The 144,179-nt window shown below is 37.2% G+C and overlaps 1 protein-coding gene across 1 annotated transcript; it reads right to left on the minus strand.

Moving 5' to 3' along the window:
• Positions 1–28,296: 28,296 nt before the first annotated feature.
• On the minus strand, positions 28,297–84,563 carry GABRA1 (gamma-aminobutyric acid type A receptor subunit alpha1; the record flags this gene model as incomplete). Its single annotated transcript, XM_081230795.1, has 9 exons — positions 28,297–28,608; positions 33,418–33,620; positions 38,602–38,754; positions 48,919–49,062; positions 57,025–57,107; positions 60,429–60,649; positions 67,940–68,007; positions 81,028–81,140; positions 84,490–84,563. 9 exons carry the CDS (start codon positions 84,561–84,563, stop codon positions 28,297–28,299), a joined length of 1,371 nt encoding a protein of 456 aa, XP_081086921.1.
• Positions 84,564–144,179: the final 59,616 nt, after the last annotated feature.

The following is a 144,179-nucleotide window of genomic DNA, read 5'->3' on the forward strand; positions in this document are numbered from 1 at the left end:
GGAAATTATTTCTATTTTCTAAGAAACGGGTAAAGAGCACTGATGTGTTTGTTATAGTTGGGGAAGAGAGAGAAGCTGAAATCTAAGCTTTGTAAAACTGCCATCGGTACCAAACCTAAATTTTTAGGACATTTATCACAATTACTCTTACATATCCACTTACCAAGGTTTTATACCTTCTTAAGTTTTAAGCAACACCTGCAAGTTTGGAAAACTTTTTTTTTTTCCTACATGTTCCCTTTTCTTCTCAGATGGAGATTCTCTTTGAAATGAAATAATTTCATTCTCCCTATGAACCACTGTGTACAACTTACAATTAGGCAGCAAAACTATAAAATTGTGGAATTAAGAGCCATACAATAAATGATGTGAAAAAGGAAGAACAAGTTGAAAAAATTCAGATATCGTGATGCACAGAATATATACAAATGTCTAAACGTACTAAGCACCTTCTAAGCCAGATTTCTGCATGTAAGTCTTGTCAATAGATATTTACTGAGCTCCTGCTTTGTTCATGGAAATATACTGGCTGCTATGATACATATAGTAACCCCTTGCCCTTTTCATTCTACAGGACTCATATCTCTTAAACCAATTTTCATTTCTCTGTCCCTTCTATGACCTCCTTTGTACAAATTTCCTGTATGTCTGCAGGCCTCCAGGAAGGTCCACCCCTTAGCCATCCTTCCTTGTACTTTTCCTTAAATACAGACCTTCTCAGAGCATTCTTCCATTCAGTGCCAATCCATTGCCCTCAGTTTAGCATCCAAATGTTTCATCACGACATAGGAGGCATTTCTTGAGTCTGTTGTACTTTACTGCTTACAGCTCCTTAGGCCAACATAGCACCCTCCCATGCATATTTGTTTTGGGGTACACTGCCCCTCCCATTTCATGTTCTATTAGAACCACCACCAACTGTGTCTCTCCAAGGAGTGAATACCTGACCCAAACTAGACCAATCAAAATCTTCTAAGAATTGAGTCCAGAGTAGAGTGCCAAAAAGGACCTAAGGTGGTTGTAGTTGAACCAATGCAATGACTGCGCCTTAAAGAAAATGCCATAAATTCCTGCTACTGAGTTCCCTGAGAATATTATAGTTCTTATATTTCTTGTGTACTTGCTATATAGCTTTTCCATCAGTTTTATAATTTAACCATTTGAATAGTTCTTTCATTTTCTAAAAAGTTATCCATAGTTGATTTTGATTGCTTTCAAGGACATTTATTAGTAGACCCCTTCATAGACCTACATCCTTATCTCTTAAAATTCCCCACCTTGCATCTGGGACTTACTGAATTCAGTGTTCTTCATTAATTTACCAGCCTTTTTGTCTTATTCTCACAGTATACCACAGTTGTTTCTCATCTGGTTCTAGATATTTGCTCTTCATGCCCCCTTTCCATGGAAACCCCCTTTCTCATATCTGTACTTCTCTAATTTCTACATACCCTCTAGAACTCAACATTATTTTCTGTATGAAAACTTCCTTCATGTCTCAGATGCTGCTACTGCTACTATGTGTGCCTATATCTTGTTTAACATGCTTTTCAGTTGTTGCTTATCTGCTGTGAAATAGGAAGTTTCATAAGTGTAGAGTCTATGTCTGTCTTATTTATATTTTATTCATAGTACCTAGCTCAGTGCCTAGTATGTAAAAACAAATTTTCAAATATTTGTTGAATAATGAGTAAATGAATGAACCTAAGAAAAACTTATTTAATTTTAAAAAACATTGTATAATCATGATCCAAATTAAATATAATCCAAGTTGAGGCAGTAAGGCTTTTGGCAAGATAGAAGGCAAGAAAGGAAGGAAGGAAAGGATGGAAGGAGGAAGGAAGGAAGGAAGAAAGAAAGAAAGGAAGAAAGAAGGGAGATTGGTTCAAGATGGTGGAATAGAAGGACATGTGCTCACTCCCTCTTGCAAGAGCACAGGAATCACAACTAACTGCTGAACAATCATCTACAGGAAGACAGTGGAACTCACCAAAAAAGATATCCCACATCCAAAGACAAAGGAGAAGCTGCAGTGAGATGGTAGGAGGGGCGCAATCACAATAAAATCAAATCCCATAACCACTGGGTGGGTAACTCACAAAATGGAGAACAATTATACCACAGAAGTCCACCCACTGAAGTGAAGGTTCTGAGCCCCACGTCAGGCTTCCCAACCTGGGGGTCTGGCAATGGGAGGAAGAATTCACAGAGTATGACTTAGAAGACTAGCAGGATTTGACTGTAAGACTTTGACAGGACTCAGGGAAACAGAGACTCCACTCTTGGAGGGCACACACAAAGTAGTGTGTGTATCAGAACCCAGGGGGAGGAACAGTGACCCCACAGGAGACTGATCCAGACCTACCTGCTAGTGTTGGAGGGTCTCCTGCCGAGGTAGGGGGTGGCTGTGGCTCATTGTGGGGACAAGGACACTAGCAGCAGAAGTTCTGGGAAGTACTCCTTGTCATGCGCCCTCCCAGAGTCCACCATTAGCCCCACCAAAGAGCCTGTAGCCTCCAGTGCTGGGTCACCTCAGACCAAACAACCAACAGGGAGGGAACCCAGCCCCACCCATCAGCAGACAATCGGATTAAAGTTTTACTGAGCTCTGCCCACCAGAGCAACACCCAGCTCTACCCACCACCAGTCCATCCCATCAGAAAGCTTGCACAAGCCTCTTAGACAGCCTCATCCACCAGAGGGCAGACAGCAGAAGCAAGAACTACAATTCTGCAGACTGTGGAACGAAAACCACACTCACAGAAAGATAGACAAAATGAGAAGGCAGAGGAGTATGTACCAGGTGAAGGAACAACATAAAACCCCAGAAAAACAACTAAGTGAAGTGGAGATAGGCAATCTTCCAGAAAAAGAATTCAGAATAATGATAGTGAAGATGATCCAGGACCTCGAAAAAGATTGGAGGCAAAGATTGAGAAGATGCAAGAAGTGTTTAACAAAGATCTAGAAGAATCAAAGAACAAACAAACAGAGATGAACAATATAATAACTGAAATGAAAATACACTAGAAGGAATCAATAGCAGAATACCTGAGGCAGAAGAATGGATAACTGACCTGGAAGACAGAATGGTGGAATTCACTGCTGCAGAACAGAATAAAGAAAAAAGAATGAAAAGAACTGAAGACAGCCTAAGAGACCTCTGGGACAACATTAAATGCACCAACATTTGCATTATAGGGGTCCCAGAATGAGAAGAGAGAGAGAAAGGACCGTAGAAAATATTTCAAGAGATTATAGTCGTAAACTTCCCTAACATGGGAAAGGAAATAGCCACTCAAGTCCAGGAAGTGCAGAGAGTCCAAGGCAGGAAAAAACCCAAGGAAAAACATGCCAAGACACATAGTAATCAAGTGGACAAAAGTTAAAGACAAAGTAAAATTATTAAAAGCAACAAGGGAAAAATGACAAATAACACACAAAGGAACTCCCATAAGGTGAAGAGCTGATTTCTCAGCAGAAACCTACAAGCCAGAAGGGAGTGGCACGCTATATTTAAAGTAATGAAAGGGAAGAAACTACAACCAAGATTACTCTACCCTGCAAGGATCTCATTCAGATTTGAAAGAGAAATCAGAAGCTTTACAGACAAGCAAAAGCTAAGAGAATTCAGCACCACCAAACCAGCTCTACAACAAATGCTAAATGAACTTCTCTAAGTGGGAAACACAAGAGAAGAAAAGGACCTACAAAAACAAATGCAAAACAATTAAGAAATTGGTAATAGGAATACACATATCAATAATTACCTTAAATGTGAATGGATTAAATGCTCCAGCCAAAAGACCCGGGCTTGTTGAATGGATACAAAAGCAAGACCCATATATATGCTGTCTACAAGAGACCTAGGAACACAAACAGACTGAAACTGAGGGGATAGAAAAAGGTATTCCATGCAAATGGAAATCAAAAGAAAGCTGGAGTAACAATACTCATAGCAGATAAAATAGACTTTAAAATAAAGAATGTTATAAGAGACAAGGAAGGACACTACATAATGATCAAGGGATCAATCCAAGAAGAAGATATAACAATTACATATGCACCTAACATAGGAGCCCCTCAATACATAAGGCAACTGCTAACAACTATAAAAGAGGAAATCGACAGTAACACAGTAATAGTGGGGGACTTTAACACCTCACTTACACCAATGGACAGATCATCCAGACAGAAAATTAACAAGGACACAAGCTTTAAATGACAGAATAAGCCAGATAGATTTAATTGATATTTATAGGACATTACATCCAAAAACATCAGATTACACTTTCTTCTCAAGTGCACACAGAACTTTGTCCAGGATAGATCACATCTTGGGTCACAAATGAAGCCCTGGTAAATTTAAGAAAACTGAAATTATATCAAGCATCTTTTCCAACCACAATGGTATGTGATTGGAAATAAATTACAGAGGAAAAAAACGTAAAAACCACAAACACATGGAAGCTAAACAATATGTTACTAAATAACCAAGAGATCACTGAAGAAATCAAAGAGTAAATCAAAAAATAACTAGAGACAAATGACAATGAAAACATGATGATCCAAATCCTATGAGATGCAGCAAAAGCAGTGCTAAGAAGGACATTTATAGCAATACAATCCTACCTCAAGAAACAAGTAAAATCTCAAATAAGCAACCTAACGGTACACCTAAAGGAACTAGAGAAAGAAGAACAAACAAAATGCAAAGTTAGCAGAAGGAAAGAAACCATAAAGATCAGGTCAGAAATAAATGAAAAACAAATGAAGGAAACAATAGCAAAGATCAATAAAACTAAAAGCTGGTTCTTGAGAAGATAAACAAAAATTGATAAACCATTAACCAGACTCATAAAGAAAAAAAGGTAGAAAACTCAACTCAATAGAGTTAGAAATGAAAAAGGAGACGTTACAACGGCACTGCAGAAATACAAAGGATTATGAGAGATTACTACAAGCAATGCTATGCCAATAAAATGGACAAGCTGGAAGGAGTGGAAAAATTCTTAGAAAGGTATAATCTTCCAAGACTGAACAAGGAAGAAATAGAAAATATGAACAGACCAATCACAAGTAATGAAATTGAAACTGTGATTAAAAATCTTGCAGCAAACAAAAGTCCAGGACCAGATGGCTTCACAGGTGGATTCTATCAAACATTTAGAAAAGAACTAACATCCATCCTTCTCAAACTCTTCCAAAAAATTGCAGAGGAAGGAACACCCCAAACTCATTCTACAAGGCCACCATCACTCTGATACCAAAACCAAAGATACTACAAAAATAGAAAATTAGAGACCAATATCACTTATGAATACAGATGCAAAAGTCCTCAAGAAAATACTAGCAAACAGAATCCAACAACACATTAAACACATCCAATAACAGACTTGATCATACACCATGATCAAGTGGGATTTACCCCAGGATGCAAGTTCTTCAATATATGCAAATCAATCAATGTGATGCACCATATTCACAAACTGAAGGATAAAAACCATATGATCATCTCAATAGATGCACAAAAAGCTTTTGACAGCATTCAACACCCATTTATGATAAAAACCCTCCAGAAAGTGGGCATACAGGGAACCTACCTCAACATAATAAAGGCCATATACAACAAACCAACAGGAAACATCATTCTCGATGGTGTTTTTTTTAGAAAAACCTGAAAGCATTTCCTCTAAGATCAGGAACAAGAAAAGGATGTCCACTCTTGCCACTGTTATTCACCATATTTTTGGAAGTCAGAGCCACTGCAATCAGAGAAGAAAAAGAAACAGAAGGAATACAAATTGGAAAAGAAGAAGTAAAACTGTCACTGTTTGCAGATGACATGATACTATAGATAGAGAATCCTAAAGATGCCACCAGAAAACTACTAGAGCTAATCAATGAATTTGGTAAAGTAGCAGGATACAAAATTAATGCACAGAAATCTCTTGCATTCCTATACACTAATAATGAAAAATCTGAAAGAGAAATTAAGAAAACACTCCCATTTACCATTGCAACAAAAAGAATAAAATATCTAGGAATAAACCTACCTAAGGAGACAAAAGACCTGTATGCAGAAAATTATAAGGCACTGATGAAAGAAATTAAAGATGATAGCAACAGATGGAGAGATATACCATGTTCTTGGATTAGAAGAATCAACATTGTGAAAATGACTATACCACCCAAAGCAATCTACAGATTCAATGCAATCCCTATCAAACTACCACTCCATTTTTCAGAACTAGAACAAAAAATTTCACAATTTGTATGGAAACACAAAAGACCCTGAATATCCAAAGCAATTTTGAGAAAGAAAAACGGAGCTGGAGGAATCAGGCTCCCTGATTTCAGACTATACTACAAAGCTACAGTAAAGAAAATATGGTACTGGCACAAAAACAGAAATATAGATCAATGGATCAGGATAGAAAGCCCAGAGATAAACCCACGCACATATTGTCAACTAACCTATGACAAAGGAGGCAAGGATATACAATGGAGAAAAGACCGTCTCTCCAATAAGTGGTGCTGGGAAAACTGGACAGCTACATGTAAAAGAATGAAATTAGAACACTCCCTAACACCATACACAAAAATAAATTCAAAATGGATTAAAGACCTAAATGTGACTGGACTGTAAAACCCTTTGAGGAAAACATAGGCAGAACACTCTACTGATATAAATCACAGCAAGGTCTTTTTGGACCCACCTCCTAGAGTAATGGAAATAAAAACAAATATAAGCAAATGGGACCTAATGAAACTTAAAAACTTTTGCACAGCAAAGGAAACTATAAACAAGACAAAAAGACAACCCTCAGAATGGGAGAAAATATTTGCAAATGAAACAACGGATAAAGGATTAATCTCCAATATATATAAACAGCTCATGTAGCTCAATATCAAAAAAACAAACAACCCAATCAAAAAATGGGAAGATGACCTAAATAGACATTTCTCCAAAGAAGACATACAGATGGCCAAGAAGCACATGGAAAGCGCTCAACATCACTATTTATTAAAGAAATGCAAATCAAAATTACAATGAGGTATCACCTCACACCCGTTAGAATTGGCATCATTAGAAGGTCTATAAACAATAAATGCTGGAGAGGGTGTGGAGAAAAGAGTACCCTCTTGCACTGTTGGGAATGTAAATTGGTACAGCCACTATGGAGAACAGTATGGGAGTTCCTTAAAAAACTAAAAATAGAGTTACCATATGACCCAGCAATCCCACTACTGGGCATATACCCAGAGAAAACCATAATTCAGAAAGACACATGCACCCCAATGTTTATTGCAGCACTATTTACAATAGCCAGGTCATGGAAGCAACCTAAGCCCATTGACAGATGAATGGATAAAGAAGATGTGGTAGATATATACAATGGAATATTACTCAGCCATAGAAAAGAATGAAATTGGGTCATTTGTAGAGATGTGGCTGGACCTAGAGAGTGTCATGCAGAGTGAAGTAAGTCAAAAAGAGAAAAACAAATATTGTATATTAATGTATATATGAGGAATCTAGAAAAATGGTACAAATGAACAGGTTTGCAAGGCAGAATTAGAGACACAGATGTAGAGAACCAACTTATGGACACCAAGTGGGTAAAGCAAGGGGGGCAGGTGGTGGGATGAATTGGGAGATTGGGATTGACATATATACACTAATATGTATAAAATAGATAACTAATAAGAACCTGCTGTATAAAATAAATAATAAATTAAAATTCAAAAAAAGAAAGTGAAAGAAAAAAAGAAAAGAAAGGAAGAAAGAAAGAGAAAGAGTAAGAAAGAAAGAAAGAGAAAGAAAAAAGAAAAAGAAAGAAAGAAAAAGAAAAGGTAACAGATGGAAGGAAGGAAGGAGAGGAAGGAATGAATTAGCGCTGGTGAGATTACTAAGGAAGGATGCAGGAACGACAATGGGCTTGATATGGTCCATGAAGACAGATAGCATCCAAGGAGCTGAAAAAAATGAGAACATTTTTGCCCCAGCATTGCAGACTTGGTACTTCAAAATGGTGTTTGTGAAACCTGCAGCACTTTTCTAGGGTAGCCTTTCATCACTGTGCAGATGTGTTGACAGATAAGTTTTATTTCACATGTCAATTCAGATTTTTAGTGGGATAATGTGGCCAGTCCTGGCATGAATGAGTATGGTGATTGAATAGCAATGGCTCTCTTGGAAGAGGAATGAGGGAGTTTGAACAGGAGTGACAGGTGTTTTCCATTCATGTGCTGGTATAATCCATTATCCTCTAGTTACCTTTTTGAATTAAAAGTTCCCATAAATTTCCCATGGAGATGTAGAAAATGCTCATTTGAGAAATACATTGAGGGCTCATGTAAAATCATAGAAACATAAAACTGTTAAGATGTCTCAAACCTATCTATTCATTTTACAAATTTGGAAGTCAAGATTTGGAGAGGATAAGAGGGCTTGCCCAAGAATGCCCTTCCATTGATCAGCAAGAAATTATTTTTTCAATTTCTTGGTTTGGAGTTTTCAGGTTACATAATCAAATTTAAGTTTTCTTTTAAATTCAAAGACTCTGAATTAACAAAGTTCACTTATTAGTTGTGATGACCTGCCCAATTTACTTTCGCTCCTCCATATTGTTTTTTTGTTTTGTTTTTTTTTTTGCGGTACACGGGCCTCTCACTGTTGTGGCCTCTCCCATTGTGGAGCACAGCCTCCGGATGTGCAGGCTCAGCAGCCATGGCTCACGGGCCCAGCCGCTCCGTGGTATGTGGGTTCTTCCTGGACCAGGGCACGAACCTGCGTCCCCTGCATTGGCAGGTGGACTCTCAACCACTGCGCTGCCAGGGAAGCCCCTATTCTACATGTTTTTAATTGAAGTATGGTTGATTTACAATGTTGTATTAGTTTCAGGTACACAGCAAACTAATTCAGTTATTTATTTATTTATATTTTCAGATTCTTTTCCTATAGGTTATTATAAAATATTGAGTATACTTGTCTGTGCTATACAGTAGGTCCTTGTTGGTTATCTATTTCATACATAGTAGTGTGTATATGTTAATCCCAAACTCCTAATTTATCCCTCCCCCTACCCTTTCCCTTTTGGTAACCATAAGTTTGTTTTCTATGTCCGTGGGTCTATTTATGTTTTGTATGTAAGTTCATTTGTATCAGTTTTTTAGATTCCACATGTAAGCAATAGCATATATTTGTCTTTCTCTATCTGACTTACTTCATTTAGTATGTTAATCTCTAAGTCCTCCCATGTCTCTGCAAATGGCATTATTTCATTTTTTATGGCTGAGTAATATTCCATTATGTATATTATATATAATAGATATATAAATATATATTATATATAAATATATATATTTTATATATATATAGTATGGTGGTGTGTAGATAGGTAGATAGATAGATAGATAGATACCACATCTTCTTTTTTCATTTATCTTTTGATGGACATTTAGTTTGCTTCCATGTCTTGGCTATTGCAAATAGTGCTGCAGTGAACACTGGGGTGCATGTATCTTTCCGAATTATGGTTTTCTTCAGCTATATGTTCAGGAGTGGGATTGCAGGATCATATGGTAATTCTATTTTTAGGTTTTTAAGGAACCTCAATACTATTCTCCAGAGTGGCTGCGCCAATTTACATTCCCACCAACAGTGCAGGAGAGTTCCTTTTTCTCCACACCCTCTCCAGCATTTATTATTAGTAGACTTTTTGATGATGGCCATTCTGACTGGTGTGAGGTGATACCTCATTGTAGTTTTGATTTGCATTTTTCTAATAATTAGTGATGTTGAGCATCTTTTCATGTGCCTTTTGGCCATTTGTATGTCTTCTTTGGAGAAATGTCTATTTAGATCTTCTGTCTATTTTTTGATTGGGTTGTTTGTTTTTTTTGATATGGAGCTGCATGAACTGTTTGTATATTTTGGAGATTAATCCCTTGTCGGTCACATCATTTGCAAACATTTTTTTTCCATTCTGTAGGTTGTCTTTTCATTCTATCCCTAGTGCCCAACACAACAAAGAGAACCTAAAATATTCTCAAAAAAAGTATTGCATGATTGAAAAATTAATAATAGTCATATAATTCCTGAATAATTCTATGTGCTAGGCAATGTACTTAGTTCTTCCATGTATTACCTCATTCAGTTTTTTCAGTCAATCTGGAAGCTAAATAATATTTCCACCCTAAATCAGAAAAAGTAAGCCTAGATAGGATATGGGGTTTACCTTTGTTCACACAGACACTGACAGAGGAAATTTGCATTTTGTTTTCTCTAAAGTAGCATCCATACTCATAAGCACTGTACTTTATTAGATCCCTTCATGAATGGAAATAATGCAAGCATCAAGACACATGACTTTAGAACATGGTCTTACAATGTAGGCTTCCACTCTTGCTTTCCCATTTTTCTCATCGTTCTCACAGTATGCCCAGGCTGTTTCTAACTTGGCACCTTTGTCCTTGTGCAGTCCTCTTCGTGATGCTCACAACTTCTGATCTGCTTATTCACACCCAATCTAGCCACTTGGGAAGAAGGAGCATTCTTCCCTGATGTTTTGAGCTCGCATGGGTGTCCTCACCTCTGAACTCATAGTGCATTTTGTCTCTTCTATTTACTCTTTTTCTTGTGGTTTTAGTGAAATTCTGTTGAGGTTAGAGGAGAGTCTTTGCAGTCAATCGAAGCTGAGTTTGTAGGTGACTCGAAGCAGACTAGCTTCGCCGTTGGGTTAATACTGATTTTACATGTCGGATCCCTCCATGGTCGGTCTCTGGGCCAGCAAGAGTCTCAGGATCCAGGGACAAGTGGAGGAGTGAGCGGCTAGTGAGGCTGTGGATGCCTGGCAAGGCAAATGAAGGTTGTGTTGCTGGTGAAGAAAATAAGGAGAATAACAAAAGGCAGACCTGCAATTAAATGGGAGGAAATAAGAATTAGAAATTGATCTAAAACAAAATCACTGCCATAGAGGTTACAGAAGACTTTGGGGTGGTGGAGGTGTAACCCATAATGCACATATTTACAGGGAAGTTAGGTTTAGCCCAGGGACTTAACCAAGCCCATGCAGGAGGCAATCCTCTCCAGGGGAGGTAGAGGTGAAAACCACACATTCTATCTGTAATATCTGTAGAAATCTTTGGCCTTGTGGCTCTCTGCCCTTGTCTGCTTCTGACAAACAGGATCTTTTTGTTTTTTTAAAAAAATTTTCCCCTTAGGTTTGTATTTATTTTTTATTCTTACAAAAAAAAATGATATTGGACCTGTCCTTAAAAGCAGGTCCCTCTTGCTCCCAAGGACATTTGTACTGAATGAAGAGAAGCCAAATGGAACAGGTGGAAAGGGAATATTCACTTATTTTTCCCACGTCATACTAGGATGCCCCAATCTCCATGCCACCTGCCTTGTTTAGCAGTCCTCATTACAGAGCACAGGGCCTGGCAGTCTGTGAAGACTGCTCCTTGGCACTGCCTAGACTCCTGTGGGCTGGTAGCAGCCTTATGGTCTCCAGACAATCTGTCATTTCTGCTTTGTCCCAATAACCTTTGGCAAAACAAAAGCAAACAGGTACCTGAAAACCAAGGATGCCAGTACAGAGAATTTGCCCTTTCTTTATTTTAAAAAGTGCAGGTGTCATTGACCCCACAAGAAGACATTAGCTTTTGAGAAATTTCATTTATTTTTTTTATTTTTTATTTATTTATTTATTTTTTTGCGGTACGCGGGCCTCTCACTGTTGTGGCCTCTCCCGTTGCGGAGCGCAGGCTCCGGATGCGCAGGCTCAGCAGTCATGGCTCACGGGCCCAGCCGCTCCGTGGCATGTGGGATCTTCCCAGACCAGGGCACGAACCCGTATCCCCTGCATCGGCAGGCGGACTCTCAACCACTGCGCCACCAGGGAAGCCCGAGAAATTTCATTTAGAATCTAGATCACGTATGTGCTTGTTATATTTCTAGACCAAAAAAAAAAAAATCCCCACATGTGGTTACTATCTTTGTTATACTTTTTACCCTCTCTTCACCAAATTCTGCAAATAGGAGGAAATATGTGGGGAGATAATAACTACATATGTATGTGTGTGTATGTATCTGTGTGTGCCTATGTTTTTATCTGTCTACTTCTGTATTTTTCTCTCTACATATGGAAAGAGAGAGAGAAAGAGAGGGAATGATATAAATAGACACATACTGCATGACACATATATGTACACATACATAGTTATTATTTTCCCAAATATAAGAAAGAGAGAGAAAGTTAAAAACTAAAATATATGGAGAAGGCACTGCATCAAAAAGTCTAACAGCTCTGTTTCCACTGAGATGTGCAGTGTTGTAGACTAGGTCAGGGCCTCCAAATGCCTACAAAACTGAAAAAGATAATGTTAATGAATGAAGCTGAGTCTCGATTTCCTACAACCCTCTGATAAGCCCCACTGGTTTTCAAACCAGCCACTCCTCACCCCTTTGGCAGGATTCTTTAGCCTGTGATATCCCGCCTCCTCTTTTGGGTCACCCACCAGGGGTGTGGGTCTAGACTAGACTGTGTCTCCTTCCCTCCTACCAGACTCTCTGTGGTTGTTTCTTTGTAACCTTGGTTGTAGAAGAGCTGTCATAGTTCTCAGAGAAAGTGGCTCCATATATGGTGGTAGTTTTGATGTGTTCATGGGCGAGGTGAGAGAAGCATCTTTCTAGTCCAACATCTTGATCTCACCTCCACAACTGGCCCTTCCTAATTTACTGGAGGCAGTCTTTCTTTACTAAAAAAGACAAAGCTTATAACAAATTCCAATCTGGACTTACAATTTTCCATATTTCCATTCCCCTCCCCACCACTTATACCACCCCCTGGCATTAGACAATCAATAGGAAATGAATAAAATTCACATGTTAAAACATACCTAAGCAGAAGACATACTGGTTAAATTATTGTTCCAGGAAAATTAGATTTCGTTGGCAGACCGAATAATCTCGTTGGGTTTTTTTCCACTTGGAAAAATAGGTTTTTTCTCATGTGTTTTTTTATTGGCATTCACAAAATGTGCACTATAATCTTGAATCTACCTTTAACAGGGAGTTTATCCATTATGGCTTTCATTATTTTTTATTTATAAAGTAAAGGAATTAATTTAGAGAAAATTTAAGCCCATTTAAACTCATAAAAAGTGACCTAGTTCCAATCCTGTTTCGAATTGTGGTTTGGCATTTTATAGCTACACAGCAGTGGGTTAGTTCATTTATCTTTTTAAATCTCAGTTTTCTCATCTGTAAAATGGGATTGTCATCACATCACAGGGATATGAGAATTAAATAAAATAATATATGAAAATGATACAGTGTAATCCCTGTCACAAAGAAAGCAATACATTATTGGGAGCTATAAATTAGTGATGGTTATCTCTGTTATATCATACAGTGGTTTATTTTCCTGTGGAAAGTTTTGTTTAGGATCCATAGAATACACAGACACTTTTCAAGGGTGCCCTGCCCAAAATTTGTTGGGGAGAAAAAGTTCCTTTTCTTTGGGCCACATATCACTTTAATCTTACCTTTGAATAATCCTTTGCTCAAGAAAAAGTTTTTGAATCACAAATGTTCCTGAGAATACTACCTAAGGCTTGAATTTAAAAACAGTTTTGATATTTCTGTTTCTTTCTATTTTTTGCAGTGGCCATGAAGGAAAAAAGCTGAATTTATGTGGACAACTGACCTACCTATGTGTGTATTCAGTTTCCACATGTTACTTCACCAACTCCCGGTGGTGATCTGTGCAGAAATAGGGCTGCTGAGGAACAGAGACTCACCAATATTAATAAAAACAATTTTAAATGTTTACCTTTTAATAGTTGAATAACTTTGTTAAAGAAAAGTACTCAACAATATTTTGAAGAGACCCTATTGCACCCTTTGCCTTGAGATAATTGTGATGCCAGAAATCCAAATTATATTCAGCAATGTCGTTTTATAACCATCAGTGTTATAAACACCTAGGCAGTGTTTCATTATTTCATGCCAAGCTCTAAAACTAGATCATTCTGAGCATAAACTATACTTCATCTTTCAAGATTATAAAAATTTGTAGTAATATCCACAGACTTCTCCCTGCTCTTATATTAGTTGAAGATTAGAGCTAGTGGGCAAAATAAAGATAGCTACAAACAGCAGGAACAAATGTTTCTGCTTGACCTACAAATAACTGTGCTATAATGTAGAGAGGAGAGTATAGTCTTATATATGATGTCCGAAATAGAATTTCCTCTTTAAAGGACAAAGCAATTTAATTTTCAAAAAATATGTGTGTTTTATTATGAAAGAAAAAACCCTCTGATTTAACAGTTCCATCAAATTTTATTTTTTCATTGAATTTATACTCACTCTTCCATTTATGGAGGGAATTTATTATAGTGACTGGTTTTATACTGAATGAGGCAAAATCTCCAAGATTTATTTTAATGAAACTTTGAATTCCTTGTCATTGGCATCAAACTGTATAGATTTTCCTTAGTGATGCCACACTTTATTGCTTAAATCCTCAGTCATCCCTCCTTCCTCACCCCCCAAGTATTGTTACTTTAGTTTCTGAAATAAAACCAATGAATCCGTAAACATAGGCTTTGGGTAATGTTGATACAATATGCAAATAATAAAATAAAATCTCAAATACGCTTCTGAGCTCCTCTAGTAACTTAATCACTTAAATTATTCTTATTTCCAAGTCCAGATTCTCCCTTTAGATTTACTTTTATAATGATTTCTTCTCTTTATTGAGATTCTGTATTTAATGTATCATTGCTATAATACTTTTCTTTATTATTTGAACATAACTTTTTTCATCCTTTGAACATGCATATTATACTGATTTGAAATCAGCCCACTACAGATGACTTTTTTTCCCTTATCATCCTGTTAACTTTCCATTTCTGCCTCTTTTGCCAGTCTTTTGTTTGCTTTAATAAGGATTGTAACTTCTGGTTACCTTAAGTATTGGCCTTCCTATTCATTTGCCTACGATATTACTACTATTTCCATGGGTATAGAATTTTTGCATACTTTGCTCCAATTTAAGTAAGAGCCCCCATCCCCCCAGTGGTGAAGATGCATATTTACACAGCTTGTGCTTCACTGGTAGCATTATTGCAAAAATGGAGATGAAGAGGCCATGTGTGCAGTTGCAAATTAAAATGTTACATATGAACATTCTTACAAAAGTTTCAGTAGTGCTTTTTTTTTTTTTAAATAAATACCCCTTACATTGTTGTTGATTTCTAGAATCTGGAAATTATTGCTTTTAGAAAACCTGTCAAGTTTTATTATTGCTCTTGGGGAGAGGAATTGTTCAGGTCCTCACTGCGCCACTCTAGAAATGTCTACATTAACCACTATTATTCCTGTTTTCTGCATAAATGAGGCTCAGAAGGAACTGTGCAATGGGTCAAGTCAATATTTAAAGTGGGATCTCTGACTCCAGTGGCCATGCTCTTTCTGCTTCAATGGATACCAGAGTGTTTGTGTTGGCCATCCTCATCATCTCTAGTTTGTTTAGGATGACTTTTCCTTTTGACCTGAAATACCAATTTTTTTCATGTTGTTTCTCATACTTTATATGATGATTAAGTTTTCAAATAAAACATAGACCAAGGAGATCCAGTGTAAGATTTTTAAAGATGAGTTTTGAAAGTATCTTTATAATTAAGTACAAATTATTTTTTTAATCTGGCAAAATCACTTACACAGTGTTTTAAATGAATCAATAGACCTATATGAATTTCTTCTTTTATAACTACTCTATGGTAAGATCAGAGAAGGTAATATGCATAAATTATACTTTGATGGACTATTAACTAGGACATCATCTTTTCTATAATAACATGTGCTACATGTTACAGAGAAAGATAGGTAAATTATCAACCAAAACCAAAAAGAATCTTAATATTTTACAATCCTATGGAAACTTTGATCTCTTTTTAGACTATAAATGTTTTCTTGAAAAACAATGTAGCTTTTGAAAATGTAGTAAATCAGCATTCTTTCAAATAGAGTTTTTTATTTTTTATTTTTATTTTTTTTTCTTTTTGCGGTATGTGGGCCTCTCACTGTTGTGGCCTCTCCCGTTGCGGAGCACAGGCTCCGGATGCGCAGGCCCAGCGGCCATGGCTCACGGGCCCAGCCGCTCCGCGGCATATGGGATCCTCCCAGACCGGGGCACGAACCCGTATCCCCTGCATCAGCAGGCGGACTCTCAACCACTGCGCCACCAGGGAGGCCCACAAATAGAGTTTTGATGTTTGCTAACTAATACAGAGGACAACCTTCCCTTTCTCTGTGAAATGATCTTAACACCAAACATAGTATAGCTGTTCAATTAATGATTACCAAATGAATGTGTGGATTTGTATAGATATTCTGAAAAACAGAGATCACTAATCAGCTGAATTAGCCAAATTCAACTGGCTGATACATTACATGTGACAAACAATAGTTTCAAAATTGGAGTTAAAAAGAAATTGAGAATCAAGTGTTTGTTTTTTTTATTGTAACACTGTAATACATAGCAATATGAGGCCCCTTTCCCCACATGGCACCAAATAGCTGGAGCTGAGGCTAAAGAGACTGGGGACATGTACTGTTTTTCACAGTCCCCAAAGCTTCCCTTGGTGTGATATTGTCTGCTTTACATATACATGTTAGTTCCCTGGCAGTAGACTTTGTGACTGAGTTAAGTTTTAACGTGTTATTATCTTTGAATAAAAAATATGTCCCTTATCATCAGCAGCCTTCCCAACACTAAAGTGCCTGATAAATGTTGAATCATCTTTCAAAACGTAGCTCAGCTAACACTTTCATCTGAAGACCTCCCTCATACCACTTCCCAAGTATAAATGCCCTGTACTTTGTCCCTTTACATCTTTTTTACTATTATAACTTTAGGTTCACTTGGATTGTCTATGAAATTATGAGCTTTCCAAGAGCTTACTGTTATCTTCACCTCTGTAATCTCAGTAACTACTATAATACCGGAAGGGTTCTAAGATGTCCAAACTGTTTAGTCAGTGGTTAAATGGCTAACACCTCATAGGTTGGCCTTAAATCCCAAGGCCACTGTCCCGTGGTGCAGGAATACTTCATTTCCTCTTATATTTCAAGTTTCATCTTAGACATTATTAGTTCCTACAGATTCAATAACCTAACCTTATGAAGAGTGGCAAGGAACCCCTGTTATGTGTTTCATAGCATCCTCTACTTTTCTTACAATATTTTTATCATTATTTTTGCCTAATTCTTTGTTTTCCTACCCAATGATAGCATTGATTTCCAAATGGAAAAAGGCCATGAAATATTTATCTCTACATCCCTATTGACTAGCACAGTACTTAACACAGGGTAGAGACTCAGCAAATGTTAGTAGAATTTAGTTTAATTAAATTAACATTTGGAGTTTATTTGACTAAATCATGGCTATAACATCATCAAGTCAGATGACTGCTCTTGTTGGTCACAAGAGCTGGATGGATGTTAGAAAACTCCAACAGAAGAGATCAACAAACAGGTATAATTAAATTCAAACAGATGGTCGGTCATAATGCCAAGTCCATTCTTATTCTGATTCCTTTGATAATTGTTATGGTTAGCCTTGACATGGATATAGTTTGATAGCCAAAATAATCATCATTCACTATGTTCATTTTTATGAAAGCCAAGAAATCAATGAATGTTATGGTTCACCTAGTTTACATGGGTAGTTTTATTTGGCTTGAATAAGTCATTTCACTGGAGGATTTTAAAAGTATTAATTTTCCTAAGTCCTGAGTGATTTTTTTAAGAAGATGCATGTTTTATTGTAGAAATATAATTTACTTTGTTTTCACCTGGCAACCATCTGACATAGAAAGATTTGGCCTCACATGCTCTTGTCTGTAGGAAGCAGGTACAGTTTTGTGCCTATTGTTGAAATTTCTCTGTTGTCTTTCAAGCAATTACAAGTATTCTGTACTTTCATTTTTTATAAAGGTAATTTTTATTTTTTTAACATCTTTATTGGAGTATAATTGCTTTACAGTGGTGTGTTAGTTTCTGCTGTATAACAAAGTGAATCAGCTATACAGATACATATATCCCCATATTTCCTCCCTCTTGCATCTCCCTCCCACCCTCACTATCCCACCTCTCTAGGTGAACACAAAGCGCCAAGCTGATCTCTATGTGCTATGTGGCTGCTTCCCACTAGCTAGCTATTTTACATTTGGTAGTGTATATATGTCCATGCCACTCGCTCACTTCATCTCAGCTTCCCCTTCCCCTTCCCTGTGTGCTGAAGACCATTAGAGAATGTGTCTGTGTCTTTATTCCTTTCCTGTCCCTAGGTTCTTCAGAATCATTCTTTTTATTTGTTTTTTACATTCCATATATATGTGTTAGCATACGGTATTTGTTTTTCTCTTTCTGACTTACTTCACTCTGTATGACAGTGCCTAGGTCCATCCACCTCACTACAAATAACTCAAACTTGTTTCTTTTTATGACTGAGTAATATTCCATTGTATATATGTGCCACATCTTCTTTATCCATTCATCCATCGATGGACACTTAGGTTGCTTCCATGTCCTGGCTGTTATAAATAGAGCTGCAATGAACATTGTGGTACATGAATCTTTTTGAGTTATGGTTTTCTCAGGGTATATGCCCAGTAGTGGGATGGATGGGTTGTATGATAGTACTATTTTTAGTTTTTTAAGGAACCTCCATATTGTTCTCCATGTGGCTATATCAATTTACCTTCCCACCAACAGTGCAGGAGGGTTCCCATTTCTCCACACCCTCTCCAGCATTTATTGTTTGTAGATTTTTTGATGATGACCATTGTGACTTGTGTGACGTGATACCTCATTGTAGTTTTGATTTTCATTTCTCTAATGATTAGTGATGTTAAGCATCCTTTCATGTGCTTGTTGGCAATCTGTATGTCTTCTTTGGAGAAATGTTTATTTAGGTCTTCTGCCCGTTTATGGATTGGGATGTTTGTTTCTTTGATATTGAGCTGCATGAGCTACTTGTATATTTTGGAGATTAATCCTTTGTCTGTTGCTTCATTAGCAAATATGTTCTCCCATTCTGAGGGCTTTCTTTTCATCTTGTTTATGGTTTCCTTTGCTGTGCAAACGCTTTTAAGTCTCATTAGGTCCCATTTGTTTATTTTTGTTTTTATTTCCATTTCTCTAGGAGGTGGGTCAAAAAAGATCTTGCGGTGATTTATGTCATAGAGTGTTCTGCCTATATTTTCCTGTAAGTATTATAATGTCTGGCCTTACATTTAGGTTTATAATCCATTTTGAGTGTATTTTTGTGTATGGTGTTAGAAAGTGTTCTAATTTCATTATTTTACATGTAGCTGTCCAGTTTTCCCAGCACCGCATATTGAAGTGCCTCTCTTCTCTCCATTGTATATTCTTGCATCCTTTATCAAAGCTAAGGTGAACATATGTGTGTGGGTTTATCTCTGGGCTTTCTATCCTGCTCCACTGATCTATATTTCTGTTTTTGTGCCAGTACCATACTGTCTTGATTGCTATAGCATTGTAGTATAATCTGAAGCCAGGCCTGATACCTCCAGCTTCTTTCTCAAGACTGCTTTGGCTATTCGGAGTCTTTTGTGTTTCCATACAAATTGTGAAATTTTTGGTTCTAATTCTGTGAAAAATGCCATTGGTAGTTTGATAGGGATTGTATTGAATCTGTAGATTGCCTTGGGTAGTAGAGTCATTTTCACAATGTTGATTCTTCCAATCCAGGAACATGGTTTATCTCTCCATCTGTTTGTATCATTTTTAATTTTTTTCATCAGTGTCTTTTCGTTTTCTGCATACAGGTCTTTTGTTTCCTTAGGTAGGTCTATTCCTAGGTATTTTATTCTTTTGTTGCAATGGTAAATGGGAGTGTTTCCTTAATTTCTCTTTCAGATTTTTCATCATTAATGTTTAGGAATGCAAGAGATTTCTGTGCAATAATTTTGTATCCTGTTACTTTACCAAATTCATTGATTTGCTCTAGTAGTTTTCTGGTAGCATCTTTAGGATTCTCTATGTATAGTATCATGTCATCTGCAAACAGTGACAGTTTTACTTTTTCTTTTCTGATTTAGATTCCTGTTATTTCTTTTTCTTCTCTGATTGTTGTGGCTAAAAGTCCCATAACTATGTTGGATAATAGTGGTGGGAATGGGCAACATTGTCTTGTTACTGATCTTAGTGGAAATGGTTTCAGTTTTTCACCATTGAGAATGATGCTGGCTGTGGGTTTGTCATATATGGCCTTTATTATGTTGAGGTGAGTTCCCTCTATGCCTACATTCTGGAGAGTTTTTATCATAAATGGGAGTTGAATTTTGTTGAAAGATTTTTCTGCATCTATTGAGATGATTTTTCTCCTTCAAATTTTAATATGGTTTTTCACACTGATTGATTTGGGTACACTGAAGAATCCTTGCATTCCTGGGATAAACCCAACTTGATCATGGTGTACGATCTTTTCAATGTGCTATTGTATTCTGATTGCTAGTATTTTGTTGAAGATTTTACATATATGTTCATCAGTGATATTGGTCTGTAGTTTTCTTTTTTTGTGACATCTTTGTCTGATTTTGGTATCAGTGTGATGGTGGCTGTGTAGAATGAGTTTGGGAGTGTTCCTCCTTCTGCTATATTTTGGAAGAGTTTGAGAAGGATAGGTGTTAGCTCTTCTTTAAATGTGTGATTGAATTCGCCTGTGAAGCCATCTAGTCCTGGGCTTTTGTTTGATGGAAGATTTTTAATCACAGTCTCAATTTCAGTGCTTGTGATCGGTCTGTTTATATTTTTTATTTCTTCCTGGTTCAGTGTTGGAAGTTTGTGCTTTTCTAAGAATTTGTCCATTTCTTCCAGGTTGTCCATTTTATTGGCATAGAGTTGCTTGTAGTAATCTCTCATGATCCTTTGTATTTCTGCAGTGTCAGTTGTTACTTCTCCTTTTTCATTTCTAATTCTATTGAATTGAGTCTTCCCCCTTTTTTTCTTCATGAGTCAGGTTAATTGTTTATCATTTTTGTTTGTCTTCTCAAAGAACCAGCTTTTAGTTTTATTGATCTTTGCTCTTTATGTCTTTGTTTTTATTTCTGATCTGATCTTTATGATTTCTTTCCTTCTGCTAACTTTTGGGTTTTTTTGTTCTTCTTTCTCTAATTGCTTTAGGTGTAAGGTTAGGTTGTTTATTTGAGATGTTTCTTGTTTCATGAGGTAGGATTGTAGGATTGTATTGCTATAAACTTCCCTTTTAGAACTGCTTTTGCTGCATCCCATAGGTTTTGGGTCATCGTGTTTTCATTGTCATTTGTTTCTAGGTATTTTTGATTTTCTCTTTGATTTCTTCAGTGATCTCTTGGTTTTTTAGTAGTGTATTGTTTAGCCTCCACGTGTTTGTATTTCTTACAGATTTTTTTCCTGTAACTGATATCTAGCCTGATATTGTTGTGGTCGTAAAAGATACTTCAATTTTCTTAAATTTACCAAGGCTTGATTTGAGACCCAAGATGTGATCTATCCTGGACAGTGTTCCATGAACATTTGAGAAAAAGTGTATTCTGTTGTTTTTTGATGGTATGTCTTAGAAAAATCATTAAGTCCATCTTGTTTAATGTATCATTTAATGCTTGTGTTTCCTTATTTATTTTCATTTTGTATGATCTGTCCATTGGTGAAAGTGGGGTGTTCAAGTCCCCTACAATGATTGTGTTACTGTCGATTTCCTCTTTTATAGCTGTTAACAGTTGCCTTATGTATTGAGGTGCTCCTATGTTGAGAACATAAATGTTTACAATTGCTTTATCTTCTTCTTGGCTTGATCCCTTGATCATTATGTGGTGTCCTTCTTTGTCTCTTGTCATAGTCTTTATTTTAAAGTCTGTTTTATCTGATATGAGAATTGCTGCTCCAGCTTTCTTTTGATTTCCATTTGCATGGAATATCTTTCTCCGTCCCCTCACTTTCAGTGTGCATGTGTCCCTAGATCTGAAGTGGGTCTCTTGCAGACAGCAAATACATGGGTCTTGTTTTTGTATCCATTCAGCCAGTCTATGTCTTTTGGTTAGAGCATTTAATCCATTTACATTTAAGGTAATTATCAATATGTATGTTCCTATTACCATTTTCTTAATTGTTTTGGGTTTGTTATTGTATGTGTTTTCCTTCTCTTGTATTTCTTGTCTAGAGAAGTTCCTTTAGCATTTGTTGTAAAGCTGGTTTGGTGATGCTGAATTCTCTTAGCTTTTGCTTATCTGTAAATATTTTAACTTCTCTGTCAAATGTGAATGAGATCCTTGCTGGTAGAGTATTCTTGGTTGTAAGGTTTTTCTGCTTCTGCACTTTAAGTATGTCCTGCCACACCCTTCTGGCTTGCAGTTTCTGCTGAAAGATCAGATGTTAACCTTAATGGGTTTTCTGTTGTATGTTATTTGTTGTTTTTCCCTTCCTGCTTTTAATATTTTTTCTTTGTATTTAATTTTTGATAGTTTGATTAATATGTGTCTTAGTGTGTTTCTCCTTGGATTTATTCTGTATTGGACTCTCTGTGCTTCCTGGACTTGATTATTTCCTTTCCCATATTAGGGAAGTTTTCAACTATAATCTCTTCGAATATTTTCTCAGTCCCTTTCTTTTTCTCTTCTTCTTCTAGGACCCCTATAATTCAAATGTTGGTGTGTTTAATGTTGTCCTAGAGGTCCCTGAGGCTGTCCTCAATTCTTTTCATCCTTTTTTCTTTATTCTGCTTGCAGTAGTTATTTCCACTATTTTATCTTCCAGGTCACTTATCCGTTTTTTGCCTCAGTTTTCTTCTATGGATTCCTTCTAGAGGATTTTTAATTTTATTTATTGTGTTGCTCATCTTTGTTTGTTTGCTCTTTAATTCTTCTAGGTCCTTGTTAAACTTTTCTTGTATTTTCTCCATTGTATTTCCAAGATTTTGTATCACCTTTACTATCATTACTCTGAATTCTTTTTCAGGTAGACTGCCTATTTCCTTTTCATTTGTTTGGCCTTGTGAGTTTTCCCTTGCTCCTTCATCTGCTGTGTATTTCTCTGTCTTCTCATTTTCCTTAACTTACTGTGTTTAGGGTCTCGTTTTCACAGGCTCAAGGTTCATAATTCCTGTTGTTTTTGCTGTCTGCCCCCAGTGGCTAAGTTTGGTTTAGTGAGTTGTGTTGCCTTCATGGTGGAGGGGACTGGAGCCTGTGTTCTGGTGAATAAGGCTGAATCTTGTCTTTTTGTTGGCAGGATCATGTCTGGTAGTGTGTTTTGGGGTGACTGTGAACTTATTTTGATTTTAGGCAGCCTCTCTGCTAGCGGATGAGGTTGTATTCTTTCCTTGCTAGCTTTTTTGGCATAGGGTGTCCAGCACTGTAGTTTGCTGGTTGTTGAGTGGAGCTGGGTTTTAGTGTTGATATGGAGACCTCTGGGAGAGCTTTCGCCATTTGTTATTACATGTTGCTGGGAGTTCTCTGGTGGACCAATGTCCTGAACTTGGCTCTCCCACCTCAGAGGCTCAGGCCTGACACCTGGCCAGAGCACCAAGATCCTGTCAGCCTCATGGCTCAGAACAAAAGGGAGAAAAAAAAGAAAGAAAATAAATAAAAAAATAAAATAAAGTTATTAAAATAAAAAAATTGTTAAAAATATAAAAGTAATAAAAAGAAAAGAAGCAAAAATGAAGGAAGAGAGCAACCAAACCCAAAACCAAATCCACTAATGATAGCAAGTGCTAAAAAGTATTTAAAAAAAAATGAAAAACAAAAATGGACAGGCATAACCCTAGGACAAATGGTAAAAGCAAAGCTATACAGACAAAATCAAACAAGGAAGCCTACATGTGCATACTCACAGAAAGAGAAAAAGGAAAAAAAATATATATATATAATAATTTAAAAAAGGAAGAGAGCAACCAAATCAATAAACAAATCTACCAATGATAATAAGCTCTAAATTCTAAACTCAGATAAACATAAAACCAGAAACAAATTAGATGCAGAAAGCAAACCCCAACTCTACAGTTGCTCCCAAAGTCCACCGCCTCAGATTTGGAATGATTCATAGTCTATTCAGGTATTCCACAGATGCAGGGTACATCACGTTGATTGTGGAGATTTAATCCACTGCTCCTGACTGCTGGGAGAGATTTCCCTTCTTTCTCTTCTTTGTTCGCACAGCTCCTGGGGTTCAGCTTTGGATTTGGCCCCGCCTCCGCATTTAGGTTGCCTGAGGGCGTCTGTTCTTCACTTAGACACGATGGGGTTAAATGAGCAGCTGATTAGGGGTCTCTGGCTCACTCAAGCCTGGGGGAGGGAGGGGTACGGAATGTGGGGCGAGCCTGCGGTGGCAGAGCCCAGCGTGATGTTGCACCAGCCTGAGGCTTGCCGTGTGTTCTCCCAGGGAAGTTGTCCCTGGATCTCAGGACCCTGGCAGTGGCAGGCTGCATAGGCTCCTGGGAGGGGAGGTGTGGAGAGTGACCTGTGCTTGCACAGAGGCTTCTTGGTGGCTGCAGCTGCAGCCTTAGTGTTTCATGCCTGTCTCTGGCATCCACGCTGATAGCCGCAGCTCGTGCCTGTCTCTGGAGCTCGTTTAGGTGGTGCTCTGATTCCCCTCTCCTGTACACCCCAAAACAATGTTCTCTTGCTTCTTATGTAGTTCCAGACTTTTTCCCGGACTCCCTTCCAGCTAGCTGTTGTGTTGTGTTCACACAGCCAACCCCAGTCCTCTCCCTGGGATCTGACCTCCCGATTCTGATCCTGAGCCTCAGCTCCCAGCCCCCACCCGCCCCGGCGGGTGAGCAGAGAAGCCTCTTGGGCTGGTGAGTGCTGGTCGGCACCGATCTTTTGTGTGGGAATCTCTCCGCTTTGCCCTCTGTACCCCTGTTGCTGCGCTCTCCTCCGTGGCTCCGAAGCTTCCCCCCTCCGCCACCCACTGTCTCCACCAGTGAAGGGGCTTCCTAGTGTGTGGAAACCTTTCCTTTCACAGCTCCCTCCCAGAGGTGCAGGTTCCATCCGTATTCTTTTTTCTCTGTTTTTCCTTCTTTCTTTTGCCCTATCCAGGTATGTGGGAGTTTCTTGCCTTTTAGGAAGGCTGAGGTCTTCTGCCAGCGTTCAGTAGGAGTTCTGTAGGAGTTGTTCCACATGTAGATGTATTTTTGATGTATTTGTGGGGAGGAAGGTGATCTCCATGTCTTACTCCTCCACCATCTTGAAGGTCCCTCTCAGTGTTTTGTACTTTAACTTTGTGCTTATAGAAACATTAAGGAATGTAATAGCTCTGCGGGAGCTTTAAAAACTATAATGCTCAGACTCTTCCTGTAAAACAATTAAACCAGTCTCCTGGGAGTAGATCAGAAAACAAAGCTACTGTATTAACAATAGATATGAACAAACTACTATTGTTTCAGTATGTTGACTCTTTTCTATTTATGCTTTATAAATTTTGAGTTGAGGTGCTACTGGCAGCACCAGATACCAGGTGTTTAACAATTCCTCTTTTTGAAAGTGTCATAGTTTAGGATCATACTATTGATACATCTTCAAAAATCTTCTGAGTAGCCTAGATTCTTATTAGCACTTGGCACGTTTAGGTGCTCCTACTTGAAAATATTTTAAAACAAGGCAATGGTAGGTCATATTGATAACAAGAAAAGAAAGTCAAACATTCTATTTTTTACTGAATAATGTTAGCTTTATTATTATAATAGAATACAGTATGACATAAAGTTAAGAGCTTTTGCTAAACTCTGTAAAGCAATACATGCATCTGCCATAAACAACCTCGATTCATGTTAGGTTTTATTGCCACTTCACTGCACTAAGGTGCAATAAACATTCAGTGTCATCTTTAAAAAATTTTTCCTGGGAGTTTACAGGAACTGTCCTCTATAAGAGTGTATCTTTATTTTCAAGGAAGACTTAACTACTATTACATGGTTTAGCAAAGCACTGTAGAAAAGCTACATAGAATCATTTGTCTTTGATAAGTTGTGCAATCAATTTATACAATAGAATACTGTCCACATATACTAACAAACTAAGAAATGATAGAAATGCAGTCATTGCATAGCAGAAAGCAGACTAATAAGAAATATTCACATCTAATGAGCAAAATACAGACCAAATGTTAGCTATGAGGAGTCTGGAAGATAAAATGCTCTTAATAAACATATTAGATTAACGCCCCAAAATAACAAGATTAACAGCAACACAGAAGTTAGAGCCATATTTTACTTTATTTCTATACATGATATCTACACATGATACTGAAGGATGAAATATCCCGGTTCAGCCTTTATTGGGCTAGCTCATTGAATTTAGGCAGGACCATATCAAACAATAAAGCACATTTAAAAACAAAACCAGAGTTTGTTTAGGAAAACACAAACTGTATTTTCCTGCATCATTGGATAGCAGCTTTTTGAGACAAACATTGCTCAAAACTTGGGTTTGGATCCCAACTGTCTTATTTGGTAATTATGATGACAGGTTTATGTCATAGTATTCTAAATGTGGTTAGACCATAACCTGTGGATTCTGGACACTAATTTTAAATATCTCTGAAATTCTGTCAGACAAAAGGAGGCTTCAAAAATACCTTCTGCATAAATATTTATTTCTAAAACATCTGGGAAGTAATGAAACAGACTAGAATTTTCATAGGGAGTATTAATGGACCTCTTGTCATTAAAGCCCTTACGTAGTATGCCTACAAATATATTGCTACAGTATAAATGAAATGTAATATTACTCAATAAAAGCTATTTCCTGTACATTCTTTCATGTATTTTTATATTTAATGCTACATATGGTACAACACTTATTGAAATAGTTGATATCAGCAAAGATAGCAATAATATACAGTTGATTTTTCTAGCTCCCACTAATGCTTTTCCATCTTCTTTCTATATTACAAGAGCCTAAAATAGGGAAATGTGGGATGGCTTGAGCAGATAGCAACTGATTTCCTGCTGTACACTGGACAACAGTTTGAATTACAAGCTTTCTCTCCATAAGTAGATTTTATACCCATATATTGGAACTTCCATCTGATTCCTTCAGGCTGTTCTGGTCTTAAATGCAGGCTCTAATAGTATTTCCATAGCATTTAACAACATTCTAACAGCTAAGAGCGGTGAGTCCTACACAGTATTTTAAGAACACAACCTTTAAAAAAGTAAAAAAATGTACAATCTCATGCCGTATATTTACATATATAATTTATATAGTCTATATTTGTTTACTAGTCATAAATTTCAATCTAAAGCTTTTAATGTACTGTTATATAAAATAATACATTCAACAATTCTAGAGCTTGCAAAATATTTTTTGCCCCTCTAAAAACATCTTCAGAATGAAAATCCAGTGATTATTGGATGCATGTGCTATCTGGATATAGACAGGATGGAAAATAAATCTTTTAAAATTGTTCTATTTAAATTTATTATTTCTCTTTTTAGTTTTATTGAGTGTGTATCTGTTAAAATAACTCCTCATTGAGTCTAGTGGTAAAAGCTCAGATGATAGTAAAGCAGCCTATTTAAAGCATTTGTCTCCATTGGATTAAATGTGCTCTACAGTGAGGAACTGCACATTTGCCAATGCAATTTCCATAAATTTTAAAATAGCATTTAACAACAAAATAATGCATTAGGCATTTCTTAAAAGGAGAAAGAGTGGGGATCTTTAGCTTTGGAAACAGAATGTTAAAGCTATACATCGGTTTAAAAAACAAAACAGAAATGTAAGAAGCACATTGTAGTTTGTGCAATAAAGACATAGATTTTTTAAAATGCTTCTTCATTAAACATTTATAATTTATTCTTTTAAACACCTTCACATAAAAATATTTTTGACATATACAGTATCTTTTTTTCTAGAATATTTGGAAATATATATCTACAAATGACCCAGAGTTATAGAGTTAAGTTTGATTTTTCTTCTACTTTTCCTCATGTCTTTGGACCTACTTCCCCCACCTTTCCTCTCTTTTCCCTTCTGTCTCCTTCTGTCATGATTTTTCTCTCTTGCTCCCTCTTTCAGAATCCTGTCTCTCAGCTGTATGCTCTGCTCTGGACTGCCAGACAGGGGACTGTTGTTCTTATGTGAATTATGGAAATAAGGAAATCTTCAAATTCTTTAAGATAGAGGCAATAAAGCAGATGGGAATTACTGCATTGAGAACAGAAAGCAATTCCCAGTGCAGAGGACTGAACAACAGAATGTGAATGACAGGACCTATTGATGTGGGGTAGGGGCTTTTAGCTGAGGCTCTCTGTTTAAATATGTAGCCCAATAGACCAAGTTAAAGATTCCGAATAACAGCGGGAAGGCTATTCTTGACAGTCGGTCAATTTTGCTGACACTGTTAAAGGTTTTTTTCGGTTCTGGTGGTTTTGTTTCCGTCTTGACTTCTTTTGGTTCTATGGTTGCACTTTTAGCAATGGTGGCTAAACCAGGGTCGCCCCTGGCCAAATTAGGTGTGTAGCTGGTTGCTGTTGGAGCATAAGTGTTGTTTTTCTTAATGAGAGGATCCTTCATTTTCTTTGGCTGTAGAAGGAAAGAGTAAAAGTATTTTGTTTAGTAAACTGTGGGAAGCACGTGTATAAGTCGCTGAGCAAAGTGACCTTTACTTTAGAACTCAAACATGTGCTTTATTTAAAATCTGAGGAATGTAATTTCCAACTGCACTTTGGGGAAAAATGAAAAACGCAGATACAAACGTCTAGTTATAAGATTGACAAGTGACCTTGCAGGACATTTGTTCCTGTCCAAAATGTCCATAAGACAGTTGGTCCATAAGATGTTTGGCTGACGCCAAGTCCTTGAAATGTGGTCCTATCCAAAATGTCCATGAGCATATCGGGGCCATGCCAAATGGTTTTGGACAGGATCAAATAACAAAGTCCTTTGGTGTGGACCAAACGTCTTATGGATGTTTTGGGCAGGACCAAGTATGACCACGTATCAAGGACTTTTTGGCATGAGCCCAGGTCAGACTAATAGAAATACCATCAGGTTTTTCCCAGCCCAAAATGCTTGGTGGTTGTTTTAGGTCACTAAGTTTTGGGGTAGTTTGTTTTGCAGTGAAAAATTGCTGAGCTAATTATTATTTGTTCCTTCTCCCCATGTTTCCAATGGGCAAATGACAAAGCAGGAGTAGTCAGGGTATCCTGAATTCAATTCTTGCTCAGTGTTAGCTGCTTATCAATGTTATCTGTGCAGTAATTGACAAGTGCAGTATTTCTTAGAGTTTCTGTCATACAGACATTTCTCAAAAATAAAGTGTATCATTGTTTAGAGCTATGTGCTCTGATACAGTTGCCATTAGTAACTTGTTGACTATTGAGCACTTGTAATGTGGCTAGTCTAATTTGAGATGTTCTGGAAGTATAAAGTACACATAGGAGTCTGAAGGCTTAGTATGAAAAATTAAAAAATGTACAATATTTCTCCTAAATAATGTTTAGAATTATTTACATGTAAAGAGGATATTTTTGACATATTGGCTAAAGTATATTATTAAACTTAATTTCACTGGTTTGCACTTTTTAAATAAGGCTACCAGAAATATGTTAATTATATATATGGCTCACATTTGCGGCTCACTTATATTCCTGCTGGATAGCACTAGTCTAGAAGAGTGAGCCTTGTTTTCTTGTGCACAGTAAATCACCAGTTAAAAATTTTTTAAGTGTAAATGTCTTGGGCACAATCTTGCATTTTGAATCAGAACTCCCAGGGAGTGAAGTCTGATTATTGACATTGTGAATAAACTACACAGAGAATGTTCATGAGCAGCTAAACTTGACCAACCAGACTCGATATACTCTGGACAATCTGTATTTTTAATATCAAATCAGAATAAAATATTACTTCTAGAAGAGCTGATATTTCTCACTCACAAGGTGCAATTTTAACAGGTTAATTTCTTTATTATCCAACTCCATGACCTATCTGCTACCTTTTCTCCTCTCCAAATCCTTAAGCATACATTCACTGGGACTTAAAACCAAAAAAAAAAAGCCCAGATTTTTTTTTCTCCTAGTATTACACCATTAAAAGTTAGGCCACTTAGTCCAAGTATACACCCATTTCATAGTGAAGGCAGATTTGCTTAAGCTTTAAGGAAGAGTGACAGAAATTTCTATAATTATTTGTACAAAAATAAAATGAGTAAAATGGATTCTCTCTGAATGTGGTCCAAATGACTACAAGTCAAAAATTGATATGAATTATTTCAACACAAACAGCCAGACTGAACTTGTATTGAGTCTACTGCTTAGAAAATAGCAGATCTAATATTAAAGGATACATTGAAAAGCATGTATGTCCTTTAGATAAAATGTATATGCACTCTGATGTTGAAGAGAGGCAATGGGTTCTAATCTAAACAAAATTTGTTGAGTGACAGACACCTTATTAGATAAACTGAAATGAATAATCTGCCACAGGAAAAATTCTTGGAGAAGAGTTTGTATTGTTGGTAGATTTCATCTCTCCCACTGCCAATTTATCATAATACCCTAATACTAAATTTTCTCAACTTAAGTGTTTAATTTCTTTCTTTCTTTTTGCAGCATCATGTTGAAAAGGATATTTAGAAATATCTGGTTGGTTTCTCAGGAAATAATACCGTTTTTTTCATTTCTGAAAATATTGAGCTCCCCCATATTCATTAAGAAGTTGGGGGCTTCCCTGCTGGCGCAGTGGTTGAGAGTCCGCCTGCTGATGCAGGGGACACGGGTTCATGCCCTGGTCCGGGAGGATCCTGCATGCCGTGGAGCGGCTGGGCCCGTGGGCCATGGCCGCTGAGCCTGCATGTCTGGAGCCTGTGCTCCGCAACGGGAGAGGTCACAACAGTGAGAGGCCCGCGTACCACAAAAAAAAAGAAAAAAAAAAAGTTCATATTTCTTTCAGCAATTAAACATATGAGGATGGATCTTAAGAAGGCTACTATATGCTTGCTTGAAAACCTGATGCCCTATGTGGATTTTCTTATTTTTTGAAGTTATACCATGTCAGAGATTGATTTTACCTCTCCTGAAAACACTCACCTGGTCACAGGAAAAATATGTTATTTATTCTCTCTGAATGTCAAAATGAGACCTGGATCACACTGTGATCATGCTCCTTATTATAAGCTAATCAAACTGGCAAAGCCCTGGGGAAGATTTTTACAGAGACATAGTAAATTATAAAAAATATTCTCTTTCTCATTAGGATGACAGATATAGGCATTATGTATATGTATCTATATATATATATATACATTAAAAAACTATATATAGAGAGAGAGATATAGATATGACCATACCTATATCTATATGTGTACACTGAATAACACGGACTGTAGATTGATAGAGATTGAAATATTTTATTTGAGACACAGCACTTGAAAGACTAACACACGGTCAGAAAGAGAGAAATATAAACTCAACTATGAGCTCACCAATGCCTCAACCCAAATTCTGTGCTTTCCAGATCAAGTTCAATTCATCTAACAAGTCATTAACAACTGATACTGGTGGGCCACAGTCAGAAAGACATTGGCCTCTTGCAGCATGCAAAGAAAGGATTAAGACAGAAAAGCAACTTTTCGCAGTGCTTGCATTTCATTTTTCAGTTGCATGTCATCGAGGTTTGCTTATAATTAATTTTGAAGAACTTTAATAGAATATGCCAGTGATTCTAAGATGTGCATTTTAAAATGTCCACGTCTATGACTTTGGGCTATGTCTTACAATTGGTCGTGTCTTATGATCACTCATCTTCAGTTTAAGTGCTCTGTCCTTGGGGACTGCCCTTCTGTTCTAGGACAAATGGAGGCCATCAATAGCTAAGGTAAGTATTGGACAATAACTCGGTCTCCACTCTCTCACCCCTTTCTCCAACTGGTAAATGCAGTCCCTTTTGTCTTGTCTCCTCTTTACTGAACCTGAGCCAAGGTTCTTGATTTGAAAATTCAGAGATTCTTTTATACTGGGCAAGGATGTTTCAAGGCAAGGTGAATTTTGAGGACTGGTTCTGGCCCATTTGGGTTGTGATAGTGCATCTGATGCAGAACCTTCTATGCTGTTGCTTGTGTACAGGATCATTGAGGTGTGCAACGGATTCACCTGTTGCTGAAAGGTAAAACTCAAAGAACTTTTGCTTGACAGCATATTTTCTTTCTTATATATACATATAGTAGGGGTACACCGTATAATCAGTAACACTTTAGATTCTATTAAATGTGGTAGATGTTTCCAACACAAAGGATCCTCTTTTCTAGTATATTTGTGGAGCTATGGGAAAAACATCATTAAATGGATTTCTTTACTATACACCCTCTCAGACTGTTTACTATACTGTGACTCGGCGACAGTAGGCAGGATTATTCAAGTGTATTTGACCACAGAACTGTATTTTTAGGGACTGACTCAAGACACTAGAATTCTATATTTGCTGTAGAGTGATGCCTCCTAGATGACTTCTAGGTGTCTTAGAATCTCTGTGTCTCTGACTTTGCCCTTTTTTCCACCCTCCCAAGGCTCCCTTGCATTTTGACATATTTTTCCTTCAAACCCCAGAAGTAGAAATATCCTCCCCAATGGTGCTTTATTTATTTACTTATTTATTTTGGCTGCACCCTGCAGCATGCAGGACCTTAGTTCCCTGACCAGGGATGGGACCCTCACCACCTGAATTGGAAGGAAGAGTCTTAACCACTGGACCATGGGGGAAGTCCCTCCCAACTATGCTTTAAAATCCACTCTAAAGTAGGTTCTAATTGAGAAGGACAGTGATATTCTTGACTTGATAATTTTCTACAGTAAAGAATTTTTCTGTGGATTCTGTGTGTTATGATTCTTAAAGCAAACCTCTATTTTGGAAAAAGAAAATGTGTTTCCTACCCTTTAGTGAAAATTAGAGATAATGCATTTTGTAAGCTCAATTCAATTGAGCCATTAAAGTAATAACATTTATGACCAAAGTTATTAGGCCTGGAAAACAACCAGAAGACTATAATTTTCAAGTTACAAAAATTATAATGGCGTGATTGCTCCTAATGTCAGGTTTGTTAAGACTGTTCTCACATCAATGGGGACCATAGGAAAGCATATTTGAGGAGAGATGTTTACCTTTGTGTTTCTCCTTTATCTCATTCCTTCTACTCTGAACATCTATCCACTGAAACAACCTTTGCTTAGCAATAACAAAATTCTCATAGCACTTAATCATTTGTGACATAAGAAACAAAGAATCCTCTTTACCCTCTCTGCGTTCTTCATCCATTCCCCCAAGTCCAGACATCCCATCCTATATGTTTAAAAAGACATAATAGTGCTATATCACAGGAAATATTAAAGCATTTACCTTTTCTGGAACCACACTTTTGCCATCCCATGCATAACCTCTTTTGGTGAAATAGTTTACTGTGGCAAACTCAATTAGAGCTGAGAATACAAAGGCATAGCACACTGCAATAAACCAATCCATAGCAGTTGCATAAGCCACCTTAGGGAGGGAATTTCTGGCACTGATACTCAAAGTTGTCATGGTGAGCACAGTTGTTACCCCTGTAAAGAAAGAAAGTGAATTTGTAGGTTCATACTACAAACTTTCATCACTGAGGTCAGCTACTTATGTAAAGGGAAACACAGACAAAGTGTGTTTTCAAGTTCATCCCATTTTGGTTTGGGATGGATGAGTTTTAATTTAACCCCAGTGTAGTTTGCAGTTCATGGTATGGCAGTATTGATGGAGAGCTCTTGGAGGGATAAACTCCTCTTCTATTGAGAAGTTGTTAATAAGACAGTGAACTCCTGTAAATAGGTGTCTTGAACATGGTGTCCTGCGTAGGAAAGGAAATAATATTCCTTCACTGTCCCCAACTCTAGGAAAAAGAAAGCAGGTATCTTCACTGTCCTTGATCCATAAGTAGTCTCTGGATCCTCAGCTCTGTTTAATATTCTACCTGTGTACTTTGAATATACAATCCAAGAAACCAATAACTTTTTGATAATTCATCATTGATAGATAATTAAATTATTTTAGGATAATATCTTGTTACATTATTAACTCTTTGGCCTTTATACTATATTTTCCTGATTCTTCAAATAACTACTCTTTTGAAGATGTTCCTGAAATAAGTTGCATGTAACTTGCTTGAGGTCACATAGCTCAGAAGTAGCAAAACCAAATTTGAACACATTCATCAGATTCAAATGTCCACAGTCTTACTCTCTCTGCTAATGCTGCCCTATCTTCCCTATTCTGTGAATCTATCCCTACTGATTAAAATCACCTATATTCAAAGCAATTTTCAAGTCAGTTGCTTTTAGTTTACTTAGATTATTATAAGGGTTGGTATGTGAATGATGACATCCATTAATGTTCATTTAACAAATTAATATTATCAACCTACTATATGTAATGCACTAAACTAGTTACAATACTGTAAGTTCCCTTTTAAGCCATTTGAAAATGTATGAAAAAAAATCACAGGAACCCAGTGCGGGTGGCTTAGGTTGCATGGTGTTGAAAAAATCTTAACCTCTTCCAGTAACTAGTTCCTCACTACTTCTTTGCTCTATAGCCTTGAGTAAGTGAGTTAACTTCTAGGGCCCTCAGTCTCCATAACTCTAAAAGTGATGATTTAAACTTCATTCTCTTGATTGTCTACATCATTGTTGAAATTCTAAGAGAGGAAAAGTTCTGCACATTTACAAGATTATTTGAGGATTAAATATAATAATATGTGAAAGCATTTTAAAGATAAGTAAATTATTGCCACAGAAGATATTGTCATCCCATGTGTCTAAAACTCATACCTATGATTCCCCCTCTTGATTAATTTTAGAGAATCAGCAAGTTACACAGCTGGTAGGTGGCTAATTTTTCTAAGCTGCTTTAAACCATCCAATATTCCCTAGTTTCCATGATTTTCAAGATAGATGATCTTTAACTATTAGAAAGTGATAGGACTAAGAAGAAACACTGAGATTTTTATTAACTCATATTTTTGATACATGGTCACAGTTGTAGGAAATAGACTTACTATGAACATTGGAGGTGTTGCAGAAAGTTCTGGGGCATTAACCATATTATGTAACCAACAAATGGTTTAAGGAATATTGGTGGGAAAATAGCCCCCAAATTTACATATCAATATTAACTTGAGCAAAGAGCAAGGTAATTAAATGTCAGTATTTGGAAAACAGAGCAACCCAGTTTCAAATCCCAGCTCTGTAACTGCTGAGTGACGCTGGGAAAATTGCCTCACAGTTCTGAGCTTCTGGATTTTTTGTAATTATTTCCTTATAACTTAATTTTAATAAGTCTAACTCAGAGGGCTATTGTGAGTATTAAATAAAATAATGTAATAAAGTGTTTAGCACTTAGCCTGATACTTACTAAGGACAAAGTTAATAACATTTTTTAATTTTTTGGCTGTGTTGGGTCTTCATTGCTGCGTGCAGGCTTTCTCTAGTTGCAGTGAGCAGGGGCTACTCTTCGTTATGGTGCATGGGCTTCTCATTGCGGTGGCTTCTCTTGTTGCAGATTATGGGCTCTAGAGCGTGGGATCAGTAGCTGTGGCTCACGGGCTCTAGAGTACAGGCTCAGTAGTTGTGGCGCACGGGCTTAGTTGCTCCGTGGCATGTGGGATCTTCCCGGACCAGGGCTCGAACGCATGTCCCCTGCATTGGCAGGTGGATTCTTAACCACTATGCCACCAGGGAAGCCCCAAAGTTAATAACTTATTATTAACAACTTCAGTCCTTTTGGATAAATCCCCACTAAAGTGAATTCCATTTTTTATTTGAATTTTGGCTTATGTGGGCAACCAACTGTTAAAAGTAATTGGGGAATGGGTGTTCTTAAAAAAAAATGTATCCATAAATTAAAAACAGTTAAGAATAACATAAAGAGAGGTGTGTGTGTGTGTGTGTGTGTGTGTGTGTTGTCTTACAATTCCTGCTATAGGGAAAGGGAAAAAACCAAAAATATGTTGAGTATCTATTAAGTTTCAAGTATTGAGCCCAACAATTTACAAATTTTATTTTATTTTTCTCACTTAATCTTTTAAATGGCACTGTTTTATTTTAATTGTACTCTCATTTTATAGGCAACTGACACTTAGAAGACTGAAGATTGAACCTAAAACTTGGGTCTATCTGGCAGCAAATTTACATGACCACAGCCTCCAAATGAGAAAGAGCATGGAAGGTTAAGAAGATGATGTTTTAAGACATGAAATGGCTCCAGCTTTGTTGCATTTTGGATGCCATTTAATAAACTGTTATAAGGTACAACTTTTGCGTTATTTTTTCCCTTTGGTATTTTTTCTTTAAATACCCATGACCCTCTCAGGCATTCCCCACAGCTCAGAGGAATGTGCTGAGTGCAGACTAGAAAGAATAGAGATGTGTACTAAATAAATGTTAGAAGGCTGAAGGTCTCAGAAAATTGTAGTTGTGATTTTATTGAACTTAAAACATTAGAAATATATAACTTGATACACAGAAACACTTGCCATGGTTGAGTTTACAGATATGCAGTTATGTTTACCAAAAGGGCATGAGTCGGCTGAGATAGCAGACTGTTGAAAATGTTAAGAACAAGGTTTTTGACTTATAAAACATTCCAAAGTGCTTTAGAGGATTTCCAAAAAGGAAGGGTAGGATTTGTTGGGGACCAAGGCGGGGGAAGGGAGCATTTAAAAAAATCATTTTCACTATAGTGCTGGGCTCATTCTACAAAAATAAACATAAAACATAAAGTACATGTCTTTTGTTCTCATTTAAAAAAAATTCAAGTGAATAAAGGGCTCAAACTACATACACATATAGAAGTGAGCATCTGACAAGAGTTCTATCTTCAGTTCTAATAAGTGGTGTAAACACTAGTTAATATTTACAAATTGTGTTAAGGAAAAAAAGAGTTTTAAATGAACTACTCTTTTGCTCTGTAGGTGGAATCATTCTGGGTCTTGATTTAGCTGTGTTCTTGGGCTAATGTCATAGTAAAGATTTCGTGGTTTCCAGCCCAGAAGCACCTTGCTAAGTTCAGAAGAAAAGATGTTTTTCTGGGCCCTTGTAACAGAGTCTTGCTTTTTTTCCTGAGATGACTGATGCCACAGGGGTCTCTGCACAAGAATAATCCTCAGTTTAGAATGTAAGCACCTGAAGGCTTCTGTTTTGTAGTAAAGGGTTTTAAACATAGCATGTGCCTAGTTGATATTTTTGGAATGAACCTTGATAATTGTACCTTTCACCAATTGAATATGTGGTTATAATTTCCAGATAAATTATGTTGCCCACGACAACCCCGTTCCATGCCTTGTCATTGCAGCAGGAAGTACATGGGTACCTCATCATCATTAAGCGCACAGACGCTAGAGCAAAGAGGCTGTGTCTTACTCCGGTCTTCTTCACCTCATAGCTTCTGAACTTGGGCAAGTTACTTAATATCTTGCTCCTTAGCTTTCTTGTCTATACCACAGGGATAATATTACAGAGGATTCTTTTAGTGTTAAATAAGATAATATAGGGTTGTTTCATAGAACAAAGCCTGATATAAAAGCATTCAATAAGTATTCTGCATGATTTTATTGTTATTCAAATTTTAAGCTCCAGAATTTAACATTCATGAAAAAAATGGTTTATGTTAGGGTAACAGCTACATTCCATGCATAGAACATAGTAGGACCTCGTAGTAGATTTCAAAGAAAAAGTCAGTGATTGAATGAGTGAATGAATGAATGAATCAGTAAGTTTTTGGTGATGAAATCTCATTTTCATCAGTCTGAAAAGTACACTTAAGACAGTGTACTATGATACAGGCAGGAAATACCTCTTTATATGAAATACAAACTTCTAAAATTATAAATTAGGGAGTGAGTTTTCCTATTAGTAAAAAGTTACTACCCTTTAAACATTTTTCCCTTAGACTGACTTAAAGCATCTAAGGCATTTAAGATATTTTCATAGAAAAAAATATTTGTAACTCTTCAGAAGTGCACAATTTGGGTAAAATGAGATATTCCTGTACTGGTGTCATGGTCATCAATGAGTTCTTTCTACATAAGGACCCCTTGCTTTCATATATGTAAGGAAGTAGTTCTGCTGATACTACATTTTCTCAGATTCTCAAAAAATACACTGACACGATTCTAAATGTATGATTTAAGTATTAATGTTTTAGAATCATTAGATTCTAAATGATTCTAAATGTATGATTTAAGTATTAATGTTTCTATGTGTGTATTTTAACCTATCACATGCATTTCATACCTGCTTCATTCCATTTTTCTCCTAAAATAGCAAATCAAGTGTTCATTAATCCCATCGATTAACATGCACTAAAACAGCTTGCTATTTTAAAAAAAGAATTTTTTTACAATCATGTCATAATGAGAATGGTAATTCCTTGAACATTCCTATTGTACTAACTTCAGATTTTAATGTATTATTCTTTTTTTCATTCTATCTGCAATGTCATAGATATGATACAACTTGCCCTCCAGACCCTTGCATGCGTGTCTTGATTGGCACTTACCAAAGACAGTCCTTGCTGGTACAGACTCTCTGTTGAGCCAGAACGAGACTTGGGAGAGAATAACCGTCATTATGCATGGCAGGTATGTTTGAATAACAAAATAGCCAATCTTTCTCTTCAGGTGGAAATGAGTGGTCATAACAACATATTCTCCTGGAGGGTAAAACAGACAGTAAGGTGAGCAATTTGACCTTGAAAATAAATTATCTCTGAGTTTTTCCATCAGCAGCAAGAACCTGGAGGTTAGACATAGCCTTTATCCACGTGACATCTGGTTCCTGGAGAAAAAAGCTTTTATCCAGGAAAGAAAAGAGACATTTAAAAAACACACCATAACACATTACTGTATATAAAATAGATAGCTAATAAGAACCTGCTGTACAGCACAGGGAACTCTACTCAATACACTGTAATGGCCTGTATGGGAAAAGAATCTAAAAAATATATGTATATGTATAACTGATTCACTTTGCTGTACACCTGAAACTAACACAACATTTTAAATCAACTATACTCCAATAAAAATAACAAACAAACAAACAAACACCAAAATGGCACTGAGGTTGAGATTGATGTGCCAGAGATCTCATCGATTTTCTTATGTCCTAATCCCGGTACCTGATACATTTAAGAGACAAATCTGAGCATATATTTACAGATTGGCTTTAATAACCCTGAAGGCAATGTGCTAGATCCTGATGATGTACACCGGTGGATTAGAAGACACCAGATCCCCAGTTTTTCCTCTGCAGAAAAGAGTCAGGCTGTCTAATGGAGGAGCTTTGGTGCCCAAGTCAGGGGAGCTGAATTCCAGCTCTTGCACTTTCTTTCAGTAGCTCTCTGACCTTGGATTTCACTTACCCTGATTATCAAAATGAGAAGAGTATGATAGAACTCTCAAAATTTGTTTTGAGGAACACCTTCATCACAGTCACCTGGGAAGGTTTCGAAACATGCAACTCTTCAGGTCCCACCTATTCACACAAACCATTCTTTAAGGTGAGGGCAGAAAAATCCTATTTGTCACTAGCTTTTGAACTTGTCTCAATTCCTAGACCAGTCTGGGAAATAATGGAGTAGCTAGGCACTCTCCATGGTCTTTATATATGTCAAAGTCTGATTTGATTAGAGGCCCAAAGAAATAAACACACAACCCAAATTGTAGGAGGTGTTTTCTGGTTTTAGTTGATGTTATTTCTTAATTGCAAGTCTTAGAAGTTTTTAGCTTTACTCACTCTGAATATATACTTAGTTATCTGTGTGTGGGTAGGAGAAAAATAGGCGTATTCTTACTAAGAAAATATTGCTTTCTTCAGTATTCACATTTCTCTATCTTCCTCCTTCCCTTCAACTCCAAACTTTTCCCTCTTCAGCCTGTGATTTATGTCTCAGGTCATTGCCATCCAGCTTCAGCCCCTATAATGTGGTTAAAACTGCTCATGATCTCTTAATATCCATAACTGAACATCTCAGTCTTAAAGGAGATCTCAGTCTTCAAGCCCACTGACCATCTTCTTTGTAGCATTAAAAATTAAGCAATGCTGACTGCCCCTACCATCTTGATAGCACTCTCTAGACTCACATTCTCCTTTTAGCTCTCATTTTCAGTTTCTTTTGCTAACTCACTGGATATTTCAGTCAGAGAGTTATGAGTTCTTCCTGTCTCTCGGGCACTAATCTTCATCTTTCTGCAAAGCAAATTTAGAGGTTCCTGGTATAGTTCTGTCTTTAGCTGTCATCTCAATTTTTTTTTCTTGACTCTAATAAGGAATTTTCCTTCTCACCCCTGCTCTTAATGTCATTTTTATCCAGATCGCTACAGGAATCTACATCTCTAAGTGACATTGCTCTCAAAAACCACTGTATTTCCAAATATCTACTAGACATCTCATAGATACTGATTTTTCATTGCTATCACCAACTAAATATGTTCAAAAGTGATATTACTTAAACTTTTCCATAAAAAATAATGACTAGCAAATAGCAGGGCTTCTTTTCCACTTAGCGTCCATTTCTAAATTCATGGCGCTCTCATCTGTCTGTTCACTCAGGCTATTGATAAAAACTTGGAATTAATCCTTGGTTGTTAAGTAGGACTTCCAAAAGAGAGAGAAAGGAATCAGTTGATCATCACAATTTTAATTTCACCTGTACAGTATCTTTCAGTCTATCTCTTATCTCATGGTCACTGCTATTATCTCCTTTGCAGATTTACAATGTAAATCTGCCATAATCTATGAACTGTCTTGTTTGTCTCCAGTCATGTCCTAAACTACAATTTTCCCTAAATTTGAGGTCAGAGTGATTGTTTCAAAGCATACGTACATACCTTAAAACACCTTAATGGATTCCCATTATCCACATCAGGGTTTGTCAACCTCAGTACTACTGACATTTCAGAACAGATAATTGTTTATTGTGGGAGCTGTCTTGTGTAATTTAGGATATTTAGCCACATACCTTGCCTCTTGCCCACTAGACGCCACTAGTAGCCACTCTCCCTTCCCACAATGTGATAATCAACAATGTCTCCAGTGTTACATACTAACAAGCAAACTCCCTAACCAGTACTCAACACTCTCCACATCCTAGCTCTGATACGCATTTCAGTATCACATCTCATGTCTCACCACACATTTTCATATCTCAGTAATCTGATCAACAAAATTCCCTACTTGACCTCTTCTATAGCCGAATATTTTATTCATATATGGGTTGAGCTCAGTCCATAGTAGAAGAGGAAGAAATGTACTGTATGGGGACACTTTATTAGCTTTAGAAGCAAATGAATTTGGGTTCAAAACCCAGATATGCTATTTTCTTGCTGTGTAGCCTTAAACTCTCTGATCCTCAGTTTCCTCATTATAAAATAGTGATAAGTATATTGTGGGGAGAATACAGAATAAGGGCTCTAGTGAAGATCATTCTATATAAGAGTTTAAAAATAAATTTTAGTTCCTTTCTCCATTTCTTCTCTCATTTCTCCAGTCAGAATTGGTAGAATTATTGGTAGAAGAAATGCTCCCTGTACTCTCTATAGTAGGAAATCATCAATACATTCAGTTATGTTTTCATGATTGTTATTAATGATAACACCTGCCATTTACTGATCAATATTAAGTAACTTCAAATTTATTTACAGCTTCTGTTTACACTAATCAATATATTGTATACTTTTAATTTTAGTTATTTATGTACTTATACCCATCCACCAAACTGAAAGCTAATTAAGAAGAGAGAGTTCTTTGAGTATAGCATGGCTTTACATATCCTCAATATTCAGCACCTACCTATGGTGAAAAGGGATGAATGAGGCTTAAGAATACTCATTGCAATTAACATCCACTAGCATCTCTTTTTTGAAAGGTAAATAAAATGTTATCTAATTTTGTTCTATTTTCTGTAGATAACTTGGATAATGTCTCCAAGGTCATCTGAAATAAACAAGTGATTCAAATATGAGAAAAATGCAAAAAAAACACATTTTTTTCCTGGGACTCTGCTAAAATGTAGCCTTGGGTAGACATAGTCAGGTTACATCTCACCTCCCAGGAGTACGCGTTATTATTCCTAACCATTCATTCAATTGTAGCCTGCAAAATGTCATCAGCTCAAAGAAAAAATTCCATCTGTCATATAATGCCAGAAAGGTGAATGTCTATATATATATTCCATTATCATCTTTTCTTGTTCACAATGTGACATTTTGGGAAGATTCTGCAAAGATTATTATTATTATTTTTTTTGCAATACGCGGGCCTCTCACTGTTGTGGCCTCACCTGTAGCAGAGCACAGGCTCCAGATGCAGAGGCTCAGCAGCCATGGCTCACGGGCCCAGCCGCTCCGCAGCATGTGGGATCTTCCCAGACCGGGGCACGAACCCGTGTCCCCTGCATCGGCAGGCGGACTCTCAACCACTGCGCCACCAGGGAAGCCCTGCAAAGATTATTTTTTTGGAGGAGCTATCATGTGACATTATATTTGTTTTATAAACCACTTCCTCACTAACAAATTAGAAAAAGTAGAGGAAAACTTCAAATCTTTTGACATCACCTTCCTCAATTAAACAAAATCTAAGAAGTTTTGGTATAAAATGTTGATGGAAGAAATTTTCACATGTTGAGGTATGGGGAAGTCATTCTGGCTTATACATGATTTGGTTGATACTTATTGCTAACCAGAACAGCCTGTCTTGCGGCCTATCAAGCATGTATTGTACATCTACTTTAACCATTAAAGAAAATAATTCATTTAAAAATCTAAATGGAATAACTGAGGTTCAGGCATCCAAAATGGATCTGGGTGGTCACTGTGGATATGGTTTCAGATATATTCCTGTATCTGAGAATTTCAATTTTCTGAACTCTGCCAGACTCAAGGACACCACTAGCCATTCTCAAAATAATATCTGCTAGCAGCTGCCAGCTGCAACCTTATGGTCTCAAGTTCTCCCCATGTAACTGTGCATCCAGTTCGGACCCCAACCAACCCTTTGCTTAATAAACATCCTTACTTTTTGCCAGCTCCATCTATAATTTCTGACAAACAACTTATGTAATTTTGCAGTTTTTGCCTTTATAAGCCTCCCCCATTTTTGTAGTCTGGTAGAGCACAATTTGAGCACTTCTTGAATCTGTGTCTTCCAGGCTATAGTCCACAGTTTGGCTCAAATAAAACTTTTATCTGTTCTTATTATATATTATTTATTGATTATTTCCATCAATAACATTTAAATAAGGAGAGAAAAAGGTGGCAAAATCAAAATCACATTGTAATCATTTAAAAATGAAAGAAAAACACAACAAAAAAGTCATGTAAATTGGATTGAAAGAGTATCTCTAGACATCAAGTGCTTATGTACTAAGCATGTCAAATTATTTCCCTCTGATTTAACAGTCTAGAAGAATTGTAATTCAAATATCCTTGCACATCATGTAACCCTGAGGGAAGCTTGTAAATTAGATGTGACAATATTTCTTATACATCCCAATACAAAATTAAAGAGAGAGAAGAAAAGAAGCAGGAATATAATTTTGTAAAGCAGCATTGAGGGTTTCTTTAGATCTGGCTTCCATCCTTTACTTTCTTAAATGTTGGTTACTTAGAGTAAATTCCTTGCTTAACTTTATTTGACTTCAGTTTTCTCATTCAGTAAAAATGATAGTGTGCTACTTAACTGTTTCCTGGGATGCTGTGAGGGTAATGTGAAATAACATGTGAAAGTTCTTCTACAAAAGTCTGAGTCACATGCAGATTTACAGTGTAAAGGTAGAAAGGATAGAAAAGGATTCTCTAGCTCCATTCATTTATTTAACAAAATTGTAGTGGATACTGATTCCATGTAAAGCTATCACTTTCCTTTCAAGTATTCTAAATTTTGTGTTTTCTAAGATGCTACCTTTTTCAAAGGAGTGAGGAATAAAAAATGTCATTGAGGGAGGGGCTGGTATTTTAATATCTGCTTCAGAGAATACAGAAATAGAAATAAGGAAACAATGGTTATAGTTCTAGGCCACTTAACCCCTCTGGACCTATCTCCTCATCTGAAATATGATTAGGTTGACCAGATGACTATGTAAGTGTCCCTCTCCACCTTCCCTCCTACAAACCTGTTTTCATGTCTTACAGTTATATTATTTCTCTGGAGATCATGTATTAGGCTGCAAAAATAGAAGTCCTGAGGCTCCTTTGGTGAAAGTCTATCACCACTATTGCTCCCTGGTCAGTGAAAACAGTTGCTTCCCTCATTCATTTCAACCCTGCAGAGTCATCCTTAACTCATCCAGAGAAGACTGTTTCTAGGAAAGAGGATCCTACAATTTTCCCTGGTCATCCGTTCTAAGAATAAACAATAGTCATTCACAAAGAAGAGACATTCTTATTAGACAAAACTCACCTACGTTTCCTTTGATCACACCTGTCTATTGACTTAGGCAAATATGACGACTTTCCAGTCATCATTGTTGTGTTTTAAAAAAGCATTTTATATTACATTCTTCTTATTTTATAGACATGATATTATTCTTATATGTAATGCCAAATTTAACAACTTTGCATCTCTGTATAAGTCATATTGTCATATCCCTTAATTACAATTATAATTTTTGTGTGGGCTTTCCTTAAAGAATTCCTTAGGAAGCATAATGTGGTATATTAGAATGAGTCAGGGGGCCATGGCTGGGGTCTAGTTTCAAACTGCCTTCCCTTATACTTCAAGAAGAAATGACATCTTCTTAGGTGTCATCATGTAGCTTTCTTGTACTAACTTCATCATTATTATTAATAGTAATATCTAATATTTATTATATAATTTTTACATGTCAGATAACTCTGGTAAGCAGTTTACATGCATTTTTCTCATTTCAATTTCACAGTAACTCATGAAGTAGATCCTCTGATCATCTCCAAGTAGTACAAGAGAAAAGATGAACAGGGAAAGGTCACACAGTTAATAAGTGGTAAAACCAGCATTCAAAACCTCACAGTATAACTCCAGAATCCACCCCTTAAGCTTCATGCTATACCACATTGTTGCATTTTCACATGTCTATCTTGCCTATTACTAGTGTGTCATATGGTTGAGAGCACACACTCTATAGCTAGACTTCCCAAGTTCAAATCCCAGATCTGCCACTGCCTAGCTGTGTGACCTTGGAATAATTATTAAACCTCTCTAGGCCTCAATTATGTCCCATCTGTAAAATGGAGATAATGATAATACCTACAATCTCGGACTGTTGTAAGGATTAGAACAACACAATGCATATTAGCTACTTACATCACTCAACCATGAGCTTCTTGAGTGCAGGAACTATGGGTCCTTCACCTCTCTTTTCCAGGCCCGATCAGTGTCAAACAGAGTAAATGAGCAAATGGTTGAAGGAATAAGTGAATAAATGAATGGATAACAGAGAATTGCATCGGATGTGAAAACTGACTAGACTCATCCTTCTGTGTCCTTGTAACAAGTTTGCTCTGCCAGGTGAATAAGTGCACTTCAAACTAAGTCTCCAACTCATTTTTTCCCCCAAACTGATGGCAGATTCCAATGAAGGGACTGTCCCTCTAATATGTTTGCACTGAGAAAAATCCAAGTATTGGATTGAGCCTCATATCTTCCCTACTATGGCACTGAAGTGATCTAGAGGTATTTGACCTGAAAGAGGTCACTGGTAGTGTGTGTGAGTGAGTATTCACACATGTGCTGGTTGCATGCAAGTGGGGAAACACCTTCTAACCTTCTAGAAGGTGACCTGAATTGCTTCTCTCCCCACAGAGAATTTTAAGGTAAGAGAAGATGCTTTTTATCTATTCATTCTCAATGTGTGTATACTTTTCTGCCACCATTCCTAGTCTTCTGGCAGAAACAGGGAGTTAATAGCACTCAATGTCATTTATCTTAATGTTTTCAAGGCTCTGTAGGAGTTGTGAAATATGGGATTGAAGACCTTACAAAAGATCTTTGTTTCTTCTCATAGAAATGTAACAACGTGGATTTTTTTTTTTTTTTTTTTTTTTTGCGGTACGCGGGGCCTCTCACTGTTGTGGCCTCTCCCATTGCGGAGCACAGGCTCCGGATGCGCAGGCTCAGTGGCCATGGCTCACGGGCCCAGCCGCTCCGCAGCATGTGGGATCCTCCCGGACCGGGGCACGAACCTGTGTCCCCTGCATTGGCAAGTGGACTCTCAACCACTGCGCCACCAGGGAAGCCCAACAAGGTGGATTTTTGATGAGCTAAAGGAAACCCAGAGGAAGGGTAGTTCAGGGTTTTAGTGTGGAGGGGAAAACATACATCAAACTGAGCTCCCACATTTGAGAATTTGCTCTCTATTCTCCTCCCCCCTCCCCCCATATCCATTATTGGAATGACAAGGAAAAGCTCTTATTTTGTACAGATAAACTTGCAGCTCTAACACGAAATGATGACTTTTAATGAACCTAACTTATGAGGTCTAGCCAGCTTGGTGGTGGTGGGTTGGACCACTCTTTCTCACCTATTGCCCTTTTAGGACTGTATATCTTTTCTGAGTAACAAGAATGTAGGTAGGCTGATTTAGGAAACCAAAAGTGAAAAAGGTCTCCAAGTTCATCAGACTAAGCCACTCATTTTGCAGACATGGGAACTAGAATATAAAGAGGGATACAGTGACACACCAAGGTCCCTAACATTAGAATGGAAGCACTCCTTCCTCCCAGCAACCGTAGTATATATTTGTCCTATTGCATGCATGCTATTGCACTTGAAATACTATTTCCCTGACATCCTCTAACCTCCATTCTAATGATAGTAGGGAGAGAATTTCTTGAGGGAAAGTTCTTTGTCTATTATTCTGAATGTCCTGGGCCTAGAATAGTGATTACTTGGATCCCATCAAATACAGATGGACAAAATGAAAGTCAACCCCTGCAGCAATCCTTCCTTGATTACCCAGGCTGGATTCATTTATTTTTTATTAATTAATTCAAAATATTTATTCAGTGCCTCCTGTTTCATCTACTGTAGTAAATCATAGGGATACAGAAGACAGGTGCGTACTTGCCCTCACAAAAATGTTAATCACAACACTTTCCACCCATTTTGATAACTACAGTTTGTGTTTGTCTTCCTTTAGACTTCAGATTTCATGACAGCAAGATATGTGTCTTGTCTATCATTGACTGTAGCACCTGCCACAATATCCAGTTTATAATAACATTCAAGTTTTAAAAAGTAAGCACTGCTCATTTTAGTGTCTTTTCCAACATAACTTGGTGAGGAAGAAAAATGTTCTGTATTTTCCACGTTCTGGGATATTTTCAGGACAATAACAACAGCTATTGCACACCATTTTGAGCATCTACTGTATAACAGTCTGTTTAGTGTTTTATACTATCTCATCTTTAATGCAAAATTACAGGCTCGCCATTATTAGAAGAGAACAGAGTTTCTAATTGGATAAATGACCCTCCCAAAGTCACCAGGCTTCTAAGAGGCAGGACTAGGACTTGAGCCCACATCTTTCTCACTGCAAAGCCTAAGACATTCCCACTATGCCATGTGCATTTCTAAGGTAGGCAAAGTTGAGGGAAAATCTTCTCCATTTTTCAAAGCAAGAAACATAAATATTTCAACTTCTATAGTAGCCACGGTTGTTATAAAGTTAGCAAAAGACAGATCCTGTTAAGCAGCAATTATGCAATAGTCAGAGTAAGATATATTGACCTATTACTTGAATTTAGAATGGTCAGATTATAATGATCATGGTCCTAATATAAAGTCTGAAATGTAAGGAAGAAATTTTCCTGAGAAAAAGAGCAATTCTGCCTTTACATATCACTTAATTGTCTTTTTTTTTAGGAATTACAAATCAAAGTGAATGAACTAATTTCAAATTTTAGATACAGTCATAAAATTGTTGTTGATCCTTGCTAAGCTTTCAGTAATTGAACATAATTAAAAATATTGGTATTAAGGGAGCATATTTTCCTAATTGTTAGAATCCAAATTTTATTTATAATTATCTGACCCTATGATCACATATCCCTTAGTCACAAAAGGGATACCTGCATAACTATACTCATCTTATTTCTTGAAGCAACTTCAAAAGTTTAAAATTTTAGATACAGCTGCTTCATAGTATCTGATCTAATTTTGAGTATTTCATTGGTAAAACAGTTACAGTACCAAGAAGGATGGTGGTCCATCTACTTTTAATTCCAGAATGGAGTGATCAGTGTAGATTTTAGCTGTAGAAGATCCCTGGCTAGAGTCACAAATGGATTTGTGGGGAAAAAAAGGCTTTTTGGTATCCTATGTGTAATGATTGCCGCTAGAAATTTACCAAGATTTATTGAATAATGACAATAAATGGGGCCTAGATGACATTAATAGCTAACATTTATTAAGAGTTTTTTATGTGCCAGGAAGTGTGATGATTACTCTTCATGGATTTAATTCATTCCTTCCAACAACCCTGTGACCTGACCACAATTAACTGGCAAGCTGGAGGAATAAGGATTTAACCCATATATTCTTCTCCAAAAGTTCACATGCCTAAATACAATGCTACCCTGATCACATGGAACTACTTCTTCATTTTGTAAACAAACAAACAACAACAACAAAACCCCCCAGAGACCAAAAGGCATTAAATGTCAAATTCAAGGTCACAGGTCTATAGAATTTACACTAGCTCCCAGTCCAACTGTTCCCCAGTTTAGTGCAATTTTTCACTCTCTCTACTTGTGTCATTGAAGGACTTAACTGAATTTGCACATTCTTACAAAAACTTTTTCTGGTCCTTCTCCCCTATCTAAAGTAACTAAATGGCACTCACCTGTGCTAGACTGAACAATTCCAGAGTCTACTGTTTGTCCAAGAAGATCGTACTGGTTTAGGCGTGACCCATCTTCTGCTACAACCACTGAGCGTGCCGGCTCTCTGGTCCACTCATAAACAACTTCCGCTCTCGTGTAAGCATCTAAAAGGAAAGAATGGAAGACGGTCCATGTGTTTTGCTGCTGTGCTTCTCCTAGTTAGTTGGTGTGTTCTATCAGTTTCATATTTTCTAACACATGGTTCCAGAGGTCAGCCTAGGAAAGGAGAGCCCATATCCCTTAGTTTAGGAAAACTGAGACACATTTTCCTAATTCATTCAGTTATCAGTTCACTCATAACAAATGGTATTTAAGCATCTACAAAGGACTAAGTACCTTGCTGAGGATACAGCAGTGAACATAACAAACACCTGATCTTGGGGAACATGCATTGCAGTAGTGGGGACAAAAGCAGAGAAGCTAATGAATACATAATTCAAGTAGTGTTAAATGCAATAAAGCCATATACAACAGATATGAGGATAGAGAATGGAGGGGATGGGGCCTATTCTAAGTAAGGGACTCAAAGAGGTTCACTGAGGAAATGACATTTATACAAATACATGACAGAAATGTGAGAGGGAGCCATGCCTTGGGGAAGGGTACTCTGGATAGATGAGCTAGCAAGTTTCTTCCTCCAGGGCAGGTAAAAGCTTGACATATTTAACAAAGAACAAGAAGACCAATGTGGCCAGAATGAAGAGTTGAAATGAGGTTAGAGGCAGTAGCCTGGGTCCAGATTATATCAGGCCAGGGGAAGGTCATGATAAATGTGATAAAACTGGATATTTTACTAAGCATCCTTTTTTTTTTTGACATCTTTATTGGAATATAATTGCTTTACAATGGTGTGTTAGTTTCTGCTTTATAACAAAGTAAATCAGCTATACATATACATATATCCCCATATCCCCTCCCTCTTGCGTCTCCCTCCCACCCTCCGTATCCCACCCTTCTAGGTGGTCACAAAGCACTGAGCTGATCTCCCCGTGCTATGTGGCTGCTTCCCACTAGCTATCTATTTTACATTTGGTAGTGTGTATACGTCCATGCCACTCTCTCACTTCATCCCAGCTTACCCTTCCCCCACCCCATGTCCTCAAGTCCATTCTCTACATCTGTGTCTTTATTCCTGTCCTGCCCCTAAGTTCTTCAGAACCATTTTTTTTGATTCCATATATATGTGTTAGCATACGGTATTTGTTGGTTTCTCTTTCTGACTTACTTCACTCTGTATGACAGACTCTAGGTCCATCCACCTCACTACAAATAACTCAATTTTGTTTCTTTTTATGGCAGAGTAATATTCCTTTGTATATATGTGCCACATCTTCTTTATCCATTCATCTGTTGATGGACACTTAGGTTGCTTCCATGTCCTGGCTACTGCAAATAGTGTTGCAAAGAACACTGTGGTACATGACTCTTTTTGAATTATGGTTTTCTCAGGGTATATGCCCAGTAGTGGGATTGCTGGGTCATATGGTAGTTCTATTTTTACCTTTTTAAGGAACCTCCATACTGTTCCCCCTAGTGGCTGTATCAATTTACATTCCCACCAACAGTACAAGAGTGTTCCCTTTTCTCCACACCCTCTCCAGCATTTATTGCTTCTAGATTTTTTTTTTTTTTTTTTTTTTTTTTTTTGCGGTACGCGGGCCTCTCACTGTTGTGGCCTCTCCCATTGCGGAGCACAGGCTCCGGATGCTCAGGCTCAGCGGCCATGGCTCACGGGCCCAGCCGCTCCACGGCATCGGGGATCCTCCCGGACCGGGGCACGAACCCGTATCCCCTGCATCGGCAGGCGGATTCCCAACCACTGCGCCACCAGGGGGGCCCGCTTCTAGATTTTTTGATGATGGCCATGCTGACTGGTATGAGGTGATACCTCCATTTTTAAAGAGTGTGATTTTACTTTCTTTTTAATTAATTATCCTTCTCATAGATATTTACCATGATGATGATGAGGAAGAGGAGGAGGAGGAGTACCATACAGCTCTTTCCACTTCTCAGTCATTCTTATTTGTCATGTAACACTTTAACCTAGTCATCCTCCTATAGGAGAGGTTAGGTCATAATCCTTATCTTTAATTCAGGAAGGTTAGAAGAGGAGATGTACAGAGTGAGAGAGACAGAGAAGGAGAAAGAGAAGGAATTCCATAGCTTTTCTGATTTCTAGTCACAGAACACCCACGTCATTTAGGTTGTAATGGTGGTACCTATTCTCCTCTGTTTAGTTGTAGAGAGATAAACACTGAAGGGCTATCGCATTAGCAAAAACAGTTTCCAGGGCTTCTGAGTGTGAGATATGATAGCAAAAGTTAGCCTTATGGTGAAAGCTTTACCCTTTGGCCAACTTCTCCATTAGGGACAGTAGGCTCTGTACCTAGGGCCTACAATGCTTTTAGGAGGCACAGACATGTTTCACTTTCTTTTAAAATCAGAAGAAAAAATGAATATAATCCAACTTTTTATTAACATCATCATAAAATATAAAAATTTAAAAGAGAAAATAAAAATTAAAATACATTTTTAATATATATGTTTGGAGGAATGGCCCTCAAAGGTAAACATTCCTGTGGCTCAGAAGTCATAATGAGTCCCTGCTCAACACAACCCTCACCCCATGGTAACCTGGCTTGGGTACTTTGTCCAAATCTGTATTTGTCCAAACTACAATACTATGAGATGTAAAATAATGGTGGCCTTTTCACACAAACATGAGGCTGCCTAAAACCAGATGTGAGCCCATGCCCCTCATTCTCTGAACCACATTCTCTTTATAGTGACCACTTGTTTCTGGGTGATTGATGCAGAAAAATGTAGCTAGTATTCCCCAGATTTTATGTGGGTATCCTGTCTGCTCCAGCATCATTCCTGAACCAACTTACAATCAGATCGATTTTTTTTTTTTTTTTTTTTTTTTTTTTTTTGCGGTACGCGGGCCTCTCACTGTTGTGACCTCTCCCGTTGCGGAGCACAGGCTCCAGACGCGCAGGCTCAGCGGCCGTGGCTCATGGGCCCAGCCGCTCTGCGGAATGTGGGATCTTCCCGGACCGGGGCACGAACCCGTGTCCCCTGCATCAGCAGGCGGACTCTCAAGCACTGCACCACCAGGGAAGCCCCAGATAGCTTTTTATTTTTTATTTATTTATTTATTTATTTTTTTTTTTCTTTTTGCGGTATGCGGGCCTCTCACTGTTGTGGCCTCTCCCGTTGCGGAGCACAGGCTCCGGACGCGCAGGCCCAGAGGCCATGGCTCACGGGCCCAGCCGCTCCGCGGCATATGGGATCCTCCCAGACCGGGGCACGAACCCGTATCCCCTGCATCGGCAGGCGGACTCTCAACCACTGCGCCACCAGGGAGGCCCCAGATAGCTTTTTAAACAAATTTTTTCAGAAGTTTGAGAGAATATACTAGGAATTAATTTAGTGGTTATGGCTTCTTTCAGAAACATGTAAGAGTGACAGTAGATAATTTTAGAGTTTATCGTCATTGCCTTTTTTATTTTATTAATTGTGGTGTTCCTCACTGAAATTTTTTTAACTGCAGTAGTCTTTAATTTATTAATTTATTTTCAGCTTTATTGAGGTATAATTAATAAAACTGTAAGATATTTAAAGTGTACAACGTGAGGATTTATTATACATATACTTTGTGAAAGGATTTCTCCCATTGACTTAACACATCTCATTGACTTAAAAAAAAATTAAGCATTTCAGAATTGTAAAGAGTGGCATGATTGCATTTGTTAGGAGGGTCTAAAACTTTATTTATTAAAAAAAAAAATCCCTTTGGAGAGGCCAGAGCACACATTTGAAAAGAACCATATCACTTAAAATTTGTAGGTACCTATATTCAGTAAAATGTTTTTCTGGTCATGATAAACTCTTGTTTGTCAAGTGGAAGGGTCTTTCCAAAGAGGACATACTGGGTTTATGGTGACCTGGAATTACTGAATGTTAATGGGGAAGAACTTTTAGAGTCACATAGTTTATTTCATTTTACAAATGGCAAGCTGGGGCACAGGTACATTAAATGACTTGTTTAAGGGTGCATAGTTACTTAGTGGGAAAACCAAGATAAGAACATAGAATGGCATTCATTCTACTCCACTGCTGTTAGTAAGAATTTTCTAGGCAAAGACTCTCTAATATATGCTCAAAAGCCAAGCAAAGATAACTGGTGGTCATGTAACTATTGATGAAACCAATTCTAGACCTTGTATCATTTCATAACAAATTAGAGTTCTTGCTACTTTATCACACTGTCATTAGCAACAGTGGCTGGACTCTATCTTTTTATACCTTGTCATGTGTTGCCAATGGGCTGCTAATTTACTTGTAGAGGGAAAAGAAAAGTGTGTTACCATCGACTTCTCATTTCATATAATTCAGTGTCTCATTTCTTGCAATTTTTAGAAACTCCACTGTGTATGAAATCTACTATAAATATGCTATTGTTGTGAAGGTAGAGATTACTCATTGTTTACATCTCTCAATAGAAATCTTCCAAAATGAAGAGTAAATTCATATGATGAAATTTGCTGTTTTAAATATAGAAGACAGATACACCTAAAGGCTCACCTAAAGCTCCACAATAGGTGATATATCTTATTATTTCTTCGTTTCAATATCTGGAAAGTAGGTCCTATGAAAACTTTTTTGATTTGACACTATTTAGCATAAAGAAAAGAAGGTTAGAAAGAGTCTTCAGCTATGTAGTCAAAAACGTTAAGCTCAGATTTCAAATAAATCAGTAGATTACTTAAGAAAAAAATTTTTTTAAAGATGGCATAGACAGTATCAGAAGAGCATCTGCTTATTGACACTGCCACTTCGGTTTTATGGGCCTTTGTTTTTCCATTTGTATGAGGCAGGTACACTAAATAATTTCTAAAATTATTTATTGTTCAGAAATTCTTTTGAATTTCTGTTTATCCCTTTCTCCTTGTTTATAAGACACTGCTTGATAATCAGTCAGGAAATGATCATTTATTATATCCTGACTACGTCTAGCACTTGCCTAGATCTTACTGTCAGAATATAATCTGAATCTCTTCTTCTAGAATCAAAGCCTTATTTTGTAAATTCCTCAGAAAGCAGTTAAAAGATGTCAGCTGCCTTATGTATATATACAGTGTTTGAGTTATCTGGCCTTATACAGAGGGTGTTATCCCTAACAAGCAGAAAGTATAATGTAGCACTGACAATCAGAATCTAATGGCGAGTGGTAAGGAAAACATCTGCTTTTCCAGGTTTGGTTCTTATCAACATATGGATGAAGTTGCTTCCGTACCTCATAAACATTTATTACATAGTGCTTTACTAAATTATTGCAAAATCATCTTGCTTATGTTTTCCTTATTCTCTCTGATACTTTGGCAAGGTGTTTGCTTTAAAAGTTGGGTCAAAACAGTTTTATCTCACTTTTGCCTCAGTTTCTTTATCTCTGAAATATGCTAGTTAGACCACGTTTGAGAAATGACTATACCATAAATGGACCACTGCTGCATCTTCCAATTCTACTGGCAGGCAACAGTAATTCGCCATGGTGTTCCCTTCCACTGAGCATGTGCCTTCTGAGTCTATTCTTCAATATTAAGTCTTTGATGTTGAGGTTTCATTCCCCACAGTCCTTAAACCCTCTTTTCTGAGGCCATCATTTCTGAGGCTTAAACACTGAAGGGGCATTTAAAACCTGATTATTATCACCTTTATCCATTCAATAAATATTTATTGAGTGCCTACATTGTATTAGGCTCTGTGCTAGGAAATGTAGAACAAAATAGATTCTGCTGTCATGGAGTTTGCAGTCTCCAGACAATAACAATGTTAACAAAACTAATAATTATTTCTGTGATAAATAGTATAAAATAAATGTGTATTGTGATCAAGAAGACTGGTGGGAGCATCTACAAGTTTTGATAAGGGCTTCAAGGAAGGCCCTAGGAACCGATATTTATGCTGAGATGTAGGGGATAAATAAAACCAGCCACGGGGAACTCCCTGGCGGTCCAGTGGCTAGGACTCGGCACTTTCAGTGCCGAGGGCCAGGGTTCGATACCTGGTTGGGGAACTAAGGTCCCACAAGCTGTGAGGCATGACCAAAAAATAAATAAATAAAAATCCTATATTTAAAAAATAAAACCAGCTATGCTAAGAACCAAGGGGAGAGTAACCCAGGCAGAGAAAAGAGCATGTGCAAAGGCTCTGAGGTGGAAAACAGCTTACTTGTTTTTCTTTAAACTTCAGTTTTCTTATGTGAGACATTATTTGTTTTCTCCTCACTGTCCATTTTCTTCAGGATGACAATATGCCTAGTTAAAAATATTTTTCCCCAGCCTCCTTTGCAGTTAGCATTGGTCATGTGACACAGCTTTAATTAATAAGATGTGAGAAGATACCTGTTAGGACTTTAGGGAAAGATTTTACTTTTTTGACACAGGCACTACTCTTTTCTTCTTTTCCCACTATTCCTCTTCATCTTGAAAGCAGAGGCAATGGCTGGAGTTGCAACAACCATTCTGTCATCAGGAAGAATTTCTAAGGACGTCTTAAGACAGCATCCTTGTTAAGATGCTGAACTAACCAGTAATTAACCAACAGTCACTTACCTTCATATATCTTGTATAAAAATATAAACTCCTCTTTTTTAAGCTATACTCACTGATTAAAAGTGAGTGAACTAAGTAATATACTAAACATAAAATTAATTGTCTAAAACAAGATATTTTTGAAGCCAAAAGGAGGTACTATTAGTTATACCAGGATTTAGGTGTGAATCAGTACTGTTTCAGGCAAACTATGATGTATGATATCCCTAACTATAAGATTATTTTGTGGATTAGATGAGCTGATGCATATACAAATATTTAGTACACTGCCTGGCATACAAGTAACACATAATACATAATATTATTGTTAAAAATGGAACTGGTAATGAGAAAAAAAATAATAGTTCATGGTATAGAACATACATTAAATTGGGGAAAAAATGGAGAGGAGGGAGTTATCATCAAAGGCCTGTTTAGCTGACAGTTTTTGAAGTCGTTTACCCTTGGGTTTCAGTATAGAATGAGATTTATAAATAGAGAAAGTTGTCTTTCCATGACTAGTGCTGCTAGGAACCCAAAGGCCCTTTGCTATTTTCTTTGCTTGCTGTCTTCCTACACTACCACTATTTTTCTTCTGTGAATCATACCTTCACCAGAATAGTTGCTCAGATTGCCTGTCTAGTGAGAATAGAAAGCTGGTTAGGTTAGTCAAGAGGTTGACTCAGTCCTTATATGTAACTCCCCTGCAGGAAACCAGGAATACATTATTCCTCCTCACTTTATGCATGCACACTAATCAAAAGCAGAAAAGTAGAGGAAGACAAGATAACCTAACTCTGCTGACCACTGTTCTCTGGGCTCCTCTAACATGTGTGCCTGCATATTTTCAAGTAGCAGAAACCCTAAAAGTTATCATAAAGGTGATTTATCTAAGATAGCTTCAAAAGCATTAATATATGCATGAACTTCATGAGATATCCAAACATATCAAGAACTGTTTTAAGACTATAATTAGAGTAAGTTCTTTTCTAGCATCATCTTTGGGTGTAGCCTTCATTATTAAGAGAACCTAATTATTTTACTTTGCCACCTACCAATATTTCCATTTGATAAACAAGTCAAATTATTCTTAAGAACAAACAAATATCAGTAATGATATAAAATAAACACAGTGATCTCCATTTATTGGAAAGAAGGTATTATCTATGAGGTATAAGCATCCATACTCCATTTGGTTTTTTATGAATACTACTTGAACAAAAATAGAATATTTCCACTAAATAGTTAAATCCATTCTTTCTAGTTCAACAGATAGGGAATAACCCCTTCCTGGAAAAATATTAAAAAGTGAAGTGAAAGATGATTACTTACAGAAAGCACTTGCAGTAAATCACTGTTTAAATATTCTTGATGTTCTTTATCTGTCTCTTGAACATTCATAACTAGCTGGAGGTTTCTTGCTTAAAGACATGCCTCTCATAAAAATAAAAATAAAATAAATTTACTCACAGCTCCCAAATTTTAGTGGGCAGGCATGGGCATCCATAGGGAAATCCTCCAAATGCATTGGACATTCAGCTCTCACCGTCAGCCTTATCAATTAAGGGAAATATGGGATACAAACAAAAGTCCTATAGATTAGATACTTTCTGATAAATACAAGTGGGATGTTATTAACTATAGCAAATATATTAAGAAAGCAGGAGAGACAAACACAAATGGCAATGCTATACTGAGCTGTTAATAATCAACTGATCTAAAAAGAATTATTGGACTTCCCTGGTGGCACAGTGGTTAAGAATCCACCTGCCAATGCAGGGGACATGGGTTCAAACACTGGTCCGGGAAGATCCCACATGCTGCGGAGCAACTAAGCCTGTGCACCACAACCACTGAGCCTGCACTCTAGAGCCCACGAGCCACAACTACGGAGCCCATGAGCCACAACTACTGAAGCCCACACGCCTAGAGCCCATGCTCCACAGCAAAGACAAGCCAACACAACGAGAAGCCTGAACACCACAACGAAGAGTAGCCCCCGCTCACCGTGACTAGAGAAAGCCTGTGCAGGAAGACCCAATGCAGCCAAAAATAAATAAATAAATTTAAAAAAATAAAAAAAAGATAAAAAGAATTATTTACAACAATGACTGGATTCTATCCATTTTTTGTCTGTTTTGAGAAAATAGGTGACACCTGATTTTATATGATGGGCAAGCATTGCCAAAGTTTTCCAAAATAGGCACCTACCAGAGCAAATCCTTTGAGAATAAAATGGGATGTAAGCAAATAAATACTTGCAATAATGCTAGTTCATCCTTGGTTGAGAAGACATGGATAACAAGGAAGAGAGGCAAATTTCTCCATTCCTAAGTGCATCTCTCCCCACCTCCTTCCCTAATATAGCACCAAATGCATAAGACAACAAAGGAATAGGTGAGGGAGGAACTGTCCTCAGGTTCTGTGAAGCTGACATTCACTTAAAGTCTCCTTTATAAGTGATTTCACTATATTCCAACCATTTAGTTTTACCTACAAATCTACTGCCTAATTGAAGCCAGTACTCTGCTGAGCTTCTTTTTAGTCCCTATGTTATGGGAATGGGAATGTGAATTCTACTTATTGTTTTTTTTTTTTTAGAAGATGTTGGGGGTAGGAGTTTATTAATTAATTTATTTATTTTTGCTGTGTTGGGTCTTCGTTTCTGTGCGAGGGCTTTCTCTAGTTGTGGCAAGCGGGGGCCACTCTTCATCGCAGTGTGTGGGCCTCTCACTATCGCCGCCTCTCTTGTTGAGGAGCACAGGCTCCAGATGCGCAGGCTCAGTAGTTGTGGCTCACGGGCCCAGTTGCTCCGCGGCATGTGGGATCCTCCGAGACCAGGGCCCGAACCTGTGTCCCCTGCATTAGCAGGCAGACTCTCAACCACTGCACCACCAGGGAAGCCCCCTATTTATGTTTTAAAAAGGGTAGTCAAGAAAGGAATTCATCAAAATATATTTGATCTCATTTGGTGGAACTATGGAAAATTTACACCCAAATTCCTCACATAATTTTCAGAAAATATACTTACCCATATTATTAAGTAACTCTAATGTGGCAAGATGGCTTTATAATGAGTAAAATCATGAAGTGATTACAATATTAATTAAAGTAAATATGAAATGTGTAAATTAATGATTAAACTCATATACTTAAGTCAAACTATTCAGGGAAGTGGTAACACATTAGCAAAGGTGATGAGACATTTAGGAGAAGGGGGATATAGGTTAGTTACTGATGAAGAATATTACATATATCAGGAACTATTAACTGATAAACTTTTCAGTATACACAAATCCTCCTTAGATAATTACCAGCTGACAGGAAAGGATACTAGATTTAGGCTCAAAAACAAGTGTAGGATATTTCACAAGGGGAGAATATTTCAAATTTCAAATATAAGTAGATCCTGCTTAGATGATCTGGAAAGTTCTCAACACATCTGTCCACTGATCCTCTACTTTCTCTCTTTTCTGGATTTTTCATTCTTTCAGTCCTATTACAGTTTTACTAGTTGAGTCCAACATCTATCTAAAGTGGCTCTTAAAGCAGTTTTTCTTTCATTTGGGTATAAAAAGCTAGGAATTCTGGCAGCTTTCTCCAAAGTCAAAATATCACTCTACTCCCACTCGAAACACAATCCACCAAGTCTAGGGGTTGCCTTCATTATCTTTTCATACCAAAGGAATAATTGGATGGTCTAAATTACCAAGTGCTGGGCAGATCTACAAAAACAACATTCCAACAAGTCATCTGGATATGAAAAAACTGCTTCTCTTCAGAATGAGTCCTAGATAATTTTTTTAAATATTTTATTTATTTATTTATTTTATATTTTGGCTGTGTCAGGTCTTAGTTGTGGTACACAGCATCTTCGTTGCGGCATGTGGGATCTTTCGCTGCGGTTTGTGGGCTTCTCTCTAGTTGCAGCATGTGGACTTTGTAGCTTGCAACACACAGGCTCTCTAGCTGAGGTGCACGAGCTCAGTAGTTGTGGTGCACTGGTTTAGTGGCCTTGCAGCATGTGGGATGTTAGTTCTCCAACCGGGGATTGAACCCATGTCCCCTGCATTGGAAGGTGGATTCTCTACCACTGGACCACCAGGGAAGTCGCAAGTCCTGGATAATTCTTAATTTCTCATAAAATAGGAATGTTTTTAAACAACTTTTTTTCTAAAAATATTCAAACCTTTATTCAATTCATGTTTCTTTCATTCATCCATAAATGAGTGATTGGTATCCAGATTCAGGGCTTACAGTAATCTCAAAATGGGGGAAATGTTTATGGAGCAAAAATATATATGTAGTCTTCAATTTAAGCAAAATTAAGATTATTTATATTCTCAGTCTAATTAACATCATTGTGAATTAATATACTTCTTCAAAATGTATACTTCCACATGAATTTCTGTTTAAAAATTTTGAACTTTTTCTATTTTCTGGTTTTTTTCTCCTTTTTAAATAGAAACATTTTCAGATATATACCATGAGGTAGCTTCTAGAAATTTAATCTAGACCTTACTGGAATGCAGGAATCCATGAGGTTAATAGTAGGGAGAAGTTCCTCTGTTGAATTAGAACATATTGGATATATATATATATATATATATATATATATATATATATATATATATATTGCATTACTTATACATTGTAAACATTTTTTTCATTTTTTCTAATCATTTTACTTAACACTTTAATACTTGCATAATATTTCAGCCAGTTTAGTTTTTATAGTAGAATAATTATTAAAGTTGAAAAACAGGGAAAACAGGAAACCAGATGCTCTACAATGGCCCATCAGCTTGTTGACTGCCTACACATGGAAGAGAAGGTCTAGAAAAATTCACGAACGGAAGCACAGTCATCCTTACCTCATGGTGTACAACAAGGTCCCATCCTCCGTGATCCGTAGGAGCTTGTTGGGCATGGTCATGTTGTGTGCCACTGATTTCTTTCCATTGTGGAAAAAGGTATCCGGAGTCCAGATTTTACTTGCCATTAGGTTATTTAACCGGAGTACCGTCATGGGTCCTTTAAATTTTAACCTTTCATCCTTCCAGCTTTGACGGAAGAATACATCTATTGTATATTCCTAGGTAATTTTGGAAAATGGCAAAGAGTTCACTGTGCTGTATTTTGCAGTGCAAATGGCTTACACAGATGATGCATAATTTTTGCAACTTTAGAAGCAAAATATGACCTAGATGATTTTCCTAGAAGTAAACTTGTGGTGGCCTGTACATATTGGTATCAGGTGAATCGTTGGTTGACATAATCACTTGAAAAATATCTAAATGCCTGAATTACTTTTTGGTAAGAAAACTTCTGTTGAGTATCTCCTCAGACATGTGAAAGGAAACTAGCACCCTATCCCCATCACCACCTACACCACATCAGTACTTGAAGAGATAGAATATATTGCAAGTGAAAACAAAACTCATGTTACAGATTATGACATACAGGAAAATGTTTAAGTTAGGCAATTCTAGTTATAAAAATAAAGCATTTGGGGGGCCCTCTCATGGTTTCTGAAAACCCCACACCCAGTCCCAAGACATCCATGGTGCTAATGTGAATGTGATACTCCCATCTTCTTTTTGGCTAAGTGAGCATTTTTTTCCACAAATAATGTATATAGATTTTCAATTCTACACAGTGAAGAAGATTATGAAAATAAGAAATTGTTTCACTGGTAATTTGCATACTTTCCAAGAAAAAAAGAAAAGAATGCAGAATATGCAGGTGTATGTGAGTGTGTGTTTGTGAGTATATATATGTGTGTGTGTGAGACACAGGAGAAATGTGTGAAGCTCATCATCATTCACAGCCAGGGAATCTATTTGTTTGAATAAGCACAGCATTCCTCATGGCAATACCCAGAGACAAACATCTGCTAATCTGAAAACAAGCAATGTGATTTACCAGCTCCTAAAATTGAAAGGGGTAATAATATCCATCTTTCTTGCAGGACTTGCTACACTGACACTAAAATTGGAAGTCAATGGTTTGAAATAAAGATTACCACATTCTCCATTAATCTTAGAATGCTCCAAACTGGAAGGAAGACTAACTTGAAAACATCATGCTCTGTTTTCTTAATCCCCTAAACCCTGATGCATCAGAAAGCTGTTTTTTAAAATCTTTTATACATATCGTCTTTAGCACATGCACAATAGTGTCTGTGTTCAGGCTTTCTGTGCATGAATTTTACTACCTGTCTCTTTCCCAGGGTTAATGCAAGTTCGGGTAAAGACTGAATGAAGATTTTCAAAGCACACATTTGACGTTGCTGAGCCCTTACTGATCAGGTTACTAAGAATTATTATTGGTTAGCCTATAATGTACCAGGCATAGTGGTAAGTGCGATTGAGATAGAAAAAAAAAAAAAAAAGTGTAACAGGACACCAGTCTATCTTTGCAGGCAGAAGTTACTTTTGTTTGTTTTTTCTGTCTGGAAGTCTCAGATGAGAGGCACTGGGATACCTGGCATAGGAATTTACTTAGAAACATTTATTAAGCATCTGTTAAATTCGACAGAGTGAGAAACTGTTTGGACTTGGAAGCTATAGGAAAAACTTGTGGAGGAGTAAACTGGGTTTAGAATAGTATTTTTCTTGAGGAGAGAAATGAGGGGAGTGCCTGTGGATTATATCAGGAAAAGATCCAGAGTAGCAGTGCTTGCTAGGGAAGCAGAGCAGATGGGTTTACTCTGGGCTGTGCATGTTCTCTTCTCTGGACAATAGACAAGCTTCTGAGATAGGGCTATGCTAATGATGCTATTTCTATGCCTCAGGAATCAGCGCTCTATAGTTTATGCAACTGAACAACTTTAGCCTGGTCAGCAGTGGAGGCAACAGTCTCTCGTAAACCAAGGTTCCAAGGATGTCTAAACTGACCATATTCCCATGAATCTGAAACATTTGTTCACTTGTTGCTTACTCCAAGGAGATTTTTGAATATAAAATAAATGTTACATATAAAATAAACTTAAACTATATTTATCATCAAGTGTTTGACAAGATATATCCCAAAGACAAAGATTCCAAAAAATTATGTCAAAACTTGCCAAGGTCCTAAGGTTTACAAGTTTATCATATTTACAGCTAGCTTTATTTACCTGTGATAATGGTGGACAATGAAATCCCCAAATTCATTTAAGATACTCTCTTTTCGAATATCTAGTTACACAAGCATGCATGTGCATACACACACACACACACACACACAAGTACAAGGGGCAAAATTAACTTGATTAGCTTTCATTTCCATGATTTCCTCTGTTAGGAGTGGAAATGAAAACTGATATAAAGCAGTTGATCATGATCACCTCTTGCCTAAAAAAGAGTGTATTTGGTCTCCCATATTCTGAGAATGGCCCCTGCAAGATTGCCATGGTAGCAGCATGCAGCTCCCAGCAGCTACTTGTATAGTGTGACCTCTCCCCATGGTCGAAATTCATTAGACCAAGATGGGCCAGAGCCCCTTCTTTAGGAAGTTGGAACAAGAAGGAGAGGGTAAAGCCAGAGCATAATGGTTACAAATGTAAATTCTAAGTCTGCTAACTAGAACTGAATCGTCCCTCTGCCACATGAATGGCCTTAGGTCATTTTCTTATTTTCTCCAATGCCCTAGTGCATTATACAGTGGGGATCATTGAAATACTTATTTCACTTTGCTGTTGTGAGAAGTGTCAACACAAGTGAACAGCTTACAAGAATGTCTAGAGCAGCGGTCTCCAACCTTTTTGGCACCAGGGGCCGGTTTCGTGGAAGACAATTTTTCCACGGACCATGGTGGGTGAGGGGCAGGAGGCTAGTTTAGGTGGTAATGTGAGTGATGGTTCAGGCGGGAATGGGAGCGATGGGGAGCGGCAGATGAAGCTTCGCTCGCTTGCCCGCTGCGCACCTCCTGCTGTGCGGCTTGGTTCCTAACAGGCCACGGACTGGTAGTGGTCCGTGGCCCGGGGGTTGGGGACCCCTAGTCTAGAACACAGAAGTTCTCAGTAAACATTAAAAGTTATTGTCTTTCTCTTTTTTTTTTAATCAACACAAATTTATATTAGATTTCTAGGTAGCTGGGAATGGAAAAAGTGCTATTTCTTTGGAAGGGTGGTAGGACAGAAAACCTGAAGAAAGTGAGAAAGTGGTCATAACTAAGCAAAACAAAAAAAAAATAAGGCAAAACAGAAGACTCCACAGAAAAGTGCCTGAACAAATAAGAAGCTCTGGTGAACACTTTGTTCAGGGTTCAGTGTTCTAGCCCACACCACTTGAGTGAAAATTCTCTCCAAGTTACCCTGTTCAATAGAGTAGGACCCTAGAGAATATGAGCCTTTTTCTGAAGACTGGGACAAAACATCCATTATATTCCTAAATAAATATTGTACTGTAGCATTCCTGCTTGCACCGTTTATTACCGTCTGTGTGTGCTTTGATTTAATACATTTTAAGCGCTCTGGAAAACAGGGCTGTATGATTGTGCTGCCTGGATATTTCTGTCAGAACCTGGTGCCCTGGGAATGTGAGGTTTGATTGCCAATTAATGGTTTTTAAGATAAAGTTAAGGAGTTGTCCTAATTTTGTTTTCTATTCCAGATGAAGTCAAATGCCTTGGGAGCTGTGGAGTCTCTAAGGACGGACAGGCTGAGTTCAAGTTGCTACCTAGCTGGGTCACTTTTCTCCTCTGGAAAATGTGGGTAATAATAACACTTAGCTAAAATGTTGGCAGGAGGATTAGAAGAAATATGATCTATAAGACCCTTAGCACGGTGCCTAACATATTGTAGCATTCAATAGTGTTGAATGTTGTTATGGTTATTATTATTAATTAGATATTTTATTAGTGCTCAGTTTAAAAACTACATTTCATGTCTTGAAAAATAGCTTTGTCATTCTGCCTTTTAATTTTGATAGCCTCTAAATCATACTGCTCTTTCTTACGGATAATTCCCCAGTAATGTAGTTTAAATGATTAATCTCAAAGTGGTAAGGTACAGTTTCTGCTTGTCACTTAGGAAACCAGTTGCAGACCTATGGCTAATTTGATCCCTTGATAGAAAAATTCAGATATTGTCTTGTTCAAGAGTTTTAGGCAAAACAGTATCACTGGTTTAGACTCCGTTCCCTTCTTCCTACCTGATATTTGATCAAAGGCCATAAATAAAAAGTGATTCATGATAATCTTAGGGTTAATGGTGTATCCAAAATCCTAGAGTGCATCTTTTGTCTAAGACAAAAGACATCATTGGTTCCTAAGGTCATACTTAATCTGAACCAATAACTCAAAGGTATGCCAAATATTTTTAAGAGAAAACTTTTTGATTGCCTATGGCTTTATTTGGGCACTGTCCCTGACAACTTCTATTGAGCATCTACTCTTTCTGAGACATCATGCTAGGTGCCAGAGATGAGAGAGAAAAGTTATTTATTATTATTATTATTAGGAGTAATATCATTATCAGTATGTGCTCTTTGTAATGCTTCATCCCCTCTCTTAGTGTTTCCATCTATGAGAAGAGAGCTTCACCAGTGTAAAACTTCTGAAAGTTCTCCTTTGTCTCACACTCTTCTATTTGGGGAGGGGAGAGAGGAGGAATAATTTAATTCGACAGGAGAATTTGGAAGGAGAAATCAATCTTGCCTATCTCAGCCTCTTCCTCTTGTCTTCTGCATTTTGAATGCTAGCTGTCCATTAGACTCACAAATGCAGCTGTGTTCCTCTATGCTAGAAGTTTTACGTGGACAGTCTACACCCTCGCAGAGGGAAGCCAACTCTGCCTGCTGTTGGGGTGGGTTAATCTGACTGGTGTGTACTCTCTGGAAACTCACTTGTCTGCAGATATAAGCCACCTTTTGCAATACCATCATTATTAGCAATAAAGATGATGTTCTCATTTTCCATATCCCTTACACTGCGGCCTTATTTCTCAAAAGGTTCAGGATTCAGGTAAGAAAGAGGGTGTTATTTACTGAGTTTCAGAAGACCTTAATTTTTAAAAGATAATATAGACTCCTAAGCCTTTCACCAAATAAGTAGAAATTCAACACTTACTGTAAAACAGCAATGCACTGTTACTGTGAGGGATGCAAAACAAGAGTGCCTTTATGTTTTTCGGCATCACTTTAGGAAAATAAGATATTTATGTAAGATAAATAACTTTACGAAGCAGTGTGCAAAAGCTAAATTGTACTTTACAGTCAATAAATGTGATTATAATGCAGAAAGGAAAAGTTAACTTGTTATTGGATTAATTAAAAAAAAAAGTTTTCATCAAGCATTTGGGTCCTGATTAGGGCTTTTGTGGAAATACAGAATTTAGATGGGTGGAGAATAGAGGAAATTTCCACAAAGAGTGCATGGCATGATAAAGGGTTCAGAGGCAAAATAATAATAGCTACTATTTATTGAGCACCATCAATAGACCATTATTTACATATCTCATTTAAAATTCCTAACAGTCTTACAAGGATAGGTAATTATAACAATATACCCACTTTAGAGACTTTGAGCCTTACAACCTTAACTGATTTGCCCAAGGTCATGCTGCTGTTAGTGATGAATTTGAATTCAGCCAGCCTGAATCCTAGAGCCAGTCCTGCTAACCCCCAGTGTTATACCTCACAGAAAGTAGTACTAACCTGATGACTAAATGGTAAATATTGGGAACAAGTGAGGTCTAATGGTAAATCGTGTATGGATTGTATGGGATACAGGCAGAGGAGTTTCAATTTGACCTTAAACTTGACTAGGATCTATTAAATGTTCTTGATTAGAAAAGTAGCATGAGAGAATAGGGTGGTGGGAAGACTGAGTTCCAATATGGGGGAATCACAATAGGTCCTCAGACCGCAATCAATTTAGCAAAAATAATTGTATCACACAGTATTTCAATAAACTGGTCTACAGACTGACCACAATGCCAAAATGAATTGCCAGAGGAATAAATCCACAATTATGGCTAACTTTTATATTTCTATTTCTTACGTAGTAACAATGACTGACATTTGTTGAGTGCTCATGATACGCCAATGATTTTTAAGTGCTTTTCATGTATTAATTTGTTAATACTGTGATAACCCCATGAAGTATTATTATTATTACTCCCATTTTACACATGAAGAAACTGAGGCAGAGACATATTAAGCAACTTCCCCAAGGATATACTCTTATAAATGGAGGAGCTGGGATTATAAACCCAGGCGTTCTGGTTCAGAGATCTGTATTCTTACCTAGCACTCTGCTGTCTCTCATATGCTCCACTGACTCTAATTTGTACAGTTGGTGCATTTCATAACCTCTCTTAGGTATATAAAGTATCTAATTATCCTAAGCCAGCATTTCCCAATGTATGACTCACAGAATGTCAACAAGTATCACTTGAAGAAAAGGGTTTTGGACAAATATGATTGGAACACACTAGATTAAGTGCAGTTAAACAGTTTACCTTACCTCAGGACTGGTCAGAGCTTTAATCCTGCCAAACTGGGTGCCCTGTGAATTTCCACACTTTGGGAAATGCTGGTCTAAATTGATATTTTCTGTAACTTTTATTCTGAATCATCTGAGCTACTATGAAATCAGAAGACTTTAATGTTAAGGTGGTATCAACAAAAAGGCATTTCAAAAATAGTATTTAATTAATATATCTTCAAAATATCCATAACGATGAATCTTCATGTGCTCTTTATGATTTTTTGCTTATACAGGAGCTTGGCTGTTATGAGTTAAGAAATATTATACAATATCTGCAGAGCTCTACGGATTTACCAACTCCCATCAGATAGAAGAGAAATTCATGTTAGTTCATTTGGGTTGGGAAAAGAGAGAACAGGTATGTATTCATTTTATTCTCACTTTTGGTAATAATTTAACGATTGCCTTTTGCAATGAAGCTGAACCTTTCCCACAGGTGTTATTTCATTCTCTAATTCTGATCAAGTATTCACTCAGCTTTTAAACACATTTCTCCTTTTTAACCAAAAATAATTCAGCAATTGCAGTGTTTATGGCTGTTTTATAATAGCGCTGGCTATCCAGAAACCTAGCATTCTTCAATCAGTATGTCCTCCTAACTAAAATATAAGGTAATTCACAGTACTTGTCTCGCAGAACATAAACCAAGGCAAAGGAATAATTTCAGGGATGGAACAAAAGAAGACTGCAGTGGTTGATAACCATAAATAGGCCTGGTCTGGAAAGTAAATGGGTATTTTCTACTACATAAATATTATATGTATTACATATTACATATTATACACACAGAGAGACACGAAGATATAGCCAAGGCATTGCGAGCTGCTTCCTAAATACCTAATCTATATTTTTTCTTTCAAAGGTTAAATTTAGAAAATACCCCAGGAAAACCAAAAATGCAGTCACTTACCATATCATGGTCTGAAACGGGTCCGAAACTGGTAACGAAGATGTCAGTCTTCACTTCAGTTACACGCTCTGATGAAGCAGGAAATTGGGACAGTGAATGTCTATCAACAGCCCTTATTAGATCTCACCACCACAAACTCACACCCAAATGGGAAATTTATAGGCTTTGATTAGCTATTTCTAAAATTGGTCCACTGTGTAGTCCTGATAATTTACTGCTTACACATGAAATTTCACAGTGAATATCTTTCAGTGGAAAAACAGAACCTAAATATGCCACTTTGGGAGACAGATTTTATGGAGAGGTCAGATGATGCTTAATGAATTCTTTAAGAATGGACACACTTTCCTGAATGATACCAAGCCATTTCATATTATAATAAAAATATGTTAGCATATGGATATGGTTTGAGCTTAAACAGACTTATACAGCTCGTCAGATGCTCCAGGTACTTAGGCTACTCTTGGGAAGTATATAGTGTACTGTAGTGAGCTTTATTAACTGTTTAAAGACTCAAGGGTATGTTTTATAAATGATTGCTTTCTGGCACTAAATCATAAGTTAATTATCCAAATTACTCCCTGGGGAAAAAATCTGACAACCTATATAAATTTCTTCTTCAGTTTTGAGGATGAGAAGAACATATTACGGTACAGCAAAAGTTCATTTAATAGATTCCATTTCAAGCTCAATGTGATTTTATGTTATTGGTCTCTGAGGCATATATTTCAACCAATAAAGCGTATGTATTATAGTTTGGTGACAACTCAACACAAATATTTTCAAGGAAATACAGTCACTCACCAAAAAAAAAAAAAAAAAGGAAAAGAAAAAATGTTGCCTGTATAAAAGGAAACACTTTGTTAAGAGGTGAAAATGAAAAAAGATGACTCCATAATTTTCAACTTTAGCTCTGAGAAATACTTTTCCAGTATTTTAAGCAATTCAGTCCAGTATTTTAAGCAATTCATTTCATTTATCAGGACATTTGTATCTTTGATGTAGGACATTAAAAAGGTGATCCAATACATGCAATAAGAATTCTTTTGAAAATCAAAACTTTTATCCCTTAGCAATTCACTTGTAAACAGGTAATACTTTCAGTATAAATTTGGCTCAACAAATGATATAATAATTTTGAGGTGGAGATAGTCGCCTCAATAATCAATCTAATATTTTTAGGCCATTCCCCCCTCCAACAATTTGACGGGCTCCAAAATGCTTAAATGAGCCCCCTGACATAATAGTTATGTGGGGTTCACTGTTTAACGTTTCAAAATAGAGGAGGTAGTTTGAGACAAAGAGAATAGAGATGTGTTTTTAAAACTCATTTCCAACCTCAGCTTTAACATCCAACATCCTGCAGCAACTGCATCGCTTAAGAAGAGCAGCTGTCAGCAGTAAGTCTCAGCTGTATTAACCACTTGCCTCTCATACCAGTTCCCCTTCTCACCCCTTCCAGCAGTCACTTCCGCAATGTATATCTCTCTCTATTGCACACTCTCTTTCCATATATATATATTTTTTTACTAGACTGATTATTTTCTTAGTTTAAATATCTGCTATTTCTTATGACTCCATCAAGAGCTCACACTTTATTAGAATGTCAGGAATGACTTTCAATTAAAAACCATAATGAAAAGAAAATATATGCTATCTAGTCACAAAAGCTAGAATCTATCTTATTAATTGAACTCACTTTCATCTTTCTCTTTCAAGATTTCCCCTTCTAGATCAAGCAGAAAACCTCATTTTGTTCCCAAGTTTGAGTTTTGGTTCTCTCCAGATTATAAACTCTAAGATTTATGGTGAATATCTTACAGATTTGAGTGACAGTTATGGAATTAAAATTATGTCCTTTCTTTCATTTTTATTTTTATGGCAGAGATCTGTCATTAAATGCATAATCATTTGGGAAATATATACGAATCTCAGTTTGCACACCTGCAAGTGCTTGGTGGTGTGGGATGGTTCTCTTTGACTCCTTTATCACTATTATCCATTTCGGGGATGTGAGGAGGGTATAATTTCTACACTTTAAGGTAACTCCCCAAGGTAGCTAGCTTTACAAAACTTGACTTGCCAGATGTTTTAGGGGCATCCAATCTTTTCTTTTCTTTTTTTTTTAAATGCTGGAGAGGGTGTAAAGAAAAGGGAACCCTCCTACACTGTTGGTGGGAATGTGAATTGGTACAGCCACTATGGAGAACAGTACGGAGGTTCCTTAAAAAACTAAAAATAGAGCTACCATATGATCCAGCAGAGAAATCCATAATTCAAAAATATACATGCACCCCAATGTTCATAGCAGCACTATTTACAATAGCCAGGACATGGAAGCAACATAAATGTCCATCAATAGAGGAATGGATAAAGAAGATGTGGTACATATATACAATGGAATATTACTCAGCTATGAAAAGAATGAAATAATGCCATTTGTAGTAACATGGATGGACCTACAGATTGTCATACTGAGTGAAGTAAGTCAGACAGAAAAAGACAAATACCATATATCACTTATATGTGGAATCTAAAAAGTAGGGTTCAAACAAACTTATTTACAAAACAGAAATAGAGTTACAGATGTAGAAGACAAACATGGTTACCAGGGAGTAAGGTGGGGGAGGGATAAATTGGGAGATTGTGATTGACACATACACACCACAAATCTGTTTTATCTAGCATGATAAAATGCTCTGAAGAAGTGAGCTATCCACTTGCCCAATATATGGACTATTTCCCTCTGCTGATTTTAGATTGTTAGCAGATGATTCCATCTTCAACTTGGGGGGGTAAGATAATCAGAAGAGAACACTCACTTTCTATATTTTCCCTTCTAATATATTTCCCTTGTCACACATCCAAACAGTTTTCTTTGATTTGTCATCAGCTGTTAGTAAGTATGCAGTGGAGCAAGAAGTTTCCATTGCTGTAAAACTCTGCTTATTATGTATGCCTCCAAAAGATTTGTCTTGCACATTAGCATGCTAATGTTTCTAAGAAACCATGTTTTAAATAAACATGGTCAACTTCATCTACCCCTGTGTTTCCCAAACTTACTTGGGAATGCTACTCTAAAACATTACAAAAGCTTTAGGGTAAGCATGAGGCCCATATAACATATTATGTTGTTTATAAAAATTTTTTAAAGTTCATAGTATAAGTTTAGAAACTTCAGAAAAATATTTTTAAAAATTTAAATTCCCTGGAATACCACCTTCCACATAAATCCACTGTAAATATCTTTTTTTTTTGCGGTATGCGGGCCTCTCACTGTTGTGGACTCTCCCGTTGCGGAGCACATGCTCCGGATGCGCAGGCTCAGCGGCCATGGCTCACGGGGCCAGCCGCTCCACGGCATGTGGGATCTTCCCAGACCGGGGCACGAACCCATGTCCCCTGCATCGGCAGGCGGACTCTCTACCACTGCACCACCAGGGAAGCCCCACTGTTAATATCTTGATGTATTCCCTTACATATTTTCTTCTATTCAAATATACACTTAATGATTATCCTCAAACCACATTCTCACTCAGTTGAGTACAATCTCAGAGACAAGGAATAGGATCCTTTGACCAAAGTGTGTCTTTCACTCCAGGTCACCAGGGAGTCCATGAGTGGCATGTGAAGTCATTCTGCTTTAAGATAGAAAGTTTATAATCTGTAGTGCAAAGGTTCAATATAGAGGGTTGTTGTGAATCAACTTCAGCCAAACTGTAAATAGAGGCATGGTTAACTTGCTTTTTTGACAAAGAAATGGTGGTTTGTAATCAAGTGTTCTTCAGGTATACCAGGCTTAAATGGAAGATGAGCTCATACCTGTGTGCTTTGGCTGAGAGCTAGGGCAATTGCTGAGGAACCTTATTTTTTCCCAATTCTAGAAAAACTTTGTCATCCTCCCCTCAACATGAAATCCCTGTTGTAGGGGTATGTATATATATATATATATATATATATATAATATACATATATAGTTTATTATTTAAGGAACATTGAAACAATTTAAATCACGTTCTCTAATATTAGACTTTATTGACTTAGCATTAGACTCTAAAGTGTTATTAGAAATACCTATAAAGTACTCAAGGCCTTTCTATGGGTCACGTGAGGAAAAGTCAAAATATTTTTATGCTTCGATATATTCTATTTAAGAGCATACAGCATGAGTCAGAAACTTCTGATGAAGTTCATCTAGGAAGATTATATACCTAGCCAAAGTTAAACATGAATGAACCTCTTATGTAATGAGGAAATTGTATGCAAGTGGAAATCAATTAAAATAACTCAGTTGGAAGAAATGTTCAGAGAGTAGATTATTCAGCAAATAATTTTTTTCAATCATATATTTTCATCACAATAATCCTTCTCTGTCCAATGTAAAAAAATCAACAGATTCTTTCAAATTAGTATAACTGAATACACATGTTCAAGTTTTCAAAGGATAAAGATAGAATGGAATTATATAAAATGAGATTATGATGATGATGGTTGTTATTGCAGTGACTAAGAATATCTTAAGATAGTACATCAATGTAAATGAAGTTTATGATGATAAATTAATTAAAATCAGTCTTTAAACAAGCACACTCTTCAAAGATATGTTTTACATACAACATATATATATATAATTTATAAACATATATGAGCACACACACATATATGTACACAAACACACACATATATGTATACACATATATATACACACTATATTATATCCCTCTATAACAGCCAGACAGCAGTAAATCTGTTTTTACTGGGGATTTCCTACAGTGTTGATATCCTGCTGATAAGTTTTGAAGTAACAGATGTTTTGAAGTGATAATTCAAAAAGATGATTAGTGCTTGAGGCAGAAATGAGAAAAGCAGTGCAGTATAGTGAGTAATAAGCACATTGGATTAAGAGTCAAAACACTTGGATTTTAACTCTGATTTTCCTAGAGAACAAGCTGTGTGTCTTTAGGTACAATCCTTTAATGTCCCTGAGACTCTTTTATCACTTCTTTAATGAAGAAATAATACCTGCACAGTCAACTCCATTGCATTAGAGTGAGGGTCAAATAAGATTTTAATGCCAAAAACACTTTGAGATGTATTTACTGGGTACATGAATTTAGTCAACAAATGTTTACTGAGCATTTTCTATGTGCCATGAAGGCACTGTTCCAGGTAATAGTAATATCAATACATTGATGAGCAAAAGTGCAATTGCTCCTTTTCTTCTGTAGCATATCTCACAATCTTAGGTAAAACATATTTTAGGTAAATAGGTTAGAAACATAGATAGGTAGGTAGATAGATAGCTAGGAAGAATTACATATGTAGTTGTGTACGAACACATATGCACAAATTATACTAGTTAATGTCAGATCATTATAAATGTTCTGAAAGAATGTCTTTGAAGAGATGACATTTGAACTGCAACCCAAAAGGTGAGAAAAATTCAAGGATGAACAGAGACAGGGAAAGACATTTCAGGGAGAGGAAAGAATAAGGCAAAGATCTGAGGTGAGAATAGATGTGCTTGACTTAAGAAACAGAAAGTCCAGTACATCTGGAGCTTGGTGATGCTGATGATCACGGTACAAGATGACACTCTAGAGGAAAGAGGGGCCACACCTAAAGAGCTTCTTATAGAAGCAGCTGACCTTTGTTCTAATGCAATAAGAAGTTTTGGGTAATGAAGTGAAGGAATGTTACTTGCAGTTTAAGAAGACAGCTGATGTGTGAAGAGTGGATTTTAAGAGTGACTAATTTTAAAAATAATGGAAGAGGGAATAAATAGTGAAGAATTGTAGGTGGTGTTTCCTTAGGAATCCCTATTACAACAATTTATTTGATATGGCATTGGCCCTATTTTCACTGGAAATGCTCTCTATTGAGGAACTCAGAATAATATTCACTGGGCCCAGTTCCGTGTACTCATAACTTATGAAGGAGGTTTATTGCCTCCTTCAAGCTACTTTGCTTCTATTAATTCACAGAGGCAGTCACTATATGGAGAATGAATTGGCTAACATTAGTCATCATAAAAAAGTATTTCTTAAAACCCCACTTTGAAAGGGTCCAGTTTGGAAATTGAAAGTATCCTGAGCTCCCTACATAACCATCAATTTATACTCCTGGATTGGACAATGTTTCAGCTCCCTGCCAATCTGCCTGGAGCAACATTTTTGCTCCTTGTCCTTCATTTCCATTCCCTTAATTCTTTAGAATAGTTGGCAATTTTCCCCTCCCTGATAACGTAGAGCAACTTAATGTTGGTGATATTCAGCTACTAAACCTGGATATGGGGTAGAAAATCACATTTTGAGGTGTCTGACCAATACCTGGTCCTTTGTGTTCCAAGAACTCAGATGATACAAGAATCTCCCAGGGAAAAAAAGGTAAAGTTTATTACAGGAGACATTTATTTCTTCTCGACTGAGAATTTGCCTCCTTCCCTCCTTATATCATGGCATTTTCTATTGGGAGAGAGCAAAGCTGTAGAGAAGAATGTGATTGCTGTGTTGGAGGAATAGGTTTCTTTTGGTCTGTAGAAGTCTTGATCAAAATTGCCTAACCTCAGGGCTTCCCTGGTGGCGCAGTGGTTGAGAGTCCGCCTGCTGATGCAGGGGACGTGGGTTTGTGCCCCAGTCTGGGAAGAACCCACGTGCCGCGAAGCAGCTGGGCCCGTGAGCCACGGCCGCTGAGCCTGCGCGTCCGGAGCCTGTGCTCCGCAACGGGAGAGGCCACAAAAGTGAGAGGCCCGCGTACCGAAAAAAAAAAAATTGCCTAACCTGCAGTAGTTTTGAGATATCCTACTTTCTGTTCCTATTATCGAATTTTAATTGTATGAGCATAATAATATAATATCATTATATAGTATATATATATTATGGAGGGATATGGCATCCACTTAGGACTTGGTTTTAAGTTCTTCAAAATGGCCGAGTCCATGACTATTAAGGATGAGATTCTTACTTCAGAAATACTACAAACACTATTTTTCAAATAAAGAACTCAAGTTCAGGCTGCAAAAAAAAATCATATACAGAAAAAAATATATGTATATTTTTTAATATTTCACATTGGTTCTAGAATCAAGATAGGAAATGGAAACTATATAAAAAGTCCAAAAGTAACTGCACAAAATATAAACTACAGCTGTTGACTAATAATTTGGCCTGTATAACTTTAGCAAAATCTCAGTGGCTACATTTTATCTTAGGAAATGCTTGGCAAGATGATTTATATACAATAGGAAAAGATGGAAGCAGAAAGTTTCTAAATATGCTAGAACATTCCTCTGGGCATCTCAGTTGGATTCATTAGATGAGCTGGCTTCATGAGCTGACTGGATTTCTCAGCCAGTAAAGGTTAAAAGGTGTTCTCTGTTCATTTTAACAATTCCTCTTGGGTTTTTGGTAAAATTCAACTGAATTCTAGAATGTCTAGATATAGTATTTCAGTGGAAATAGATTGCATTATGCCAAAGTCTGAGCATCTGCTCCACACCTTGCATTAAAAGCACCAGATACGCCTATAGAAAATTCAAAAAGAAGAATTCCAGAGTAGAATTTCAAAAGCTGATATGAAAAGCCATTATCTGGTAAAGAAAATGTAACAACAACAATAAAAAAATTGGATAAATCTAACCTTTTTAAATTTGGGGGGGTGGTATTGTCGGTAATTTAGAATCTTTTTATTTTACTGAAGGTGAACACATTATGACACAGATATCTTGCCCTCTAAATTTTAGAAATTCTGGCTTTTTAATATAAATACAAAATGTGTGTTTTAAGTTAGGTGAACATGAATAAATGGTTGCCTCTGATCTCAACATCACACAAGATACAAAAACATAATAAAAGATCACATGAATATCAGATATCATCTTGAGATAGAACAAAGTCTAGTCACCTTAAGTTTAGAGTTGCACAAGATTTCACAAGTTAATCTGATTTTTTTTCTCCAGAACACTCTTAGTTTCCCACCTTTACTTATTTTGACCTAAAGAAACATAACCCAATATCCCAAGCTAATTCCCCAAGGAGCCCATACCACCTTGCCAGTAGCACTCATATCCAACCCAGTCTCCTTGCCTTGTTGGAGATGCTTATATCTTAAAGCTAAGATCTCTGGCAATAATCAGGCTAAATGAAGTCTAAAAGGTTTCCTACAGGCATAAAAAATCAAAAATTGGGAAAATTAAGAAGATAAGGAGTAAGTCTGCTTTGAAGCATAGATTTTTTGTTAAATAGTATGTCGTGCTAAAATACCTTGAGAGAAAAATCCCATCTACATTCCAGTCACAAATACTCAACTGATAGCTTCAATTAAGTAAAATCTAAAACAAACAACTTCCCCCAAATTCTATAACACTTATAGGAAAAAGAAGAAAATCTTAACTAAATGTGTTAAACATAGAGTAGGAATAAAGCCCATTCTCTACCTCCATTCCTACCTACCTACCTACCTATTACTTATTTACTTCTCCCCTCATCCATCTGGGTTTGTCACATGATGAGTACACATGTGTACTCTTTCAAAAGAAAGAGAGATGTAGCCTGTATATATGGTGTGGCAGAAGGGAAGGGAAAGATGTCAATGGAAGGGCATTTCTTCTTAAAAATCTGAAAACTTTCTTCAGAATGTAGTTTTGGATCTATGTTTCTGGATTGTTCTTACTCCCTCTCCCAGAGTGCAGGGAAAGCCAAAATGATGGTGGCTGAAATTTTACCCAGATAGGTGTAATTCAGGGGGAGCATCATTTAACTTTTTCGGAAGTTGGAGAAAATTCAGGCTTCTTTATTAGATTCAGAGTCAATAAAGAGAAGCCTTGAGGAAATGGATTTTCTCAGAAGGTGATTGGTTTGGTCTTGATTTAAAGCAAAAAGAGGAATCTTGATTAACCAAGGAACACCTGAGCCTACCCATCCTCCTACCACAGATGCCTTTTCCATTTTATCTAAGTTGCTCTCCTTCACCTTCTCCAGCCCTCTCACTTTTCTCTGTTCTTTCTCCTTATTTTCAGCACCCTCTTTTGCTCTCCTTTCTTCTGTAACCTTTTCTTTCTTCTCTTGCCATTTTTTTTTTCTGGATTTTATCTCCTCCCCTCCCTCAACCATTTTATTCTTCTCTAGTGACCATGCTTTAGGCAAGAGCTTTTCAAAAACATTCTTCAGGCCCTGGTTGCAAGGAAGAACCAGCCCTCCACACCTTGCTTTCAAAGAAAGAGATATTAAATGAGAATGAATCCAACAATCACTGACAGTTTCGATTTGTATTTTCTGACTACTGACTATTTCAATTCAAGTCCATTTAAAGGTTTCTTCATTAATTTTGTACTTAAAATATGAACTTGCCAACATATTTTTCTCTTTACATCCCTGAATAGAGTATATTATTAGAATTCCACACAGTCTATCCTTTTTAGTTCTTTTATCTTTTATCTCATTTAAAAAGATAAGTGTCTTCCAGGATATCTCTTTTTTTTTTTTTTTTTTTTTTTCGGTAAGCGGGCCTCTCACTGCTGTGACCTCTCCCATTGTGGAGCACAGGCTCCGGGCGCACAGGCTCAGCGGCCATGGCTCACGGGCCCAGCCGCTCCGCGGCATGTGGGATCCTCCCGGACCGGGACACGAACCCGCGTCCCCTGCATCGGCAGGCAGACTCCCAACCACTGCGCCACCAGGGAAGCCCCAGGATATCTCTCTTTATGTTGCCCTTTTCTTTCTACTTTCTCAGGATTGCTCTTGACCCTGAAAAGATAGCCTTTTAAAATAGTGTTACACTATCTGCAACTGATTCCTATCATCTGGATGAACCATGTTATATATCTGTTTTCTTAGTTATTGGATCCAGGGTGTACATCTCCAAAGAAAAATGTTACACTTTTGGATTCTGTGTGTGTTTCTGAAAAACAGGTCATGATGAATCTGCATGTACAAGAGTTTCTTACATTAGCCTCAAGTCTTAGCTTATCACATTTCTATATTTTCTCAAAACATTCAGAACAAAATATCCCTGACTTCTGCACAATGTTGTTATTTTTATAAAACCAGACTTTTATCATATTTAAGAAGAGGGTGGCCTTCTATCTCTTGCGAGAGAAGATTATCCCAGCTGTCATCATGAACCTACTAAGAGGATTTTTTACCGCCCTATAAGCTAATGATAATCTTTCAAGTATTGCCTCTACATAGTTTTCACATCTGAAAGCAAAAGGATCCTGTAAAAAAATCCATTTTTATAATGGAGAGCTACTAGAATGCATGTCATACTTAGCTTACCAGAAATCTATGGTAAAGAAATAAAATTAAATAATTTTGCAGAAATATATATATTAATTTCAATTTATAGCCTCCAAAAACCATGGCGTTAACATTTTTCTCTATTCTGTAGCTGATTATGTTTTATAAGATATCTAAAATCTGTGTTTAATATTTAAGATGTTTTCTGAAGACAGATAAACATTCTCAAAATGTACTTAAACATGTTAAGATGTTTTCTAAAGACAGATAAACATTCTCAAAATGTATTTAAATGTGTTAATGAAAAACAAAAACAAAAACAAAAACGTGTTAATGATTCTGGAGATATATGTAGTAAACACATGCTATATATGTAATAAACACATGCCATTATATCCCTTAAGACTTAAAAAGCATGACAAAAAAATGACAAAAATTTAGTTAGTATTAAAGTTTTTTCATAAATCTCAAATCCATCAGATTTAATTGCAGTATGCTCCAGGATGATACATAAAATAGAAATAGAGGAAACTATTTGGGCTACTTTTTAATTTGTTTTCATGTCTCTCATAATCTCAAAATCACTATTTCCAGAAATCATAAATATCAGAAAAATCATCTTTAGCAAAAATTAAAGCATATCCATTCTTTTTGATTTTCCTGAGCCCTTGAATCCTCTATTACTGTAGCATATTATATCCATTTCAATTAAAAAGAATATATCTTGTCTATATTTAGCCAACTACTATTTCTGTTCTTTAAATATCTATTTTTGTTATTTTGAGGGGATTAAGTAGGTAATAAAGTAGATTCCACCAAAACTGCAGCCTGAATTAATGTAGTTGTTTCTGTTAATAAATCCACCATTATCTTGAGTCTTGAAAATTAGCTTTTTGACCCATTCTTAGTCTATATTATATATCCTCAAGGTCTGTGGCTCTCCAAGACTTAGGCATGCATATGAGGAGTAGGTGAAATGCTTCCTGCTTATACTATATTTGATTAAAGAGTTAATACACACACTTATTAAAGAGTTATTACACATAATTAAATGAAAATGGGCAGTCACAGGCTTGTTATTTGTACTCCAAATAATACGACCAAACAGCTGATTATTAAAGAAGGGGTGTGTGTGTGTTTGTGTGTGTGTGTGTATGTGTAAAATTGTTTAACAAACTGAATACTATGCACAGAACTTATAGAGGATAGTCACATTCACAAGGTAAAGTATTAAATGGGATTTCCTAAACTAGAATGAAGATAAGATTTTCTAGCTGTGTTATAAAATTCTGCTGATTTTCTAAGGAGATACCACGGAGAAGGAAGAAGAATAAGTAAAGAGATCAGATGCATGCCCATTAGTACTTTAAAAGTCTTCTTTTTAAAAGTTATTATCACTGTCCTGAATTTCTTCTTTTTGTACGTTCCTCCGCCACCTGCAGTTTTTGTAATTTATTTCCAATTTTATGAACCAAGAACAATTTTTCTGAAACCACTCCAGAGGTTTAGATATACACAGACCTTATATTAATACATCACATACACATTTATGCACTCCATTTTGTGACCAATGCATTTTGTTCCTTAATATTTTTTCAAAGAACTTAGTAAAAGGAAACCAAGTGGAATGCAAACCTGGAGGAATTTGTACAGTGTGTCCTAGAACGAATGCTTGAGATTGATAGGAAAGGACACCTGGTAAGACCTTTGACATATATCTGAGTCATGTCTTCGATAAAGGAGTTTCCCTTAAACCTCTGAGACACTAATGACATTGGCAGCCTCAAAACAGACCTACGATCCATATCTGTGTCATTACACTGCCCAGAGTATTAACAGGAAGACTCTAAATTCATGATACCATGAATTCTTAACCTTCACATTCTTTGCATAACTTTGCTGTCTAGATGAAGAAGAGATGAATTTCTTAGTATTGTAATTTCATTGTAATTTAAATATTGCTATTAAATAGTTTCAACAAATGCTCTGGAGTAAGTGCAGCATAAGTTATGGTTGGGAGTCATAGATTCTATCCTTGGTTTCCTATGTGACTTTGAACAATAATTTATTTCCTTGCTTCACTTGTTTTACTCTGAGATCAATATTTTGTTTTGGCTTCATTAGTCTTTGTTTAACTAAATAAGATAGGTTGATTATCTTACTCAAGGATTATTTAAATAAGTGTGTAATGCCTTGCACTATTTACTCTTATTGTCATAAATACTGTATTATTAAGTGCTAACTTCTCCCTGAGTAGAAATTCATTAGTAAAACCAATGAACTGGTATACAAAAAAAAAAAAAATACATTTTAACTATAGAAAATTAGGGTTTAAGTTTAAATTCACAGTCAAAAAAAATGCACACTATCATCTATCTCATTCACCTTTTATCCTAGAGTTGGGGGTAATCTAACACAAAATAGTGGATCAATATGTAATATTCCAAAATCAATGTTTAGAGCAATAGATTCAGAGATATTCTACTTGAATTCAACGCAAACCTAGCTATGCCTAATGAAACAGTGATGCAGAATTTGGGCTGGAAGAGATGATATTACCCCCCTTTTTCCCTTATAAAATCAAATCATACATGGAAAAGATTGATTGTCAAGTAAATGTAACATTTATTTCATGACATTATGAGAAGTTTGAATCTGCCTTCTACTACGTATGGGTATGTGCATGGAATGACCGTGGAAAATTGAATTAATATTGAGCAATATACTAAAAATAGGATGTCATTACACTATGTGCTTCCATTCTTATTACTTTAACATGTAGAGGGAAGCAATACTTTAATAGTAAATGTTTAATATTGTTCTGTAAAATAAAAACACAATAATGCTACCCACCTCCCAATCCTGGTCTCAGGCGATTGTCATAACCATCTAGGAGTCGGTCCAAAATCCTAGTGAAGACAGTGGTGTTGTCTTTAAGTTCATCTTGTAATGAGGTTTGTCCATAGCTGAAAAAAATGTAAAGGGAGGCAATATCTAAATTATACATTTCTACTAAAACCTTTTTCCAAATAAAACCTTCTGCAATTTTCCAACTTCCTTTCTATTGAATCTTAATTTGAAAATTTCTTCTGGTAAAGTAAAAAAATGTCATAGTTTAATTCTTACCATTTTTTCATATTTGTTCTCATAGATGACATGCTCTTTATTCTAATATTTCTAACTATGGAAGGAAAATTACAGGAAATGAGTTGTGTCTTTACATTTATAATTCTCAGAGTGTATACAATGTTGTAATGAATGTTTTCTCTGGGCAAGCAAGAACATTAATGCACTTTAGTAAAAAACCTAAATCTGGGAAACTTCTTCCCAAATTAAAAAAATTTATTTCTGAGCTACCAAAATACTTAATAGCTTTGTTTTCATTTAATTTAACATGTAGCATAATCCTAAGATTTCATCTACCAACAACCGTCCCTTTATCCACTTCATATATATCTATGTTTTGTGTTTTTGATGTTCTTTCTGGTATTTAGATGAGAAAAATAGATAAAACTTGTTTCTTAGGATAATTACATGTTCACATCAGTGTGTAATTTCCATTCTTCTTAAGGTTTATGAACCAATTTTTATAATTTTGTCTATTCAAACCTCTAATTAATTGAATTTTGTCATTTCTGGTCTTAGAAGTAAAAGATACCTTGGAAAAGATATGGTCCAGTATTCTTAATTTATGGTTTTACTAAACTAATGCAGGATTAGCGTTTTAAGAAAACACAGCCATTTGTAGAGTTTGAACTAGAATCCAGCTTTCTTTAACTTTTAGTCTAAAACTTTATTTTCATTTTTCTATATCAGAGTAATTGTTCCTATTTAAGTCTTTCTATGTGAAGGTCTAGTTTTTATCCCTTACCAGTCATTACTAGTCTTTGAATTTTGACCACATAATGACTGCAGTTCACATATTATGTATTTATTGCATCAATCACATTATTATCTATGCTCCTTAAATCATATTTTATGTAATGATTAGAATGACACCTCCAAAATCCTTTGAGAGAAGAGTATTCTATCTTAGGAGGGGTCACACTTACTGATATATTTCAATGATAGCTCTGACCTTGAGCAAAAAAAAAAAAAAAAAAGAATATAGAGTGTGAACTAAAAAACGGACACAAGAATATCACTTTCATACTTTCAATTTAATATGCTTTTGGCATCTCTCTTGTGTGTTTATATTATGATCAATCTAAGAAAAATAATAACATTTGAAACCAGGGTTCACTGATTTGACAGAAGCAAGAAATATAATCAAAGTATCCATTCAAAAACAAACACTATTGTTTGGGTAATAATGTTATACTGGCAAAATGCAAAACTTTTCTGATAAAATTTTAATTTAATAAGCTATTATAACTAAAAGTTATTCATGATATGAAATATATGAAATGTACCTCTATGAAACAGTTCTCCATTCTCCTAAATTCAACATTAATACTGTGCAGATTGAGGGTTTACTCTCCTTTGGCAGAATTAAAGATCTTACTAGTTTTTGAAATCAAATTTTCAACGAGCGCTGTGTCTTTCAGGATGTCTTGCTAGCAGATGACAGCAGTGAAGCAAAAATAGTTTTCTGAATACAATTATTTATAAAAACTCATTATCACAAAGCCTACTGCCATGCATGCATCTTTCAAGGATACTGGAAGGTCATCTTGATAAAGGTAGAAAAGAAATGCTAACACACTTTGAGTTGTGACGAGAGCCTGACCAAGTAGTCTAAGGAAGAACCACTAAAATAAGAAGGGAGAAAATGATGACATGGGGTGACATGACAGAGCAAATTAGATTGTTAATATGATTCCCAAAATATGGGGTGATCTACTACCTTTACCTGCATCCTCTTTGTTTTCATAGCTTATGTCAAATTCAGGAAATGCCTTTATCCCCCTGGTTTTATTTTATAAATGTTGTACTCACCAATTGTTTGCATTGGAATACAAATGCCAAAAGAGACTTTTCCCTCCCTCCCAGAGAACCAGTTCTGCTCTGCCAATTGGAATGATAATCTTTCTTTTATGTGCTTTTCTTAATCAGGTTATGCTTCATCTTTAATTCTAATTTACTATGTAATTGTCAGACAATGACCCTAGGATAAAGATCAAGATTATTTATTTGCTATTAAACACTCATGCCAATGTAATGTTTCCTAAACTGAATATATAATTTGTAGAGAAATGTCAGTTACCGTACGTGATTTTGATTCCATACGAACCACTATAAAATAAAACATTGTGCACTAACTCCATCTACAGGTCATTACAATAGCAACACTTCATATAATTTTTCAAGAGCAGTGAAGAACATTTAACTCCTCAGATTAAGAGTATCTGGCAATAATGCATTTTCTGTTCATCTGGAGGTCATTATTTACCATACACAATAACAAACAATAAAAATAGACAACTTCTCAATTTAAAAAATCCTCCTTAGTCTGTATCTTTCCAGTCTATTCCATCTCTCTGCCTTAACTCATAAGGGTTCGCTTTTCATTACATTATGGAGAATCTTAGATTTTTGTAATATGTCTAAGACTTTCTTTGGGGCCACAGGAGTGGACTACACAAAAAAATATAAAAGCAGATAAAGGAGAATCTGAAATATTTGGTCATTTATATCTTTGCTAGTATAATATGTCTATACATTTGATGGGATCATTAGCAAATATTTTGAATATGGTTAATCATATGATTACATTTTATCTCATAACTTGTCTCCACAGTAGTTAAACTTAAATAGATAAGTTCAGTTTTATCTAACGTTCTTAAATATGTGTCTAGTATATTCTACTTCTATTGGTTACATAAATAACAGTCTCAAAACATAATGCACATGCATTTATAAAAACTTATGACTTTCAAATTACAAATATTATTCTAACCGTTCCACTTCCACATAGTTAGAAGTTACTCTATGATCTTTGCAACTGCTTAGAAATGTTCTTGTTGGAAAATCAACTCACATAGTATGCTGACATTAATTGGGGTAACTTTTTCTGTGAATTAGGAAACCACGTTTTGTTCAGTTACAACTGAGCAGTGAAAAGTTCAATTTAAGAATTAAATGTTGAATTAATACGTTCCGTAACAGAAGCGTGTTAAGCGTATTCTAACCAACATGCAAATAAGTTGATTATTTTTTCATATTGTTCTCTGTTATTAGCAGGAACTTTATCGCAGTTAAGTTTTTTGAATTCCCTTAGTCATGAATTCATCCAAGGACAATTTTCTTCCCCCTGAAAGAATAAATGAAAAGTTACAGAAATTCTCATGCATATTTAAAATAAAGGGTCCCCACCTTCTTCCAGTCAATGTGCTCAGAAGGAGGGTCCAGCCCCAAATGTAGTCAGAGAGACCCGGACTTTTCTTCATTGCGGGCTTGTGCAGCTGAAAAGTAGAACAAGTAGAGATCAATGTCTCTTGCAAGAAACATCAGGTTATAACCACTAGGGCTGACTGAGGCAGTTCAGATAAACACTTTGAAGTCAGGAAATGACCTCACTGGGATATGACACCTCATTGGAAGCAATGGAAACCTGGACCATCCATTCTCCACTTTCACTTCCATCTCTCCATTCAGAAATATCAGTGTCTAAATTTCTCCTGTAAAAGAATACAAGTTGAAATTCTCTCAGGTGACAATATTGCTCAACATAAAAGCTGTGAGTAGTTTTTTCTCTAGGTTTTATATTTACAATGTAGTTTGAATTACTCTCTTCTTGTTATCATCTGAAAATTTTGACCTTTCTTATTTGAGTTCCCACAACTGAACTGTGCACTGAAAATTTTCAGCTGGTGTCTACAACAGGGAGAGCATGTTTGGAGGCTGTGATGGGGTAGGTTAATATGCTTTGATGACTGAATTCATCTTTGGATTCTGGATGCACCTTGATTTCAGAAGCAACTGCTATTTATCTTTTTTTTTTTTAAAGAATAAAATCATAGGAAACACTCAGTTGAATGCCGAAATCATGCTTGTAATTCTCTGCCTGTGATTGCCTCGTTAAATATGCTCGCTAATGCTTCTGTGAGGCTAAAGGACACACTTTATAGTCAAGCCATGTGCTGATCTCTCACATACAAACCACACTCACATAAATGCACACAAGCATGCCCACACATGTCTTTTAAGCCCTCTCAGATTCTGCCAGGTTGCTGCTAGAAAATGTTTCATCTAAAACAGATGGAAGCTGGAGTGCTTTGCTTTGCGTGAAAAAGGGAATCTTTTTTCCCTCTTAGGTAAAGTGCAATCAATCACCCTCTGATTGTTGAATTTAGACTTGGTAGTGGGATGTTGGAGGAATGGAGGGGCATGGAAAGCTTAGAGAATTTTTAAAATTATAATCTATTTGTGTAATTACTTCTTAAAAATCAGAGCACTACCTAGTGAAAGAGCAGACATGGTAACACTATTTGAATGTGCTATAACTGATTCCAGTCATAATATGAGAAATGTTCAAGGTAAAATTTGTTAGCACTTCCCTGAATCTGTACTCCTTAGCAGGGTCAGTGATTAATGGATTGCAAGTCTTTTAAAGCATATTTTTCACTAGGCACTCTATAGTTTAATGTGGTATGCCTTTAAATACATCTTCCGCACTCTCCAGGATCATTTATATCAGTAAAAACCATTCCAAACAGGCATGTAAGCAATGAAACATAATTAAAGTGTTTAGAGTGAAATGGTCTAGACCTAGAGGTAAGAACTGTGAGCTTCATAGTTTTTCCCTAATTTAGCGACTGCTTTTGACATAGATGAGTTGAATATAACAAGAAATATTGGGTAAATATCCTTATGTTAAAATATTGCACCTAAATTGCATAATTATAATTCACCCTTTTATTAACCTTCAACATCCGTTATGAAGGAAAAACAACTTCTCGTACCCTTTTAATATCTGTTGGTCTTTATAAAAAAGGGTAATTCCCAAAGGGGTAAATGAAACAAAACAAAACCCCAAAGCAAGATACCATGGCTTTTTGTCCCCCTCTGACATTTTGAAAAGAGAAAAACAAACCTATCATGGCACTTGAGTTGTTGAGTAAGAAAGTTTCTTGCAAATGCAAAACTAATAGTTTAAAAGAAACGCTAAGCTGTCTCCTTACCCCTCTCCACCTTCAACCTCGCCCCATCAAACACACACTCTGAACACCCATATCTATGCCACCCACAGCAAATTATAACTTGAGTTTTTCGTGTTCGGAATGAGAGAGACCCCTACACCAGACGGCATAACAGCAGCGTCCACTGGAAAGGAGAAAAGAAGCATTTTTGCAGCCAGAAAGACAGAGTGCCTTCCCTACGATGGAACGTTGAGACAGATTTTCTATCCCAGCGTCTTAACTTTAGACGATGCACCCAACGCCTCTTCCCACCTCACCCCAGCTCCCTCTTGCAAACAAACAGACAAAAAAGACCAAAACAACATGTCACCACCCACCCCGCGGAATACATTAAAATCTGCCTAAGAAAGAGGGAAAGAAAAGAAGAGAGACGGAGAAGATAATAATAATAATAATAATAATGCTCCTAGATCGCTGCGGTTTTCACCCTGAAAGAAAAACATTCGTTCTTTCTACCTGCTGCGGGATCAGGCTCTTGTCCTGTTCCCTCCTTCTCTTTTTTCTATTGCATTCCTGTCACTCCAGCAAGGAAAAGGCACGTTCAAAGCTTGTGTGTGGCGGTCCGATGCCGCACTTACCTCGGGCCCCCTCCGGGCAGAGGATCGCTCAAGACCCGAGAAAAGTCTGCGAGAGAAAATCGTGGAGAGCTGGGAGCCAGCGCGAGTCCGCTTGCGAGTCCCGGCGCGCCGGCAGCGCAGGGGCGTCCTCGCTCTGCCGCTCACTCACTCGCTCTGAGCGGTCAGAGCCATCATGGACTCTGCGTGCTCCTTTGCTGAAGATTTCACACCCAAATTTGCTTCCCAGTATCCAATCTGCAGCTATACAACAAAAGATTTTTCTTTACCAAGACAGTAGTAATACGTCCCAGGGCAAACCGGATGTGAAATAGGCGGTGACTTCATGCCAGAGAGATTTTATTTTAGAAAGGAAGGTGGTACCAGCCTCTGGATCTGGAGACCAATCCGCCCATTTTTTATAGGCAGCACAATTTAACTTGCACCGCTCTGGCCCTAATCCCCTTCTCTCTAGCTGCAGACTCAAATCCTTCTACAATCTGCTGCAAGCTTTCCTTTTTTTGGGAGTAGACATGGGGGAGGGAAGAGTAGAAAGGGTTTCTAGAGATACAGGGACGATACTCAGAATCTTCTCACACTTTCAATTTATGAACCCCCTATTTTAAGGCGTGCCTATTAAAAATACAACTGATGAGTATAACTATTCCACCTTTGATCAAATATTTAACCACTGCATGCATATGAACGGACGCAAGCTATGAGACAGGGAGATGCAGGATTCCACATGTGGAAAGCGCACTCTCCTGTCGCCTGTCTCCCTCACACGCACTCCCACACACGTCTGAGTCCCTGTGTCTTGCAGAGTCACGAATGATGAGGGCTGGTAGGGAAGAGTTCTGGCCGGTGGGGAATTGGCCACCGGGTTGAGAGAGTCCTCCGCACTTTCACAGGTTGTGAGCGCTCTCCACCGGCCCTCAGTCTGCAGCTTAGAGGACAGCAAGAACGCGCTCCGGAACCGGGTTTTTCATCTTTGGAGGCAACTGTTTGTTTGTTTATGTCATGATGGAGAAAACACGGCCTCCTTTAAATATGAATTGTGCTGGGTTCCTAGGACGAGGAGTATTTAACTTTAAATAAATCGCCCAGATCATTTCTAGGTTTGAGAGTCATATCTGCATTTCCGGAATCATTCCCTTGCCTATAACTCCATCATCCTCGGGATTAGGAAAATGAGAGAGGGGGACCAGAGATGAACAGAAAGCCTCTTAGAAGTCAGGTCAAGACCCGCTTCTACTTTTTTCCTCTCTTTCCTCTTCTGTTACCCTCCCTGGTGGCTCTTCACCCACGAATAATTATACATTGAGGGAAGGAGGGTGTGTTTCTACATCAGTCTAACTAAATTTCCAAGGAATCAGGGACGACTGTAGTTCTCTCCTCAGATTTTGTGAATGGGTGTTTGTAGCAGAGAGATAGGTGCTGTGTTCCTGGGAGCGCTTACTGAAATGACCTGAGGCTCTGGGAATTGTCCCTTTAGCACTTTCCCCTGGACTAGGTAGCAGGTGCTGAAAAGAAAAGACGGGGTGCCTCTCCGTGAAGTGCTTCTGGTGAATAAGGGCTGAACTTTGGTGAGCTCCCTAGTCATTTTCCGTGGATTTCTACCAGAGGAGACATTTCAGATAGGGTCAGATCTTGGCTAAGGGAAGAAAAAAATCCAAATGGCCAGTCCATACCACTCATGCGTTTTTGATTCTACAAGTATTCGTTGACTTTGTGCTGCAATGCAGTCAGCTTACATGAATAAAACTTAAGACAGGTGAATGAAATAATAAGGAATATATAATTGAAGACCACATTTAGAATTGGGCTTGTTTCTTCTGAGTTTTGAAAGGGAAGTGTCATTGGGAAGTTATTTTAGAAATAAATCTTCAAGGAAGGGAGATTTGAAGATCATTTTATAATATTCTTGTTTAGTCGCCTACTCTATTCAGACACAACAAATGTATTTTTTAAAATAAATTTATTTATTTGTTTTTATATTTGGCTGTGTTGGGTCTTTATTGCTGTGTGCGGGCTTTCTCTAGTTGAGGCGAGCGGGGGCTACTCTTTGTTGTGGTGCGCTGGCTTCTCATTGTCGTGGCTTCTCTTGTGGAGCAGGGCTTTAGGCGCGCAGGCTGCAGTAGTTGTGGCTCGTGGGGTCAGTAGTTGTGGCACCCGGGCTTAGTTGCTGCGGGGCATGTGGAATCTTCCCGGACCAGGGCTTGAACCCATGTCCTCTGCACTGGCAGGCAGATTCCCAACCGCTGCGCCACCAGGGAAGCCCATGTAATGTATTCTTAACGATAGCCATTGAAGGAACATCAGAGCTTCCTTATGTGACATTACCCAATTTTTATTTATTTATGTGCTTATCCATTAATTTACTTATTTATTGAGCAGTTCTGAGAATAAAGCTCACATTGGTAAGGTTTTGAAACCCTGAGTTAATTAGAAAACATTATTTTCTTACCTGGCAATATAAAATGCAATTCCATAGTTTTGTTTTGATTCAACAAAGACTAATAGTCCTAAAAGTGACCTTTTAGGCATTTTTTCCCTCCTGACTAAATTGTCACAGCTCATTTTACTTCCCTTTACAAATTGAGAATGACTTTATATCCTATACCTAATGACATACAACCAAATCACTCTACTCATTGTTTTTTCGAGCACAATCGCTGAAACTTTAACATTTGAACAATAATCTCTGAAAACAATGCCAGTCACATCTTACTTGAGACTAAAAGTGTTATGTGACTATCCAACAGGATACAATTGCACAGCACTTCCATACGTTTTAAAACAAATGAATATTTATAAATAGTTCTGGGTTTATCTTAAAACTATGGTACAAATATGGAAATGGAAATTCCATATTCTGCTTCTCTATTTAAGATACAATATTCACAAGGTAGTTTTTGCTAGATGATGTATATATAATTTGTTTTGGGACATGTATGTTTTTAATAAATAAATTTAATAAATAAATTGCAGGTATTTAAAATATTGTAATTTGACTATTCCAAAAACAGCAATTGCAAATCTAAATTATGAGTATGCTTATTATTTTCCATCTAAGGTATCATTAACATATGCACATAACACTAGGGAATAAACCATAAGAAATTAATGGCAAGGAAATCACTTTTTTATATTGTCTTATTAAATTGACTTTTTATATAATTGTTGAAATTCTTGATAAATCTCTTCAAGGTAAGTGTGCATCTGATTGAATTAAGTTCTTGAAATCACAATAACCATGATGCTTAATATTCTTAAAATATTTACTGAGTGCCAAGTAATGTGCTAACAATTTGAATAAATCATTCCATTTAATTCTCAAAACAAGTCTGTGAAAGTCTTATATCCCTGTTTTACAAATCACTCAATAATTTGTGGATTAGAGAGAGCGAGAGATTTGGTCAAGGTTACACAGCAAGTGAGTGTTTATGCTAGAATGCAAACTCGGATCTTCTGACTTCAAAGCTTATTCTCTTAACCATGTTTCTACATTACTTTATTTCCTTACTATGGGGTTGTGAGCTCATGTTAAGATCTGTTTTATTCGTCTTATATCTATGTTCGACTATCTTAATAGCAGTCACATAAAACCTACCTCTGAGTATTTAAAAAATGTATTTATTCATGATGAGATTCTTCCATTTGATGATCTAGTGCATCCAACTGCAACAGGGTGTCAGGCTAACTTTAGTATTTTGGAGTTTCCTGCTGTTTTCCTTCAGTCTCATGAGGCCAGTTTTGAAGGCCCTTTGAACAGTCACTAGTTCTGGGCAGAAGGGATTTGAGGCCAAACCTAGGACCAGGGATCCTGGGGAGGCCTAACAGCTCTATTTCCAGTGTTGCAGACTGGTACATTTTGCTTTTTCTGTCAATTTTAAATGGCAGGAAGCCCTGACCTAATTGAAGAAGTGTACTGATTCTTTTCAACAGAAATGTTTTTACTTCATCCAACTAAATGTGAACCAAATGAGGAAAAAATAGCAAGCATGTTCTCATTAATTCAGTGTGGCTTTTTAACATTTACAAAATAATTTGAGATGAGGGAGAAGAGATAAGTAAAATGATAAAATACCAAATAAGCTTCAGCTGAAATCTAGGATAAAGTGGTCTTTTTAAATGTGTTTGCATGGCTCAGATATATACACTGAAAATATATTTTAATGCTAACATTTTAATGGTTATCAATCTGTAACAAGAAATGTACACGTGGCAGTTAAATATGATTTCACCATTTATGTGTATATATATATTTGGATATTTATATGGAATATTTTCACCCACTAAACTAGCTCCCCTTTTTCTAATTTCCCTGTATATAATACACACCATCTTGTTAATGAACTATACACGTGTCCAGAGGCCTAGCCCTTCTCTTATAATTGATATTGAACTAATAGTTCAGTTCATAAAAAGAAAAGAACTGCGATAAGTAATAGAGTAATTTTTGTTCCTTAAGCGAGACTTCTTTGTCATCAGGCTAGTTAGACAAATTCTTTTTCCCAGGCTGGAAGGCTAGTTTGACATCTCAGCATAGTGAGAGACTTGGTGAGTACAGTAAAAAGAAAACCAAACTTTTATCATACTTAAGTCATAAATGTTTGACATTCTAAAGGAATGTAGAGATTGTTTGTTCCAAGCTCTTTGACAAATCCAAAAGATTATGTAATTTCCCCCAAGATTTTTGCAGAAGAAGAACCCAGGTTAGGATGGCACCGTGAGTTCTCATACATGGTTATAGATCTGAAGTCACTGACCCCCTAATAGATGTGTGACCATTGGTATGTTACTCAACTTTTCTGAATCTCATTTTCTGAAGTTTTAAAATAAGGTACTATTATTAGCTGGTTGTGGCATAATATGGGAAAACAAATGTGAATCACATAGTCCTCTTGCATAGCACCTAGTAGGTATCCAGTGAATGCCAGTTTCCTTCTCTCTTTTTAATCTCAACACAAATTCATTATTTATCAAACATTTTAGTGCATTATCTACAGCATGTTCATATAACTCGCAATACTTATTATTTTATACACATTTTCCATAAGCTTTAACTGAACCATAAAATTCTCAGTTATCAGACAAGCTACTATGGCAAGCTAGCTCACATGCCACCTTAAATCCTAGGCGCATATTCTTAATTCTAAGGTATTCCAAGAAAAAGAATGCTTCTCCCTACCCCTGCCCTAGGCATAGAGTATTTTATACACAATCCAAACCATACATCTCAGTTGTTCTTATTTTTCTCTCTGTTAAAAACTTCTGACTTCCCACTCTATGCATCCATTCTCCTCTCATATTCTTTGATCATGTTTGCTATCATTACTCTGAACTCTTTCTCGGGTAGATTGCCTGTCTCCCCATCACTTAGTTCTTTTCTTTTAAAAATTAATTAATTAATTAGTTTATTTATTTTTAGCTGCATTGGGTCTTCGTTGCTGTGCGTGGGCCGGGGCTACTCTTCACTGCGGTGCTGGCTTCTCATTGTGGCGGCTTCTCTTGTTACGGAGCACGGGCTCTAGAGCACGGGCTCAGTAGTTGTGGCTCGTGGGCTTCAGAGCGCAGGCTCAGTAGTTGTGGTGCACGGGCTTAGTTGCTCCACGGCATGTGGGATCTTCCCAGACTAGGGCTCGAACCTGTGTCCCCTTCATTGGCAGGCAGACTCTTAATCACTGCGCCAACAGAAAAGTCTCTCACTTAGTTCTTCTTCTGGGGTTTTATCTTATTCCTTCATGTGGAACATGTTCCTCTGCCACCTCATGTTTTCTAAGTTGCTATTTGTATTTTTATGTCTGTGGTAGGTTAATTATGTTTCTCGGCCTTGGAGAAGTAGCCCTATATAGAAGGCGTTCTATGAGTCCCAGCAGTCACCCAAGCTATATGCTCTGGGGGTTCCCCCTAAGAGGGCTGCACGAGTCCTTCTATTGTGGTGGCTAACTATGTGGGCTGTCTGGTAGGCTTGGTTGGCCCCTAGTCTGGTTGGTTGCCAGGCCCTGCCTTGTGTGGCTGCTGTTTAGTGGGGCCTGGTCACAAGGGGGCCGGTTGAGGAACCCTAGGACTCCCAGGGCTAGTGCTGGCTCACTGGTGGGCAGATTCAGGGTCCTGAAGACTCAGGCTGTTGCACACCCAGTGGCAGGTGAAGTCAGGTCCTGGGGTTAGTGCCAGTCTACTTGCAGGCAGAGCTGGTTCCTGGAGTCTGTCTGCAGGGCTCAGGGATCCCAGAGCTCGATTCAGATAATTGGTGGTGGGAGATGGTTCTCTCACAGTTGGGTAAGGGGTAGGGGGTGTCCCGAAGGTTGCGTTGGTTTGATCATGGACAGAGCCAGGGCCCAGGTGGTCCCAGGGTAGGGTCTGACCTGGGTTGCTGATCCTAGTTTTCTTGCTTCTGGTGTCTGCCGCCTGGTGGGTGAGGCTGCTTTAGAGGTTTGTGCGGGCTTCCGGGTGGGAGGGGCCGGTGTCTGCCCCCTGGTGGGTGGAGCCGGGCCCTGGCCCTCACGTGGGCTGGGCCGTGTCTAGGGGCGACTGTAGAGACAGCGGGGGGGTTCTTCAGGCTTTAAGCAGCCTGCCTGCTGATGGGGAGGGCTCTGTTCCCGCGTTAGTTGTTTGGCCCCGAGGCTTCCCAGCTCCGGCACCTGTAGGCTGTTGGGTGGGACCAGGTGCGGTATCGGTGCTAATGAGGCAAACACGCAGCCGCCATGTTCACGTGGATGAACGGCCCCAGGGTGAGGGACAGCCACCCCGCCTCTCCAGGGGACTCTCCAAGACCAGCAGGTAGGTCTGGCCCAGGCTCCTATCAAATTACTGCTTTTGCCCTGGGATTTTATGTGTGCCTTTAAGAGTGAAGTCTCTGTTTCCCTCAGTCCTGTGGGCTCCGGCAATGAAGCCCCGCTGGCCTTCAAAGCCAAACGCTCTGGGAGCTCGCCTTTCCGGCGCTGGACCCCCGGGCTGGGGAGCCTGACATGGGGCTCAGAACTCTCACTCCTGTGGGAGAACTTCTGCAATATAATTATTCTCCAGCGCGTGTGTCTCCCGCCTTGGGGGTGGGGGATGGGATTTGATTACTTTGCGAGTCTGCTCCTCCTACCTTCTCATTGTGGTTCCTTCTTTATGTTGGAGAAGGTCTTTTCTGGTAGGTTCCAGTCTTTTTCATTGATGGTTGTTCTGCAGATAGTTGTCATTTTGGTGTGCTTGTGAGAGGAGGTGAGCTCAGAGTCTTTCCCCATCATCCTGGCTGCTCTCCCCCAAACCAGAAAGATTTGAAGAGAATATGGTCCAAGATAGAACCGACCACACACACTTTGCAAGCACGGGCTACTACAGTCAGCCGTAGTTTTGCCCAAAGGTACAGTTTACAGCATTATTTTTCCACAAGACTTAAGAAGGACCCAGTCAATAACCATCAGGAATAAAATACACATGTGAGAGTCAGATTCTATTTAATAGTCATATAAGTAGGACACTATCCAATTTTCTTCTGTGGCAGTTTTCGGTTATCAGCAACTCATGTGTAACTTAGGTTCCCCATTTTCTTTCAGTCTTTTCTTTGCATAGATGTCAATCCCATCAATCCAAGCAGGAAACTGCAGTTTTATTCAAAGTTAAGAGGAATAATAGTATGCTGATCGTTGAAAGAAATTATTTTCAAATACCATATAAATATCAATAATTTCTAAAACTTTGAACAAGTATTTTGGACTCTGTAGATTCCATTTGCAACTTGAAGATTGCAATGTAAGCCAGGAGGGAGGTAAGGAAACAAACATAGTTTGTTAAAATACTGTCACAACCCTAGATTCGATATTTTTAAATGTTATATCCTATGTGACTTGCTTGAGGAAACATGCATTCTCTATTTTTATGGCAAAATTAAGGCATTCGCGATGTCTATGTGTTTCCTTCAGTAAGCTTTGAGCGTGTGCATGTGTGCACATGGTCTGTGTAATGTCCTATAAACCATTAGTATGTTCATATATTCCTATTTTTCTTTAAGATAAACATAATGAATAGATAATCAGTATCATTTATTAAGTGTCTAGCATGCAGCATGGAAAAATAAAGTTCTGAGTCAGGAATCAATTTTCAGATATTAGTTATCAGAAATAATAAAAAACATTAGACATGTTGGTGCCAAGAAACTGCATTTAGTTTATGCAGAATCTTCTGGCAGGATTAGGATATGCCTAGTTTGGAATATTCAAAGATTTTAATGTGTCCTCATTATGCTGTTTGATCACCTGTGTTTACATATTTGTTTGAAATAGTAAAACACAAAAAGTGACGTGAACATTAAAGCAGCATTTAAAAAATCATTCATCATGCCCCGAATGGTCATAGGATTTGTGGAAAGATATGAAATGGAAGGATTTACTAGAACAAAGATCAAGAATTAAGACACTAATGCCCCATCTGTTCAATAGCTCCCAATTCTTGATGTTTATAATAATTGTGTTCTGTACAATGAAATGAAAACGAGTCTGTAGATATGAACTCATTTTTATTAGGCTGTTAATAAATGTATCCAAATGTAACTTATGTCCTTGTATTAAATGTAGAAAATAGAACTAATTAGACTTTTTTTTTTAATTAGACTTTTTTTCTATCGTTTACAACTAAAGAATCTCAACCTAACCCATTTCCGTTTTGCTTATAACATTCACCAAGCTTTTTCTAAGAGAATATTTCAAAAACTCCTTTAATTATATGTATTCTTATAATATAATATATATTCAGTTATATATATTGTATTATACATATATTCAACTATATATATTCAATTATATGTATGTATATACACATGTATACATATGAGCTTGGGCAGTGGTATGGAGGAACTAAAGAGTTTTAAAAGAGAATGATAAACACTTTTGAGTAATTGTATTTATGAAACAAAAAACCCATGCAAATCTTGTAAATGTAGGCTGTTCACCATGAGAACTAGATACTTGGCCCAGTGAGCATTACTCTTGATGAGTAAAAAGATACATCAGAAACCATATAGTCCAATACCAACTTAAAGATTCAAGATGACAAATGAAGAAATATTTATTTGTCCTACACTTCAACTGCTTATAAAGATGACAGCTCCTAATTGCCTTTGAAAGAGGTCAAAGTGCGATTCTGAAAGCAGTTGAGTGGGCTTACTGTTTGTCACTACTCATATTCAGTGTTAGAATTTCAACATAAAGTAGACCTTTCATAAATTTCATTTAAGGAGATGAGAGAATGGGCTCCACAATACTATTCTCTCCCCTCACAATAGAGATTATCGCCTATTTAATAGCTATAATATACAAGACACTGTACTAATTTCTCCCCCCTCAACATAATCTTTGCAACTGCATTTTCACAATAATGCTGTTTACAGATAGAGAACCTAGGTTCAAAAAGAATAAGGGACTTTCCCACAGACACCTGGGGTATAAATGAGAGCCTGGATTTGAACCGAGGCCTAGATTTTGTGGCTTCCAAAATTTCATAATTATAAGGCAATGAAGGTAGTTCCCTTCTGTGTAGCCTGGGGGTAGAACTGTCATGAGAGACTGATGAAAATATTTCTGATCACAAATGTTTGTGACAGTGAAATGTAGCTCTTATGAAGTAAAATGTTTAAATGTTTGGTATAGAGAAGCAGAATAATATATTTAAGAAAGTAGAATTTGGAGTCAGACATTTTCCTTCTCTGTCAATGACTTACTGTTTGGTCACCTAACTTCTCTAAACTTCAGTTTCTTTATTTGTATTGTATTAATGATTAATAACTTTATTTTACATGGAACATTCATGATATAATACCTACAAAATATTTTCAACAAGTAGTAGTTGTACTTAACACAGTCTTTGCAATGTAATAATCTGTGATAACATATGACTTTTCCAGTAACTTAGTTTTTCAAATATTGAAATTAAGGTTTTACACATGGCAAACAATTAAGTTGAAGCTTTGCAGTTGAACCAATACAGCCAATGTGTATCAAATACCAGATTGACCATTCAGGCTTTTTCCTCATATAGTTGGAGGCTGTAGTAAGAAACCATTGGCCTTTGCAAGGAAAGTGAATTCATTATTTCAGAGAAATTAGACTCAGTAGGTGGTAGGACATGAGACATAAAATGCTTAAGGCTGAAGCATCTGCAAGACTCAGCCATAACCCCACAACAGGAGATGAAAAATTCTTCCCCATCCAACTTCTGCTCAACTATTTTGCCAGTAAGACAATGTACGTTTAGTGAAAATATAAGATGGCTTAATATTGAAATTAGATGAAACGGAATACAAAATAAATGGGATGAAAATTAATGAATAAAAGGTTGAGGAAAATTATCTATTCTTGCTATGTTTTACTCTTTTCTGATAACTGGAGTAGATGCTGCTGAAGTAGGAAGCAGTTCAGAAACTCTAGAAGGAAACATTGAAGGACAAGCCATTTATTATGGATTCAGCAAATTCTGAAATTGAAAAGCAACCTTTACTGGACAAATAAGGAATCAGGGAAAACTCTTATGAAGGTCTATTTTTATACCATGCTTTTTCTTTTATTTATGTGTGTGGGAATCTTTTAGCAGGGAAGTTCATTCCTTGATGAACCAAGCAAATCATATCGATGTTCTGAAATTCAAGTTAAACACATATATCAACTATTATAGAATTTAAAATCATGCAAAACATTTTGTTTTGTTTCACAATTTTCAACAGATCCATCTGAATTAAAAGGGTGCTTATATTTCTTCTAAACGAGCCAAGTGGTATAAAGCCAGAACTTAGAAACAGTGTCTGAAAAGCAACTTACTAGACAGATGTTCTGTTCTTATCCTTCATTATTAGTTCAGTGAACCAGGTTAAAATACTATAGTTACACTTAGGGTGACCTTGAGAGACTCCATACCTCCAGGAAAACTAGCTATTTCAGGGATTAAACTGTCCTAAGTTAGTCTGACAGCCATATGTTTAAATCATGATTTCATTGCCTAGAGAAATTTTTGTCAGGCTCCCAAGCAAGTCAGCGAATTCAGAACTGCCCTGTGGCATTGGAAGAACAGGGCTGGGGAAGGTCAGTCAGGGTTCAGAAACCTTTGTCAAAGGCTTAAGGAGGATGCAAATACAAGCCCTGTTCTCAGACAGCAGCATCTATAGCCCATATATATGCTCATGGGAGGCCCCATAAATTATGAAAAAAATTCCATTACAAACTGTGCCCTCCTCCCCTCACATTTCTCCAAATCAGTGTATAACTTGGCCCTGAGCAATATATAAGAGCAAAGGAAAATAAAAAATAAAAACAGGAGACAGGCTAATACCTTCCTTGAGAAGAGCTTGTGAGGTACCAGGAAAATGTAAGAGGAAAAAAACCCAAACATTTTAGGACTAAATTTGTTTAAACCTTACAGTAACTCCTCTACTATAATGCAGGGATACAGGTAGAGAAAGTGTTTGTAAAATTTGAAATGTAGCCCTTTCAAATATCATTCTTACTCTCAAGTTGCTAAAATCCCTTCTCTTTTGAAACATTGATTAAGACATAAAGATAGGTAACGTCTTCAGAGCTCAGCACATCAAATATATGGAAAAATAAAATGTTATATAAAAATTAAAAAAATGACACCTGGACAATATTAAGTAGTGATTTGTTCATGTCATTTTTATTTGAAGAGGCCTCAGTAACCACCCTTTTTACAAATCATAATTTCTATTTAGTTTCCAAATTCAAATTTGAGATTTCTATATTTAACAGCATACTCTGTTGAAGGACACACCTGCTTAGGACTACTAGTTTCATTTTCTCATGCCCATTTGCAGAATTCAATCTATATATATTACTGCCTTGGACTTTCTGGAGTTTATTTCATATAAACTCTTCACAAATGTACTACATAGTTAGTCAGATTATTTTTAGAACTGGTGAAGTCAATTCACAAGTTCTTCTGAAGGGGTATATGTGATCAAAATCATCAAGAATTTTTTGGGGGAGAAAAAGTCTAGGCATAGAGATTGTTCTACCACATAGAAAAATATACACGAAAAGCTATAGTAAATAAACTCAAAATTTCTGGCCCAGAAACAGATTCATGCACATATGAGAAATTTTATATGAAAAGGTAGTATTCCTAATCAGTGAAATAATTTATTATTTAATACATGAACAGGATTATGAATCATACATTAAAATCAAACAAAAACCTTTAAATTAGATTTACACCTCCAACTGTAAATAAAAATGGATTCCTGGTGAAGGAAGGAATCTACAAATCCTCTATATCAATTAAATCAATAATAAAAGACAAACAACTCAGAAAAATGAGTACGGAGGATGAAATGGTACATCAGTATGGAGATTCTGCTAATAGAAACATGAGAGCAGATATTTAACTGCAATTGTGATCAAGAGAATACAAACTAAAGCAAGATAATGTCATGGTTATCAGATTAATAAAAATGTTTTAAGGAATTTGATGTTCTTATATAATGTTCATCTGAAAAGTTGCTGGTAATAAAATTGGAAGCATTCTGTTAGTATATATCAAATGATAAATACATATATACAAAATTTAAAGAAGTAATACTGTTTCTAGGAATTCATTCTTTAGATATTTTAGTGCAAGTGGGAAAGGGTGTATGTAGATGGAGGTTTAATGTAGAATCATCTGTAAATACCTCTGAAATTAGAAGCATCTTAAAAGTTCAAAAATAGGGGAATGGTTGAATAAATTTTGGTGTATTCACATCATGAAATTATATGCAATGTTTAAAAAAAACTAAGTAAATCTTTACCCATTGACACAGAAAGATACTTGCAATGTATTGCTGAATCAAAAAGCAAACATTTAAATAGTATGATTTCTGTTTTTCAAAATACATATAAAAACAAGATAAAATATAGGTCTGAAATGGCACAGATACATAAAACCATCAACAGAGATCACACCTTTTTATTTTTTCCTTTCCACATAGTACAATTTTTAAGTAAGTGTGTACATCTTCTGTAAAATTTTTAATAAAACAATAACCAAAAGAAAAAGGATAAGACAAATGCCTGGATACAGAAGAAATAAATCAACAACACCTGAGTTCACTTAAAACCCCAGAAGTCTGACTCTTATGTGTTTACAGAGACAGGTTTGTTATTATAATTATCACTCAGAAAGAGTTGGATTCTCAGAATTGCTGAGATTTCATTCACTTCTCTTAGAAGTTGAGGAGGAAGTGGCAGCCTAGTGCTAGAAGCTCAAACTCACTTTCTCCGTTTTCCTAATTACCTAGTTATCCAGGAATAACACTTCCCTTCAGAAATAAGATAACCTGTTCAGAATCTTAGGCACTGCTCCAAATAATGTGCTTATAAGTTTACAGTAAACTCCATAACAAATGATGGAAAGATAGAGGCTGTCAAACAACTGAACAGACATGGTTGAGTAGGAAAGATGCTGGGGTTCATGCTATAAATACCAGATCAGTTTACAGTATCACCAGTATGGAGACTTACAGCGCCCCCCAGCCTTTCTTTCTTTTTCTTTTTTTTTTTTTTTTTTTGTTTCAGGGTTTCAGGCAGAATTTATTTTGTGCTTGCCACCTACCCTAGAGAGCATTATGTTTAAATATGTTAGCATCACATTGATGGGAACCAGAGTTCTTCGCCTAGTTCTCTGTCTGCAGACTTTGGAACTCTTCACTAGTATGTAATTCTCATAGGCTTATTGTTAAATAAATCCCCTTTTATCCCTCACTTTGAAAGATGTGTAAGTTTGGTTCTGTGGCTTTGCATAACAGGTATGTAAGTAAACAACTCCAAATCCCTATCAAGCATGTTCTTTTCTCTCATATGGAAGGTTTTATTGTTGTTTTTGTTGTTTTTGTTTTCACATAGCCTCAGCAAAGAGAGTAAGCTTTAAAACAGAGAGTAAATTTAAATGTCTCAAGTTTCTTTGTTTTTACTCCTAAAATGTGTACCATCATAAGTTCATTTCTTATGGAAATTTTTAAAAAGTTAACCTCATGGTCAAGAGAAAAGTATAATTCTGCTTTGCATCTTTGTACAAGGAAAGAAAACAATTCTTCCATAATGAATATACATTACATTTTGGGCGTCTATTTTCTATGGATTGAAAGCATAGCTTTCTGTCTAAAGGATGAAAGGATCAGGCTTAATCATTGATAAATATATCTGCAGGATTTTATTGAAACAGTTCTAAGTTTAAAACTCTATTACATTTTACTATTGCATTGTGGTAGATGAGATTAGCATTTCTTATTTCCCACCCAACTTAAATAAATTTACATTTCAGAAGAGTTTAAGTGAGTAAAGCTTAGCTTGATAGTCAAGATAGCATGATCCAGGAAAGTAAGGCATGCATCAGTCTCCAGACTGGTTATAAAGAGGACCTCTCTTCTGCTCTTCAGATGAAGATAGAGTTTGCAGGTAGGGGCTAGATGTCCAATCTTGGAAGGGCATAAAGGTGGCTTAGAGGTTTTGTTCAAAACAAACTCCATGAAATAAATGTCCAAGTAGAGGTACAGCAGAGCAGTTTCAGGGAAACAGGGGTCATGTCTTGGCTCAGCTAATTACTGAGCTAAGTCACTTAACATTTCTGTGTCTCTGATTATTTGCCTGATAATTAGGAATAAGAGCCACTTCAAATTTTTTCCTATGAGGCCTAGATTGGATAGATAAAGTGCTTAGCACAGTGCCTAGCACATAATAAATGCTCAATAAACATTTTTAAAAAGGTAACTGATATTATTCCTTTTCTTATTAATATTATTATTATCATTACTATAAGAAACCTTTCTGAGACTCAGTTTCTCTATAGACTGAGATTAATATTTGTTCCTCACAGTGAGGTTAGAAATCAATAATCTGAGGGAAATTTCACCATAGGTACCATTACTGGAGACAGTGACACTATAAGATTTTTATTTAAGGAACACAGCTGTGTCACCATCACGTGAGAATTTACAAAATAAGCATGCAAATGCCACACATCAAGGAACACATGTCTCTGAATGCACTGTACAATTTAGGATTTAATTGATGAATTCAAGATTCCTAGAAGAAGTGATGCTAATGTATATCAGCATGGGCAGTCATTATAGGCTTTAGATAACCCTATTTTAAAGACTACACTCTAGTGATAAATGTTTAGAAAGATCAGGATCATATGAACACTGAAGTTAGATCAGTCAGAATGCACAATTACTTCTCCTTGGTTCCATGAATCTGTGCATAAGTAGAAGTATGTTAATGTTGCAGTTTTCAAATTGTATATGCCCCCATCCCCTTCTCTACTTTTTGAATTCTAAAGGCTATGTCCCTCATTGCAATTATTAGGCAAGAAGATTGTTTTCCTATATATCAGCCCATGTATCCCTTATGTATAAGGCAAAGGACCTTACTGAGCATTTTCAAAAACTTGACACTCAGGTATTTGTGCCTAACCTTCTACTGGACTAAAAACTTCCCTCCCCTAATCCTGTCCTTACAAATATAGACAGATTACATTGCAAACTATGACAGGCATACTTCCAGCTCCAAAGTATTGGAGCCATGCTGATTAGGGATATTCTGATTATTACAAATATCAACAATTCACATGAGGGTATTTTTCTCAGTGCAGTCATTTTTATTTTTTTTAATGAAGAGGTTCTTTTTTGTCGTTTTTTTTTTTTTTGACATGGACCATTTTTAAAGGCTTTATTGAATTTGTTACAATATTGCTTCTATTTTCTGTTCTGGTTTTTTGGCCACAAGGCATGTGGGGTCTTAGCTCCCCAACCAGGGATTGAACCCACACCCCCTTCATTGGAAGGCAAAGTCCCAACCACTGGACTGCCAGGGAATTCCCTCAGTGCAATCATTCTTAAACTTCTCCTGCTGAGTTTAATATTTCTAAGTGCTTCAGAAGATAGCCAGCCTTCTATTCTCACTGAAAAGCATTACATGACTACTTTTTGTCTAGTAATCCTAGGGAGATATCCCTGAGAAACAGTGGCCGCCACTTCAACTATTTAGGGGGCTGTACTCACGGAGTGGGGTAGGTAATACTGGTTTTGGAGCTGGAAAACCTGGGTTTCCTTACTCACTAATATTAGACTATAAGCTCCCCGAGAACCAGAAGCATTCAAAGTAGACAAATGGATTGAACAAGTCATATATAAGATAGAAGCTAGAAGAGCAAAATAGACATTGGGGTGAAATGTGAGTAAGAGTTAGAGGGACTTGTTGGGAGACAATCTTCTGTTGTTTTCTACACATCTTATGAGCAGAGGACAATCGTTGCTTTATTCCAAATTATTTTTTCCTGGATGTTTCTTTAGTAAACATCCTTATAAGAGAGTGTCTCTCTTCAGAGCAAAAAGCATATTTTCTTATAGCCTTGGAAGGTAGAGATATTGTTTCCATCTGGAACAGAGGGCAAGCATGCTCACTTCTCATAGTAAGAGATGTGTGTTCCCTAAGTTGAAAGTTCTTCTCCTATAATGCACCCCATTCAATTTGCAGATGTTACCTGGCCCTCTGTGTGTCACCCTGTGGAAATTGGGGCCTGGAGCACTGATGCAAACGTGATGCTCGTGCTGCTTGCTGTGCCTGGAATAATAAAGTCCTTCATCTTTGATTTAGGAGTCTTATGTCTTCTGGCAGCATCCATGAAACTGCAGCAGAATAAAGTGTTAGCTTACAAGTAGGATAAAGTATTAGATACTTCATGGTTCTTGACAGAACATAGAAAAATAAAGAGATACAGCATATAAAAGAACTGGATAAAAGAGCAGGATAAAAGAGCAAACAATACCCTGTGATTCCCTTTCTTCATGCTTAATAAATGTTTACTTAGCATTAATTCATTGATTCAAGTGTACATCAAGCACATTGCAGGTGACAGGTATTATTCTAGGTACCAGGAATAGAGTACTAACCATGACTAACAATTTCCCTTCTCGCTGCATGCCTACTAGTGAGCAGGGACAAATATAAATAGGTGAATAAATAGATTTTAAAATCCCAGATGGGGCTTCCCTGGTGGCGCAGTGGTTGAGAGTCCGCCTGCCGATGCAGGGGACACGGGTTCGTGCCCCGGTCCGGGAAGATCCCACATGCCGCGGAGCGGCTGGGCCCGTGAGCCATGGCCGCTGAGCCTGCGCGTCCGGAGCCTGTGCTCTGCAACGGGAGAGGCCACAACAGTGAGAGGCCCGCGTACCGAAAAAAAAAAAAAAAAAAAAAAAAAAAATCCCAGATGGTTATAAATGTTATGAAGCTAAATGAAAAGGATAATGTCACTAGGACAGCTTCTTCAATTAAAGGAGGTCAGGGAAGGCCTTTCTGAAGTGACAGCATTTAGGATAAGATCTGCCATGTAGAGTTTTGGGGGAAGAACATTCCAGGAGGACGGGGAAAAGGAGAGGGAGAGAGAGTGAGAAGGAGGGGAAAAGAGAGGGAGAGAGCGAGAAGCAGCAAGAGTAAACACTGAAGCTTGGAAAAGAGAAAGAAAGGCAGTGTGGCTGGAACATAGTGAGTGATTAGAAAAGGGATACTGGATGAATTTAGCCATTTGTGCAGGAGCCAGATCTTGTTGAAAATTATAGACTACAGTAGGCAGTCAGGTGGGAGAGATGCTGTCTCTGTTCCTTTGTGAAGTTAAATTGGCTCACGTTCCTCATTATTTTTAAAAAGACACAAAGTCTATTGATGCCATGAGTTTTCTGAAAATAAGGAATACATTTGCACAGTGGAGTGCAGGTGTATGGACTGTGAAAAAAAATGAGAAAAAAATGCCTTTACCTGGAAATGTTTGTAGAACAGGATGAAGTATATTTGCAACTAACTTTCTATTACTACTAAAACACAAATACTTCTACTGCTACTAAAAATAGCAATCTAAAGATGAGGAAAAGGATGAGGAGGGGTGGGGAAGGAATAGGAAGATAAGGAAAACAACAAATTATGGAGGAGCATGTGTGCCAAGAACCATGCTCAATGCTTTACTGGCTTTTTTCTAAACCTTGGAATTACTCTGCAAAATGCTTTGATGCTCCTTTCAGAGATGGAAATTCAGGCTCATAGAGGTAAAGCTCTTTGCCTGAGATTTTTCCATCTACCCCAATGCCTGAGCCAGGATTTGAACCTTGGAACAATCTGGCTCCAGAGCCAGGATCTTTGCAGAATAAGCAGCCTGTATTTTAATGCAGCATCTTTTATGCTGCAGATGTTTCTTCCCTTATAAAGCATGCAGCTTTGTCATCAGTTGATAGAGAATTGTAGTATCCCAACGATTGTTAGGTTCAGTCATGGGACAAGATGATTGGTGGTTTTTGTCTGCATTGTTTGAAAAGCCTGGCTCTATACAGCAGCTGAAACACAGCACATAACATTTTTTCTTCCAGTGGATGCCAGAGCAGACAACAGATTGTCTACATAATAAGATGGGCAGAAGTGCCAAAACTGATCATCTAGCATAACAAAATAGCTGACCCATGCTTTATTCCAGGTGCTTCTAGACTATGGTCCTTTGGAAGAAAAATGATACGTTTCTGGAAAATATCTCTAAAGAGAAAAGATCATTATCATCCTAGAGAAATGCTTCACAAATGCACGGAGCCAAAGGGAACACAAAAATTTATCTTAACTAAAAAGGCAGGTTTTGATCTAATAGAAGAGTAGAATATCAAACCTGAGGGGATCTGAAATTCACTCCTTGGGTAACTAGTAATTGATGACATGTTCTTACACTGGGAAAAATGTTTAAAAGAGATTATCTAGACCATTGTTTCCAAAACTGTTGCAAACAATGCATGTTTCTAGAAATGCTAATGTTTTATGAAATTAGGGTTTCATAGTTTGAAACATCTCTAGCAGAATTTATTTATCCACATCTCTTCCTTCTTAGTAACAGAACACGGTTTTTTACGTTTTATTTGGAGAAGGAGTAGAACTAGGATAATATATATATATAATAATAATAAATTATATATATATATATATATATATATATATATATTATAACCACGTGACTATATTACCCAGCCTCTATTTCATTGAGGAGGACAAAGAAATGTAAATCGAATTTTGGATTGTGTTATGAGAAAAGTTCTTTAGAGAGGGCTGTAAGTAAGATTGGAAGGGATCTATTTTGCCATTTTCTTGTTTTACTTTTCTGGTTGGTAGTTATATGTGATGGCTGGAGTTCCCGTAGATCACACTCTTGTGACATTGGGTTGTTTTAGGATAAAATCCAAGAAGTTAGCATGTGATACCACTGTTTTGTGCCAGTCTCAGCACACTGATAACCAGGGTTGTGGCTGGACCAGCCCCTGTGGTTCTTATTATGACTGCAAGTGTGCGGGAGGAAAAAACTTTCCTCTACCTTCCAGGTTCTTCTGGCTAGTCTGAGAATTAAATTGACATGAGACAGATTAACAGGAGAAAAATGAGCAAAAAATTTAATAATTTTAATTTAATTTCCTGGGTCTCTCACATGCAAGAGACCCAGGAAAAACAAGTAACTCACTAAGATGGCCAAAGCCCTCACCTTAAACACCATCTATTTACACCTAAAGACAAAAGGGAACTTTGGGGGTATTGGATTGGGAAGTGATTCAAAGGGAAGGAAGGCGATTCACATGGAGATGGAAAAACAAATGTTTGATAAACAGATGTTTGCTGGGCCACGCAGAGACAATGGGACACAGACAGGACTTTGCCAAGGACTCTCCAGGCCCTGCCAAGTTTCTTATCCCCACGTAGCCCGGTTCTTGGTAGGTATCTTTGGTGACCCATTCCTGTTGCAGCCCCTTTTATCTAATTCTTTAGGCAGCTAAGGGTGAAGTAAAAAGAAAGTCTTCCTGAGTCTTCTTTCTCTTAATCAACCTAAAATAATCCTCACGTCAAAGAGACACACATTGGGGTGCAAATTTTGCTTTCCTACACAAGACACCCCCAGCAATAACCATCAGGAAACTTTAGGGGGAAAAAAATGTTTGTTACTTACAAGTCCTGGAAATTACATGGCACATTTAGGGCCCCATGGCAGGTCTCAGAGAGAGAGAGAGAGAAAGAGAGAGAGCGCCAGCACACTTGGAGTTCAGCTTGATTGGGGTCTAGGGTGAGGGCCTATGGTTTCAAAGGCTTATTCTGTATTGGTGAATTTAAAACCTAAGTGTGGAAATTTAAGGCACAGGAAGAGAAAAACAGTGTCCCAAATAGTCGGTTACTGAAATTAACCAAGATCTCTAAAACAAAGCGGGTAGTGGGGCATGGCCTGGCTCTTCATCTGGCCCTGTGGTTGGCATTGTGTTCATTCCAGATAGCCATCATTGAAGTGGATGCCTAGGCAGATTTTAAATCACGCACTTGCATTACAAAAAGAAAAACTGTCAGAGTTTTTTCTTTTCTACAAAACCTTATAAATGAAACTTCAGTTTACTCTGTGGCACTACCACATCAGCCCTACCTCTTATCTTGATTTCAGTGAGAATATAAAACCCTAATGTGTTTAAGCCATTCCAACCAGGTCTCTGTTACAGCAATTGGATGCAATTCCTGATACACCCTGTACGTTCCACACTCCTCTTAAAGGATTGCAGGCACATTTGTTCATTAAAGATCCTGAAAATTACTGTCATAAACATTACATACATAAGTAAAACAACTATTAAGAAATTACCATGTACCGGCTACTGTGCGAATGTTGAGGATGTGGGAAAAGAGAGAATGTTTGACTCTGAGTATGTCATGGAAGTTTTTCCAAAAGAAGCTCACTTAAGTTTAGAGGGTTGAATAGGAATTTTGCAAGTAGAGAAGAAATGGAAATACAAGATGGGTAGAAAATGTAGTAAATGAAAAGAGACAGCAGTATGGTGTTTCCCAAGAACTTCAGCATCTTTGCTATAGCTAGAGAATAAAAGTGAGTTGGCCTTTAAGTAGATACATGGTCCTGGGACAGAATTACACATTTAGAGAGGTAGACAGAGGCAAAACTGTGAAAGACTTTTAATGCAAATCTAAGGAACTTAGGTTTTATATTCTAGGCAATGTGGCCCTCTTAAGCAATTTTAGGCAAAAAGAAACATGATCAAATTTGTGTTCTTGAAAGACCTCTCTGACGTCACTGTGAAGAATGCATAAGAGAGGCTGATTTGAGGAGGTAAGTGAGGTGGGGCACGAAACTAGATATTAGAAAGCCAAGTTGGAATCTACTGGAATGGTCCAGAGCAGATATCAAGAGGGGACAAACCGCTGCAGTAGTAACTTCTTTGATGGGCTAGTAACAGGCCACTAGTATTTATTCATGGAGCAATGCCAATTCCGTGAACCTAACCAATAGTCATAGGAGAAAAAGGCATGCTGACTCATTTTACCAATAGAAATCCCATGTTTGAGGAAACTGATTCTATGAAATAAAAGTTAAAAAAAAAATATCCAGGGCTTCCCTGGTGGCACAGTGGTTGAGAGTCCGCCTGCTGATGCAGGGGACACGGGTTCATGCCCTGGTCCGGGAAGATCCCACATGCCACGGAGCAGCTAGGCCCGTGAGCCATGGCCGCTGAGCCTCCGTGTCCGGAGCCTGTGCTCCGCAACGGGAGAGGCCACAGCAGTGAGAGGCCCCGCATACTGCAAAAAAAAAAAAAAATTCCATTCTCCAATTTTTTAAAGAACCACTTTTCTTTCTTTTTTAAGAGCACAAAATGGTGATGCTTATTTGATCTAAACTGGTTCTCCCACTAACACTCAGCTTGCTCCATGCTGAAGATGGGTTTGATTTCTCTGCCACTTTGCAGACCTCCCATGATCCCAGAATAGGAGCACAGAATCTACGCACCTCTTCATATCTGTAGTCAAGGAGACTTCCATTTTTCCTAGGCTCACCATTCCTGGTATTGAGAAGATGCTGAGAATCAGGCCACTGTGGCATTTGAGCATTGTGACTGAAGCCAGGGTTTTTTTCACTGAAGTAGTACCATTTAAGCTAATAAACCAGTGACCACAGCATCAACAAAAATCTGCAAAGTCCCAATTTCAGAGAAAATGATTATTTCCTTGGGAGACAATAACATTTTTAGGATCCCTTAGCCTTTCTAAACTTAAAACAACAATGTTGCAATTATTTATATCCCATCCACAACTCTCGTCACCTCCATCCACCCTGCCAGCTAGATTTCTGGGAGAAATCAGTCAGCATATGAAGAAGTAGAACTCAAGTTCATCAATGCTGCTTTCGTCTACCGTCTATCTTCCTTTAAAAAGAGTTCTACCTCTGACATTATTCCCTTAGGAAACTTTTTCCTTTTGAATTCATGAAATACATACCCTCATGCAAGAGAATGTATCCAAGAACCACTACTCACAAAGCTTTTGGCAGAAAGCAACACTACCTCCATCAGATTATGGCAGAGGCTCAGTGAGTTGAACATTGTGTCATGCTGTTGCATACCCAGTGGACTTAATAAATAAATAAATAGTTTAACTAGAAAATAATGACTAGGTAGATTAGACATATATTTCAAGAAAGTAGCCCACTTATTGAACATAATGTAAGAACATAGTCTACTTATGTTTTGTTTATTTTTATATGGACTCCACCTAGTTCTCAAAGAGAATATGGCATGGCTTGTGGTGTTCACTACCCCTGCTTTATTATTATTATTCTATTAAAAGTTTTACTGGTGTCCTAGAGCACAAATTCAGAAGAAGAGGACATTATTGCACACGGTAGAACCTTCTCTTTTATATCAATTAAATTCATCTGTTTATTTCCATAAGAGAAATATATTCAATGAGAAAAAAAAGGCAATAATATTTAGATAATTTGGAAATTAGGAAGATAAAGAGCCAGGAAGCTTAGTGTTTGTTTTTCACAAATGGAAAAGAAAACAGTGAGATAAAAATCATGGAACTGAACCTTTAAAACATTTATAAAACAAAAATTTTCAAGAATTAAAGGCATTTCCCTGTGTCTAGAAAACATCCTGACTACAGTCTTATAAAATTAGTAAAAATCATGAAATCCCACAGATCTTGAGATGAATCAGCTTATGCAATGATGATTCTTAGAGAGCATTTAATCCAGTGTCTGAACTTCACAGTAAGGAAATAAAGATCCTAGGGCAGTTAAGCAAAATTTCCAATGTCACACAGTAGTAATAGAGGCTAACGGGAGCTTCCTGAACCTTACTTCAAATTTCTTACTATGTGAAGTGCTCCTGGCAACTTATTCTAGGGGGAACTAGGACTCTAGTTTTGCCCCTTCTACCATGTAGACAGGTGTATGTATGAACGAGGATACATTTATTTTCCTGAATTTTTGATAGAAGGTACAATCCTGGTTTAAAAAAAAAAACTAACAAAAACCAACTAAAGAAACAACATTTGAACCAGTGTCAGTGATCAAAGACTGAAGCATCCTCCGTTTAGAAACTAAATGTGACATATTTCAAATCAGATTTTAAAAACTAGGTAGAACACTGTATGTAATTACTTCCCTTAAAGAAAGGAGACATGAGAACACAATCCTTCAAAAAAAAAAAAAAAAAAAAGGCCTTTATGATATTCAGTTAAGCTTCCACCAGTTAAAAGATTAAAGAATCTTCCTAGGTTTCTAGAAGTACGTGGTAATCCAGTTTCATAAGATTCCATTACATCACAGCAGGGTGCATGTTTGAGAGCTCTTGGATGTAAAAGTTTAGCCTAGGGGAAAAGAAAAGCCAATCTAGTGGAAGGAAAGTACTCTCTTTTCTTGAATTTCACCTTTAGTAATTAAATTAATCAAATAGATATTTTTCACTTTCCTTCCATAAAATACATATTTAGGTACCATTCAAATATAAATTGCTCTCATAATCATGCTAATTGGCTCTCGTAATTCAGGAGATGACTTCTTGATGAAGATAATAATGATAAGCTCTCAAAGGAATTTAAGAAATTTCAATTTTTAAGAGCAATCCTACTCATATTTTTTTCAAGTTGTAAATAAGAAGAAACACTTCAGAATAGAAGCTTGAGAAGGGTTCCTTAAAGGTGTAGTAACATTGATATTCATTGTCTCTAATCCTCAGGGTAAAAAAAAGGAAATCTCTGAATTTCGATCTCATAAATTGAGTAAGAATCACAGACTCTCAGATAATAGGGTGAAAGTGTGTGTTCTACTTAGCTCCACCATTATGATTTTCCCAAAATGTAAAAACTTTGCAATTGCTTATATCCTATTATTCTATATGGAAGGTAAAGACCATTTTCCTCCTTTGCACTGAAAAAAAAAAGTTTAAAATTTATAGAGCAGAGAAGTAGAAATGTTCCTGGAATCCAGGAGCCTGGCAGTCTCAGTTGATTGCCCCATCTGCCTATTTCTTTGCTGCAGAATCTCCATTTGATTGGATGTTCCCCTTCATATGACTCAGAAAAGAAAATAGAGGGGAAGAATTCTGATAGGTCTTCTCCCCCTTGGCAGTCATTAATTAGGCATGAATGAGCAACCCAATCTTGACCAAAAGAACAGGCATGTAAACCTGTCAATGTGGCTTCACCATTAAAAGAGAAGCAAGCGTAGAAACATCTCTTTTTCCCTAGATCAGGCCAGACATCAATATGATACCAAGAAACTGCTGTAAACATCTTACAACGATGAGTAAAAACATCAACTTGCTAAGGATAACAGAGAACCAAAGTTCTCTGGGCCCCTGGGTGCATGATGCTATTGCTGACTTGCTAAAGCCATCCTGGAATCAACCTGAAGCTAAGCTTTGAGAGACAGTTTCCCATGGGTCTCCTGCATTTCTGCCTATCTTGCAAGCAGTGGTACTGGCAGCCTTTCTTTCTTATTAATTTTTCAAGGATGTTTGTATAATGAACAGGCTTGGAGGACAGAAATTGAGTCTCCTTCTGCAACAAAGAGGTGGTTTGTTTACTTTTCAGTATGATGAAGATAATATTTACCTCTAAGATAAAGCTTAGGCAAGATTACAGCCTGTTAAAAAAGATTCTGGTTTCCTAAGCTTAGAATTTCCCTCCTGTAATGCAACCAACTTTATGAACAGGCATCACCCAGCCCTTTGATTTCCCCTGTGGAAATGGGACTCATGGGAGTGGTGCAAAAGCTGATACTGTGGCCCGTGTTATTGCTGTGATTAATAAAGCCTTCTGTTTCTGAACCAGAGTCTTGTGTTCACTTGCATTCATGAAACTGTTACAGGCCAATTTTTTTTACAGGTAGAGTAAAATCTCAGACCCTTTACAGTTATTGACAGTAGGCTTCCTGTTGTGTGAAGTAGTATAATCCCCCAATGATTACCCCTTATTGTGAAGTTCAGGCATTGGATTAAATGCTCTCTAAGAATCATCATTCCATAAACTGATTCATCTCAGGATCTGTGATCTTACTAATTTTGTAGGTCTATAGTCAGGATGTTTTCTAGATATGGGATATTTTATTGTTCATGGCTCAAGTCATCCATCAAGATATTATCACAATACTGTGTATTTTTGGAAGAGAGGAGCAAAATACTCTAAGTGTAATTTTATGTTGTCTTAAAGTCAGTTGCGTGGTATAGTGAAAGTGGAAGAATTTGATACTTCTGAGAACTTATAAAACTGTTGTTGAATAGTGACAGTAAATATGACCTACCTACATATGGTCTTATATAAGGGCTGTACTTTGCATATAATATATATAGTTGCCTTTATTGAATTAAAATTGTAAGATTTTATGTGAGTATTCTCTATAAAGAAACTTAGAATTGTTTATATAATTAGTGTTGCACCACAACCTTTTTTATTCTAATTTCAGGGTTTACAAGTGATAGAGGTCTTGAATTCTAAAATAAACACCTTTTAATTGAATTTAATTTTTTCCCCTGGGGATAGAACTGCAGAGGGACAAAGTGTTAGGTACCATTGTAGAATTATTTCTTTAGTTGACTCAAATTTACATATATAACCCCAAAAGCAAACAGAAAGAGCTATGTTTTTTTTCCCTCTTCTTTTCCTTTCTCTTTCTGTTGGTATTCTAAGAATGTACCGTGTGGACTGTGATGAATCTTTTGTGAAGTACTAATCAGTGGACAAAAATGCTATTAAAAATTCATGTGTAGTTTTTCTTTTCCTTCTCTTCCCTGTGTAAAGGAGAACATATGTCACCTAGCATGTGAGGTGGTGAGGGGAGAGGGAGTTGCAAAACTGCATGGAGCTATGGGATGGTAGGATTGATGGTGACCAGGGAGGCAGGGCACTGTGAAAGGGCTAGAGATACACATTGCTCAGCAGACTGGAAGACTTGATGACCAAGAATGGGAGTGATGTGAGAAGGTTGGAGATGACAGAAGAGATGACCTGCATGGCTAGAGTGTGGTTACATTGAGCAAATAAATACATGCATTGAGAATAATATGAAGCCTCTGGAAGCAAAAGAAGATATTAACAAAGAAAAGTAAAGGATGAAAAGAAGCATGAAGTGTTAGACTAAAACTGGAGATTTCAATATGGACTCATGATTTTGTAACATATACATACAACTATACATATAAGTAATTGTAGTTGTATATGGAGTCATATACATATATTTCCAAGCTCTGCCCATTAATTTTTTTTTTTTTTTTTTTTTTTTTGCGGTAAGCGGGCCTCTCACTGTTGTGGCCTCTCCCCTTGCAGAGCACAGGCTCCGGATGCGCAGGCTCAGCAGCCATGGCTCACGGGCCCAGCCGCTCCGCGGCACGCGGGATCCTCCCAGACCGGGGCACGAACCCGCGTCCCCTGCATCGGCAGGCGGACTCTCAACCACTGCGCCACCAGGGAAGCCCGTGCCCATTAATTAATAGGGCAACAGCAATCTTATAACAATGAGTACAGTGAGTGCCAAGACAGCTAAATGATGTCTTCACTAAAAGGAACCAGGGCTTCCTGGAGAACTAACGATTCCTAGGACTAGGCAGGGAAAGGATGAGATAAGCCTTGAACATCATATTGTACCTGAAATTAATGTAATGCTCAGTGAATGTTGGGACATGTCTAAAGCACATAGGAGACAGTTTGAGATGATTTTTGCATCAAAATAAATAACAATAATGATAGATTGCAACCCCATTGAATAAGATGTTAACTCATGATATTATACTGATAGAATATATGAACAAATGAATGAATGAATAGAATTGTGGGTTCTATTATAGATAGCCTATATATTATGTTATAGCTATATAAATAAACCTATGCAGAGATAAAATTCTTCCTTACAATAGATTGCCAACAAATTTTGTAGGGATAATGGAAATAGAGAATTGCCATTTGGCAAACATCAGAAATCATGGTTAATTAAGAAGATGCTGTTAATGGATACCAAAATTATTTGGTGGTGGTTTGATAAGGAATGGGTTCATGAAATTATTTTTAAATACTTTCCTACAATATAATACTAATCAATTAAACTGGGAAAATGATGACTGTAAAGGGGAAGAACTTGGCAGAGGCCAGTATTACCAGGTAGTTAAAGTTAAAGTGACCAAAGGAAGGATTGTTCCACATCAAGTGTCTCTTCAAGTGATGCACCAAGAAGTGTGTAACATCATTTCTATGGAATTCCTACCAAAAATGCATGACCTCCATCAGGACATGAAGAATCATCAGATGGACCCAGGTTGAGCGTCATGCTCTAGAGTTTAAGACCTGTCCCCTTTAAACCCATCAAAGACAAAAAGACATGAAAATACTGAGGAACTGATTCAGGATGGAGGAATCAGAAGAGACCTGACAATTTAATGCACTATGGTGTCTTGGATAAGAATGAGAACCAGAATGGTAAAGGAGTTATAATTGTGGCGGCTGACAAAATTTGAATGGGAATGTGGGCTTGAATTTTGTACTAATTTTAGGTTCCTGATTGAGGAACTTAAATTGAGGGAGGGTTATATGATTTTTATTCGAGAAAGTATCCTTGTTTGGGGAACATAAATACTGTATTGTTTGGAGTGAGGGGACATTCTGCCTACATCTTACTCTTGAAAAGTTTAGGAAAAGATGAAAGATAATGGCTATATATTTATATATAGATTGGGCAATAGAACAAATGTGGCAAAACTTAATCAGAGGATTGGGTAAGAGAAATATCAGAGCTATTTTCAATACAAACACTCTCTCAGCAGTAGGAAGAAAATGTTCAGTTGGAGGACCTACAGTGAAGAGATGATGAGTTAAGAAGAAGGTAGCAATGGAAATGGGAAGACACAGTCAAGATTTGGTGACAAAGTAGATGTCGGGGATGAGATAAGAATCATTCAACTGATGTGGGGGATGGACCGGGAGTTTGGAATTATCAGATGCAAACTGTTATAAATATATAGCATGGATAAACAACAAGGTCGTACTGTGTAGTACAGGGAGTCCTATTCAGTATCCTGTGACAAACCTTAATGGAAAAGAATATGAAAAAGAGTGTATAAATATATATAACTGAATCACTTTGCTGTACAGTATAAATTAAGACAACATTATAAATTAGCTATACTTCAATAAAATAAATTTAAAAAACAAAACAAAAAAATCTTTAAAAAATATATATGTATACATATATATGTATATATTTGCATGATGATTGGAAAGAATAGAGTTATCTCCATTTATATTAAGTTGGGTATTCAATATATCATTCATTAGTCCAACAAATACTGAGATTCCTCTGTGTTTGTTCCACTATTTTAGGTACAGGATCTGTAGGGGGAACAAGATATAAACAAAGATCCCACCCACAAATATCTAGAATCTAGTGGAATTCACATAACCATGTGAGGTCTGTGATTCTTTTTCTGAAGTAATTAATTCATTAGAACATTATTTTTATTTATATTACTTTTAGACATTCCAGTGGCCTTGTGAAAGGAGGTGAGGAAATCTGAGGAAGAAATAACATTCAACAGAAAACTATATCCACCTAAACCTCTTCTTTATGGCAAACGTATTCTCTTTTTTAATTTCTGGGATCTTGAGTCTAGAAAGTATGTTATATTCTATTATTATTACCAGGATTATGAATGGATGAGGATTTCTGTTTGTTTGTTTGGTTTGGTTGTTTTTTTAACTTTTCCTGTACCTTCACAAGCTCTGATCTCTTTTGTCAGAGCTAAAATCAGCCTGGTTATGCATTGCCACCTCAAATAATAAATACTGATTCCCTTCCAGTTCCTTGAATTTCAAAGGTCAGCAGCATTCTGAGCAAAAGAGTAAAGACCAGAAACCTTTATAAATTGTGGAAACATTATTTTTAAAGTGCTTTAAATCAAAATCATAAAAAGGTGGTATCCACAGTATATTGACGTATTTCTTCCAAGTTCAGTTTTTTTAAACAGTAAAGCTTGTTTTGGACTTTTAATTTATCCTTTATTTTTCATTATCTCTTTCACAAATATAGACTTCCAACACCACAAAGGAAAAAAAAATGCCTAAGAATGTTTGCAATCTCACTAAGAATTTATATTGTGTTTCCTTTTGTCAAGTTGCAATACTTTTTTGCAAGGGGACTGGACAAATGACTAATAATAATTATCCTGGTTTCCACTTTTACTTCATAATCTGAATTTACTTTTTTTGCACATGCATAGTAGTTATTCAGAATATCTGTATAGATGAAAAGTAGAATTCAATCTAGAACATATTCCTTGAATGGCCAAACTGCCTCAAGCCCAATGCTGCTAGACACAAGAAGCATAAAACAAATGAAAAGTAATCCCTTAACAGGAAATTCATTCTGGTAATAAATAAACACCAATTTGATAAATGAATGTATTAATATATCCATAAATAAGGTGTAGAGAAAATTTAGAGAAAAGTATAACTGCCTCCAGTTAAAGGAGTACCAGGAATGGCTTTCTGGGAATATGACAGCAACTGAGCTTTTAAGATTGAATACAAGTTTGTCGAATCAAAAAGCAAACATCCCAAAAGATATAAAAGCATGGAAAAAATCATAGAATGCAATGACTATATTCATTACTGCTTCAGCACAAAGTGTGTGTGTATGCATGTTTGTATGTGTGTGATGGATGAACGGGAATTCCTTATAAAGGTGAGAATAGAGAAAGATACAGGAACCAGATCATGAGGAACTTTTTAAAAAAATTTATTTTACTGAAGTATAGTTGATTTATAATGTGTTAATTTCTGCTGTACAGCAAAGTGATTTAGTTATACATATATATATATTATTTTTCATATTCTTTTCCATTATGGTTTATGACAGGATATTGAATATAGTTTCCTGTGCTACACAGTAGGAACTTGTTTCTCAATTCTAAATATAATAGTTTGCATCTGCTAATCCCAAATTCCCAGTCCATCCCTTCCCCACCCACTCCACCCCTTGGCAAACACAAGTCTATTCTCTTCATCTATGAATCTGTTTCTGTTTTGTAGATAAGGTCATTAGTGTCATACTCTAGATTCTACATATAAGTGATATCATATGGTATTTGTCTTTCTCTGAATTACTTCACTTAGTATGATAATATCTAGGTCCATCCATGTAGCTGCAAATGGCATATTTCATTCTTTTTTATGGCTGGATATTATTCCATTGTATATATGTACCACATCTTCTTTATCTATTCATCTGTTGATGAACATTCAGGTTGCTTCCATATCTTGGCTGTTGTGAATAGTGCTGCTATGAATATAGGGATGCATGTATCTTTTTGAATTATAGTTTTCTCTGGATATATGCTCAGGGATGGGAATCCTGGGTCATATGGTAGCTCTATTTTTAGTTTCTTAAGGAGCCTCTGTACTGTTCTCCATAATGGCTGTACCAATTTACATTCCCAGCAACGGTGTAGGAAGGTTCCCTTTTCCATGAGCAACTTTAAATGCCTGAATTTTATCCTAGAAAATAAAAGAAAACAGAGAGCTGGTAAAAAAAAAAAATTAGAGGTAAGAATTACCTGGCCATAGAAAAAAAATTAAAGAAAACCATCGTTAACAATTGCATAGAATTCAGGAATAAAATGCACCTTAACAATAGAAAACATGTAAGTTGTTACACACTGAATGTTTTGCATATGAAATTATGTCCAGTTTAGTGTTCCATTCATATCAGAGTTGCCATCTGTAGGGTAGGGTCCCATTCCCCATGAGGTTTCTCATACTGCTGCAGAGGGCAGGCAGCTTGGACAGAGAGAGAGGGAGACACACCTATATCTGGTGTTCAGAGACATGGAATGCTATCATAAACTCCACTGTCACCATGTACCTAATGCTGTGCAAAACACTCTCTTTCCCCATCCTTTACACCCTTCCACAGGTGGCCTGTGGGGTGTGAAGGTGTAGTGTATGTATGTAGGTTTTGCCCATTCTTAGTTATTTCTCCATGCAATAGCCAGAGTGACTGTTCAAAAACTCACATTAGATCATGTCACTCTTCTAACTTAAAACCATTGGCTTCCTGCTTAGAATAAAATCTGAATTCCTTTATATAACCTACAGGACCATGTAGGATCTAGACTTTGCCTACTCTTTAGTCTCATTTCAAACACTTTCCTTGTCAGTCACTGAAATTCCAACTATGTTGACCTTTTGGCAGTTTCTAGAATAATCCGTACTCTTCCCTGACATATGGGCCATTGAACTTACTGATTCTTCTGCATAACATAGCCTACCTATTAGCAGAGTGACTCCTTTATATACTTCATGTTATAGATTAAATGGCACTCAACTCAGAAAGGAAATTCCGTATGGCTTAAACTACTACTACGTTATGCTGCTCTCCACGGACATGGTGACATTAACCAAGATGGAAACAGTTGGCGCACAGGGTTTGGACTGAAATCTGTAGTTAAAATTTTGGGTGTACAACTTGTAAGTTGTGAGTCTTTGGATAAATTCCTTAAAAATACGTTTCTCTTAGCCTCCTTTATTCTGTTTTGCATTCACAGGTTCATTCATTCATTCAGGCACTGTTCTAAACACTGGGGTTTAAGAAGTGCCTGGGACAGACAATACCTCCATATTATTGACGATGGGAGTTACAGTTTATAAATATATATTACAATTTCCGGGAGTGATATAACTTGGGTGGAGCCTGTTTTCCACAGTTTGATCAAGAAAATTCTGTCTTTCTTAAGAAATGGCATTTTAGCAAAGTGACAATGCCATGTTTCTCTTTACACTAGGTGTAAAGTAAAATTAGGGGCAGAGAGAATGTCAGCAAGCACCAATCCAGAAACAATACTGGAGTGCTCCTGGATTAAAATGTGTAGTTACTGAGTCCATTTTACAGCGTTGCTGTTTTGGGAATCAAGCAGAGTGTATCATTTGGTCTGCTATTCATTCCTTCTAGTGTGTTTTTTATTTCAGCTATTGAATTCTTCATTTCTGATTGGGTCTTTTTTATTTTCTAGTTTCTTGTTAATTCTTGTTAATTCACTGATTACATCACTTATTTTCTCTAATTCAGTTAACATTTTAATTCCCAATGCTTTGAATTATTTATCTGGTAAATTGATTATTTCTGTTTCATTATTTATTTTTTCCAGGAGTTTTCTCATGCTTATTCAATTGAGAGTAGTTCCTCTGCCTTTTCATTTTGCTTAACTTTCTCTGCATCTATCAATTTGAGTGAAACAGCTACTTACTGTGGTCTTGAATGTGTGTCCTATGTGGGAGTGTCCCTGTACAGACCGTGTGTGCCCAGTGCCTTTGGTGGGAGAGCTGGATTTGATGTGGATGCAAGTCACATCTTTCCTCAGGGTGTGCTAGAGCTATCACCTTGGTAGGAGGTGACGTTGGAGGTGGAGGGGCTAGAGCTGGAGCCAGGTGTGAGGTGGGACTTCCTCTCTGCTCAGTGACAATCACCACCCTATCAGGGTGCGGTCTGAAGCCCAACCAGGCTCTGTTCCCTTGAACTGTGTGTTTTTCCCTCTCCCAGCACCGGGACCTTTGCCCCGGGGAGGGTAGTGCTGAAGTAAGTGGGGCCCCTGCAGGCTCTCGGCTTGTGTCAGCCACAGACAGAGGTTCAGTGTGCAGGCACCGGTGCCCTCTCTCAGATGTATCCTTGGATGCAAGTCCCCTTTGTCCAACACAGCTGATCGCTGACCCCATCCTCTGCTGCCCCTGCCCCATTGTAGAGCTGCTTTGCAGTGTGGGCAGGGCCCACATGGACTCTCAGCATGTCTCAGGAGGGGAGTTGTGGTTGTACGGCTGCCGTCAGAGACCTGGGCTGCTTCTGAGACACTGCTTGAATAAGCACCAACCATGGCCACTGTCCCACTCAGGCTCTGTCTCAGGACCGGGTCACCTCTGCGTCCCCTGGTCCAGTCTCTTCCCCTGTCATAGCCACCCCAGATCTAGTGCTGCTCTGTGATGTGGAGTAAGTGGGGCCAAAGTGTTTGCTCAGCTCAGACTGGGATACACAGAGAAGTAGTTGCTGGAAATACAGTAACCTTCAGAACAGACCTCTCTCCACCCTGCCTCGGGGGCAAGCTAGCATGTAGGCACCTCTTGAGTGGAGTCCAGGCTTCCCACAGCCCTTCTGTTAGGTCCAGTGGTCCTCCAACCAGCCAACGGGGATAGTCTCCCTCTCATGGGACCCCAGGATCCGGGTGCCCAGTCTGTGGCTCAATCTGTACACTACCCAGGGTGGGAGTCCGTCCGTGTTATCTCCTTTTTCCTCTGTGTCCCTTCCCAAGGGCACAGGTCCTGACCTGATTGCCTTTCTTCCCTTCCTACTCAATTAGGTGTGTATCTTTCTTACAGCCTTGGTTGTACAGAAGCCCTTCTGACAGTTTCCAGTTAGATTTCAGTGAGGATTGTTCCACCTGTAGATGCATTTTTGTTGTGTTCATGGGGGAAAGTGAGCGCCATGCTCCTTTAGCTCCACCATCCTGATCTGAACTGCCTACTACAGGTGTATAGTAAAACTTGAGGTCACGTAGTATCAGTCCTCCAACTTTGTTCTTCTCCTTCAGTATTGTGTTGACTACTGTGGGTCTTTTGACACTCCATATAAAGTTTAGAATCAGTTTGTTGATATCCACAAAATGACTTGCTGAGCTTTTGATGTGGATTGCATTGATCCATGTTAGTATTATGATAAATAGTCTTTACATGTTTTTAAGTGCCATTTCTATCCTGAAGTGTGAAACAAACATCTTTAGATTTGGTTTTAGTCTAGACCTAAGGATAGGAGTGCCATCTGCTGAGTTTTTGCCTATGTTTCCTAGCTGGCCAAGATTAAAATGTGGAGACAGCGAACTCTAGAGTAAGATCATGTGGTACATCCATATTCCATAAAACTCAAAGGCATGGCGGATCACTGCTGTTTTTTCAGTGTACAATTAAGCCACTAAATTAGTCATCTTCAACAAATGTTTCAGTACTTATGGATTTTTAATTATTTTATGGTGTTTTTCTCTTACAAGTTATCCTCAGACCTTTTCTATCTGGTCCTATATTACCTATAGGTAAAAAAATCTACCAAGGAATCTTTTTTTTTTTGGTATTGTATTGTATTTTATTTATTTTTTATACAGCAGGTTCTTATTAGTTATCTGTTTTATACATATTAGTGTATATATGTCAATCCCAGTCTCCCAATTCATCCTACCACTGCCCCCCACCACTTTCCCCACCAAGGAATCTTATGAGAAATCACTTGCTTTAGTTTTGTTGTTTTGCCTGTTTGTAAGTCATGGTTGTTTTTCCAAATGATAGATACAAACATACTAAACCAAAAATAGTGAAAAATTTAGAAATTTAAAACATAGAAAAATGTGACAATAATCTCATTGTTCAAGTATGTCTACCATTAATATTTTACTTCTCATTCTCTTTAACTTTTGTTGTCCATGGAAAAATAAATACCCACACATAAACATTATTCTCTTTTCCTCTTCATAAATGCTGTAAAATAATGAACACTTTTGGAAATCCAGATTCAAGTTAGTGAACAGTATTAACCTGGCACTAAAGTTAATCCAATATTCCATAAATGGGATGGATTTATGTTTAGGATGGCAGCAATTAAAGATTTTATTTAATTAATATTTTCATAATGCCTCTGGATTTTAAGCACATTTTACCATAGAGTCTTTCAAAAATTTAGTTACTATCATTCGTATTCCAAATTCATAACATTTTTTCAAGTATGTAAATTTATTTGATTAGTTAACTGTCCCATTTAATACTTTGCAAATGGCATTTTCAATTCAGTTTAATCACTAATTTCTAACTAATTGCCAAGGAAAATACAAATCATTAAGTATAGAACATCATTTTTAAATGTTTTTGTATGCCTATCACATTGTGGCTAAAATATATATATTATTTATATATTAGCCACATATATATACACATATATATATTTATATGTGTGTATATAATATATATAAAATATATATGTATATGTATTTTATATATATACACACACATTATAATATATATATATATAAAGGGTATATAAGGGTACTATACCATTACCCTTAAATTCCTGTGCTTACAGAATATGAACACTCTCAACTTTTACAAATATAGGTAAATGTAAATTCAAGATTCAGTGGCTATTTATCTAAAGGCTTTAGAACAGATCTTTTTTTTTTAAATTAAAAGATAATTTAAATTGTGTTTAATTTTACAAGCATTTTTTCAATTTTAAGTAAATAGTATTTAAGTGAAATTGTTTTTACCAATAGAGCCACCATGCCGGGAAGAAGGTGGGAGTGAAATCAGAAATGGAACCCACACTGAAGCCATACACTTTCTAATTTATGTTCTGCTGAGGAAACTTTTCCAACTCTAATTCTTTTAGTCACAGTAGACTTAAAGGATTTAAAGAAATTCCTAGTTTTGTTAGAAAGAGTTATTCACAATCTCTAAATAACATATAAATCCGCTTCAGTATTGCTGTGACATGCTATTTCTGCTATGGTCACAGTCTTTTTTAAAGCATGAGAAGAAACTAAAAAATATAGAATCTTAAGTTTAAGTGCATTTAGTTAAGGAAAACTGTAGAAAGTTGTTTTTTAATAGTTTTCTTCCCTGAAGTAGATTTTTAACACATGATCTTATCCAAAAAGTCTTCCATACTATATCACCTTACAATTCCCTTAATATTTGATCCAAGACCACTTCAATAATCAAGAGATTGAGAGAAAGATGAGTTTCATTGAAAAAAGTAAAGGAAAATTCTAAATTGAAAATAATATCTAATAGTAAGTAACAGCTAATAAATGCGATTAGAATTCCATACTGCATTTAACTAGCTCTGTAACTTCGGGCATGTCACTTCCTCTCTCTGAGCTTCAGTTTCCTGACCAATAAAACAAAGATATTGAACTAGAAGTGATCTGTAAAATGTTTTCTATTTCTTATGTCCAGTTACTCGTAACAGTCTACTTAAGCCAAGTAATCTTCCTGACTTTGGAAGAAATCATATTACACCATTTGCAGCTCCTGCCACCCCCTTCCCACTCTCCAGTCTTTGAGGCAGAATTAACTACTCCCATGATACAATGATTACACCTCCTGAAGAGCACTTACGCTCTCCTGCCTTATTCGATAAAATTGTTTCCATCACATCCTACACTTTCAGACCTTATGACCACTTTTGCACTTCACAGTTCTAGGGATCCCCACGGAGGGAGCAATACTACGAAGGCCCCCAGGGAAGTCGTCAGGGTATGGCCACACACAGCTTGGATTTTCAAGTTGTTATCTCCCATAGCATGTAAGTTGCTTGAAGATCAAGACTGTGTTTTGTTCTTCTTGCAGGTAGCACAAAGCCTAATGTTTTGTACATAGTGGGCTTTTGCTAAATACACACACGCATACATGCATACTGAATAAATAAATGCAGGATGAATTAATATGTAATCCTTTATTTGGCAATTAATTCCTAGTCAGGTTTAACATGGAAAACAAACTCATACATCCGGTTTGATTGCTAATGTCTCTTTGAAAACAGATCTTATGAAGCTGGACCCACCGCCAGTAAATGCAGGCAGATAAACACAGTTGGGAGAGACTGTGCTAAGAGGAAAAAAAGTCCATAGTATGTGAGATTGCAATGTTGTTATTTTCTCAGGATGTAATTTTTGTTTTGTTTTGCTTTTGGTCTTTCTTGTTTTAGTAGTTTTCAGTTAATGATTGAAATTAGGTAAAACTCTATTATAATTTCTTATGGACCCTTTTAAAATGTAAGGAAAAAAGTTCCTCTTTTGTTATTGGGAAAATATTTTGAAAGCAATAATATCCTTTAGGCTAAAATATACCTTGCAAAACAAATTTTGAAAGATTTCAGGAACTGATGCCTAAATCCATGATAAATTATTCCTTTTAAAATTAATGCAGCCTTCTTAATTTTTAAATAATTCCCTAAATATGGAATCATAGTATTATAAGTATTTAGACAAGTATCCTTGGTTATTGCTTCTATTAGAGTCCCTGATTATGTGTAGTTTACTAAAATGAATCTAAGATATATGTAGTTATATTTATATATTGTTCAAAGTTTCTTGTATTAATAGCTTTTACTTAATGCTATATTTGTATATATACAAATGTGTGTATATTAGATGTAAGACAGTGTTCTAAGTTCTGATTAGTATTAGTAAAAAAGCAGCTGAAAACCTCTGCCCACATGGAGCTTTCATCCTTGTGGATGGAGATCACGTAAACAATGTAAAAATTATATACTTTGTTATAAGGTGTTAAGTTCTGGAGAGAAAAGTAAAGCAAGGAAGGGGAACAGGAAATATAGATATGGAGGTGACACTTTGAATAGAGTGACCATGGAAGACCTCACTGAGCAGATGATATCTGAACAACATTGTGAAGAAAGGAAGAAAGACCTGAGCTTGTCTGAAGACGTGTTCTGGACAAACGGAACAGCAGGGGCCAAGTTCTAATGCACGGTGCCGCACAGGTTGAAGATGCTAGGCTGGCTTGTGAGCAATGAGTGACTTTAAAAATAATTTTAAAGATTATTTACAAATAAGGAAAAAACCTTTCTCTTAAAAGTCTCATACATTGCACTAATATAAAATCAAGAAAGCACATGTCTCTCCCCAAATTTTATATCAGAATACCATAGGAACAGAGAACATGTTACTTTCTAATTATAACCACTAATGAAATAGAGCTGGGATAAAGCTCACAGAACCTGTTTGAGAGAAAGCTTGTAAATAAAGGACCAACAAGTTTTTTGCTTCAATCTTCCTTCCCTCCGTCTATACTGCATAAAATAATGTGTCTCTATATTAACCCACATAGAAACCAGCCACAGAAATCATATTTGATCCCATATTTTTTCCTGAAATTTCACCAAAGGCAGTATCCCTGCTTGAAAAATAAAGCTTACCATTATGATGTGATGGGGTTCAGGGGAGGCTGCCCCAGAATGTGCCACTTTGGTAAGTGAGTTATTTCTAGCTGAAGACAATCAGGGCCCAACAGACTCAAGAAGAGGCTAGATCTTATAGTAAGTGCTCTGATCACAAAAAGGGAAAACATATAAACAAACAAGCAAAAAACACAAGGGGGGGGCAAGAGGATACTTTTGTAAGTGATGGATACATTTATGGCACTAATAGTGCTGATGGTTTCAAGAGTGTATACCTATCTCCAAACATCAAGTTGTATAAATTAAATATTTACAGCTTTTTATTTGTTACTCATACCTCAGTAAAGCAGTTAAAATTGTAATTGTTTGCAATTCAAATTTTACAAGGGAAAATGATATTTTAAATGATATGTTGTACTAACCACACATATCATTTAAAACAACATATCTTGCTTTTGCCCTTAGCAGAGAGCAAAATGTATGAATTAAAAAGGAGCAGCTCTTGGGACTTCACTCGTGGCGCAGTGGTTAAGAACCCACCTGCCAGTGCAGGGGACATGGGTTCAATCCCTGGTCCGGGAAGATCCCACATGCCATGGAGCAACGAAGCCCTTGCACCACAACTACTGAGCCTGTGCTCTAGAACCCGTGAGCCACAACTACTGAAGCCTGCATGCCTAGAGCCCGTGCTCTGCAACAAGAGAAGGCACTGCAATGAGAAGCCCGAGCACTGCAGTGAAGAGTAGCCCCTGCTTGCTGCAACTAGAGAAAGCCCACGCACAGCAACAAAGACTCAATGCAGCCAAAAATAAATAAATTTATTAAAAAAAGATAAAAAGTAACAGCTCTTAAAGGTACAAATCCCTAAAATGGAGTAAAACAATCTTACCATCAAATAGTTTCTTTCCAACATCTATAGCACCAACTAGAGAGATGCAGATGTTGCTAAGATCAGGAAGCATGTGAGTGCTATTGCATGTGGACTTGTTCCCACGGGGGTTATTCAGAGGACACTCAGCCTGGTGAACATGGCACACATATGTCCTGTTTTCTTAATCTGTTGCAACAGTTAAATGCATTTGGCAGTCTAAGCACATTGGTTCTTTCTGAAGGAGGTTTTTTGCTGAAGGTTATGCCATGCTTTCCACTAAAATGTAAATCCGTTGGCTGTTTGTTAAGCCTCCTGTTCAGTGAAATCAAAACAATCATCAATGGATATGGTTCACTGGAAAATGTAAACTGGCTTCTCTACCCAAGAGGAATGGACTAAGCAATGCAGGAGATCTTGCACACACACTCTCTACACACAGCATCTCTCTTTGTAGGGAAATTTTTACTGCAGTGCTTCTCATTGCACCTGCCAACTCCCTCTCTTCTCCTGGAAACACAAATTCCTATTCCACATTGAAGAATGAGTAATGCCTCTTAAGTGCCCAAAATACGTTTATAATAATTGATATTTCACCCTTTGGTGCCAGGGCTAGACAAATGAAGGGCTTTATGTAAAAGCTCAGGAATGTGCTTTTGTCCCTTTGGTGTCCTGCCCAGATTAAATGTGCCCACAATCCACACATGACTAATGGAATGAAGTCCGTAAGAGACAGCATCTCACAGAAAGAGGAGCACTGGAAGCTTGCATTATATGTCAGAGATATCAGAGTTTTCTTTGGGGAGATAAAAATATGATACAGGAAAATAGGATACAGGAAAACAAGCACCCGGTTTTTCTAAGGAAATCAGATCTATATTTATAGGGATAACAGGGCAAGAAATTTAGACTCCGAAGCTTATTACACCTATAAACTTTGTTTAAATCAAATATTTCTATTCATTGTTATAAACGGTCTCTGCTCTTTACTCAAGGAAAAACATTTACCATCACATGAATCTCATCTATTATCTAATGAATATAGCCTTTAATAATTTGAATAAATTTTATTCAGTCATTTAGAGTTCTCTTGGATATTCTTTTTTTATTGAAATATAGTTGATTTACAATGTTGTGCCAATCTCTGCTATATAGCAAAATGACTCAGTCATAGACCTATAGACATTGTTTTTTAATATTCTTTTCCATTACAATTTATCCCAGGAGATTGGATATAGTTCCCTGTGCTATACAGTAGAACTTTGTTGTTTATCCCTTCTAAATGTAATAGTTTGCATCTACCAACCCCAAATTTCCAGTCCATCCCTCTTCCTCCCCTCCTTGGCAACCACAAGTCTGGGCATTTTTCACAGAAATAGAAAAATATTCTAAAATTTGTATGGAACCACAGAAGGCCTCTACTAGTCAAAGCCATCCTAAGAAAGAAGAACAAAGCTGGAGGCATCATACTTCCTGATTTCAAACTTATTACAAAGCAATAGTAATTAAAACAGTATGCTACTCACAAAAAAATACACAATAAAGCAATTGAACAGAATAGAGAGCCTAGAAATGAACACTTCAACTGATACTTGACAAAGAAGTCAAGAATACTTAATGGAGAAATGATAGTCTGTTCAATAAATGTTGTTGGAAAAACTGGATTACCACCTGCAAAAAATAAATTGGACTCCTATCTTACACCACTCACAAAAATTATCTCAAAATGAATTAAAGACAAACATAGGATTTGAAACCGTAGAACTCCTAGAAGAAAACGGGGAAAAAACTCCTTGACATTCGTCTTGGCAGCAATTTCTGAATTTGACACAAAAAGTACAAGCAATAAAAGCAAAACTCGATAAGTGGGACTACATCAAACTAAGAAGCTTCTGCACTTTTTAGTTCTGCAAACTAAAAAGTCAAAGGAACAATCAATACAATATAAAGGCAACATACAGAATGGGAGAAAATATTTGCAAACTCCCTATCTAATAACAGGTTAATACCCCAAATATATAAGGAACACATACAACTCAATAGCAACAAATCAAACAATCGAACTAAAAATGGGCAGAGGACCTGAATAGACATTTTTCCAAAGAAGACATACAAATGGCCAATAGGTATACGAAAAGATGCTCAATATCACTAATCATCAGGGAAATAGAAATCAAAACCACAGTGAGATATCACCTCACACCTGTTTGTTACCAGAAAGTTAAAAAATAAGTGTTGGTAAGGATACGGAGAAAAAGGGCCCAGTTAGTGGGAATGTAAATTGGTGCAGCCACTGTGGAAAACAGTATGAAGGTTCCTCAAAAAATTAAAAATAGAACTGCCATGTGAGCCAGCAATCCTGCTTCTGTATATATATTCAAAGGGAATGAAATCAGGATTTCAAAGAGATATCTGCCCTCTCATGTTCATTGCAGAATTATTAACAACAGACCAGATATGGAAACAACCTAAGTGACTGTCTACATATGAATGGATAAAGAAGATGTGATATATATACCCCATTATATTCAGCCATTAAAGAGAAAGAAATCCTGCCATTTGTGACAACATGGATAGAGCTTGAGGGCATTATGCTAAGTGAAATAAGTCAGTGAAAGACAAATACTGTATGATCTCACATGTGGAATCTAAAAAAGCCAAACTCACAGAAACAGAGTAGAATAGTTGCCAGGGGCTGAGGGTTAGGGGAAACGGGGAGATGGTGGTGCTATCAGAGAGGGATGGGCATGAAGTTGCAGTCACATCAGACAATATGAAAAATGATGGCCATCATGGGGTACCAGGAAATGTCCTTTAGGATAGGCAGAACATGGCAATGGGAGAATTTGAGAACAAGCATTATATAGATTATTAGGACTGGTTTTATTCATCATAAAATTCAATAATTAGATATGTCATTATTGAAGTATTTTTTTGAGAAACATCTTAACAAATGATCACCATCCCATACTTCACACAATTGTGCCCTTTGGAATAGCAATGGTGCTGACACCAGACCAGCAGTGCCATCTACCACAGGAAATTTTACCCTGCAAATTTCCACCAAAAAGCCTGGTTTTTCCATCAGTCTAGATTTTATATAATTTCAGTGGACAAAACTAGCATTGCTTGAATTATTACTCCTCTTACAAGTAATTTTAAATATTAATAGTATTTATTCTTTATTCATTTCAATACAGTGACTGATGTTAGCTTTGGGCTATTATTTTATTCATTCATTTTTAAAAATTCATTGTAGGAACAAATATTTGTCAGGTGCTCATTATGTGTCAGGTTTATGCTAGTCACTGGTGATATAAAAGTGAATCAAGTTGGTGAGGTTTCTGCTCTCAGGATTCTAACAGTCTAATAGGGGAAACAGACCTTAATCAAATAATCATAGAAAACTTGTGACTGAAAAATTTGCTAAGTCCTATGAATACTAATAATTAACACTTACTGAGGGCTTGTTCTGTGCCAGACATTGGTGTAATATTTAATTACATTTAATGTTAATGTTAATATTAACTCACTTAATCCTGACCACCACCTTATGAGGTATATACTAGTATTATCTCCATTTCACAAGTAAAGTAACAGAAGCCAAAGACATTAAATAATGTGATATCTTAGAACACAAAATAACAAGTGGCAGAATGGACATTGAATATAGGAGTTTGAATTTAGAGCCTGTCTAATACTACCATGCTATACTTCCTCTTATTTAAAAAAAAAAAAGTGAACTATGACAGTGAACTACTCAGCTTTCATTACATTATATTCAAATAGCAAACATATCCCAAGTCTCTGTGACCTACAACAATAAAGGTTTAATTACTTATTTATTACTCATATTAATGTCCCTTGTGGGTCAGCTGCAACTCTGCTCCATGTCCTATTTTTCTGGAATCCAAGAGAAAAGATCATCTCTTATCTTAGCTATACCAGCCGTGAAACCTCTTCATGAACATGCCATCAGCACTTTCACTCTCATTTCATTGTATAAAGCAAGCCTCATCGTAAAATCATGCATCAGTGGGAAAGGAAATATACTTCTCCTATATAAAGCAACACCAGAGAAGGGTCCCACCGAGGATATTTTAAACAAATAATGCAACCCACAATAGACATGTGAAAGAGATCCTCAGCCTAGTTGAGGAGGCAAGGAAAGCCTGAGGGTAGCACTGTCTCAGTGCTGTTCTAACGGATGAGATGTAATTAACTGCAAACTGTGGTCCACAGAGAACATTCCATGAAGTACAAACAGCAAATGGAAATGTTATGAGATGCAAGTAAGCATGACCTTTTGGAAAAATGAAAGAAATAAAGCTGAAGTAAAGGCAGAGATGAGGAGGTTATCCTGATATGAGTATGTAGCAGTGAGTAAGGCATTTGTAGCCTCTTAAGAATTTAAACATTTATCTTAATGGGGAGCCACTGAAGTATCTTAAGCAAGGGAGTGATTTCTCTGGTAATATTGGCTGCTTTACAAAAGAATCATTCTAGGTGAGCTTCATTAACCTAGAGATCTCCCCATCCCCCAGATCTTCCTAAGAGTATTGTTTTAACTCTTTAAGAAGTGAAAGTGAGCTATATTTTCTATTAAGTTACCCTAGCAGAGCTCACTATCAGGTACATCCAAATATAGTGATTCAGAAGGAAGTCAGTAACTTCCTCCCTTCCTCTCACAGGGAGCAGTTTATACCTTATCACCTTTATGGTTCAAGTTCTCCCCAGTCACAGGAATCCTTCTGTATTCCCATCTAGTCTTCCTAATGAGCTGAAAAGGGAGTGAACAGTGACATGGCAAGTGTGTGCTGAGGCTTTTTGCCCTTTATAGTAAGGCGTGGAGCTCAGCAGGGAATTGTAGCAGTTTAGGGTACGGAATCTGGGCAAATAACTTCACAGTAGAGCATTCAATTTGGAAAAGGTGCTGCATGTGCTTCAGATATTTTCAACAGAAATAAATGCCACCACCCTGTTGCCGTGGCAACCATCACTACATTCTGATGTGAACTCAGGTCTGCCTCAAGCATTCCATAGAGAATTGTGCCATCCCCAAAAGGATGTACTGCTCATTGTAGCCTTTCTTCCTGCTATTAGTAATATAGGGTCATTTTATTTGTCTCTTCAACTACTACCATCAACTTCCGGAAGCCGGTCAATTAAGAGGAAAACAAACAAACAAAAGAAAAAGCACCCATCGTATGTTTTGCTAGTTTAATACTTGGAAAACCTATCAGTCAATATTTGCATCTGCTATGGAGAGCACATAGTATTTGTTAGGGTAATACCAGGTTCTATATCTGTGACCATCAAACTTCCAAATTCCACTCCACATTAAGTGATGGCATTAAATGCTCCATTGTGTCAGTTCACTTTCCAAGTGATCATTCAGGAAACCAACATCCTTTCTCTTGTGAGTTTACAATCCTCTGTGGCCTTTTAGTCCTTTCATTCAACCACTAGATGAGGAAAAAGCATGGAGGAACTCTGGATGGAAGTATTTTATACAGAAAGTGTGGAAGAGGAGCATGTTAGCTTCCGCTCATACCCCGTATTCCATGGGCTACCATCCAGCCATATGGCCACACTGAACTAAGAGCACAGCTGGGAAATAAACGATAGCACTAAGTACAAGAAATAGAAGAAACAGATTTGGAGAACAGCGAAGTAGTCTCTACCATGTACATTACATCTTTATTTAAGCTTAAAATTTGGGGATAAAATGGTAAATTTTATTTTATATATTTTGCCATAACCACAACAAAAAGTATTGGGGGAATGGGATCTTCAGAAATAGTCAATTTCTGGTATATTGAAATTTACTTAAAAAAATCCTTTGGGTGGTCCCAATCTCATTGTTGAAAGTAACATTCAATTATTTTATTTTTGGGATTGTTCAGTATAACATGGTTTGCAATTTCTGACAATTGGGTTTGAGGGTCCAGAGTCTGATTAAAACTTGTAGTCATCAAAAATGGAATAATTATAGATAACCACCCAGGACCTACTATATAGCACAGAGAACTCTACTCAATATTTTGTAATGACCTATAAGGGAAAAGAATGTGAAGAAGAATATATGTGTATCTGAATTACTTTGCTGTATACCTGAAACTAACACAACATTGTAAATAAACTATACTTTAATAAAAATAAATAAAAGGTCAACCAAGAAAAGAATAAATTATTATTATTCAGTATTAAAATTGTGAAGTTGCAAATATTTAATTCTGGAAATTTATATGAGGTTATATAATCCTATATAATATAATGGACAAAACCTGTGACTGTGTTACATTTAGTGGAGATGGATGCCAATATTGTTAAGTTAAAATTGGTTCTTTACTTAACATTGAACCTTAAAAGATCATTAACTTGAGAACATTGAGAACTTCATTTAATCAAAATTTCATTTTCCTAACTTTCTTACCACAATATTGACCATCAGACTTGCATGTGTGGGAGACTGAAAAAGAATTGGATTTTTTTCTCTGCACGATGACCCCAGATACTCATCCTTGAAAATCACTTAAAATTATACTAATTATGAGTGGCTCATAGCATATTTTTTCCTCAAAAACCATCATTTCATTTATTTTTCCAATAAATATTTATTGTGTTTATTATGTTCAGGGACAATGGGAACATAGAGATAAGCAAATGGATAAATCCCTGACCTTGTGGAATGTATATCCTGTAGAGGAAGAAGAATATACCACAAGGAAAAAACGGTTTATTAACAACTATATGATATTTGTTACAAAGAACACGGCCTGTCATGAACATGTAGAACTAGGAAGAAATCTGTGATTTGTCTAGCCAGCACCAGCTAGTTTCAAGAGGGGAAGTGGAATAGAAAAGGCATTTCTGGCACTGCTAGTACACAGACTCTAGTTGAGAAGAGGTAACAACAGTAGAACAATATAGTTAGGGAGAGAGAAAGGGACATGAGATAATGGGGAGTTAGGTAAAGGCAGATTAAGCATGGACTTAAAAAACTTATAGGACTTTGGAATTGCTCCTGAGAGCAATGTAGACCCATTATATTTTTAGAGCAGGACAAAAATTACAATTTGGAAAGATGACTTGGTGGTTCTTTAGATAATATAATAGAAAGAGGGGAGACCTTCAAGATGGTGGAGGAGTAAGATGTGGAGATCACCTTCCTCCCCACAAATGTATCAGAAATACATCTACATGTGGAACAACTCCTACAGAACACCTACTGAACTCTGGCAGAATATCTCAGACTTCCCAAAAGGCAAGAAACTCCCCACGTACATGGGTAGGGCAAAAGAAAAAAGAAAAAACAGAGACAAAAGAATAGGGAGAGGACCTGAACCTCAGGGAGGGAGCTGTGAAAGAGGAAAAGTTTCCACACACTAGGAATTCACTTCACTGGCGGAGACGGGGTGGTGGGGTGGTGGTGGGGGAAGCTTCGAAGCCACGGAGGAGAGCACAGCAACAAGGGTGCAGAGGGCAAAGCGGAGATATTCCTGCACAGAGTATCAGTGCCGACCAGCACTCACTCACCAGTCTGAGAGACTTGTCTGCTCACCCGCCAGGGTGGGCTGTGGCTGGGAGCTGAGGCTCCGGCTGGGGTTGGCTGTGTGTACACAGCCTGAAGGGGGCTAGTGTGCCACAGCTAGCCAGGAGGGAGTCCGGGAAAAAGTCTGGAACTGCCTAAGAGGCAAGATACCATGGTTTGGGGGTGCATGAGGAGAGGGGATTCAGAGCACTGCCTAAATGAGCTGCAGAGATGGGCGCAAGCCATGGCTATCAGCGTGGATACCAGAGACGGGCATGAAACGCTAAGGCTGCTGCTGCAGCCACTAAGAAGCCTATGTGCAAGCACAGGTCACTATCCACACCTCCCCTCCTGGGAGCCTGTGCAGCCCACCACTGCCAGGGTCCCATGATCCAGGGACAACTTCCCTGGAAAAACACAGGGCGTGCCTCAGGCTATTGCAACGTCACGCTGGCCTCTGCCGCTGCAGGCTCACCCTGCATTCCATACCACTCTGTCCTTCTGGCCTGAGTGAGCCAGAGCCCCCGAATCAGCTGCTCCTTTAACCCCGTACTGTCTGGGTGGGGAAGAGACACCCTCAGGCGACCTACACACAGAGGCGGGGCCACATCCAAACCTGAACCCAGGAAGCTGTGCGAACAAAGAAGAGAAAGGGAACTCTCTCCCAGCAGCCTCAGGAGCAGCGGATTAAATCTCCACAATCAACTTTATGTACCTGGCATCTGGAATACCTGAATAGACTATGAATCATCCCAAAATCCAGGCAGTGGATTTTTGGAGCAAATATAGACTTAGGGTTTGCTTTCTGCATCTAATTTGTTTCTGGTTTTATGATTATCTAACTTTAGTATTTAGAGTTTATTATCATAGGTAGATTTGTCTACTGATTTGGTTGCTCTGTTCATGTTTTTTTTAAATATATATATATATATATATATATATATATATATATATATATATGTATGTATGTATTTTTTCCTTCTTTTTCTCTTTTTGTGATTGTGTATGTGTATGCTTCTTTGTGTGAATTTGTCTGTATAGCTTTGCTTTTACCATTTGTCCTAGGGTTCTGTCTGTCCGATTTGTTTGATTTGTTTTGTTTTAGTATAGTTTTTAGTGCATGTTATCATTGGTGGATTTGTTTTTTCATTTGGTTGCTCTCTTCTTCAATTACTTAAAATTGTTTATTTTTAATAATTTTTTATTTTAATTATTTTATTTATTTATTTTTTTTTTTTTCTCCTTTTTCTTCTGAGCCATGTGGCTGACAGGGTTTTGATGCTCTGGCCGGGTGTCAGGCCTGTGCCTCTGAGGTGGGAGGGCCGAGTTCAGGACAGGGGTCCACCAGAAACCTCCTGGCTCCATGTAATATCAAACAGCAAAAACTTTCCCAGAGATCTCCATCTCAACGTTAAGACCCAGCTCCACTCAATGACCAGCAAGCAACAGTGCCGGACACCCTATGCCAAACAACTAGCAAGACAGAAACACAACCCAAACCATTAGCAGAGAGGCTGCCTAAAATCATAATAAGGTCTCAGACACCCCCAAAACACACTACCGGACATGGACCTGCACACCAAAAAGAAAAGATCCAGCCTCATCCACCTGAACACAGGAACCAGTCCCCTCCACTAGGAAACCTACACAATACACTGAACCAACCTTAGCCATTGGGAGCAGACACCAAAAACAACAGGAACTACAACCCTGCAGCCTGCAAAAAGGAGACCCCAAACACAGTACCATAAGCAAAATGAGAAGACAGAGAAATACACAGCAGATGAAGTAGCAAGGCAAACCCAACAGACCAATCAGATGAAGAGGAAATAGGCAGCCTACCTGAAAAGGAATTCAGAGTAATGATAGTAAAGATGATCCAAAATCTTGGAAATAGAATGGAGAAAATACAAGAAATGTTTAACAAGGACCTAGAAGAATGAAAGAGCAAACAAACAGTGATGAACAACACAATAAATGAAACTGAAAATTCTCTAGAAGGAATCAATAACAGAATAACTAGGGCAGAAGAATGGATAAATGACCTGGAGGATAAAATAGTGGAAATAACTACTGCAGAGCACAATAAAGAAAAAAGAAGGAAAAGAATTGAGGACAGTCTCAGAGACCTCTGGGACAACATTAAACACACCAATATTCGAATTATAGGGGTCCCAGAAGAAGAGAAAAAGAAAGGGACTGAGAAAGTATTTGAAGAGATTATAGTTGAAAACTCCCCTTTTATGGGAAAGGAAATAATGAAGGCCAGGAAGCGCAGAGAGTCCCATACAGGATAAATACAAGAAGAAACACACCAAGACACATATAAATCAAACTATCAAAAATTAAATACAAAGAAAAAATATTAAAAGCAGCAAGGGAAAAACAACAAATAACATACAAGGGAATCCCCATAAGGTTAAGAGCTGAACTTTCAGCAGAACCTCTGCAAGCCAAAAGGGAGTGGAAGGACATATTTAAAGTGATGAAAGGGAGAAACCTACAACCAAGATTACTCTACACAGCAAGGATCTCATTCAGATTTGATGGAGAAATTAAAACCTTTATAGAAAAGCAACAACTAAGAGAATTAAGCACCACAAAACTAGCTTTACAACAAATGCTAAAGGAACTTCTCTAGGCAAGAAACACAAGAGAAGGAAAAGACGTATAATAAGAAACCCAAAACAATTAAGAAAATGGTAGGGCTTCCCTGGTGGCGCAGTGGTTGAGAGCCCGCCTGTTGATGCAGGGGACACGGGTTCGTGCCCCGGTCCGGGAAGATCCCACATGCCGTGGAGTGGCTGGGCCCGTGAGCCATGGCTGCTGAGCCTGCATGTCCAGAGCCTGTGCTCCGCAATGGGAGAGGCCACGGCAGTGAGAGGCCCGCGTACAGCAAAAAAAAAAAAAAAAGAAAATGGTAATAGGAACATACATATTGATAATTACCTTAAATGTAAATGGATTAAATGCTCCAACCAAAAAACATAGACTGGCTGAATGGATCCAGAAACAAGAACTGTAAATTTGCTGTCTACAAGAGGCCCACTTCAGACCTAGGGACACGTGTCCACTGAAAGTGAGGGTATGGAAAAAGAAATTCTATGCAAATGGAAATCGAAAGGAAGCTGGAGAACCAATTCTCATATCAGACAAAATAGACTTTAAAATAAAGACTATTATAACAGACAAAGAAGGAAACTACATAATGATCAAGGGAGCAACCCAAGAAGAAGATATAGCAATTGTAAATATTTATGCATCCAACATAGATATAGCAATGGTAAATATTTATGCATCCAACATAGGAGCACCTCAATACATAAGGCAAATGCTAACAGCCATAAAAGGGGAAATCGACAGTAACACAATCATAGTAGGGGACTTTAACACCCCACTTTCACCAATGGAGAGATCATCCAAAATGAAAATAAATAAGGAAACACAAGCTTTAAATGATACGTTAAACAAGATGGATTTAATTGATATTTATAGGACATTCCATCCAAAAACAACAGAATACACTTTCTTCTCAAGTGCTCATGGAACACTCACCAGGATAGATCATATCTTGGGTCATAAATGAAACCTTCATAAATGTACGAAAATTGAAATCTTATCAAGTGTCTTTCTGATCACAACACTATGAGACTAGATATCAATTACAGGAAAAAATCTGTCAAAAATACAAACACATGGAGGCTAAACAATACACTACTAAATAACAAAGGGATCACTGAAGAAATCAAAGAGGAAATAAAAAAATACCTAGAAACAAATGACAATGAAAACACGATGACCCAAAACCTATGGGATGCAGCAAAAGCAGTTCTAAGAGGCAAGTTTATAGCAACACAATCCTACCTCAAGAAACGAGAAACATCTCAAGTAAACAACCGAACCTTACACCTAAAGCAATTAAAGAAAGAAGAACAAAAAACCCCCAAAGTTAGCAGAAGGAAAGAAATCAGAAAGATCAGAAATAAATGAAAAAGAAATGAAATGATAGCAAAGATCAATAAAACTAAAAGCTGGTTCTTTGAGAGGATAAACAATATTGATAAACCATCAGCCAGACTGATCAAGAATAAAAGGGAGAAGACTCAAATCAATAGAATTAGAAAGAAAAAAGGAGAAGTAACAACTGACACTGCAGAAATACAAAGGATCATGAGAGATTACTAAAAGCAACTATATGACAATAAAATGGACAACCTGGAAGAAATGGACAAATTCTTAGAAAAGCACAACCTTTCGAGACTGAACCAAGAAGAAATAGAAAATAGAAACAGACCAATCACAAGCACTGAAAATGAGACTGTGATTAAAAATCTTCCAACAAACAAAAGCCCAGGATAAGATGGCTTCACAGAATTCTATCGCACATTTAGAGAAGAGCTAACACCTATCCTTCTCAAACTCTTCCAAAATATACCACAGGAGAAATATTCCCAAACCCATTGTAGAAGGCCACCATCACCCTGATAGCAAAACCAGACAAGGATGTCACAAAGAAAGCAAAGTACAAGCCAATATCACTGATGAACATAGACGTAAAAATCCTCAGCCACACACTAGCAAACAGAATCCAACAGCACATTAAAAGGATCATACACCATGATCAAGTAGGGTTTATCCCAGGAATGCAAGGATTCTTCAATATACAAAAATCAATCAATGTGCTACACCATATTAACAACTTGAAGGAGAAAAATCATATGACCATCTCAATAGATGCAGAAAAAGTTTTCAACAAAATTAATCACCCATTTATGATAAAAACACTCCAGAAAATAGGCATATAGGGAACTTGCCTCAACATAATAAAGGCCATATATGACAAATCCACAACCAACATCATTCCGAATGGTGAAAAACTGAAACCATTTCCTCTACAATCAGGAACAAGAAAAGGTTGTCCACTCTCACCACTATTATTCAACAAAGTTTTGGAAGTTATAGCCACAGCAATCAGAGAAGATAAAGAAATAAAAGGAATCCAAATCAGAAAAGAAGAAGTAAAGCTGTCACTGTTTAGAGATGACATGATACTATACATAGAGAGTCCTAAAGAAGCAACCGGAAAACTACTAGGACTAACCAGTGAATCTGGTAAAGTAGCAGGATGCAAAATTCATGCACAGAAATCTCTTGCATTCCTATACACTAATGATGAAAAATCTGAAAGAAAAGTTAAGGAAACACTCCCCTTTACCACTGCAGCAAAAAGAATAAAATACCTAGGAATAAACCTACCTAGGAAGACAAAAGACCTGTATGCAGAAAACTATAAGGCACTGATGAAAGAAATTAAAGATGATACAAACAGATGGAGAGATATACCATGTTCTTGGATTGGAATAATCAACATTGTGAAAATGAGTATACTACCAAAAGCAATCTATGGATTTAATGCAATCCCTATCAAACTACCACTGGCACTTTTCACAGAACTAGAACAAAAAATTTCACAATTTGTATGGAAACACAAAAGACCCCGAGTAGCCAAAGCAGTCTTGAGAAAGAAAAATGGAGCTGGAGGAATCAGGATTCCTGACTTCAGACTATACTACAAAGCTACCGTTTTCAAGACAGTATGGTACTACCACAAAAACAGAAATATAGATCAAGGGAATAGGATAGAAAGCCCAGGGATAAACCCACACACTTATGGTCACCGTATTTTTGATAAAGGAGGCAAGAATATACAATGGATAAAAGACAGCCTCTCCAATAAGTGGTGCTGGGAAAACTGGACAGCTGCATGTAAAAGAATGAAATTAGAACACCCCCTAACACCATACACAAAAATAAACTTCAAATGGATTAAAGACCTAAACGTAAGGCCAGACACTATAAAACTCTTGGAGGAAAACATAGGCAGAACGCTCTATGGCATAAATCATAGCAAGATCCTTTCTGACCCAATTCCTAGAGAAATGGAAATAAAAACAAAAATAAACAAATGGGACCTAATGAAACTTAAAAGCTTTTGCACAGCAAAGGAAACCATAAAAAAGATGAGAAGGGAACCCTCAGAATGGGAGAAAATATTTGCAAATGAAGCAACTGACAAAGGATTAATCTCCAAAATTTACAAGCAACTCATGCAGCTCAATATCAAAATAACAAACAACCGAATTCAAAAATGGACAGAAGACCTAAATAGTCATTTCTCCAAAGAAGATATACAGATTGCCAACAAACACATGAAAGAATGCTCAACGTCATTAATCATTAGAGAAATGCAAATCAAAACTACAATGCGATATCATCTCACACTGGTCAGAATGTCCATCATCAAAAAATGTACAAACAATAAATTCTGGAGAGGGTGTGGAGACAAGGGATCACTCATACACTGTTGGTGGGAATGTAAATTGATACAGCCACTATAGAGAACAATATGGAGGGTCCTTAAAAAACTAAAAATAGAACTACCATATGACCCAGAAATCCCACTACTGGGCATATACCCTGAGAAAACCATCATTCAAAAAAAATCATGGGCTTCCCTGGTGGCACAGTGGTTGGGAGTCCACTTGCCGATGCAGGGGACACGGGTTTGTGTCCCAGTCTGGGAAGATCCCACATGCTGCGGAGCGGCTGGGCCCGTGAGCCATGGCCACTGAGCGTGCGCATCTGGAGCCTGTGCTACGCAACGGGAGAGGCCACAACAATGAGAGGCCCACTTAAAAAAAAAAAAAGTCATGTACCACAATGTTCATTGCATTTCTCTTTACAATAACCAGGACATGGAAGCAACCTAAGTGTCCATCGGCAGATGAATGGATAAAGATGTGGCACATATATACAATGCAATATTACTCAACTATAGAAAGAAATGAAATTGAGTTATTTGTAATGAGGTGGATGGACCATAGCGTCTCTCATACAGAGTGAAGTAAGTCAGAAAGAGAAAAACAAATACTGTATTTTAACACATATATATGGAATCTAAAAAAAAAAGTGATGATCGAGAACTAGGGCAAGAAGGGGATAAAGATGCAGACGTAGCAGAGAATGGACTTGAGGACGTGGGGAGTGGGAAGGGTAAGTTGGGACAAAGTGAGAGAGTGGTAGTGTATATAAGGACATATATACACTACCAAATGTAAAATAGATAGCTCATGGGAAGCGGTTGCATAGCATAGGGTGATCAGCTTGGTGCTTTGTGACCAGCTAGAAGGGTGGGATAGCGAGGGTGGGATGGTGGGAGATGCAAGAGCGAAGAGATATGGGGATATATGTATATGAATAACTGATTCACTTTGTTATAAAGCAGAAGCAAACACACCATGTATGTTATTTAAAACACATAGCTGTAATATTGAATCAAAATTTACTCTAACTTTTGTCATTTTAAGTTAAAGCATTGGGTAACCTATTTTCATCCCTAAATATCCTCTTTCTTCCTTTATCTTCAAACTGTGCATCCTCAGAGACTTTGCTAATCTATAATTTCATTCCACTATGAAATCTCTTATAACTATGTTTATATATATTCTTTACATCACCATCAAAGTTTTGAGACAGTAGTTTATATTTTATCTAATTCTCACCTACCATCCTCGACTTTTTATACTACAATGTGATTTATACCTCAACAAAAGCCACTGTAAATGGCTCAGGTCAACAGTGACCTCCCATTACAAAGTATATTGGGTAATTTTAGCTCTCATTTTACCCAATCTGTCTGCTGTGCTTGACAAAGTTGGCCATTCCCTCTTTTCTGTGCTTCTGAAACACTTATTCTCTTCTAGAATAGCACTGAGTCTCACTGACTCTCGGTCTCCTTTAGCTGCTCCTTTCTTCTGTACAATTCTAAAAACACCCATTGTTCCTAGGGTTCCATTTTATACACTATATTCTTCTTACCCTTTATACTCTCCCCTGCTGATAATTTCAAATATGATTTATGATCTATGTGCTATTTACTCTCAAATTTTAATCATTGTTTTCCACTTCTCTATAGAATTCCAGATTTATATACACAAATTCATATTTTTCATTCACTTCAAACTTAATAAAGCCCAAACTGACTCTGACTCTGCATTATATCCACAGATCCACCATGTACTAATCAACACACTAAAACAACTCTGCTTCCAGTTTTCTGAAATCCACATCTGATTGGTTGATAAACATCATTGACTTTCTCTCTCAAATATTGCCAGGTCTCTTCACTGCTTCCCAGGGACTCGGCATTATCAGCAACACTTCATCTTTCCCTGTATCACTCCAACAACCTCTAATTTGCTCTAGCCTTCAGTGGCTTGTTCTTGCTTTCAAGATAAATTCCAAACTGTTTGAAAGAAACTTCACTATCTGGCCAAATCTCTTTTTTTTTTCCCTTCTCCGACTACAATCTTAACTGGTTGGCGTTTGCCTAGTATTTCAGTATTAATATCAAAGTATTATCATTTTCCCTGTGAAGGCTCCCTTGCTTGTCTCTTGTGGCAGAGTTAGCCACCTCTTCCTCGTGGGCCCCGTAGCTCTGTGTATATTCTTCTATCTTATCACTTAAAACATTGCATTGTAATAGGTTGTTTCCATGTCTTTCTACCACCTTGGGATTTGGGGATATGGAAAAACATTTTATTCATATTGGTGTCCCTAGTACCTAGCACAACCTATGCTTACAGTTGACGTCTGACATTTACTGAGAATAAAAAAAAAATAAATGAACAAATAAATGAATTAATTTTAAAATGTGGGGAATTATATTGATGGTATGTGTTCTTATATCCTATGTTATTAAAATTTTAAGAGAATTTTGATTATGTAGTTTGCCTAGACTATTACAAATCTGAAAGCAACTCCAAAAGAGGAAATATATTCTCATTTGATTCTAGATTTCAATACTTCAAGCATTAACAACCCACTCTTCCATTATTTAGAAATCCTGTCTTTGAACTTTATAGGAACAGTCATTAGCCCCATGCTTGGGATAATTAATGAGGATTAAATGATAGCTTCTTAAACAATTACTGAGAGTAAAAGTAAACAAACTTTTCTGAAAGCAATTTGGCAATATATTTCAATAGGCTTTAAAACGTTCATGCCAAGTTATCCAGTAATTTTATTTCTGGGAACCTATCTTAAGGACCTAATCAGAGTATATAGAGACATTTAGATAAAAGGATATTTTCCACAGCTTATTCTGTCTACAAGTCTCTTGGCAGGAATTAGGGGCAGGGAGAGTAAATAAAGATGAATTTCTGGGCTTCCCTGGTGGTGCAGTGGTTGAGAGTCCGCCTGCCAGTGCAGGGGACACGGGTTTGTGCCCCGGTCCAGGAAGATACCACATGCCACAGAGCGGTTAGGCCCATGAGCCATGGCTGCTGAGCCTGCACATCCGGAGCCTGTGCTCCGCAACAGGAGAGGCCACAACAGTGAGAGGCCCACGTACCGCAAAAAAAAAAAAAAAAGTAAAAGATGAATTTCTAAGAGAGAATGTTCTATAGTCATCTAAATCGATTATTTTTCCTAAGAGGAGTAAGTAGTATAAATAAGCAGCTAGAAATCGGAGATCTACCAAAATACAGAGTGAGATCCCACATCTTTTTAAAAAAAATGTATACAGTACCCAATATTGGAAATATATGTATGAAAATAGACTGAGGAAAATATATTAGAATACATGTAATGATTCAGTGTTATAAAGATAACCATGAATTATCTTTAATTATATATTGATTTTATAATCTGAAAAAATAGCCAATAAGTAAGTGTTTGCACTAGATCTCTTTTGTGCCTGTCCACTTTTCCATGGTTTCTTCTCAGAAATCTGTAATTATTTAATGAAAGATCACCATGCTACATGACCCTGAGCCTCAAATTGCCCTAAATTTAGTCTATACATTGGGTGGCTAGTTGCTTATTGTCTGAACAGAAGACAGAAGCTTGTCAAAGGAGACATTTCACTTGACATTTAAAAAATAGGCTATTGGGCCTCCCTGGTGGCGCAGTGGTTGAGAGTCCGCCTGCCGATGCAGGGGATACGGGTTCGTGCCCTGGTCTGGGAGGATCCCATATGCCGCGGAGCGGCTGGGCCTGTGAGCCGTGGCCACTGAGCCTGCGCGTCCGGAGCCTGTGCTCTGCAACGGGAGAGGCCACAACAGTGAGAGGCCCGCATACCGCAAAAAAAAAAAAAAAAAAAAAATAGGCTATCAAGGTGTTAATCAGTTATCATTTGGAACAAAAGTTGCTTCCATGACCTGGCTATTGTAAATGGTGCTGCAATGAACATTGGGGTGCATGTGTCTTTTTGAATTATGGATTTCTCTGGGTATATGCCCAGTAGTGGGATTGCTGGATCATATGGTAATTCTATTTTTAGTTTTTAAGGAACCTCCATACTGTTCTCCATAGTGGCTGTATCAATTTACATTCCCACCAACAGTGCAAGGGGGTTCCCTTTTCTCCACACCCTCTCCAGCATTTGTTATTTGTAAATTTTCTGATGATTTCCATTCTAACTGGTGTGAGGTGATACTTCATTGCAGTTTTGATTTGCATTTCTCTAATAATTAGTGATGTTGAACAGCTTTTCATATGCTTCTTGGCCATCGGTATGTCTTCTTTGGAGGAATGTCTATTTA

This window comes from Mesoplodon bidens (assembly GCF_964165515.1).
Source record: "Mesoplodon bidens genome assembly, chromosome: 4".
NCBI lineage: Eukaryota > Metazoa > Chordata > Mammalia > Artiodactyla > Ziphiidae > Mesoplodon > Mesoplodon bidens.